This window comes from Camelus bactrianus, chromosome 16 (genome assembly GCF_048773025.1).
Source record: "Camelus bactrianus isolate YW-2024 breed Bactrian camel chromosome 16, ASM4877302v1, whole genome shotgun sequence".
NCBI lineage: Eukaryota > Metazoa > Chordata > Mammalia > Artiodactyla > Camelidae > Camelus > Camelus bactrianus.
In genome coordinates this window covers 44,256,922-44,378,575 of record NC_133554.1, presented here as the reverse complement: position 1 = coordinate 44,378,575, position 121,654 = coordinate 44,256,922, and the positions used below count along the sequence as shown (strand labels likewise).

Here is a 121,654-nt window from a genome sequence, read left to right as displayed (position 1 = left end):
TTTAACCCCGTCCTCCGTTCCGTCCGTCGCTTCAAGCATCAAAGGCCAACGGCTCACTCATCAGCCGGTTCACGAGAATGCAGTAGACACTACAGATGAAGACTGACACGTATACACATTGTTTTTATGCGTCTGAGTTGAAATACTTGAAATTGCGTGTCTTTTTCACCGCGTCTACGTGGAATGCAAGTTTTACTGCATTGAAACCAGTAGTTTATAGGAAATGTAGACATTTTACCTTACATAATAGAGGATGTACTTTGCATAACAGAGTGATCTGTGTGTGTGCTGATAGTATCAGGGTTTTAAAAATAACAGCTATTAGTGTTTGTGTTTGTTTAATACAAAGAGGTATAAAGATGAAATCTAAAAAGATCCTGTTATCTCACCACCCAAATAACCCCTGATGACATTTCTTTCAATGAAACTAACAAATTTGTGGTTCAGACGGTTCAGAAAAGTCGAAAATGAAAAATGAAAATCTTCCCCTTCCCCCATCAGTCTTTCTCCCTAAGGATAGCTATTCTTATTAATTTCTGGTGAGAAAATCAACGACCCTTAACCTTTGGTGGGGAGGGGTCACAGATCCTTCTGAGAGTCTGCTGGAGACTATGGATTATTCTAGCCCTAGAAATATACATTAGCTTTTACTCATAAATTCTCCTGGCTCCCAGGATACCTGAAGTCCAGACAAAGATTTCCAATTTAAATCTTTGGACCACCTTATGTACAAGTGAGAGGTCAGAGCATATATAGGGCAACTGGTAGGGTCACTCGTGATGGGGTTAAGTTTCCCATCGCCCTCCAGTAGACCCGGGCCACTGTGAAAGTTGTGGTATTTATCTGTAATATGTATGTCTGTGTGTATTGATGGCTGTATTTATCTTAATCTTCGCCTCAGAACAGGTATCCCCACCTTGCACCTCACCTAAACTCTGCTTTGGCTGTGCTATTCCATACAGTTAACTGCCTCCCTAATGATACAGGGTCTGATATTTGTTTAGTTACATACCACTTACAAAGCACTTATACACTCTACCTCTTTTCTTTCTCACAACAATTATGTGTAGCAGATAGAAGAGGCCATATTATTCACTGATAGGAAACTAAGGCAGAAATAGTACAATCTCAAGATCACAGATACTCAGAGGTAGGTTCAGAGCCAGGTTTTTGGACTCCACGTCCCATCACTTTGTTCATCCACTCAAACCCTGCCCTCCACCCTGATTCCTCAGCAACTGGCCTTTCTTTGTTCCCCTTAATGCCCTTCCCACAATTCACACATTAAATCTACCCCTGAACCTATCTGTTCCACCTACGAAACCTCCCTCCAGCCCAGTCACCATGGCCTCTCTCCATACGCCAAGCCCTCTTTGGCTTAAATACAGCAGTGTCTCTCACTTGAGTCAATGCTTTGACCTGAACTCCCTTTTCCAGTCTCATCCCATCCATTGCACACACCTTAAGCACCTTAAGCTCCCACATTGAATTTATCACTTTCCTCCAACTTCATGCCTTGAATTTACATATCTTCTTCCCTCCACCTAGAAAACCTTCTCTTTCTTTATTCGCTACCTTAAAAATTCTTACTCATTCTTCAGAGCCTAGTTCCATCATCACCTCCTCTGGGCTTTCCAAGATTCTTCCTGGCAGAGTTCATCTCTCCTGCTGGACTCCTTCAGCAGGTTGTTTCCCCATCTAGTTTAGCATTCTATACTTTGGACACAAATGAATCCATTTGTTAGCCTACTTCCTGATAAATAAAATTAATAATTAACATTTATTAAATAATCGCCATTTTCCAGGAACTGTGCTAAGCTTTTTACATAGATTATCTTGTTTGATCCTCACCAGAACCCAGGGAGGTAGGTACTCTTATAATTCTCATTTTCAACTGGGAAACTATGGCTGAGAAAGCGAAAGACTGGTCCAAGATCTCACAACTAGAATTACAGGAAAACTCAGAATGAGAATCAGGTCTGGCTGCCTCCAAAACCTGGACTCTTTGCCCACATACTTGAAAATATCTCCCCTAAGCTTTTGGCTCCTGGAAACCTGAACTCCTTCAGGCTCATTTTCGTAATCCCAGCATCCAGCCCAGAACACACCTAAGCCTGAGTCAGTGAAATATGAATAGTTATATCAGCAATAACTAACACTTGTAGTACAGTTTTTCCTCTGTATTAGCCACTGCTTCTGAGCATGTACTCATCTATTAACTCATTTGATCCTTATAATAACTCCGTGAGGGGGATGCTGTGATTTTATAGATGAAGAAAATGAGGCTTACCCAAAATTAAGTGACTTACCCATTTACTCTGGTAAATGACAGAGTCACGATTCGAATCCTTCTCGATCATGTCTTAAATCCCGTAAAGGTCCTAATTCCATATCCCTGCATGTTTTGACTGCCAGGGTCTTTTGTTCCATCCTGACTGGGCCTGCAGCTCATACCTGTGCATGAGACCTGCAGATTGGAGAGCCTGAATAGCTGCTCTGCCATGACTGTATCTCCAGGCTTAACCTTCCTCTTGGATCCCCAAGAAAGGAAGGGTCTAAAGGAGGGGAAAAGGTGATGCTCCCCATTCTCCACCCATCAAATGAATAAAGGCAGAGTGCAGAAGTTCAGCCCATGGTGGTTTATAAACATGTCTGCAAATTATTCGACACTTCTCCTATCTAAAGATAGAGCCTAATTCCACAGTCTGAGTGACTCAGTTCTAATAAATAGAATACAACGGAAACGATGCTGCACGATTTCTGAGGTTAGGTCATAAAAAAGATACACCATACACCTGACTCTTTCTCTTGTGACACTCACCATTGGAACTCAGACACCATGTTGTGGGGAAGCCCAAGCTATATGCAGAGACCACATGAAGGTGTTCTGGCCAACAGTCCAGCCAAGGCCCTGCTGACAGCAAGCATCAACTGTGAGTCAGCCAGATTCCAGATGATTCCAGCCCCCAGCTTTCAAGCCACCCCAATGGAAGCCAAATGGAGCAGAAATGAGTCATTTTTGCTGAGCCTTACCCAAACTAAAAATTCATGAGCAAAATAAATGTTTTCATTTCTTTAAGCCACTAAGTTGTTTGGTTTTTTTAATTGCAATAACATTGGTTTATACTATTATGGAACATCACATCTCTGTTTGTGTATACCCTACAGCATGTTCAGCATCCAAAAATTTAGTTCCCATCCAACAGTATACAGTTGATCTCCTTTACCCATTTTGCCCTTTCTCTCTGGTAATCACTGCTCCGTTCTCTTTATCTATGTGTTTGTTTTTATTTGGTTTGTTCATTTATTCTGTTTCTTTTTTTTTATATTCCACATATGAGGGAAATCATATGGTATTTGTCTTTCTGTCTAACTTATTTCACTTAGCATAATACCTTCAAGGCCCATCCATGTCGCAAAGGGCAAGATTTCACAATTTTTTATGGCTGAGTAATATTCTATTGTGTATATGTGTGTGTACAGACAGGTATCTTCCATATCTTAGCTGTTGGGGTGAATATACCTTTTCAAATTAGTCTTTTCTAATTCTTTGGATAAATACCCAGACGTGGGATTGTTGGATAATATGGTAGTTCTATTCTTAATTTTTTGAGAAATCTCCATAATGTTTTCCATAGCACCAATTTATATTCCCACCAACAGTGTATGAGGATTCCCTTTTCTCCACATCCTTGACAACACTTGTTATTTTTTGCCTTTTTTGATAATAGCCATTTTAATAGGCATGAGGTGATATTCATTGTGGTTTTGATTTGCATTTCCCTAATAATTAGTAACGTTGAACATCTTTTCATGTGCCTGCTGGCCATTGATTGGTATGTCTTCTTTGCAAAAATGACTATTTATCTCCTCTGCCCATTTAAAAATTTTTTTTTAATATTTAATTTTGGGGGGAGGAGGCAATTAGGTTTATTTATTTATTTTAAATTTTTTTAATGGGGTGAACTGGAGACTGAACTGGGAGTTGAATCCAAGACCTTATGTATGCTAAGCACACACTCTACCACTGAGCTATACCCTTCCCACCACTGCTCACTTTTTAATCAGGTGGTTTGGTTTTTTGTTGTTGAGATGTGTGATTTCTTTTTATATTTCAGATACTAACCCCTTATTGAATATACCATTTGCAAATATCTTCTCCCATTCCATAGGTTGTCTTTTGTTGATGATTTCCTTTGCCATGCAGAAGCTATTTAGTTTGATGTAGTCCCAGCTGTTTATTTTTGCTTTTGCTTCCCTTGCCTGAGGAGTCATATCTAGAAAGATATTGCTAAGACCAATGTTAAAGAGCATACTGCCTATGTTTTCTTCTAGGAGTTTCATGCTTTCAGGTCTTACATTCAAGTCTTTAATCCATTTTGAATTGATTTTTTGTGTATGGTATGAGATAGTGGTTAATTTCATTCTTTTGCTTGTGGCTGTCCTTTATTTAAGACTGTATGTTCTCCATTGTATGTTCTTACTCTTTTGTCAAAGATTAGTTGTCTTCTGAGGGGGAGGTAATTAGGTTTCTTCATTGATTTCCACTTGGAGGAGGTACCGGGGATTGAACCCGGGACCTCTTGCGTGCTGAGCATGCACTCTACCACTTGAGCTATGCCCTTTCCTCAAAGATTAGTTGTCCATATGTGGGTGGTCTATTTCTGGACTCTCAATTCTGTTTCATTGATCTATGTATGTTTTACTGCCAGCACCATGCTGTTTTGATTACTATGGCTTTGTAACATAGTTTGAAATCAGGGTGTACGATATCTCCAGCTTCCCCCTCCCCCCAGGATTGTTCAGTCACTAAGCTTTGAGGTGGTTTGTTATACAGCAATAGGTAACTGCTAAGTTTTCATTTATCACTTCAGACTCAGGCATGATCATCTAGATTAGGAACTGAGATTGATCAGACTTTGTAAAGTTCTAGAAACTTTATTTACTTCTTCTTCCTTGGAGGAACTAGCAGCAAAACTCTAAATCAAGAAAAAGGCATGGCAAGGAAGAGGAGTTTTGGAGAAGATACTTGGGGGGTGGTGAATGGGTGGTAAGTCACCGCAATGACCAAAGGGGGCAAGGGGCAATTTATGTGGGTAATGGGACACCCCCAACCCAGGGACTGAGCAAAAGAAAGGCTCACACAGGGCTGCCCAATTGCCCTCTCTAAAATCACAGCAAAGAGCAGGGCTGTGCAACATGAACTCCTTGGACCTATGCTTTCTCTCTGCAAAAGCACTTCTCAGGCATCATCATGCAAGCATCTTTCTTTCCTCCTGTCTGAAAAACTCCCTACTCAATATTTTCAAGGCTAAGCTCTTTTCCTATGCTGCTTAAAGCATTATTCATACTATGTCATTCACATGAGGCTTAGGAATAAGGAGTTCTCCTTTTATTATCCCCTTCAAGGTCCCATCTACCCCGTCAACCTACCTCCTGCCTACTAAATTCCAATCAGTCCATTCCCCACCTCAGGCCCTTTGCATATGCCCTTCTTTTTCCTTCTCCAGCTGTGACAGAGCTAGTTTCTTCTGGTCTCACCTGTTCAGAGAGGCTTTGTCTAACTACCAGTCATTAGTCTCTATCTCTATATGCTGTTTCCTGTGGAACTCTTATCATAATTCTTTTTTTTAATCTATCTGTTTACAGTTTCTCATCTGTCTTCCTCATTATACTGTCAGTTCCAGGAAAATAGATCTTGTCTGTTTACTGCCCTCTTGTCTCCCCAACGCAGGGCACATTGTAGGTGCTCAAAAAACACATTGACTAAATGGGACTGCTCTTTGTTTCCCCTCCCCCTCTGAGCTTTGTCTGTTCTCCTCTCCCTTCTGACCTTTTCCACTTATTCCCTCTCTTCTGTCTCTGAAGATACTCCTTTTTTTAAATGGAGGTACTGGGAATTGAACCCAGGACCTCATGCATACTAAGCATGGGCTCTACCACTGAGTTGTACCCTCCCCCCAAAGATACTCCTTCTTTCCTATCTTTTTTTTTTTTTTTTTTTTTGCAGTTTTTTCTTTGGGTAGGGGGAGGCAATTAGGTTTATTTATTAATGGAGGTACGGGAGATTGAACCCAGGACCTCATGCATGCTAAGCACACACTCTACCAATTGAGCTATACCCTCTCCACTTTCTTTCCTATCTTGACCTTCAAGTTACCCCGCCTTTCCCAACATAGCCCCCATGTTCTTTCCCCAGCTTGCTCCACCAAGGTGGCTTCTGCCCTCTCCTCTCCATAGGACAGTGCTCTTGAAGGCCACGAGGGACCATCCCCTCACCAAAACTGATCTCTTCCCAGTCATTTTATTTAACTTCACTGTAGTACGTGTCAGGGCCGATCATTTCCCTTCCTCCCTCCTGGACATTCTCTCCTCCCTTGACCATCACAATAGTCAACAGAAGCAATTGCATTAAATAAAGGGCTGATGAGAGCTGAAGTGAGACACACTGAGTTTGAATCCTGGCTCTGACACAGAATAAACTTTGCAACCCTGTGCAAGTTCCTTAACTTCTCTGAGTGTCAGCACCCTCAGCTTCAAATTGAGAGCCTAAATGCAACTTTGGTAAATTTGCATTAGAGTGTTCTTAATTGGAAGATAGTCTCAAGTGAAGTGTGCAGTATGGCAGATGAGAGCCAGGTCCTGGCAGGGTCCACTGCTCAGCCACCCCACCTAAAGCAGTATGACCCTGGGCCAGTTGCTTAATCTCTCTGACCATCACTTTCCTCAACCACAGAATAAAGAATCTGAGAGCGCCTTCCTCATAGGTTGTTGTGAAGATTAAATGAGATAACCTGCAAAGCATTCAATACAGTGTTAGCTATTTTTATCTTATGAAAACAAACAAACAAACTTAACCCGAGGACAGGGTGAGGGAGATTTATTGTAAAGAAACAGATTCTCCCAAATTCCAATAAAGTGTTAAACAACCACAACTTACAAACGGCAATTCTGGGAGCCTCACCAGAGGGAATTAGTGAAAGTCCCACTAAAGCTCCGTCCTTCCCTTGTCTTGACTTGACTTGAGGCTGCTACTGAAACGTTCAGTCTCTGTGACTGCGGTCTCAAAATTCTCAATTGCTGGCAGAGAGGATTTCATTGGTCCAGACAAGCACCCTTGACAAAGCAGCTGTGGACTAGGGCAGGGGTCCTGGTTACCCAGCAGTGACTAAGCCCTGGAGGGAGGGGGCAGGGGCTTTTCCAGGCATAGGAGCACCCAATTGCATCAGAATTACCTGAGATAATGTTTATGAAAGTGCCCTGCACCCAGCAAGATGTCCTTCTCCCTTTCTGACCATCCCACAGTCTAACTTTGCTGTTCCCCCCAGTCCTCTCCATCCTCTAAAGGTAGACATTCCTGCCTTTCATTCTAAAATCCATCCTCTTCTTTCCCTAATTCCCTCCCTCCCTTACAAACTCATCTATTCCTAGCACTGCAAAGACCACTTCTCTTCTGAAAACTCTTTTATGCTGAGTTGTATTAGGTGCAGATAAACTACTTTCTCTCCTAGGTCCACAGTAACTTCCTCTGTGAAAGGACTTTTCCACATCTATAAAACAAGACCCTTTTAGTTCTAACACTCCATAATTCTATTAACTGTTCTTCCATCATGCCTTCAGTGTTCCTGCCTCTGCCTTTCCACACACCGTTCTCTTTGCCTGGAGAACTTTCCCTGTTTCATATCACTGCTTTTGTTTAATTAACACATATTGAGTATCTGCTGGGTTAATAGATACCTCTTGGGTCCTGCCTGTTTCACAAGTCCTCCTTTCCTGGGAATTGCTCCCCTCCACACCCCCATCATATGCTGGAATAGGTCCCTTCAGCCACATCTGTATTACATAGTCCTGTTCTCCTGGCCATAGATGATTAAATCAAGGGGTGACCTCTGATGTTAACTGGTTAATCAGATTCTCTCCGCCAGGAATTTGGAATTTGAAACTGAGAGGCAGGCACAGAGCCTGGGAGCCCTTAGAACTGAGTTCTATTAATGTTAGCACTTTCAAGAGGGCCATCCATCAACTCCCTCTCAGAAGTCCCTGGAGATCCCCTGATTCCTACTCTTCCTAGCCTGACTGTGCAGTAATTCCTTGGAGTCCATGGGATACCTTGACAGCCTTCCAGTATAAGTTCCTTTTTACCCTTTTGGCCAATGCTCTTTTCTTATGCTTTCAACCAAATAACATTAACCAATACAATCGTATATGAGATGCCATTAGGCTTTGGTGACACAAGATCACGTAAAATACTGTCTGTGCCCTCCAGCAAATCCTACTCTGTGTTAAATATTGTAACTTATAAAGCCCCCTTCCTCCTTAAGTTTCCCCATATTCCCCAAGCAGGATGAATCTGTCTTCAGTATCACCATTGCATTTTGTTTTACCTCTCTTACGACTGTAAGATCTCTTGGAGCCATTTGGAACATCTGCCTCTCCCACTAATTGCAAGCCCTTTTAAAATCAAGAACTGGATATTTTGTCTGTCTCTTGGCTCCTAGCACAATATCACAAACAGATTATTCAAAAGAACATCTGTTACTTTGTCTGCCTTTCATCCTCTCCCCTTTCTACTGGTAACAGCAACCCAATTTTCCTTTGGGAAATCATCCTTCCTCCACTCTCGATTCCATGCTTCAGGTGGGTTCTGGAAGTGGGACACAACCCAGCTTTGGTCAGAGGCCCAGTGACTTGAATATGTGACCCATCAGGACCAGTGTGCACCATATCTGAGATTCTGGAAGGATTTGAAAAGAAACCCTCTTAACTGGGGTGGTTCAGCTATAACCCTGCAGCTATTGATGGTCATCTTTGCAAACACATGGGGCAAATCTGATTATTAATGAAACAAACAGTAGAAAACTTGCATTCAGACACTCCTGGACTTACCATCAGGAACTTTATCAACTACATTGAATCTCTCTGTTTTCAGCTTTGGTTGGATTTTTGTTTTGTTTTCTTTACTGAAGCCCATTTGAGGTGAGTTAATGACATTTCAAAAAAGTCTTGTCATTCATTCATTCACTAACAAATGTTTATTGACATAGATATCTTCAGAAAGGGATGAGTAGTATGACTGGGTTGGAGCTGGGAAAGAGGTTGGTTTAAGAGGGGAGGTGGAAAGGGGAAGACTATTCCAGAGAGAGGGAATAGCTTGAGCACAGGCCCACAGGACTGAAAGTGTGTGGTCCATTTCTGGCCAGCAGAATCCCTAAAGAGTATATTGACAAACAGTAAGAACTGGGGCAAAGACCACTCTTAAGGGACTTTGTAAGCCATGTCAAGGAGCTTAACCTTTTGGTCAAAGAAAGGTATTTAAATTGTAAGTTATGTTTTCTTTTAAAAAAATACTACCTTGATCTTGAGGGAAGGGTATAGCTTAGTGGTAGAGCACATGCCTAGCATGCCCAAGGTCCTGGGTTCAATTCCCAGTACCTCCTCTAAAATAAATAAACCTAATTACCCCCCCCCAAAACAAACATAAACAAACAAACAAAATCTGTCTTGATCTTGATCTCTACATCTATCTGGCAGCAACATAGGGAATGGATTGGATGGAGAGTCTAAGTCTAAAGTGAGTTCAAATGCTCCAGGTAAGAGCAGATGAGGGTCTGGACCAGATTGGCGGCAGCTGTCTTCTACTTACTCTAAAGGAAAGTTACCTCTTAGGAATAAGGACTTTGGAGGTGCTTGATAAATCAATGTGAGGCTATAGATGAACTTCCTTAGATCCCAAGTAATGTTTTATGGGATCCTTTAAGAGATAATACCCTGAGTTTATTGTCTGATTCTAACCATGGAAATAATGCTAACAATGGGTGGGCAAGTTAATGACTGGTTGATGGAAAAAATGCTTCGTGGGCATGGAACATTGGAATGCCCATCAAATCCTATTGGTAGGCAGTTGACTATTTCATCAGTGCCTGAGACCAACCCTCCCTCTCCCCTCAGCTGCAAGAGAAGAGAAGGAGTATTTTCTGATTTTGGGAGAGCTTCTAGAGCTGTGGCCCCTTACTGTGATGTAGAAGAGGAGTGCTATGGCTCAGGAGGCAACAGGAAAGTTGCTGTTCAGAAAATGAGAATTGCTCTTAACAAAGTGGTACCCAGTATAGAATTGGGTAGGGAAGGCATGACAAAGTGATTTGGATGGTATTGAAAGTGCGGTGGACCAGTGAGGGGGGTGGCTTGTGGACAAAGGGGGAGGGGCCATGAGCCTTATTGCTGTGGGTAAGAGAAGTAAACAATGGCCTGGTATCCCAGGGCCCTTCCTGGTTTCCCTCAGGCTTATTACTCTGCAGCTGGGGTCTTGACGTCATTCTCTGCTTCTCACAGCTGTACAACACATCCCAGAGGAAGAAGGATCCTTAATATGTCTCTCTTTGCAGGAGGGAAGTTTCCTGGCTCCTAGGCTCTGAATTCTCAGCCTCATTTTTCATTTCTTTTTTGTTTTAATTTAAAAAAAATTTTTTTTTGTTTTTGTTTGGGGGAGCTAATTAAGTTTATTTATTTACTTATTTATTTTAATGGAGGTAGTGGGGATTGAACAGGACCTTGTACACGCTAAGCATGCACTCTACCACTGAGCTATACCCTCCCCACCTTCATTTCTTTTGGAGGGAAGCCAACCCTTCCTGGGGGAGTTAGAATTCTAGATTCTGCTGTGCTTGCTGCTGGGGGCAGGGGCAGGGGAGTCCAAGGGGAATGTATGGTTCCTGAGGAAGGACTCAGCTTGTTTGAGGTGGTGGCAGGAGGCTGGGATAAAGCCCCAGGAATGACTTTGTTTTTATGAGTGACACCCCTCCCCAGGTGATTCTGATGCTGGTAGAACCCACGTGATGATCAGAGGCCATTGCTGTAGGAAATCCATAACTTGTGGGCAGATAGGGCAGGCTGCTCATGGGGAAGAGAGGCTGTACAGTGAAACAGGTGTCCATCTCAAGGCTGTGGGGAGAATTAAGTATGTGTAACTATGTGACCATGACTGCCATACATAGTGTGCACCAGAATCCTTTCTCTATGATGTTCAGGCCTCAGAGTCCGGGCCTCTGACTTTTCAGCTCTCCCAGGCTGCCTCCTCTAGGCCTGATTTGGCAGCGTGAATTTGGGGGAAGCTCTGGCTGAGTAGAGAAACTGGTCGTGTCTGGAGGGCTAATGCTCTGACAGCAGGGAAGTGGATCTGGATTGTACAGGGTTACAGACCATAACAGTTAGACTGGAGCCAGGCTACCTGACTTAGAATCCCAGCTCTACCATTTCCCAGCTGTGACCTTAAAGTCACTCTGTGTTTCTCCAGTTCTAAGTGGGGATGATAATAATAACCCAGCCCCACTCCCCACCCAAGTAAGTGAGGCAAGTTTAAAACAGCAGTCCTCTGTCTTTCTTTTCCTCCCTGGTTCCCTCCTATCCTCTGGAACTCATCCTAGGTAACTGCCTTTGGAGAATACAATCCAACACAGATCCTTTTAGAAAAGCAGGTTTATTGGTCGGGCTGCTCACCAGGACACAGCAACATGAGAGGCTCCTCAGAGCCCACAGGAAACTGTATCTGCCCACAACTCAGGCCCCTTCAGCCCATCAGCACCAAGGGACCTTGTCCCACAATCCCCATCCTCCCTCACCTGATGCGTCTCCAACCATTCAGAAGAAAGAAGAGAACCAGGAATGGGGGGGGGGGGTAAAAAAGCAAAGCTTTGTATTGTAAAAAAGATGTGTCCCCAGGCTCCCTCCCTGCACCCCTATTAGCTGCAATTTTAAAATGCAGAGCAGGGAAGATAAGGCCGAGGAGGGAGGGGAATAAGGAAGGTGACTTCAGCTTTCTTCTTTGGGCTGTGACTTGCAGGGGCAGCGGCGGGGGGCGGGGGGGGGGGCGGCTGTACTTGCTTTAGATTAGCCACCTTTACTGTGAAGGAACAGGGGGACTGAAGTTCCTGAGGAAAACCTGGTTAAATGGACTATAGAAATAAAGCCTTCAGACTGCAAGCAGCACCCCTCTCATTGTAAAGATTCAGGAGAAGAATCCACAAGGCCAAGGAGGTCTTGGCAAGTTCTGCAGCTCTAGGGAAGGATCTTGGAAGAAACTGCTAGGAGTGAGCCAAGGCTGGGCTGCTCAGCACGCAGGAATACTATAATCTCCCCTCCAGCTCTCAGCTTGGTGGCCTGGCCATTAGCACCTTACTCTTTCCAGTCTGCCTCCCCGCTAACTCCCAGCTCTCAGCAGTCTGGTGCTGCCCTCTTCTGGGAGCCTAATTTTCTAGGCTTTGAGAAATGGGCTGCCCCTAGGGGCACCATCCAGATTCCAGTTGAGTCCTGGGGTGAGGCTTACCTCTCTCTTCTTTGGCTAATGGATTTCTCCCATTGCCCTCCCTCCTTATCCTGAAAGTGGTCCTGTCCTCTGAGAAACCCAGTAAGCTGGGATTCTTGTCCTGTTTCTCATGTCTCTAATGAACTTTCTTTTTTCACCCATGTCCACCTTCTACTATTTCATGTTCTCCTTCCCAAAGCCATAGCCATGTTCTCCTGTGTGCAGATTCATAAACACGTAAGTGCAGCGCCCCACTTCCCGGCTCCCTAGGCCTCTGTTGGCTCCAGCTTTCCTTATTGGGATCTTTTACAGATACAGCCTGTGCTACACCCTCATCCAGGGTCATGGCTCACTCTGCCCTCTCTTCCCAACTGCCCCAGATTCTCCCAAAACTTGCTTTCAGATCCTTCCAGTATGCGGGCAAGGGGCCTCTTCAGGATTCATTCTTCCCTTTCATGGTAATTTTGGCTTTGAAGTCGCCAGGGATCAGGATGAGAAAGAAGAGTTCAGTGAGCAGGAATGACAGCAGCTGGGTATGAGTGTGATGGGGAGGTTGGGGGGAAGGCAGCCTGCCCAAAGGGGGAGCCCAATCATGTAAGTGACAGCAATTTCCCCTAGGATCCCCAACTTGGACCCCCAGGACAAGAAACACCGCCCTCTGCATTTCCAACCAGCCCATGCCTAAACTGGTGCTGTCTTAAGTGCAGGCTGCCTCCCTCTCCTGTCTTAACAGCAGTAAGACTTGGAAGGGTGCTTCTTGAGGGGAGGTGTTCTCAATTTAGAAACATCTCAGCCCATTTCGGGCAGAGAGAAAATGCGAAAGAGAATGTTCAGAGAGGGAAAGGAATGGGGCGGGGGCGGGGAAAGGCGGGGCGGCGCGGTCTCCCGGGCACAGCCCTGCGTCCCGCTCAGTCGCTGTCGCTCTTGTCCACCAGCACGGCGTCCGACTCCTCGGTGATCTCCAGCAGCGTGTGCACGTCGGGGCTGCTCCCGCGCAACAGGTCGGTCGCCTCGCCGCGCTCTGCGCGGCCCTCCTCCTCGTCTGCGGCCACCTCCACCATCTCGGTGGCCTTCACCACCTCCACTTGGCCCTCACGGATCTTCTTGACGTGGAAGGTGAAGGGCGGCACCTTGTAGACAGCGGTCTTGGAGCGCGCGTAGACCACGTGGTCCGGCGTGAAGGACTTTCGCAGCTTGTCTCGCGAGGTCTTGAGCTTCTCGCGCCGCTCGGCCGGGACGAGGCGCGTGCCCAGCTTGTTCATGCGCTTCTCCAGGGTGTGCCGCGTCTTCTCCAGGTTCTCCTTGGTCTTGAGGCGGGTCTTCTCCAGGTTCTCGCGCGTACGCACCTTGGTCTTCTCCATCTTCTCCTTGGAGAAGGCCTTCTTGAAGTCGTCCACGCGCCGCAGGCCGCTGCGCTTGATGCGCTCGGCGCGCGACTCCTCGATGACCTCCTCCACCTCCACCGCCTCGTCAGACGACAGCTCGAGGGCCGCCGCGTCCTCCTCGGGCCGCTCGCCCTCGGCCAGCTCGTCGCCCTCCTTCTCCGGCAGCGCCTCCGACTCTTTCAGCGACTTGCCGATGCTCACTTTGGCCGGCAGTTTCACTTCATCCTAAAGGAAGAGCAGAGCGAACAGATGAGGGGGAGCAGAGCGGGAGAGCTGGGCGAACCCCGCGCGGAGCGGTGGTGATCCTGGCGAGTGCGTGGTACCCGTGAAAGCGGCCTGGACTGCTTCGCCTTTATATCGCCAGCGCCTGGCACAGAGCGGGACACCTCATGGTCCCTCAAGAAATATGTTTTGAATGAATAGTAAGTATTAGACGGGGCGAGGAGGGAACTGAGCCTCAGATCCAAGCCTGATCGGCGTTATTCCACTTAAGTATCTCTGCAGCCCGCCAACCCGCTCATCGCGCCCTTCCTGCACCCGTTTCAAACCACTCCTTAGCTTTGCACAACTTAACACAACTTAACTTTGGAAGTGGGTATAGCGCCCTCTAGTGCACTGAGTCCCTCACTGCCGGAGCCAGGCCTAGAAGCATAGGCGTTTGGGCCCTTTGTTTAGGTTGAAGGGTGCGGGTAGGGGAATAGATCACAGCCACTCTGAGGCGGCCCCCAGGTAAAGTAACTTGAAGGCAAGGGAGTTCGTTTCCCAGACTTAATATCATTTCAGAAGAACCAGTTTTAGGGAAGGGGACCTGTTGCCCTTCCCTCCTCTCCCCCGACTCCCATTCTGCCCCGAATAATGTTTGGCTCAGGCAGAGTCATTCTCCACCACCAGGTAGAAATTGTGGAAGAAGCTGGCTGGGAGCCAGGGACATGTTTTCTTCCCAGCCTTAACGTTTCGTTTAATTCTGACGTCCCTGCCTTGGAATGGAAGGGAGGGACTACTTTTCCATTCTTGCTTTTTCCCCTGGAAACCAGAGCTCAGGGGGCCAGGAGTAGGACGATGGTCCCAGAATCCCTGAGATCCTGGAGCTCTGAGCCAGCTATACCCTTTTCCCCTGGGAGGACCTAGCATCGTTACCATTTTCCAATCCGGGAAGATTTTTCCAAGATGCTAACTCTGGGCCAACATTTCAGAATCTCAGGATCACCTCTCCTGAGAAGACAGGGTAGATTGAGCACAGAAAGGGAAATGGGGCATAACCCAGAATGTGAACAGGCTCTCCTCTTTGGCCCAGACTTTTTTTTAGGAAGGAATGATAGGCAGTAGTTTTTCTTAAGGGTTTTGGGAAGACTGTTTTGCAGGATTGTAAGAAAACCCCATCTGTGAATAATGAGGCAACATGAACTGACCCCTCTGCACAGGTACACACACATTCTCTCTCTCTCTCTCTCTCACACACACACACACACACACACACACGGGTGAGCACGCACAGGCACATAACATGTATGTTGGCTGCTTGGTATCTCTGCACCACCTGCTATAGAAATTCCTTCCCCAGCCCCCAACCTCTTTCCTCTTCCCTCCTATCCACATTCCCACAGAGTTTCCTGGTTTACATTGAAAACTAGGAACACCTCCCAACTTCCTTCCCTCTCTGTCAATATCATTAGCAGGGACAAAGAGGGAATGTTGGCTCCACCTCCTCTTCCAAACTGGGCACCAGCTCTGCTGGGCACCAAGCCATCTCAGGCTCTCATTACTTGACTACACCTCCCAGCAGGCAAGGTGACCTGGGCTCAGGGCATGCTGGGACTTGTAGTCTCTACCTGCCATAGGTGGCTTGGTACTGTCATGGGCATCCTACGGCATTCTGTCCATCCCTCTGCCTCTTATCACTCACAGAGGCATTGAAAGGGTGTTTTCCTTGCTCTGAGTGTAGGAGGGCCCCAGCCTCTCTTAGCATAGCCCCTGGTTTCTAGGTGTACCCTTTGTGTCTCCTTTTGCAGTCACTTCTCCCTGCCTGCTACCCAAGTCCTCTCTTACACACCATTTTAGGACTCGCTATGATCTAAACTCTCCACTACTTCTTCATCCATCTCTACCCAGAATTTACCTGCAGCTCTAGTATCAAAAAATGCCAACTCTGATCTCTCCTGCACAGGTTTCCAGTCTAAAAACCCACCCACGCTCCACCAAGGTTTGGAGAACGCCTCCTTTCACTAAGCTCAGACAATATGGATGAATTAAGGGAAGGATTAAGAGTGATGGGTGGGGAGTAGTCAGGAAACAGTCCCTGCTGCTGGAAAACAGATCCACATTGTCTCCCTGCCCCACCCCCAGCATCCCTGATTCTCCCCTCTGCTCCACCCCAACCCCTAAAGGCTGAGCTGCCTGGTTTTCCTGGCCTCTGGCTCCCTAGATAAAGGTCTTTGCCAGCTGAGCTTGAAATTGAACTTGGCTGGGGAGAGAATTGCAGACTTCTTGTAGCCAATCCTGTTTTCCTAGTGCCTGATGAAAGGTCTCGAATACAACATCAGGGAGCAATTCCAGTAAGGGGAGGTTTATTTCCTGGATTTGGGGGTCATCTCCTGCAGTCTGGAAAGGTACCTGGGAGTATAACGCCATTCCTTGCAGGCTTCCTTCAGAGTGATGGCTTACATCAGAGGAGCTACCTTCTTGGTGGAAGGTCAGAGGGTAGAGGAAGAAACTATTTGACCTAAGTCCTGGATAATATCCAGTGGATTGGCTCTGGAGAGGATATACCACCATGACTTTAGCTTTTCCCCTCCATTAATGGATTTTGTCTTTTCTCCCTGTTTCCAAGCCAGGTTTCCCCTATGACTCACAACTTTAGAGTGTTGTCTTGGGCCCACCCAGTTGGCCTATTGCTATAACAACCACCAACACAATCCCAAAGCACCTCCCCCCACCCTGGGCACATTGGCTCAGCACCCTTGTCCCACCCCTACTTCCCCTGGCAGAGCTGATAAGCCAAAGGAGGGGCCTCGGGGTGGCAAGGAAGGAGAGCTCTGCTTGTTCTGTTTCTCCATTTTTATTCAACAAAACCACCAGTCCCAACAGGCTTGGTTTCCATAGTTACCTTTAATGACCAGGTCTGAACAAAAGCATGTACAGCTTCCCCTGCCCCCCACCAAGCACACACAGTTCCCCAGCCCAGGAAGACACAGTCCAGGATGAATTTAGAGGAGCCCCAGGGTGGCTCTCAGCTCCTCCCACTCCACTCCCCAATCCTGGTAGGTAAACTTAAGATCCTCTAGTTTAGGAAGAAGCTTTTTATAGGATTATAACTTAACTGAGCACCTACTATGTGCCTGATTCTTGGCCAGGCACTTCACATTTGTCAGGGAGAAGGGACAAGTGTCATACGGCTCTGGGTAGAGCCTCTCTTGACTCAGAGCTAACCAGTTTAGTCCCCAACCACTGCCTGGGACTAGCCAGAGAAGGCATTGGAGAGGTAATTCAGAGACCCAGGATCTACTTAGAGAGTATGTTAGAGGGTGCAGTCTCAGGGAGAGGTGAAAGAGGGAAAGTTCAAAACCCAGGACCTCTACTTTAGGTTGCCAAGAAAAGGGAGTAAGAAACACAAAAGGTAGAAGGGTCTTTCTTTTCTGAGATAGCATGATTCTCAGCAGGGGTGATGTTGCCCCCAAGAGGGTGGAAATCAGTTCTTGAGAGTAGATGTTGCAGTAGTTTGTAGTGCTCCAAAGAGTCCGCATATATAGTATATCTGTAATGTTAAAATTCCATAGAGGAGAGGACAATTGGGGGGAGGGGGAATGTCTAAAAGGACTCCTTATGGGAAGTGATCATATTTTTTAAAAAAGAGTTGAGAAACAGTGCCATAGAGAGGCCAGAAGATCCAAGCCAGAGCCAGGGAAAAATGTACCCCTTCTGGCCTCTCTTGAGTTGGCAGCTGTTGGGTGCCCCGCCCAAGACAGGGTCTGGCAAACAGAAGGGATCTCTTTGCAAAACATTTTCTAAAAAAACTGGAAAAAATAAGTGTAAATGTTTTCCCCAGCTGCAGGGAGGGGGTGGAGAGGGCACAGAACAGACCCCAGGCCTGGACCTCCTGAGGGCCCTCTCCAAAGAGGCTTTGAGCCAAACTGGCCTGTCCCTGAGGAGGAGGCCAGAGGGGGAGGGGAGGGGGACTCAGAAGCGTGGGCAGTTTCAGGCAGTCTCATGCAGGCAGCAGTGGGTGCAGCTCAGGTGTGGTGTCTGGGGTGTCTACTATTAAGACAGAAACCAAGAAGTAGGGGAGGGCCCCTTCCCGTCATCTCCCACCCCCATAGCCTGAACTCTGCATAATACGAGAGTGTTTTCACAATATCCGTCAGTCACCCACTCACAAGGGGCAGTAGCTTGGAAGAGGCCGGCCATCCCAGAATGACCCTGGGAATCAGTGAGCTGGTGGTGGACGAGGGGCAGGACACCCCTCGCCCACGGCCCCGTGTGACCCAGGAGACCCTAAGCACGCCCACCGGCTGTCGGCTTCTCTAGGGTGGGCAGAGGCCCAGGCTCTGGGTAATAGGGCAGTGTCCTAGGCGTCTGGTCAAAGTGTGGGAGCTCAGGCACTGTCTCAGGCTTCAGACCAAAGGGCTCAGTCTCAGGCAGAAGGTCAAAAGTCACGATCCTTGGGTGTGGCCAGGTCTGAGGGTGCATTCAGCTTCTTCTTGGGCTAAGATGAGGAAAAGGGGTTTAAGAGGGGCTTGAGATGGGTGCAGATGGGGTGAGAAGGAGGAGGCCTTGGTTGGCATGCAGAGTTGGGACTGTAAGTAGGAAGGAGGGGAGCACACAAGTATTAGGATGGAAAGAAACCATGTTTTAAATGCTTCATCCAGAGGGCCCTGGGGTCTAAAAGGGTGGGAAAGACCCTGGTCCATGAATGAATAGACACAATTTAATCAGAACCCCCTCCCTCCTTCCTTCTAGAATCTTCCCTGGTCTCATCCTTGGCCTCCTACCTTCTATCCCTACCCAGCTGTGGTCGTGGGATGATGCTACTGGGGTTGGAGTGATGAGGGAAAGAGGCTGCTGGGGGCGGGGAGGGAGTTTTCTAAGAGGCCACTTGTTAGACTCCAACTGGGGAGGCTCCAATGAGCAAAAGGGAAGGCAAACAACTTCACTGTCTTGAGTCAGACGCTGCTTATCCCCCCAGGCAGGGTGGGCACAGTGACGCCACGAATAAGGAGAGGGAGAGGCATGGCAGAGGGACATCCTGGCTATTTCCCCTTGGCCACGTCCCCACCTCCTGCCTCCCTTGCTACGCATCCCCCACCCACTCATGGGCTATCAGACACCGAGATGCACAGAGAAATCAGGACCCAAAACCAAGCTGTTTTTATGACAGGTGGGCCTATGTCCTGGGGCACCCAGCAGCAGCTCCCAACTCCCTCCTAAGTGGCTGAGCTGCCCCTCTTGCTTTGGACAATCAGGAGAAGTCAGAGGATAAGGACATTTGGGGGCACTACCAGATTCTGGGGACAACAGTGTTGAGTAAGGCATACAGCCACAAAAACCCAAAGCAGCAGGTGCCCACCTTTCCTGTAGGGTCCAGGGAAAAGGTAGGAGTGGCAAGGAGGCTGAGGAGAAAGGAGCCAACATGGTCCTGTCTTAGCCAGGGAGCTCCCCTCCTTATTCCCTGCACCCCTACCCTCCACTGCCATTAGGCCATTGCCTCAGCTTCAGCACTATGAGGCTGAGCAGCTAATGGCCACCAACCCTAGCCACTCAGCCAACACTGTGCGCGCGCGCGCACACACACACACACACACACACACACACACACAGCAGTCCCAGGGCCAGGACTGCACAACTATCTCCATTAGAGAATGAAGGAGCCAGAACTACCCTAGGTTGGGGCTAGCTCCCCAATAATTTCTGCTGCAGAGTCTGGGAATGGAAGGAGGAGGCAGGCAGCAGAAAGTATAGCAGAAGAAGGGGTACACCTGGGTTCTGGCCCCAGCTTTGACCCCCCAAACACTTGAGTGACAGTAGGCAAGTGATTTCTTCTCTCTGGGCCTCAGCTTCCTCCACTGCATAATGAAAGAGCTGCAGTTGATTATCTCCAAGGCATCTTCCAGCTCAAAAAGTCTACAGTGACAGAATGATTAAACACTCACAATGGTACAGTTCAAACAAAAAAAAGGAACAAACCACCACACATCTCTGTGGTTGGTTGCCTAGCAACAATATTCCCTCTCGTCTCCCTATCAGTTGCCCACTCTGTGCCATCTCTTCCCTTTTTGATTTTGACCTTTACAATAGTCAGACTTTATTTACTTTAAAATCAGAGAGAGGAGTATGATTTCCTTTGGTTTTAAGAATACCCCTAAAAATATGCTCCCATGCTCCCAGCTTTGAATGCTGTGACCAGGAAAAATTACCCAGCTTTTCGGAGGAAGGGTGTGGTAAGCACTTTCTCCACTAGGCTTAGGGAGTGAGAGGGACCAGAGCCCCAAGTAGGGAAGAGTTTTGCACAAAAGCGTGGCATTCTTCTGAAACAGGGTAGCCCTGATTTGCTTTGAGTCCAGGAAGGAGCTATAGGTTGGGTTAGGATTTGGGGAGGAGAAGCCAGCAGGCCCTCATTCCAGCCCTGGTGTCTCCTCCCCTTTAATGCCCATGAGCCACCTAAGCCCTTAAATTCTTCCTCCTCTTGTCCTCAGGCCCTTGGAGCAGGTCTGATGGGTCTACATGTAGGTCACTAATTGCTTCATGAAAAGTACGGAAGACGTTTATTTCCATTTTAGCTTCCTTTCTGGATTCTAAAAGAACTCTTAATAATTTCCAAATCAATAGTTGTCTGGGAGAATTGGCTCTTTAATGACCACAGCTCCTCCTATTTGCCTGGTCCCAGAGTCTGCCTGATCTTCTCAGCAGTTCTCAGTCCACTGACCCCTCGCTACTAGTAGAATTCACTTCTCTCCTTCACTAGCTGTTGCTTACCTAGGAGTCGCCTGGGATGGGATTCCAAACTGCTAGTTTTGTTTGGGAGACAAGGAGGGAAATGCCGAAGGACAGTAATGACTCAGAAGTGAGTTCAAGGTGAGGGCTTTGATATTCTGCAGAGGGAGGGGGTGACTTTCTTGTGTGTGTGTGTGTGTGTGTGTGTGTGTGTGTGTGTGTGTGTGTGTTAAACTTAACCTATGAAATCATGTCTAGCAGTTCACTGACACAAAGGGATTCCCTCCTTTATCCTCCAGGAAGAAGGTTATGGGAGGCCAGATGGTCTGATCCCACAGCTGGGGCCTTCCCATCCTTTCATGCTCCTTCCACTCCACCCCCAACCCCCCCCCCCCCCCCGCGCTTGCCACATCATCACCTCCCACATCTGCAGTGGGGAAATACAGCATCCCCTCCTCAGTTCCCACACTGGAAAACTCACACCATCCCAGGAGGCTTTTTCCCAAATCTCTCTGCCTGGCCACCCAAACATCCTACCCCCTCAGCCTGAGTTGATAGTAAATGTTGCCGCCCCTAGTCTTCCCTATTAGGCCTGCCAAGGCACAGAGCTATTTTTACCTCATTCTCTTCCCAGGCCTGCAGCCCTCAGGGAGGAGCAGCCTCTGCTTTCCTCCAGCAGCTGAGTACCCCACCCCCTTCCCCCCACCTGGAACATCTGCTTTGCAGCTCAGGGAAGTTCTGCTTCCCTGAGCCCCACCCCTGTTGCTGGAATCTTTTCCTTACCTCTGAGCTCCTCTGAGTGGGGTGGGACCACTTTAGCTGTTAGTTATTTCCCCTGTGGTTTAGGGGCTCAGGGTCCCCACCTTGAGCCATTCCTTCTACTGCAACTCTGTCTCCCACTGGCCTTGATGTAGTCAGAGCCACCGGTGATTAGACCTCACCATCACCACACACAATGCACAGGCACAGATCTGCTAACTGCTGAGAAGCAGTAACAGACATGCCATTGGCATCTGCACAAAAGTCTGTCTCTCTATAACGGTCCTCTCAGAATCTCCGTCTTCGACATAGGGAGGTTTATCTCCAGACTGAGAACTTTCCCAGGTCCTGTGGTCTGGGACATTAAGAGTGAGATGGGTCACCCATCCACGTCCTTCATGGCACTCCTCTACCACGCCAGGCTCTGGAGAAAAGATAGAGCTGGCTTGCTGTCCCAGAGCTCTGCCTTGTTCTCCTTTCTTTGATGCACCCCAGTGCTAGGCAGGTCTCTTAAAAAAATCTCACTCACCCCCCATCCTACTTCCTTTCAGCAGTGAGGTTAAGTAGAAACAATTCTAGGCAAATATTTTCTACCAGATAGTGCTGTATGGGGGAAAGCAAACTGCTTAAAGCCAAGTACCTCTTGGGAGGAGACCCTGGGCATTGGGAGTAGGGGGAGAGAACCGCTTTAGCCTCTGCTCCACCACCATCACCTCCTCAGATAAGTGCCAGCTCACTTAGGTCCACTGCCCCCAAAATTACTTGTCCCAGTCTGCATTTCTTTTGGCTGTACCAAATTGACCAAGCCAAGGACTTCACCGCATCCCTGATGTACACACAGAACCCAGCTTGACCAGGGCCTCTGAGTGGTCAGTGAAACCACAAATCCCTGACAGAGGTCCCCTCCCTGGGGTGTAGTTGGGGGTGGGGTCGGGTGTCTGGGCTTCTTTTCTTTCCATTCCCTTCAGTAGGGAGAAGAAGGGGAAGAGGGATCATTGACCAACTCCTCCACCCCCACAAGCTCACCTCCTTGGGTGGGAACATCAACCGGGCCCTCAGAAGCAGGAAGGAGAAGAGACTGGGCGCATTCCCACCCCGCTGAAGATCGCTGAGCACTCATCTCAGACCCACCCTTAATGGGAATAGGAAGGGGGCGTGGAGAGGAGCAGAACACTGAGATCCCCCGGTTTACTTGGGGTTACGATACAAAAACTCCATTTTTATACAGGCGGGAGGAATAGGGGAGAGGGAAGCAACAAGCTGCCTGGGCGGAGCCTGGGGCGCGCCAGCCTCCTCCCGGCTGTCCTCCCGCCTGTCCTCCAGTTCCTCGGCCGCCCCCGCAGGTATGCGGGGTGATTCAGCGCGCCCAGACCGCAGGCTGGGCAGGGGCTGTTTCTGCCGTCCACCAGCCCCTCCAGCACTCTTCATGCCGCCGGCCACCACCCTCCCGCCGACTTCTTCCAACAGGCCGAGGGTAACCTCACGCCGCGGGCTAGGGTGTCCCCAAGGGCAGAAAGTGCCGGGAAGCGGAGGCAGGTCGCAGCAAGAGGCCGGAGTAGGCAGCGGAGGCTGATGCGGGGGCACGGGGTCCGCAGGGGCATGCCGGCAGTCGCGTCCCTCGCCTGGCTCAGCCCCTGTGGTGCGTGCCTGAGCCCTGAATCACCCGCTATATCGGGCGAGCAGCGCCGGAGGCCCCAAACCCGGGTCGCACCGCCAGTGTCTGCTTACAGCGGGCCCCAACGGCCGCCAGGCACTCCGGCTCTCCACAAAACTTCCTCCAAGTAGGAAGACTTTTGACAGCCAAGTCGGGAGCGATCTGCGAGTGACAGTGTCCCCAAGTCCAGCCCCCTAACTCGGTTCCACTTCGCGTTTGACCCCATAGAGAAGGGGCTGGGTGAGGAGGCGCGGGGGGCCGACCGCACCTCTCTGCTCGGCGCTCTCGGGGAGCCCGCCGCCCACCCTACCCCAGCAGCGCTCGCCGGAAGGAAAGTGGGTTCCCTGAGCCGGATCAGAGGGGTGGGAGAGCCGCGCCGCGGGCATGCCCCCCCCCCCCCAGCCCCAGTCGGGGGACAGCGGGCCAGGCGCGAGCCTCTGGGCGCGGTCGGCCCGCCAACTCACCTGGTAGATCATGACTTTAAAGTTGCGGCGCCGCAGGAGCTCGGCCTCGTTGACCTCCAGCTTCTTGATCTGGCCGGCCTGGCGCTCCAGGCTGCCGCGCACAGTCTTCACGTTGACGCTGACCTTGCGCACCTTCTCCAGCAACTTGCTCACGGTGTTGCTGGTGGTGGCGTGTGCCTTGCCGAGCTTGCTCAGCTCGCCTTGGATGCTCTGCACGGCGCCCTCCATCTCCGCCTGCCGCTCCTCCAGCTGCGCTTGGGTCAGCTGGATCTGGTCGACGGCGCCGATGATTTTGTCCAGAAGGCTCAGTACCAGCACGCCGTTCACCTGGTCCGATTTGATCAGCTCCTCGGAGCCGGCCCCCGACGGCTCCTCCGCCGCCGGAGCCCCCATGGTGGAGGACCCCTGGTCCCCGGCATCGGAGTACCCGGAAAGCGGTTGCTCGATGATGTGGAGCTGGGTGTCCTCCATGGCTGCCCGGAGCCGTGCGGGGCCGGCCGGGTGGAGCTGGAGCTGGAGCTGCAGCTAGAGCGGGAGACCGGGAGAAGAGGAAGAGCACGAGGGGGGAGATCGAGAGAGAGCGGAGAGCGGAGGAAACTCGAGCAACGTCCGTGCGCACCGGGACGGTGGCCAGAACTGTGGGGCGGGGGATCGGTGAGTTCCCCGGCTCCCAGGCCAAACCCGGGAATCTCGTCGCCCATTGGCTGGCCCGACCCTAGAAAGGGAGGGACCGGGGCAGAAGGGGAGACCGATGCTGAGGAAGGGGGGGCAACCCAGGGGACCCAAGAGCCGAGCGCCCCACCCTTCCCGGGATGGTTGGAATAGTTGGAGCGGGAGACTAGGGCCTCCGTTGGCTGCGGAGGCGGCGGTGGCCAGACTAGGGCGGAGGAATGTGAGCTGGAGATAGGAAACAGGTCCTAGAATGTTGCTCTACTTTTCTCTCTCGCTCTTTTTGCTCATCCGGAACCCCCCCCCCCATCCTTGTAAGTTCTAGAGCGGGTCGTCAGGTGGGACAGGAGATCCTGAAATTACGTGCAAAATATTGTATTGTATTTGCCTGTGTCCAGTTTTTGAGAGGGAAAAGATCCCTGACTTCCACAGTCTTTTCGAAGGGGCCTCTTACTATCCACCCTACCAAGTTACTGACCACTGTTCTAGAAGTTTGAGGGGTCGTTTGCAGAAGGGAAGGGAGAACTTAAGGTAAAGTCACAGTGGTGGTGAGGGGCTGCCGAGTTCCTCTACGTTCCTCTTAGAATTATTCTAGCAGAGTAGGATTAAGATGGGCAATAAAACAAAAACTAAAGACTTTTACTCAGCTGTCACCTCTCTCTAAAAATCACCTTTCCTTGGGTTCCCACCTTCCCCAGAGGTCTGGCTGACACTAACCTCTAAGCAGGATCCAGGAGTGCATCCATCCCTCTAGAGCCCAAAGACTTGCGCTCAGCAATCAGAGGTATGAAACTCCACCTCCTCACTTGACAGACCTGAAACAGAGGGTCTGGAGAAGGCAGGTGACTTGCCAGGTTACCAGCAGGTTAGCATTGGCTTGGTGCTCAAACCAGGTGCCAGGACTTCTCTCTTGCACTTCCCACTTTAGCATGCTGTACCTTTCATTGGGACAGGAAGGGGCAGATGCCCCCACCCATATGTTCTGGGAGCTGATGACTTGAGGATTAACTACAAACATATTTTCAACCATGATATGGGTACCAGGGAGCAGGCAGCTCTGAGCAGGATCAAGGAGGGCCCTTAGCGCAGACATCCAGGGAAGAGAGACTGCCCATGCTCCCCCATCTTGCTCCCTTGTTGTCCCTGGAGCTGTGAGGTCCCTGAAGCAGCACCAGCCCCCTTTCCCCCAGAAAATCTGCAAACCTTTCCTCTGGTTAGGAAACCAAGCTTGGGTTTCCCCAGCTGGATAGGATGATGGTCTTGGCAAAAGGTCACTGCTAGTCTGGCATGCGTTATCATTAGGAAGAGTGAAAAACTTCTTGGTGGGGACCTTGGGCCCCATTAATCCAGTCAGAGAACCCCCCCAACCCAGAAAGGAGCTAAAAAGCTCACTGTCTGGGATAGTCTAGAATCATCTGGGATTGCCTGGGATAATCTGAAATAGCCCCAACAGCTATTGAACAAAATATTTACCCTGAAACTTCAATAGCTGTTTCCACAGAAACAAGTGGCTTTCTTGTCTGACAGTCAAATAGAATGGATTGGTATATAAAATCACATGTACATATATGCCAGAACTGACTATTACCAATTTATTTTAGAATTTGAGAGAAAATATGTTATAGCAGTTTAAGCTCCTTCCATTGAGGATTGATAAGACTTCTAGAAAAAACCAAGAGTGACAGTAGAGAAACTTACTTTAAAAAAAATTGATTAGTTTATTTCATAGGTGACACATAAGGTACAAACTGCAAATATCTCACAAAGAAATTTAGTGAAAAGAAGTATTCTTTCTACCCCTGCCTGCAGCAAGCAAATTTCTGGCTCAGGAGACAACAATTTTTATTATTTTCTTGTGGAATCTTCTATAGAAAGTCTCTGCACATATGATATAGATATAGGTATACAATATCTCAGCACTTTGCTTTTTGTCAGTTACTAATATATCTTGGAGACTGTTCTGTATCAGTACACGTGGAGCTGCCTTATTTTCCAGTGTAGGGGTATACTATACTTATGTAACCAGTTTTCTATCAATGGACATATACAGATTATAGTTTAGACTTCACTTGGTGGGTGAGGGGTTGCTGAAGAGGAGTTTTAGTGGTTGATTTGTTTTTTGTGGTTGCATGCTTGCTAAAAGGAATTAAGTCCATATCATTCTGACTTTCCCATCGGCAAAGTATTTCCATTCTCCAAAAAGAAATGTCCGCATTTGTGGATGAGTCAAATTATGTCACAGGGATAATCTAGTGAGTACATCCCTGACTCATTCAATGCCTCCTTAACAGAGAATTTTGCAGAAAGGGCCCTACCCACTGCATGTCTCTATCCAAGAAATATTTGCATCAGACAAGTTTCTCTCTTCTTACTAAATGCCAGATAAATCCAACAGGGGGCGTGCTGAGCCTTGGTAGCTTTATCAACACGGACACCCAGAACTGGAGCCAAATAATCCTTCCCGGAGGACTTCCCTCCATTTCAGTGAAAATAAGCAGTTTCTCTTCATTTGGAATTGCGTTCAGCGTGCCATTGCTTGCATTCAGGGTTGATGCTCTGCATTTTCCATTGCTCACTCTCTCTGCTGAAAGGCACACTGTTCCATTGTTTGCTTTCAGCTGGTGAGGCAAAGTCTGTAAAACGGATAGAGGTGAAACAAACAACCCTTTGGCCTAGAAAAAGCACACCAGGATGTAACCCCGTCAGCAGCTGGAATCTCACTGCTCTCTCTCGTGTTCCTCCAAACATCCATTTGTTCAGCAAAATGTGACTATTTACCATGAGCCCACTACTGGGCTGAGGACTTCAAGGAGGATGAATAAAGCCCAGTCCCTCCTCTTGAGAAGCTCTTAGCATAGCAGGGGGACAGATGTTTATACAGATTCTGATATAAAGTGGAAGGTGCTCCAGCAGCTCAGGGAAGGTTGCCACTTCTTCCTGGGAGAGTGGGGAAGGGTTCACTGGGTACACCCTCCCCAAATCCCCCCAGTGACAAAGGTGTGAAAATGCCAGGCTGGGTGGGAGTAGGAGTGCGGAAATAACCAGGCTTTTTCATCTCATATCGTGGTTCTGCCGTAAGTCTTACCAGTTTACATTTAGGGAGATCCAATGAGCTGTGAGGGGTGCAGCGTGCAATTTGTTCCATTCAACTTTGTGCTGTCTGTGCTGGCAGAGATCCTAAGGAGACAGTGTGTTTTGTTAATAATAAATGATTGGGATGGATGATGTGTCTTCACATCAGAAAAACCATCACGAATGGAAAACCAGTTCTCAGCAGCTGGCTCACAGCTGCCACAGACAGCAGCGTTTCTGTCACTATTTTTGTCCCCCTGACATATATGAAAAGTGCCTATAGTATTTGTAGATTTCTCTTTCTCAAAAATTCCTTCCTTTCTTCTCCTTCAAACATTAACATAAAGGGTAGCTTTCCTGTGCCAGAAAGCAATCAAAATTATTTATTAAGTGCTAATTTATGCATAGCTCGGTGCTAGAAAACATTCAAAGGACACAGCTGTGGAGTGAGAGTTTTAGTCTTAGGGAGGCAGTGGTTCAGGCTAATAAACAGAAAAATCAAGAAAATAAATGAATGAGAATGCCATAAAATCTCTTCTCCTCCTCTACCTTCAGCATGCACTGGTCTAATACTAAAAAACAAACAAAAAGTGCAGTCTTAATTGGTTTTACCTTACTTCCTCCCCAAGGTTGGGGCCATCTGCTTTCTCCTGTTCAGATTTCATTGTTTTCTAGAGCTGCTACATATCCCCAATTCAGTCCTTACATTTCTGCAGTTTATCCAAAAAGGTGGCTTCCCCTCTACTGATACAGCACTTAAAAGTCACTGATAAACTCCATATTCTACCAATTGTCTCTCCTCTTCTAATTTTATTCAGACTCCACAGGATTTAGCACTGCTGACCAGTTTGTCCTTGAGACTCTCCTTCTTGGCCTTTCTGAGGCTGTATTATTTGTATTTACAGTGTTCCTTGTCCCATTTGCTAACTTTTTTTTTCTTTCTTTCATTGTTTTTTTTTTTAAGCCAGCTTTTAAAAGCCGCTCAAAAAAAGTAAAAAACAACCACCACCACCAGCTTTATTAAGATATAATTCACATACCATACAATTCACCTATTTAAAGTGTACAATTCAGTGATTTTTAGTACATTTACAAAGGTGGCAACCATAATCAATTTTAGAACATTTTTATCACCTCCAAAATAACCTTTCAAATAAAAGCAAATCCAGAGTTAGTAAAGCAAGACTTTATTTAAAAGGATTATTGCATGGGAGGAAAGGGACTATTGCAATCAGGGTAAGGGGTCTGTTGTAATAAAGAGAATGGGTGACCATAAGATCTGCAGCTGTCTCAAGGGCCAGGCAAAAGGAGATTTTCTTTTATAGAGAGGAGTAAGCAAAGCTAGAAAGAACCAGGCTCAGGGACTGGGATGAAAGGGTGGCATGATTAGAGCACAGATCAGAGAATGCTTTTCCCTGAAGCCAGCCTATCCTCAGGAGGGGTTATATGTTGGCTCAGGCTGAGAGTGAGCCAAAGGTCAGGGGACTGGAAGGAGAGAAGTTTAAGCAGAGTTTGGTTAATAAGCATTTTGTTCCAAGTGATCAGTTGGGACAGGCAGTTCATTTAATTACTCATAAGGCAAAGATGGGAATGTGGAGGGTATGTGTCTGTCTTTATCACAGGTAAACAGGAGGGGCATCTGTGAGTCATAGGGAGAAGGGCAGTTCTTTGCAGAACACAAAGAAATAAGGAGAGTTGTTTAAACCTCAGTGTTTTCCAGGAGCACAGGTCTCAGGTAAAATTCAGCATTGTCACCCTATACCCAAGAAGCTGTCACTCCCCATTCCAGTCCCTGGCAATCACCAATCTCCTTTCTGTCTCTAAAGATTTGCCTATTCTGGACACATATAAATGGAATCATACAATATGCAGCTCTTGTGCCTGGCTTCTTTCACTTAGTATAACATTTTCAAGGTTGACCCATGTCAGCATAGATCAATACAGTACTTCATTAGTTTCAGTGACCGAATAAAATTCTTTTGTGTAGATATGCTACATGGTGTTTATCTGTTTGATGGACATTTGGATTGTCTTCATTTTTTTTTTTTTTGGATATTATGACTAATTCTACTATGAACATTCATGCTATTTTCTTTTTTGTTTTTATTTGTCATGCTTTTTTATTGAAGTATAGTTGATTTACAATATTGTGTTGGTTTCTGGTGTATAGCATAGTGATTCAGTTATATATATATATATATATATATATATATATATATATATATATATATATACACACACACACATTCTTTTTCATTATAGGTTATTACAAGATATTGAATATAATTTCCTGTGCTATATATTTGGACTTTATTGTTTAATCTATTTTATATGTAGTTGTTTGTATCTATCAATCTGAAACTCCTAATTTATCCCTCCCTCTTCCCCCAACCCCCAGTAGCCAGAAGTTTTTTTTCTATGTCTGTGAGTCTGTTTCTGTTTTGTAAGTTCATTTTGTATCATCTTTTAGATTCCACACATAAGTGAGGTATGATATTTGTCGTTCTCTGTCTGATTTACTTCACTTAGTATCATAATCTCATAATGCTGCAAATGGTATTATTTCATTCTTTTTATGGCTGAGTAGTATTCCACTGTATATAGCTACACCACATCTTCTTTATTCAGTCATCTGTCAGTGGACATTTGGGTTGCTTCCATGCCTTGGCTATTGTAAATAGTGCTGCTGTGAACATTGTGGTTGTCATGCTGTTTTCTTAATGTAGGTATTTAACATGGATTCTGTTCTGGTTCCAGTCATTTTCCCTCTTTCCTTTTCATCTTCTTTTATGGCATCCTCCTTGTCTTTTATGACTCTAAAATCAGTGTCTCTGATCCTGAAATGGGGAGATCTCAAAAATATTTAAAGCCAATGGCACAGACATCAGCTCATCAGAATGGATGCTGTTATCTGTTGTGCTAAAGCAGAGTTCTGGTGGTCCCTGCTGTACCAGGTATTACGACGGGTCCTAAAGTAGTTGCTGAATTCTGTGAGGCCAGGATGTGCAGTGTTTGTTTCTTCACCAGCCTGTCCAAAACTATTTCAGTATTTTAACAGTCAGCTTTGGATTCCGATATGTCTCCTAAATGCCAGGCTCTCATCTCCCACTGCTTCTAGCCCTAGTTGGGTATGCCACCATCATCCCACCTCAACACTTATATAATCTATATTTTATATCTTTCCTCTCAGAACCCCTCAGGACTTTCTTACTTCTATTGGTGGTACCAACTTCCTCTCAGTCACCAAACCTCCAACCTTGGAGTTATCTTTAACTCTTCTCTCTCCCTCACCTCCCAAAGCAAGTGAAATCCCAAATCCTGCCTGTCCTTCCCCCAAAACTGTTCTCCTGTCATTCCCATTTCTGTGTTTCTCTCTGTCACTAATCTCCTCCCTCCAATTCACCCAGCATGCACAACGCTGCCAATTAATCTTTCTAGAATGTTACTTTGATTGTTATCTCCCCTCTGCAAAAAAAAAAAAATAAATAAAAATCTGTGGTTTACCTTCTTTACTCAAGATAGTGGAGATTTATTAGTTTTTGGTTGCCAGATTTTGTACGATTTAATACACATGGATTATTATTATTAATTCCTTATATTCCTTTACATTACCATCCTGTGATTCCAGTTTGCCTAGTAAACCCTGTTTGAAAGCCATGCCATGAGCATCGTCCCCTTTGACATCTCTTGCATTATTATTTCTTTCTGTGTTTGTCTGCTCTCTCAACTAAGTTTTTACAAGCTTGGACTTCTCCGAAAACTATGCAGTGCCTAGCACAGTTTGATACATTTGAAAGTTACTCGGTTTAGAATTATGGCTTGAAATCAGTGAATTATGGAATCAGTAAAGGATCCTACTAGTGCAATATTCTTTCTGTTACCAAGTCCAAACTCCTTCTGCTTGCCGCACAACAGGCCAATAAATCAGGAGACAAAGGCATTGGGGCAAGGAATAGCAACTGTATTCGGAAAGCCAGCAGCTGGGAAGATGGCAGATTAATGTCCTGGAGAACCATCTTCCCCAAGTTAGAATTCAGGCCCCTTTTAAAAGGGGGAGAGGGTATGCTTGGTTGTTGCAAACTTCTCGATGTAGGAATTCTTTGTTCTTGGAATCCTTTGTTCTTGCAGCTGTCCACATGGGTCAGATCATCGTGTCCCTGTAAAACCTCCAACAAAACAAACGTTATTTTCTATTCTGCAACTTATCTTTCTATGAATGGTAAAGTGTTAATGCCCTTAAAATTCAGAGCCTTGAGAATAGGCTATCCTGTATATTTCAGGCTATAGGCAACATTCCTTTACAAAAGGTACAGAACCAGCAAGACTAAGCTAAGGAAATAGAGCACAGGGTTAAAATCAAAGGAGTCAGATTTGTTCTTTTCTATCACATTTCAAGATCATGTATTACCTTAGGGATTATCTGATTAAATGTTTTTCAGATGAGGAAGGCCCAAAGAGGTGGAGTTCATAAATGGAAGCTTGATTCAATGTGAATCATTTTAGAAAATCATTTTAGAAGATGAATTAGCAGGATATAAATTATAGAATAGTAAACAATTTTGAAAAGAATTCAACTTTATTATATCCTGTTGTGTATAGTTACTCTGATCACAAAAAGTTTTCCTAGTAGAGATTATGCTTCATCCTTCTGTGATAAACAGATACGTGGAATCTGAAATTAGAGCTATTCATTTGCATACCAGCAATACTTAACACAAATCCTTCTATTACTTTTTTTTAATGTGTCCAGTGTCATCTATAGGCAGAATTGGTGGCAGTAATGAGTTTCTCCTAAGTAACCTGGACTTATGGCTATCCTTTGAGAGTTTGACAAATTTAATTAACACAGTTTGAATGTTCACAATGTCTCCTGGACATTGAAAATAATGGCTTGCTTGAGTTTAATCAGAGATACCAGCAAGCCAAAGAAAATAAGGATCCTGGGCCAGGATAACAGCAAAACTTTATCCCAGTTCAAACTGAATTATAATAAACAGTCCATTTATCCAGAAAGATAAAGAAGGGTTCCTGTTAATTTAATATTTGGTTAGTTGAATGTACATCTGATGAGAATAAATAATACGCAATCTGTTAGACCAGGAGAAATCCATTTTACACGAAACATCTGATGAACAGAATGTTTATTCACAGTTTTGCCTCCAAATTGGTGTGTGAATTCAAGCAAATGACTTTCCTTCTCTTAGCTCTTCACCTCCCCCTTAGTTCTTAGTTTTTTCATCTGTAAATGAAAAAATAGGCGTAGACGATTTCTAAGGTTTCTTCCAGTTCTGACATTCTGTGACTCTGATTCTAATCTCTGATAACTCAGGAAGCCCTTTGGGATCTTATAGTACTTCAGAAAAAGTTCATTTTGAACATCAATTAATTTAAGCAAACATTTAACAAGCAGTTTTCAAGTGTGTATAAATTGCTAGTTGTAGTGCTCAGAAATGGGGACCCGAAGATGGAAAGACATGGTCCTTGCCATCAGGAGCTTATAGTCTAATATCGGAGCTAGATATGTACCTCAGCAATTACAATTTAGTAGGATCACTGCCATGGAAGGCAGCATATACAAGGAGCAACGGGAGCACAGGGGAAAGAGTGCTTACATTCACATAAGAGACACAAGAGACATTTCAGAAGAGTTGAGCAGTGGCTTGAAGAATGAATAGGCATTTACTAAGCAGAAAAAGGTAGCTGGGGGTTAGTATTCTAAGCAGAGGAAAGGTCTTGGTAAAGACATGAGGACATCTGAGCCTAAGGCAAAACAGCTAATTGAGGCTGGAGTATAAGATGTTTGGAGGCAGAGAGGCTAAAAGTAAGGCTGGGCAGGAAAATGTCGCCCAATCACAGAGCATCTGGAAATCATGCTATGAGATCTGGACTTTATCCTAAAGGTTATAAAGTACTATTTAAGAACTTTAATCTAAAGAGGGAGAGGAATTGATTTGTATTTTAGAAAGAAAATTGATTTGAGGAAATGTAAATGATAGTTTGGAAGGGGCTGAGACTAGAAGCAGGGAGACCTAGCAGGAGGCTACTACAATAGTCCCAGCAAGAGAAGATGACTATCTGAACTAAAGCAGTGCAATGTATACAGATGGAAGAGATCTGATGGGAGAACCCTATAGGAGGAAAAATCAGTATGGCTTGGTGACGGATTACATGTAGAGATCGAGGGAAAGGGAGGACTCTAAAGTATTACAGTTTTCATGATTTAGGAGTATAGGTGTAGAAACCATAGAAGATTGAAGTATATATGTACTAATCCTATGCTATTCCCTGGAAATGCTTTTATTTTTATCTTTTGTTTATTTATTTATTTTATTTATTTTTTAAACTTCAGTTTTATTTATTTATTTTTATATGTACATTTATTTATTTATTCTTTGTTTTGTTTTGGTGGGGAGGTAATTAGGTTTGATTATTTAATTTTTTTTAATGGAGGTAATGGGGATTGAACCCAGGACTTCATGCATGCTATGCATGTGCTCTATCACTTGAGCTATACCCTCCTCCCATTTTTTTTGAGGTGTAGTTGGTGTACAATATTATATGTTTCAAGTGTACAACAGTGATTCACAATTCTTAAAGGTTATATTCCATTTATAGTTATTTTTTGTTTTGTTTTGGGGGAGGTAATTTATTTACATTTATAGTTATTATAAAATATTGGCTATATTCCCTTTGTTGTACAATATATCCTTGTAGCTTATTTATACCACTACATAGTATTTGTACCGCTTAATTCCCTACCCCTATCTTGCCTCTCCCCTCTTTGTTCTCCCCTCTAGTAATTGCTGGTTTGTTCTCTATGCTTGTGAGTTGGTTTCTTTTTTGTTATAGTCATTAGTTTTTTTAATTTTCCAGATTCCACATATAAGTGATATCATACAGTATTTGTCTTTCTCTGTCTGACTCATTTCACATAGCATAATACCCTCCAAGTGCATCCATGTTGTTGCAAATGGCAAAATTTCATGCTTTTTTATGGCTAAGTAGCATTCCAGCATGTGTGTATAGATATACATACACCACATCATCTTTATCCATTCATCTGTTGATGAACACTTAATTGCTCCTGGAAATACTTTTAAAAAGAAATTCCTGATGTTAGTTTATTTCTTTATAATTAATCTCTTTCTCTATATAAATAGCAAAGTAAGTATAGAAAAGCATTGTTAGCAGGGAGGGTATAGCTCAATTAGTATAGTGCGTGCTCAGCATGCACGAGATCCTGGGTTCAATCCTCAGTACCTCCATTGAGTAAACAAATAAATAAACCTAATTACCTTCCCCCTCAAAAAAAAAAAAAAAAAGAAAAAAGAAAAACATTATTAATTTACTTTTCCAGTTGTTTGATTTCAGATAATATATATCAAATATGCTTAAATCCATGACTTCAGAATAATGCTAAACAAACAAAAAACTCTCTGGAAATCATCTTTGGAAAATACTAGAGAGCCAACTTATTCTGAAAACTGGAAACAAAGGGAAATAATTAAGCACTTACCCTAACTTTTCTGTGTGAATTGTATCTCAGGACAATCAAATAGTTGGTGAGGGAAAGTTCCTATGTATAGAATAATATCAGCCCATAAATGAAGAAGAACTATAGAGTGAGAATGCCACTATTTTGTAGCCTCTAGTGAAATAATGATCTAGAAAATGATCATTAATGCCTGCTAAAAATATTAGGTGGAAACTGATGGATAATTTTATAATTGTAGTTGTTGTATCAGACTAACAACACCTAAACCCACTCATTCATCTTTTTCTGGCAGAGGTGGTGGGGGAAATTAGTCTGTCTCTTCTTTTGCTTATTGAATAAAGATTCAAGAAAATGCCCCCCCATACTCATTAATTGTAACATCACAAAAAGAAAAGTGATTGGTATTATGTGTCTGGGGTGTGATGTAACAGGAAGTACACACCAACACTTATGACATATTCTTGACAAAAACAACAGCAAAACAATCAAACTTGAATCTGACCAAAAGTCCAGCTCTAACCACCAGTTTATAGGAAATATAGGGGTCAGGAAAATATATTAAACAACACTGTAAGAATGCAATAAGCAAAATCCAGAGGTGAGAAATTCTACAGGAAACAACCCAGTTTCTCCAATAAACAAACTGTAGAGAGAGAGGAATAGGGGAAGAGGAAGAGATGATGATGAAGGGGGAAACCACTAAATAGTCCTGTATTGCATATTTACATATGCATTTTCAAATATTGCATATTTGAAAGTCACTAAGAGAGTAGATCTTAAAAGTTCTCATCACAAGAAAAAAAATTCTGTAAACTATGTATGGTGATAGATGTTAACTAGAATTACTGTGGAGATCATTTCACAATATATACAAATAGCAAATCATTATGTTGTACACCTGAAGCGAATATAATGTATGTTCCCCCAAAAAAAGCCTACTAAAAAAAGAAAAAGGAAAAAAGAAAAAGCCAGTCAACCAATTACAATATATGGACCTTATTTAGTTCCTGATTTGAACAAATTGTAATCAAAAAAGGTTTATGAGACAATCAGAGAAATTTGAACACTGATTAGGTATGTGCTGACATCAAGAAAGTATTATAAAATTTTAAGGTGTCATAATGGCATTGTGGTTATGCTTGAAAAATAATCCTTATATTTAAGAGATACATACTGAAGTATTTACAGATGAAATGATATCACATCTAGGATATGATATAAAATAATTCTGAGGGAAGTGGATGGGGATATAGATGAAGCGAGGTTGGCCATGTATGAATAATTGTTGAAGTAAGCAGTAGGTGCATAGATATTCATCATATTATTCTCCCTACTTTCGTCTACATTTCAACTTTCCCATAATAAAAATAGTAAGGTTGTTTGAGGATGAAATGTGTTCATGGCACACGTCTGAATGGTTGAATTGGTGGCAATAAATGTGCATGACCCTTTTCCCTTTGGTGCACTTGAACCGGTCAAGAACTGGTATTCAAAAGGACTTTCTGTTAAACCCATTCTGTTGCACATGAGAGGACCCCCCTCCCCTTCCTTTCAACTTTACAGTTGGAACCAAAACCAGATTCTTAAAACAAGACACTCTCAATAAGCATAGTTAGTATTTAGCAGCTATGCATATTAAGCAAAACCATTTTATTTGTGGAATCTGGCCCTTTCCCCAGGAAATGATGTTTCCATTTCACAATGTAACAGAACAGGAAGAGTGTGAACCTTTGTTCGGATATAGATTGCTGGTGCTCCACTCAGATTCCCACATTTCCATTGTGGCCTAGGCGGGTGTGAGAGTCCAGCTGTGCATTGGTAGAATGACTCATTTTTCCACCAAGGCACGTATTTCTACAAATCCCAGGGGCTACTGATTGGTGTGAAAGGGCAATCAGCACAGACTTGGTGCCTGGATCCATCATATGATTTAAGACAAATAGTTTAAAGTATTTTGTATGGACTCAAAATGAAAGAGCCAATTCAACTATTTAGATAATTCATGCTCCAAAACCTTAAGTGTTTACAAGTAGTTATTAAGAGCAGCTACTTGATACCACAAGGAAATACAAAGGAAATAGAGGCAAAATTACATCCTTTGGGTGTTTAATACTCTTATTGAGAAAATAAATGCACAAGAAGTAGAAGGAGTTCCAAATAAGTAGATGATACCCAATACAAATGTATATAAAATATATCCATTGATGTTTAGGAGCCCTAGGATAATAAAATGATCAAAATAGAAAGAGGCTATCTGGAAATTTTTTTCACTTACCAAATTGTAAAGTTTTAAAAAGTTACAGAAAAGCTTCTTTAAGTACAATAAGATCATTTTTTTCTGAACCATTTGAGAATTAGTTGGCAACCCGATGTCTGGTCACCCCTGAATACTTTAGTATGACTTTTCTACAAACAAGGACATTCTGGTACATAGCCACAGTACAACCATCAAAATCAGGACATTAATACTGATACAGTCCACCATCTGGTTCTCAGCAGCCTATCAGATGTCATCATTTGCCCCAGTAGTGTCCTTTATAGCTTAATGATCCAATTTAAGATCACACTTTGAATTTAGTTGTCACATCTCTTTAGTCTCCTTCATTCATAGGAATAGTTCCTCATTTTTTACTTGACTTTCACAATGTTGACATTTTTGAAGATTATAGGACAATTATTATGCAGAATATTGCTCAGTTTGGGCTTTCTGATGTTTTTTCATGATTGGATTTAGGATTTTATCTTTGGCAGAAATATCATGAAAGGGATGATAAGTTCTTTTCATTGTATCCTATCAGGTGGTATACAATTTCGATTTGTCCTTTGCTAGTGATACTAAACTTGATCAGTTGGTTAAGGTGATGTCTGTCAGACTTTTCCAGTGTAAAGTTACCCTTTTCCTCTGTCATCCATAAGTAGTTTGCAGAGTGGTATTTTGAGACTAAGTAAATACTCCATGTTCCAGTTCCTTGAAAAACACAAAACCACAACTCACCCAATATGAAATAGATAGTTTGGGTAGCTCTGTAACTGTAAATAAATTTGATTTGTGATTTAAAAGTCTAAAAAAGGGAAATTTCCAGGTCCAGATGGTTTTGGTGGAGATTCCACCGAACATATAAAGAAGAATTAACACCAATTCTACATAATCTTTCCTCAAAAATAGAAGAGAAGAGAACCCTTCCCATCCCATTTTATGAGACCAGTATTACTCTGATATAAAAAAGCCAGATAGACAATATGAAAAAAAAAAAAAAAGAAAACCACAGGCAAATATCCCTCATGAATAAGTATATAAGAATCCTTAACAAAATATAAGGAAATAGAATTCAGCAATATGTAAAGAAGAATTATATACATGGCCAAAAGGGATTTATTCCAGGGTTGCAAGGCTGATTCAGTATTCAAAATTCAATCAGTATAATCCACTGTATTAACAAGGTAAAGAAGAAAAATGGCACGAACATATCAATTGATGCAAAAAGTATATTTGACGAAAGTCAACACTCATTCATGATAAGAACTCTTAGAAAACTAGGAATAGAGGAGAATTTCAACTTGATAAAGAACATCTACAAAAAAAAAAAAAACCTACAGCTATCATCATATTTAATGATGGTAGACTGAATTCTTTCCCCCTAAGATTGAAAACAAGTTGAAGACATCTGCTCTTATCACTCTTATTCAATATAGTACTGGAGAACTAGCCAGCACGATGAGAGAAGAAAAGGAAATAAAAGGGATGCATACTGGAAAAGAAGAAGTAAAATTGTGCCTTTGTGCAGATGGTATGGTGTACCATATAGAAAATCCCCAAGAATGTATTAAGGAAAAAAAAAACCAAACTAGAATTAACACATGAGTTCAGCAAGGCTGCAGGATATAAAATAAAAGGACAAAAATCAATTGTATTTCTACACAGTGTCACTGAACAAATGGAAACTGAAATTAAAAATACAATACCATTTATAATCGCTCAAAAAATAGATATGAATCTAACAAAATGTGTAAAATAAAGTAAGTTTTGTTCATTTATAGTTTTTAAATAAAATCACCCAGTCTATTAAAATTTTATTAACATTTATTAACAATTTATATTTATTGTGGGGGAGGGTATAGCTCAAGTGGTAGAGCACATGCTTAGCATGCAGGAGGTCCTGGCTTCAATCCCCAGTAGCTCCTCTAAAAATAAATAAATCTAATTACCCCCCAAAAAATGTTTTTTAAAAGTCAACAATTTATATTTATAATTTTATATAGTATTTTCATGTTTTACATTTCTTCCATGTCTGTTGTTAAAACCAATTCTCATTCTTATAATATTTTTAATCTTTCTCTCACTCCCCTTACCAGATGTTTTCCTATTTTTTTATTAATATTCAAAAAGAATAGGCTTTTATATTTGTTATCCTTTAAGTCATTTGTCAAAATATATTAATCCTGAACTCATGTTTTAGTACAAGAGGCTTGGTTTTTTTATTTTTAAATACATTCCTTGGGATTTTCTACATAGACCACCAAGCCATCTGCACAAAGGCAAAATTTATTATTTTTCTCTTTCTGCTTTCTTGGGTTTATTTTGTTGTGTTTTTAAAACATGTTGAGAGGGGAGTGGCCAAGATGGCAGAGTAGGAAGACCCTGAGTCCACCTCCTCCCATGGGTGGACCAAAATTACAACTATTTGCAAAGCAACTATTGATAAGAAAGACCTGAAGACTAGTAGAAAAGATATTCAACAGCTAAAAGTATAAAGAGAGAACCGCAACGAGACAGGGAGGAGAAGCTGAGATGTGGTATAGTCCTATAGACCCATACCCCAAGGTGGGCGACCCACAAATGGGAGGATAGTTACAACTTTACTTGTGATTGAGGGTTCTCACCAAGGAGCAAGGGGTCCAAGCCCCACGTTGGGCTCCCCGGGTCAGGGTTCCTGCACCAGAAAGATAAGCCCCCAGAACTTTTGGCTTTGAAGGCCAACAGGGCTTACTTTTGGGAGAGCCAGAGGGCTGTAAGAAACAGAGACTCCACTCCTAAAGGGTGCACACAAAATCTAACACGCTCCAAGACCTAGGAAAAAAGCAGCAATTCAAAAGGAGACCCTGGAGAGACTCCCAGAGAAGCAGGAGGCATCTGGAGCTCACCCTGTGGAGATACAGACACTGGTAACAGTCATTTTTAGGAACTCATTCTACTATGAGGATACTGTTGCTGGCTAGAACAATTTTGGAATCTTCCCTCTAGCTTATTAGCACTGGGACCTAGCCCTGCCCACTAGCCTGTCTGTGCTAGTACTGGGTGACCTCAGGCCAAGCACCTAGCCAGGTAGTGCACAGCCCCACCCACCAGTAGCCCAGCTCCCTTAAGGCTCCTTGGTCCTCCAATGTCCTAGGACCTGACCCTGTCCACTGGTGGGTTCGTATTAGCCCCAGGACCAGCCTCAACCACAAATGGGTAGGATCCAGCCCTAGGACCCCCTGAGCCTCAGCCTCACCCACCAGCAATCATATCAAGGGCTGATATCAGCTTCAGGATACCCTGGATCCCACAGAGAGCTGTGTCAAGAAACAGCCTCATCCACCAGTGGGTCAACACCAGCTCCAGGACTCCCAGGGCCCTATATACAGAGACCCTGGGACCTAGCTTTTCTGACCAGTGAGTCTGCACTAGAACTGGGACCATAGGGCCCTGGCCCGACCCACCAATGAGCCAACACCAACTCTAGGGACCCTAGGGCCCTGCAACCAGAGACCCCAGGACCAGTTCTACACACTAGGCCAGCAGTAGCCCTGGTACACCCTGCCCTGCCCACTAGTAGGCTGACACTAGACCCGGGACCCTTGGCCTGCAACCACTCATCCTGGAACCTGGCTCTGCCCACCAATGGGACAGCACTAGCCCCCAGACCCCGAGGGGCTCCATAGCCAGCCACCTTGTGACCTGGCCCCACCCACCAGCAACCAGCAGACTCTACGCAAGGCAGGACCTGGTAACCAACTGGACCAGGGGCCAGCAACACCTACCAGACTACCCACAGTAGTCAGCTCACTATAAAAGAAGGGCACATGCAGCCCAAATAGGGGGCACCCCTAGAGAGTATAGCTCTGGTGACCAGAGGAGAATGCATTGCTGGGATGCATAGAAAATCTACAAAAGGCCACCTCTCCAAGGTTGGGAAATGTAGTCAGCCTACCAACTATATAGAAATAAAAATAGCTAATTAGGCAAAATGAGGCAACAGAGGAATATATTTCATATGAAGGAATAAGCTAAAACCCCAGAAGAGTAAAGAGGAGATAAGCAATCTACTTGATAAAAAGTTCAAGGTAATAATCACAAAGTTGCTCAAAGAACTTGGGAGATGAAGGATGAGCAGAGTGAGAAGTTAGAAATTTTTAACAAAGGGAAAATATAAAGAAGAACCAAACAGAGATGAAGAATTTAACTAATTAAATTTATAAAATACACTAGAAGGAATCAACAGTAGATTAGATGATACAAAGGAACAGATTAGTAAACTGGTAGACAGAGTACTGGAAATCACTTAAGCTGAACAGAAGAAAGAATTTTTTAAAAATGAGGACATATTAAGTGACCTCTGGGACCACATCAAATATACTAACATTCACATTATAAGGGTCCCAAAAGGAGAGGAGAGAGAGAAAGGGTCATAGAACATATCTGAAGACATAACAGCTGAAAACTTCCCTAACCTGAGAAAGGAAACAGACATTCAGATCCAGGAAAAGAGAGTGTCCCAAGCGGGGTTAACCCAAAGAAGACCACATCAAGACACACTGTAATTAAGATGGCAAAAGATGAAAGAAAACAAGAGATTATTAAAAGCAGCAAAGGAATAGTAACAAGTTACATGCAAGGGAACTCCCATAAGGCTGACTGACTTCAGCAGAAACTCTGCAGGTCAGAAGGCAGTGGCACAATATGTCTGAAGTGGTGAAAGGGAAAAAAACTACAACCAAGAATAAACTTCTCTGCAAGGCTTTCATTCAGATTTAATGAAGAGATAAAAAGTTTTACAGACAAGCAAAAGCTAAAAAAAAAGTTCAGCACCACAAAACCAGCTTTATAAGAAATGTTAAAGGGACATCTCTAAGAGGAAAAGAAAAGGCCACAACTAGAAATATGAAAATTATGAAAGAAAAATCTCACTGGTAAATGTAAATATACAGTAGAGGTAGTCAACCATATATAAAGTTAGGAGAGTTAAAAGACAAAAGTGTTAAAATTATCTATATTCACAATAAGTAGTTAAGAGATACATACAAAAAAGATGTCAAATATGATGTCAAAAACAATAAATGTAAAAAGGGTGGAGTAAAAACGCAGGGTAGTTAAAGTGCATTCAAATTTAAGAGATCAGCAACTTAAAATCATCATATATATATAGCTATATATAAACCTCACAATAACCATAAACAAAATCTACAATAAATACACAAAAAAGACACTAAAGATAGTCATTAAACAAGGGAAGAAAGCAAAGAAGAAAGGAACAATAAAGAATTACAAAAACAATGAACAAAGTGTCAATAAGTACATACTTATCAATAACTACTTTAAATGTAAGTCAGCTAAATGCTCCAATCAAAAGACATAGAGTGGCTGAGTGGACACAAAGACAAAATCCATATATACACTTCCTACCAGAGACTCATTTCAGATCTAAAGATACACACAGAGTAAAAGTGAAGGGATGAGAAAATGTATTTCATACAAATGCGAATGAAAAGAAAGCTAGGGTAGCAATACTTACAGGAGACAAAATAGATTTTAAAACAAAGACTGTAACAAAAGACAAAGAAGGACATTATATAATGATCAAGGGGTCAATCCAAGAAGAAGACATAACAGTTGTAAATATGTATGCACCCAAAATAGGAGCACCTCAATACATAAAGCAAATATTAATAAATATAAAGGTAAATATTGACAATAACACATGCTTACATGGCAGTTAATCTAAGACAAAAGGAAGCAAGAATACACAAGGGGGGAAGACAGCTTCTTCAATAAATAATCTTGGGAAAACCAGACAGCTACATGCAAAAAAATCAAACTAGGTTACTCTCTCACACCATACACACAAACAAAAAATTCAAAATAGATTAAAGACTTAAATTTAAGACCTGAAACCATAAAAATTTTTGAAGAAAATATAGGCAGTATACTCGTTAACATCGATCATAGCAATTTTTTGGATATGTCTCCTCAGGCAAGGGAAATAAAAGCAAAAGTAAACAAATGGAACTGTATCAAACTAAAAATCTTTTGCACAGCAAAGGAAACTATCAGTTAAATGAAAAGGCTGCCTACTGAATGAGAGACGATATTTGCAAATGATATATCCAATAAGGGGTTAATATCCAAATATACAAAGAACTCATACAACTCAACATCAAGTAAACAAACAACCCAATTAAAAAATAGGCAGAGCATCTGAATAGACATTTTTCCAAAGAAGACATACAGATGGCCAGCAAGCATATGAAAAGGTGCTCAACATCACTAATCATCAGGGAAATGCAAATCAAAACCACAATGAAATATCATCTCATGCCTATGAAAATGGCTATTATCAAAAAACAATAGACAAAAAGTGTTGCTGAGGATGTGGAGAAAAGGAAACTCTCGTGCACTGTGGGTGGGAATGTAAATTTGTGCAACCATTATGAAAAACAGTATGGAGGTTCCTCAAAAAATTTTAAAAAATAGAACTACCATATAATCTACTACTCCTGGATATTTATCCAAAGAAAACAAAAAAACACTAATTAGCAAAGATATGCACCCCCTATGTTCATTACAGTATTATTTACGATAGCCAAGATATAGAAGCAATATAAGTGCTCATCAATAAAGAAGATGTTTTCACAAACAATGAAATTTTGCCATTTGAGACAACATGGATGGACCTAGAGGGCATTATGCTAAGTGAAATAAGTCAAAGAAAGAAAAATGCTATATGATTTCACTTATATGTGAAATCTAAAATCTAAACAAATGCACAAACATAATAAAACAAAAACAGAGTTATTGATACAGAGAACAATTGACACAGAGAACAAACAGATGGTTGCCAGAGGGGAGGGGGATGTGGGGAGGAAAGAAATCAGTGAGGGAGATTAAAAGGTACAAACTTCCATTTGCACAATAAATGTGTCATGGGTATGAAACGTACAGTGTGGGAAATATGGTCAATAATTACATAATATCTTTGTATGGTGACAGATCGTAACTAGACTTATCTTGGTGATCATTTTGAAGTGTATTGAAATATCAAGTCACTATGTTGTGTAGCAGGAGCTAACATAGTGTTGTAGGTCAATTATACTTCAAAAACAAACAAATAAACTCAGAAAAAGAGATCAGATTTGTGGTTGGGGTGGGTGAGGGGGAATTGGTTAAAGGTAGTCAAAAGTACAAACTTCTAGTTATAAGATAAATAAGTGCTAGGGATATAATGCACAACATGATAAATACAGTTAACACTGCTGTATTTTTTTTTTTTTGAGTAAAAGTAGATTTATTTAGAAAGATACATACTCCATAGAGTGTAGGTTGTTTCAGAAGGTGAGAGAAAGGCCATGAGGTATGGGGGTTGGGTGCTCAGGTTAAAGAAAAAGCAGATACACACTCAGGAGGGAGAGCAGCCAACACTGCTGTATTTCATATATGAAAGTTAAGAGAGTACATCCTAAGAGGTCTCATTACAAAGAAAGAAGTTTTTTTCTATTTCTTTAATTTTGTACCTATATCAGATGGCCACGAAACTTATTGTGATAATCATTTCATGATGTATATAAGTCAAATCATTACCCTGTACACCTTAAACTTACATAGTGCTGTATGTCAATTATACCTCAATAAAACTAGAAGGAAAAAACATGTTGAGTTATGCTTATTTAACTTACTTTAATTCTTTCTTGTTTAATAAACACATTTACAGGTATAATTATTTTTCTCTGCGACTTTAGTGATATCCCATAAAATTTCATATGTAGTGTTGTCATTATTAAAAGATTGATCTTTAACTCGATCTTTTTATTTTAATTTTTTTAATGAAAGTACTGGGGATGGAACCCAGGATCGCGTGCATGCTAAGCATGTGCCCTACTATTGAGCTATACCCTCCCGCCAATGCAGTCCTGAAAGAAACAATTTGTGCAGAGGTGGTGGAGTCACTCCCAATGCTGGCAGAGAACAGACCAGGTTCATAGTCTGTTCACAGGCAAACAACTTCTTATCCTTTAAGACAACTCAAATTTTATCTCTGTAAAAGTTCCAAAGCATAGTTAATGATGCCTCTATCAGAGCATCCGTAGTACTACCTAGATATTGCTAACAAAGTCCTTATTGTATTATGGATTCTGAGCTCCTTTGGGTTAGAGGCTTTGTCCAATTTCCTATATCTAGGCCTGGATTATATCAAGCACAAAACCTTTTACTGAATGACAGAGTAGAAGAGAGGCATATACAAGTTGCCTAGAAAGCTCCTAAAATTCACTTTCCTCACAGATTTTATTATTTATTTATTTAATTATTTATTTACCTATTCTTATTGACACATAGTTGCTGTACAATATTATATGCTACAGGTGTACAATATAGTGATTCACAATTTTTAAAGTTTATACTCCATTTATAGTTATTATAAAAATATTGGCTATATTCACTGTGTTGTACAATATATCCCTGTAGCTTATTTATTTTATATATAGTAGTTCTGTAACTCTTAATCCCCTACCTCTATATTATCCTTCCCCCTTATCCTCTCCCCACTGGTAACCACTAGTTTGTTCTCTACATCTGTCAGTCTGCTGCTTCTTTTCTGTTATATTCACTAGTTTCTTGTATTTTTTAGTTTCCACACTGAAGTGATAACATACAGTATTTATCTTTCTCCATCTGACTTATTTCACTTAGCATAATGCCAAGTCCATCCATGTTGCTGCAAGTGGCAAAATTTCATTCTTTTTTATGGCTGAGTAGTATTTCAGAGAGAGTGTGCGTGTGTGTGTGTGTGTACACACATACCACATCTTCTTTATCCATTCATCTGTTGATGGACACTTCAGTAGCTTCCGTATCTTGGCACTTGTAAATAATATTGCTATGAATGCTAGGGTGCATGTATCTTTTTGAATCAGTGTTTTTGTTTTTCTTCAGATATGTACCCAGAAATTCCATTTTCTGGGTACACAGATTTTACTCAAATGTGGTGTTCTCCATAGCTATACACATTGCCAGAAATTTTTAAGGTCCCAAAGTATGTTTTTTAAATATAAATAATTGTTCACCTGTATTCAGAATCTCTAAGACTCTAAGCAAAAAAGAAACTTGTAATGAAAATACAGCTCAAGGCAATCTCCAACTGAAGGTTTCCTTTTGGATAACTTTCTGCTTCCCCTAAGAAAAAATTTCTTCTCTGAAGACCATGCTTTTATACATCCTCCCTACAAGTTTCCTGCAGGCTCCCTTCCCCACCACTCTCCCTCCTTAAAATCCCACACAAGTCGGGTAAACTGCTTTTATAAAACAAAAACAACCCAACTGTAAAGCATAGCAATCTCCAGCCTTAAATAATTGCGTGACTACAAATACAAATAACCCACATCAGTTCATCACAAATTAAGAAACTGAACTCCCAATTTTGCTTCCTTTCTTTCAAAAATATGTATTACGTGTACACTGAATGCCAGGCACTAAGTTAAGCAGTAGGACTACAACAGATCAAGACAAATCTATCCCTTGACCATTGAATCAACCAGATTCAATGAATCTGCTGGAATTTTCCAATGTATTTCTTTACTACAGATCTCACCTCCTTTCTCCAAGTCGCTAGAAACCCAGTATAGAAACATTTGCCAGATTCTCTGCTGCAGAAATCTTGAACTCACTTCTTGTTTACCTGGGCAAATATTTCACGTCTAATGTCACAGAGAGTTTTCTCTGCCTCATGTCACTCAGTCCTTTCCCTCCTTCACATCTCAAGTTTTCTCAGTTTTATTACTTTAAGAAGCCTCCTTCCATGGCATTCTTAACTCCCACAAGTTAAGAGGCTCCTTGTCTCATGTGTTGGTCACAAGTCTTAAGGGTTGCATAAAATGTCACATGCCTTGGGCTCATTCATATCCCCTTGTGGATGTAATCATTACCAGAGCTAAAGGAAGCCGACATTCCTTGAGCTTCAAAGGGAGCCTCAAAATCTATTTATGAGTATATTTTTACTTAAAGACTCTCATTTGAAATGTTAACAGGCTTTGCAAGTAGGAGCAGAGTCTTATCCTGAGGAACTCAGAGTGAAACTGCAAAAGGAATTGCATGTCTCTGTGAATCAATATTTCAAGAACAAAGGTCAAAGCTGATAACAGGTCACCTAGAGGCTGTGGCAGGAGAATTCTCTCATTCAACACTCGAATCAGATCCTTGGTAGAACAGTTTCAGAATTAGAGTTCACTTTTATGTTAGGAGGAAAAACCAAAAAAAATTATTTGACTGGACACATAAAATCATTACACTCAGCTACTGTCACTCAAAGAATGCAAACAAGTAGCATTACATTTTATTTTATTTTTTGTCTTTTGCACTGTTTATTGCACATTGTGTGAGGCTACAAATACATAAACCCAGATGATTCTATTTTAAAAACAATCCATCATAAATACTGTTATGATAAGCTCTAAATAGCACTTTCTGTGACATGCTTATACAGCTTAAGATTGTGCAGGTTTTAGGAGCATGTTAATTACAGAAGGACTTGAAATATTTCTTTAAATGTACTATTCAGGTGATTTGACATACTGTAGATCTCTGGATGGTTCATGATAGTAATGAAAGCAGTATCACTGTAAACAATCAAATTATATGCATGTAATTTTGTACAGATATAGGCTTTCTTATTGTATGCTTATGTAATGTGACTCACATTAGCTAGCTCTCTATAATTAGCTGATCTGTTTAAACAGACTTCTACTCCAATAGCTGCTATATTGTGCATATTACATCACAGTTAGTTGGTTGTCTTTCTCCCCTGATAAGCTCCTTGTTGCTTTTAGCATCTCCAATTTCTAACATTATGCCTGGTATAAAGCACACATGTAACAGATGTTTGCTGAAGGAATGATGGACTTTTGATGACTGAAAGCTATTTATAAAAGTACTCATCATTGAACTTAAAGAGCATTTTCCTCATAGGTATGTTCTGACGTAGAGTAACTTTGAGAACTAATTAGAATACAAACATCAGCAGTATTATTGTGCTAAACTTGACAATCTTGCAAAGTTTTCATGACTCCACACACATTTTCTGATTCTAGCGTCTGCTCTGAACCTTTCCCAGCTGTCTTTCATATCTCTGTTACAAGAATACAAGCATCTGTCACGAACTCTCATACCCACAGATAAAGAGGTCCATAAAACAAAGGGGAGGGGGAGGGTATAGCTCAGTGGTAGAGTGCATGCTTAGGATGTACGAGGTCCTGGGTCAATCCCCAGTACCTCCATTAAAGTCAATCAATCAATCAAACTAATTATTTCTCTACACACACACACACAAAAAAAAATTTAGAAAATAAAATAAAACAAAGGGGAAAGAGAAAAGGGGGTTGTGATCCCTTTTGTCTGATACATGTGTTCTTTTGTTGATGGTAGATTTCTATTAGAAGGTCCCCATTTCTTTCAGAATCATCTACCCACTCACCCATTCATTCAAGAATTGGTTAAGCTCAATGGGAGGGGAGAAAATTCAGGTAGAAAGGACTGTGTTTTATAAAAAGAGATACAGAAAAGTCCCATGAGAGTTCCAATGAGGAACAGGAAGCTCAAGGAGGTGAACTAACTTGCTCGAGTTCATACACCTTGGAACTGTTAGAGCTGAGATTTATTCCTCTTACATTTGATATCAGATGGAATACACGCAGGAACTGAGATTTGAGTCTAGTTCAGGATAGTACAAAAGCCTGTGGTCTTCCACTACACTACATCATTCTGCGCCCCATAGGCTACTGTTTTAGTTATCTGACAGAGGCAAATGGACCTGTACTAGGTTATCGGCAATGAAAATAAAAAGGATAAAGGGGTGGAGGCAAGAAATACAGGATATACAATGAGTACAACATGTAGCTGATTAAATTTGGAATGAGAGAGAAAGAATGGAATTTAGTATGGCTTAAGCTTGGAGTCTGGGTAACTAGGAAAACAATGATGCCATCAGCAGGATTAAGGATCTTAGAAGAAGAGTTTTTCTTCAGTGAGAGTTCTAAATCTTCAAAACTCATGTCACCTCCTCCATATAATCTTTTCTGACATCCTCAGGTCCATCACGCAATATTTCATATCTCAACAATAAGGATGACGGCAAGATAGCTAACAGTTTTTGAATGCAGACTGAGTGCCACGCTTGTACCAAGTTCGTTTTCTTCCCTACAAAAAACAATGAGGGAAGTACTATTATTAACCCCATTTTATAGAGGAGGAAACTAGGGCTTGGAGAGTCCTAAAGAGATATTAAATGGCAGACCAAGATGTGAATTCAGGTTGGACTCAGAGATAGCACTACTAACAGAGGCAGAAAAGTGCAGTACTTAAGAGCACAAGAAATGGGGTCAAACTGGGTGGGTTTGAATCCTGCTCTGCTATTAGCTGAGCGACCTTGTGCAAATTATTGTGCCTCAATTTCACCATCTCATCTGTTAAATAAAGACAATAATAGTATCTGTCTCCTAGTATTGTTGTGAGGATTAAATGAGTTCATATTTATAAAGCACTTTAAAAAGTGGCTGGCACATAGTATTAATCACTGCACTCATCTCTCTCTTTCATAATTATTGGACCTTTATTTCTTATCGAGCTGTGAGTTCCTCTAAGATAGGAAGCATGTCTGTTTCATTTTACTATCTCCAGCACCTAGCACCATGTCTGCCACATAGCATTTTTTGCCTGAATGGCATTATACAGGCAGCTTGAAATTCCATCTCTGAACCTTGGAGAAGGGAGGTGGATGGAAAAATAGGTACGAGTCCTACATCTAGACATTTAGGCCTGACAATAGGTAAGACTACCAAGGAAGAGAGCATGGAGGGCAAATAAATAGAACACTGGAGAAAGACTGATGGCGGGAGATGAAAGGAGACAGAAACGGAGCTCTGAGAGGATACACTTTCAAAGAAGCCGCGGAAAAAGAGAGTTCAAGGGACTTGAGGTGAGTCCAGATGAAAGGCTGACTTAAAGGAAGAGTATGAAAATTTTGTGGTTAACAAGCAGCTGACCCTGAGGTTTAAGAAAATATTTTTTTGAGTCTCAAAGGAAGGAAATGAGAGTCCTTGTGTAATAGTTTTTCTAAAACTTGGCAGGCTTTCAAATGTGGGTCCCTATTCACCTTGCGGGAAGCGAGGGTGAGGCGTAGTTGAGAGAATTAGCATTTAAGCTTACAGGGAAAGGGAGGGTCTGGGGCTCTCCAAGGTGCTACTTCTCAACTAAACCGTAATGAAGTTATATCTTCATTCCCAAAGTGAGATAGAAAGTGCAAACAAAACGTTCGTTTTTGCCCTTCATTATTTCATTTAGGCTGGCAAAGCAAGATTGATGATGTTTTTTGCCAGGTAGACATATCTCACTCATTACATTTGAATCTCAATAGGGTTCCACCACCCACTAAGTATGAATAACCAGTTTTCCGAGTTTTTCCTAATACAGTTCTGGTTAACACTTGGGATCCCCACTCCTCCTTAAAAGGTCAAGAAAAGGGAATCGATATCAATAGCTGACAAATTGCGTTTTTATGAATAATAGGCATCACTGACGCGTTTTCAAGAACATTATTCTTTTACAAATTTTGAGTAACAGAAAACTCTTAAGCGGTCAAATGGGCCCACAGGCATCCACCATACAAGATTCAAAATTTACTTTCACAGTATATTGTCTAATAAGGTTTTCCCCACTGTTAATTGGAGAAAAACAGACCCTGGACAGTCGCTGGAGGGACTGAACCAAATACCTTTTTAAAGAGAGGTTTTCAGGGAGGGTATAGTTTAGTGGAGGAGTGCATGCTTAGCATGCACGAGATCCTGGGTTCAATCTCCAGTGCCTCCATTAAATAAACAAATACATACAACGAATTACCTCCCCTCTAAACAGATTTTTTCCATACTTAAATGAATGAGGCCCTGTACAAAGCTCGACGAGCACCTTTAGAAGTCGTTCCCCACTCTGGGGCTCAAATTTTCTCCTCTGTAAAATAAGGGGAAAGGGTGTGTGTGCGCGCGCGCGTGCAAGAGATTGGCTGAAAGCCCCCCTCCAGCTCTCAAGTCATTTCATATTGATTTCTCCCCTTCATGCTACTTCCGTCGAGGAAGAAATGTTGCGAATTCCCTGGGTATGAAAATAAAGAAAGCAGACAGCCTGTCCTGAAGGATCTGTAGGGAGCAGAGATTCTGAAAGGCTCAAGAACTTAATGTCTTGAGCACTTGCGCGGCCAGAGCCGGCTCTCCAGCCCTTGCCTGCCAAAACCCGCGGCTCCGGGAACAAGATGGCGTCAGCACTCAGGCTCTCGCCCCCGCCCCCGCGATTCCGCAATGCGGCTGCCGGCGCCGGCCGCACCCCATTGGCCAACGACGATGAGGTCATCGTGGGGGCGGAGGCCGGCAGCGGCGCGGGGGCGGGGCTTTGCGGACGCACGCACGTCGAGGCGCTGCTGCCCAGAGCTGCGGAGTCTGTGGGCTTGGTCTCGAGCGGCTGCTGTGGCGGCGGCTCGGCCTGCGGCCAGAGGTGAGCGGGGACTTGTAGGTACAGCGCGGCAGGGAACAGCCTCCAAGGGGCACAGCAAATCCCCCCTAACCGCCCCCTCGCTTGTCAAAGGAATTAGCAAGGACCTCAGGTCTCTGAGGGGAAATGGGGGTTCACCCCTCTTCGGGCACCCCTCCTGTGGTCAGAGGAACAGGAGGTTCACTCCCTTTTGGAGGTCCTGATCCCTTCCCCCACTTAAGTAGAAGACGGAGGAACTGAAGGTTATTGGGTAGGCAGAAGAATTTGGGGGCTTCTTAAAGGGACTCTCAATTTGAGAATTTTCCCCCTTTTATTCCCTACTCCAGGAGGTAGGTGTGCCTGGGCTCAGAGAATTCCTGTTTTCTCATTAGGTAGACAGGAAATGAGGCAGGTGGATTTGAATACCTAGTTAGGAGGCGAGGACTGGATGACAGTAATGAAGCAGGGCGCGGGAGCGCTTTATTTGGATTCATCTTGCTCAGGATAAGTCTTTTTTTGCGTTGTAACCCCACACCCTCGAATTGCTTTGGCCTTTTTAGTTTTCTCTTTGGTTCCAGTGGGATAGAGATGTTCTAGGGAGACTTCTAATCACTAAAGAACAGAAACAGGGAGGCAACTCATTGGAGACTGTCGTTACTGGCAGCCTCTGAACTATGCTGATTTGGCCTAATTTTACGTGTTTAGTTAGAGGTTATGGAATCTGTTGTTGTTGAGGGGTGTGTGGGAGCTAGTAACAGCTGTTTTGGATGATTCAGGTGTAGGCAGTCGTAAAGTCAGACTACCTAATCTCTTGAGAAATCCTTGCTTATATCTGAATGTGTTGTTTTGCCTCCTTGTAAGGTCAAGGCACAAGGTTTTGTCATTCGAGTTTCTCAAAATGTCTCCTAAGCTTCCGGAAGAATAACTCTTCCTTTGATGCCAGTTTCATCTATCATTAGGGTTGCCCTCATGATACGAAAAATATGCATATTTTGTAGAGTTTAAGGACTGTACAGTCTGTGCCTTAACAATAGCTAACTGGGAGTAAATAATTGCAGTTTCAGGACCACTGATAGCGCCAATTGTCTTTCCTACCCGGTAACGGTAAGATCGCCCAAAAAGGAAACCTTTATTAGCTCATGCATGAGAAGCTTTAACAGGTGGAAGAATGTAATTAATCTTGAATGTGGGGATAAGAAACAGAAAAGCTGCGGAGGTCGAAAGCTTATTCTCTCTGGCTTGATAAAAATTGCTTTGTCATTACCATGTATTCCTGTCATGCTTGACTTGAAATTGAGCTTAACATGCAAGGTTTTTTTTTTTTTTCCTTTAAGTTAACGCTTATATGTTTAGATTCTCTTGGGAGAAAATGATGTTTTCTGAGGAGTTTGGAAAGTTAAACCCTTTAAAGTAGGTTTAGCTTTAGGGTAGTGCTGGGATTTTGACTGTTAGAACTTGGCAGTAGAGGGCAGAAAACTAGTCACAACAGAGGCATCCTTTATGAGAGGGTCACCAAGGTCTCTTCTGTTTGTTGCCTGACACAAGCAAAAAAAGAAAAAAAAAAAAAAAAAGAACACTGCGAATGTCACTGCCTCATAATATTGTGTCCAAGGTATTAAAGAGCTGTTTGGGATTCCCAGTTCCTGTTTTTAATTTGAATACATTCTTATCTGTTGAGATGTCTCAAATTATTGTCATTTGATCTTGTTGTTGAATGCAAAGGAAGTGATTTCATCAGGCAGTCTTTGAGAGAGGATTCAGTAATAGCTTCACAATTTCTCCTCTCTGTCTTTCTAAGCAGGATGTCAAAACAGTTGTCAAAGACCTCTCAGCATGGGATGGAAGAAATAAAATGCAAAACGGGGGTCTCAGTCCTCTTGGTAATTCCAAGGTCATATAATTTTCTCTTTTTGCCTTAGATCGGAGAGAAATCCAGGCACTCAGTTGACCTGTCCTTTCTGCCGCCATGGGGGAGCTTTTCCGGAGTGAGGAGATGACGCTGGCCCAGCTTTTTCTACAATCAGAAGCTGCTTATTGTTGTGTTAGTGAATTAGGAGAACTCGGAAAGGTTCAGTTTCGTGATGTAAGTAGTTGTGGGGCTGCTGCTTGTTTAGCGCTGAACTCTTATTTTTCTTGTCATAGTCAATTGCCTGATGATGAATGTTTTGCTTTTTATTTGCAAAAATAACATTATAACACTAGCTTACTATTGGAAGAGTGTACACTTCAAGTTGTCTTTGTAGAGGTGAGAAATGTTTTGTGCCAATTCTTCCATATTTTTATTAGCTACCCCTTTGAGACTAATCCTAAGCATTCTCAAAGTATTTGCTTGGAATGCAGGTGGAGGACGCCAACCTAATCTGTTCAAGGCTTGCTCTTTACTTTTGGGCTCCTTAACACCCATAGCATGGTATTTTTAAAGAAAATTGTCATAGTTCTTCCATACAATGGGACATATTTATTACAAAATCTGAAGCATCCAGTTACAGATATGTAGTATATAAGAAAGCATATATTGAATACTCATTATATTGAAGCATTATGCTGAGCACTTGGAGGAGATATCAAAAGAAAATGGACAGTCTAAGAGTATAAAAAGTATGTCCTATGGAGTGTACAGTTTGATCAGGAAGGCACAATACATGCTCCCAAAAGGAGGGAGTAGTTAGCAATTCCCTCTTGTGCAATATCAAAGCTCTGTGTACCTTTCATATACAGCATTCATCGTAGTCATGATTTTACATTCATTGGTGTGAGTGGCTGATGAAAGAATGCCTCCTCCACTATGATCTAAGCACCAGGAAGACAGACACATTCATTATTATATCTGTAGTGCCCACATATGAGATAATCAATAGTTGTTGGAATGAATGGATGGATGAAAGAGGAGTGGTCAGAAAGGAGTGGAAGTAATAAATACTGGCTTCCTGGAATTGGCAGGCTTTCAGGAAGTTCTCTGTCTGAGATGAAGTTGCACAAGTATGACCCAGTGATGTGGTCTTACTCCTTATTCTCTTTGAACCTTTTTCTGCTACCTCTCTTTGAATCTTCTCCTACCTGACTCAGATTCCTTTTCTTAACCTTTCTGAGGACTCTTTGTTATCTTCCACTAACCTCTGTTTTATCTTCCCTACATCCACCGTAGGTGTCAGTGTTCCCTAAGCTCTTTTCTGTACTATCTCCGGATAAGCTTCTCCAAACTCACATCATCCCTTATCACCTTTTGTGTGTGTTTGTGTGATCTCATCTATTCTCAAATCTTCCATCTTTATTCAGTGAGTCTCAAATTTGTACCTCTGGTCCTGACCTCCCAGACACCGTCCCTGAATTTATAACTCTAAGGTTTTTGTCATCTCTGTGTCTCAAGCTTGGTATGTCTAAATCCCAACACCTTGCCTTTTAACAGACTATTTCTTCATCCTGACTTTCTAAATGTGAGCTAATGCAGCAATATTCTTCCAGTTTTCTAGACTTGAAACCTAAAGCAAACCTAAGTCACCCTTAATTTGCAATCCTTCATCTGGTCCTTTGGTGTCTCCCTTCCTAACACCCACTGTGTCTACTCAGTGTTCTTAACTTTTATTTATGATTTATTTCAATCATACAAAAAATTATAGGGGATAATACAATGAATATTTATTGTAGTTCCACACTACTACAGTAAAGTGAATAGTTGAATAAAGTGAGTACAAATTTTTTGGTTTCCCAGTGCATATAAAAGTTACATTTATGCTATACGGTAGACTGTAGACTATACTGTAGTCTATTAAGTGTGCAGTTGCAATAAGTCTAAAAAAATGTATATACATTAATTTAGAAATACTTTACCGCTAAAAAATACTAACCATCATCCAAGCCTTGGAACGAGTCATAATCTTTTTGCAATCAAAAGGTCACTGATCACCATAACTAAACAGAATAGTGGAAAAATTTGAAATATTTTGAGAATTACCAAAATGTGACACAGAGACACAGTGAGCAAATGCTGTTGGGAAAATCATGCTGATAGACTAGCTCAGTGCAGAGTTGCCACAGACCTTCAATTTATAAAAAATGCAGTATCTTCAAAGTGCAATAATGTGATATACAATAAAATGAGGTATGCCTGTAACTATGTTATCTACTATGTAATTAAGAGAAACATTCTACAAATAATTGAAAGCTCCTATATATTTTTCTTCCATGCTGTTCATTTCTCTCTCCTCCCCCTCAAAGGTAATCTCTAGAGTGATCTTTGCTTTTATCATTCCCATGTGTTTTTTCCACTTTTGCTATGTATGTATGTTACCACTAAACAATAATATGTAGTATAATTTTGTGTGTTTTAAAACTATGTATATGGTATCATATTGTATGTATCCTTTAGCAAGTGCTTTTTAAATTTAACATTTGTAAGATTTGACTATGTTGATACAGGTAGTGCTTGTTCATTCCTTTAAATTGCTGTATAGTTATTGTAAGAATATACAGTTGATCATTTTTTCCTTCTGATGAACATTTTGGTTGATTGCAGTTCATTGCTTTCATAGTGTTGCAGTGAAGATACATTTATATGTCTTGTGGTATGATGTGAGGTAGTTTCTCCAGGGCAGTGGTTCTCCAACTTTTTGGTCTAAAGATTTCTTTATATGCTTAAAATATTATTGAGGATCCCAAAGGGCTTTTATGTGAGTTATAGCTATCAATATTACTATATTGGAAATTAAAACTGAGAAATGTTTAAAGTATTTACTTATTAAATTATTTTAAATTATAATAATAAACACACTACATGTTATAACATTTTTATGAAAAAAACTATATTTTCCAAAACAAAAAAAAATAGTTTCAAGAAGAGTGGTATTGCTTTTACACTTTTGAAAACCTTTTAGTGTCTGAATTAATAGAAGACAGCTGGATTCTTATATTGACTTCTGCAGTCAGCCTGTCGTGACATATGTCATGAGCCTCTGAAAAACTTCACTGAACAGTCATGAGAGAATGAGAATGAAAAAGGCAAACGAACTCTTAGTGTTACATGAAAATGGTATTGATCTCATGAACCTGCTGCTGCTTAGGGATTATAACTAGGAGGGGCATTGCTGAGCATTGTGTACATCCCAAACTGTCAGATGCTGTCAGAGTGTACTTCACAGTGAGTGTACCTGTTCATGCTCCCATCGCTGGTTGAGAGTTCCTGTCGTTCCACAATTATGTCGACACGTCTGTGCTCAGACAGAAAAGAAATTTGGTAATCTGATGGTGGGAAATAGTATCTTGTTTTAATTTGTATTTTCTAGATTAGTACACTTAATATCTTTTTATTTGTTTATTGGACATAAAGGGTTTCATTTTCCATGAACTTCTGTCCATATTATCTGCCTGTTTTTCTATTGGGTTTATTTGTCTTTTGCTTATTGACTTGGTGGGGTTTTTGGGTTTTTGTTTTTTTTTTTTTTGAAGGGGAGGTAATTTGGTTTATTTTTTATTTTTATCTTTATCTTTATTATTATTATTATTATTATTATTATTATTATTATTATTATTATTATTATTATTATTATTATTATTATTATTATTATTATTATTTGGAGGTACTGTGCTAGGGGTTGAACCCAGGACCATGTTCATGCTAAACACGTGCTCTACCACTGAGCTGTACCCTCCCCCGTGACCTGTAGTGTTGTTTTTTGGGGTTTTTTTTCCAAGTTCTTCATGTACTCTGGAAGCTAATCTTTTTCTGATCCTTTGCTGATAACTTCTTCCAGGCTATGCCTTGTCTTTTCCCTCTGTTTATGGTATATTTTGTCAAGCATAAGTTTATTTTTCTTTTTTACTTATTGGTATTTTCTTCTTTCCTAAATTTTTGTCTTGAAAAATTTCAAGCCTGAATACCCTGATGTAGATTCACCAGTTGTTAACATTTTGCCACATTTGATATAATCTTTTTTACTGCACTATCAGAAAGTTAGCTATTTCTTTCTTTCAAATCCTTTTTCCTTTTAATTTTCTTTCTTTTTCTTATTTTACCATAGACATTGAGACCTTCAGTAACATGTTGAAGAAGAGTAAGAACAAGCTAATACTGGTTAGGATTGTGTTTAGTTGTATGTAATTGAAAACCCAAATGGTAGGGGTGTACTTTTCTCATGTAACACAAAGCCTGGCTTCACACTGTCATCAGTGTCCTAAGATAATTCTGTGTTTCTCTTTGGCTGTCCTTAAGGCTTTTGTCCTTGCAGATGACCACAACAGCTCCCAGCATTTCATCCGTATGCTAGGCAGGAAGAAGGAAGTGCAAGGAGGAAGGGGAAGTCTTACATATGGAGGGAAAAAGCTTTCCTAGAAATTCTCAGCAGACTTTGTTAATTTATCATTGACCAAAATTATGACATACTCTAGCTGCAAGCGAGCCTAGGAAATGTGATTTTTCAACTGATCAGTTGCTGCCCTGAACAAAATTGGGATTTTTGTTAATAAGGAAGTAGAGCAAAATGCTATGTATCTATCACAAAGTATTCCAGTCTTGCTGCCAACTTTAAGGAGAATCTTTTAAATTTGTATCATTTAAATATGTTTATTCTTAAGTTTGGAGAGATTCTATTAGATTATACAGAGTCCTTTCAATTTCTGATTTCCTGACATTACTGTCACAAATAGTTGTGGAATTTTCTTGAATGACTTTTCTTTATATGTTGAGGCTATCATGTTTTTTCTCCTTTAATCTGTTAATTTGGTGAATTATGTGTCCAGGTTTTTTCCTACTAATTTTTTGACAGTTTTACTGAGATATAATTCACATACCATACAATTTGTCCATTTAAAGTGTGCAACTAAGTGATTTTTAGTATATTCACAGAGCTGTACAACCATCACCACAATCACCTTTATAACCATCACCCTAATCAAGACAGAGTATTTCCGGCAGCCCAGAAAGTTTTCTTGTGCCTGCTTCTGGTCAGTCCCCACCCCCTATAGGTAACCACTGTTTTGATTTCTACCATCATAGGTTCGTTTTTCCTGTTATTGAATTTATATAAATGAAATGATACATTACAAGCTCTTATGTCTGACTTCTTTCACTTATGCATAATATTTTTGAGATTTATTTCATTTTGCTTGATTCTTTTTTAAATTACTGGATAGTACTCCATCATATGAATATATCACAATGTCTTTATCCAGTCTTCTATTGATGGACATTTGGATCTTTGCCCATTTGGGGCTATTATGAATAAAGCCACTGTAAACATTCTTGTATAAGTCTCTGTGGGCATGTTTTCATTCCTTTTAAGCAGGTGCCTTGTAGTGGAATGCTCCGTCATGAGGCAGGTAGATATGTGTTTAGTATAGGAAATTGCCAACAATATTTTACTTACTCTTTAACAACACAAGTTGTATTTATTGGTTTATGTCTGTCTCTTCTTTGGGACTGATAGCTCTTTAAAGCTAAGACATATCTTATTCTTTGTATTTATACCAATGCCTAATACAGTGTCTGCATATATTTGGTGCTCCATAAATGTTGAGTAAGTAGCTATAGTTCTTTATTTCTATTACTCATATGGAATTTATCACGTGCTATATTGTTAGTTGAACTCATCTTTCTTCTCTATTAGATTGCAAGCTTCTTAATAAGTAGGAACTTGTTTTATTCTTACAAAATTTCTAAGAATATCTGTCACATTGCTTTGAAAATTATGTGTGATGTATGAATGAATAAACCAGCCTGTGACCTAGAAGGTGAAGATCCTGGGACAAAAGAACAAGAAAAGTTTGCCTTCTGTCTCGTCTGATTGGGAAGAAGGAGAGAAGGAAAACCAGGCAGAGCTTCTATCATATCCATTGCCCAAATTTTGGCAGGGGTGGGATGGGCACCTGTACTCAGTGGAGACTTTCGGCCTGGGAAGAGCATTTTGCACCACTGTGCTTTGTCTAATTTGCCTCCATTCCATTATATGTTGCAGCAGTGAGGGTTCTTACCTTTAGTTGGTGTGACTGTCCCCAAAGCATGTGGTGTGAATCACTAGACAGATTTTATTAGCGTTGCATTATACGTTGACAGAAAATTAGGTTTTCACTTTGCAGGATGTGTTGTTTGTGAAAGAGAAGAAATAGATATAGCATTTGAATATTTAGTATTCTGTTCTTATTTTGCAGTTAAATCCAGATGTGAATGTTTTCCAGCGGAAATTTGTGAATGAAGTTAGAAGATGTGAAGAAATGGATCGAAAGCTTCGTATGTGCACTTTGGTCTTGTATGATGTTCCTGTTGTGAGTCATTTGATTTAAATTAACATTCTCAATAAAGGAAGAAAATACTATAGGAGGAAAAGGAGAGGAAAAATCTTGCAATCTGATGTGAAGATGAATTTCTTGTGTACAAGTAGATTTGTGGTGTTTGGGCTAGGTGGTGCTTAATGGAAACTTTGAGATGATAAGGCTGCAGGCTGAATATATTGGTTATTTTTTTGTGGGAAGAGTCTTATAGCAGCACTACATTATAGAATTCTAAGAGGTAGGACCCAGAACACCATCATTTTTAGATGTCAGCATAGCCATCTTTTAATTTGAGCTACTTGTGGGGGAAGAAACTAACATCTGTTAAGGTCCTATTGAGAGTTTGGGTATTCATATACTTTATTTCATTCATTCCCCACAGCATTCCTTCAAGATAGGTGATACCACATTTAGTAAATGAGGAAACCAAACATCAGAGAAGTTAAGTGACTTGCCCAAGAACATAAACGGTCTTGATGGAATCAGTGTTTGAATCCAGGTTTTCTATGTCTCCAAAACCCAAGATCCTCCTACTGTATTATGCCAGTCTTCAGGTAGCTGTTAGGTGAATTTAGTCCCCATGCTAAAAAAATAAGTCAGTAGTTATCACCTGAAACACTTTTCTCTTTTGATATTTTGGGACCTTATTCTGTGCTTTGTTTTTTGTTTTGTTTTAACTCAAAACCAACCTGTTTTCAAATTTAATGAAACCCTTGTGGTCTGGAGTTGTCTCCCTAGCGTGCTAAGCAGCAACTGCTCTATTGAATCACACTCTTCTGAAGCTCTCCTCTCCCAACAGTATCTGTGAGCAGAGCCATCACACAGTAATAGTCACACGGGGTAGAGTGCTGACACCGATGAGGACCAGTTTTAAGGTCACAAGAGGGAAGGAAGACAGTAGTGGGATGATAACCCTCTTTGAGGTACCTGTGCTTTAGAGAATATGGGGTTGGAGGAAGAGGAATGTGGAGAAAAAGGGATTTACATATTCTGCTTATTTTATGTAAAAATGTCTTTCTTAGAATGAAGCTCTTTTTAGGCAGGTTTGGGGTCATCTTATTTTTTTCCTCAAATATTGGCAATTCCAGACATGTGCACCTAGACATGAATGTCCTCATTCTGTCATTTTAGGATTTGTTGAGAAAGAGATAAGGAAAGCTAATATCCCAATTATGGACACTGGCGAAAACCCAGAGGTGCCCTTCCCCCGGGACATGATTGACTTAGAGGTAAACAGTTCTTCTGAGGAAGCCAGATAAGTTTCTTTCTCCTTAAATTACTTTTCTGAGTAGGTGGAGAGTAGGCTAATTCTTGTTGTCCTTGTCTGTTGATTGCAAGTTTCTTGTGCATGGGATTAAAATGAATTCCCTTTTTTTATGGTATAGAATGTTGTGGTATCTCAAAAACTATCACATGCCACTAAATAAATTATTTGCTTATTAAATTAATTATTGGCTTATTGAAATTTTATTGAATGAGTATCAGTTTGTCTAGTAATTTATTAATCTCATAGACTAAATGAATAGCCAATAGACTTTTCAGTAATTATTTTGTCTATTCAAAGTCCCCTGAGGGATTTAACCAAGAGTATATAATAGACAAAGACCATTTTAAGCAAAAACAAACAAACAAACAAAAATTATAAAGAAAATTGCCCTGGTAAAAACACAGTACAATTGTCCCTCAGTATCCAAAGGGGACCGGTTCCAGGCCTTCCCTTGGACACCAAAATCTGCTGGTGCTCAAGTTCCTTATTTAAAATGGCTGTGGTATTTGCATATAACCTATGCACATCCTCCCTCCTACTTTAAATCATTTCTAGATTACTTATAATCTCTAATACAATGCAAATACTATTAAGTAGTGGCAAATACAATGTAAATTCTAAATAGTTGCTGGTGGGTGGCAGGTTCAAGTTTTGCTTTTTGGAACTTTCTGGAAATTTTTTTCCCCCAGATATTTTCTAACCGTGGTTGGTTGAATCTGCAGATGTGGAACCCAAGGATATATAGGGCTAACTGTACTTGCTGGGTGAATATAAGATACCTTTGAATTGTTAGGGTGGCAAGAGTTCTGTGGGATGGATGGATTCACCTGTCTTTCAGAGCGAGCATATTAAGCTGAGTTTGAGTTAATAGGTTTCTTTTTTTTTTTTTTTTTCTGTAGGCCAATTTCGAGAAGATTGAAAATGAACTGAAGGAAATCAACACAAACCAGGAAGCTCTGAAGAGAAACTTCTTGGAACTGACTGAATTAAAATTTATACTTCGCAAAACTCAGCAGTTTTTCGATGAGGTCAGACTATCGTTTCTGTTGGTATTTGAGCAGCTGAGATTGCACCAGCACAAGTGGGCCATGTTTTTATTCCAGTGATTATTTTAATTTGCTGATTTGAAAGCAATACCATTTTTGCACCGTTTTAGTTGAAGAAATGTCAGATTATGTTCCATTTTTCATGCAGTACCCAGCCAGCCATGGTTTTGTATATTTTTGCATTTTCAGCAATTTTTCATCTCAAAATGGGGAAAGGAACCCTAAAATAGTTGTATAAACATAGTTGGATGAAATTTTTACATTATATTTTAAGGTAAGTATATGCTTAAGGGTAAAGTTGAAGCAGTAAGAAACATTTGGTTATACTTAAAACTATAACAAAGATCTAATCTCCAAAACCTTTTTGTCATTAAATTTTAATTTTTTTTGTGTGCTTGCTTATTGACCTTTCAGCACATTTTTAAGTGCTTCAGAAGCACATGTCACAGTTTGATTTTTCAAGGACTTTTCTTAGTGTTGTGTGGAAATACTGGTAGGATGCCTGTTTGAAATTCCTGGATTTTCATATAAACTCAACTGCATTACCTTGTAGGGAAAAATGTTAATAAGTTCCTGGGTTAAAAATGTAGGTGACTAAGTTGCCAGGTGACAGCTTGCTGAGGTGACCCCAAGGAAAGGATTTGGAGCAAGGCTTTCAGAAGGCTTCCTTCTCCTAATTAAAACTGGGGAGGAGTCTTAGCTTTAAGCCTGGACATGCTTTTTCTGATGGCCTAAAATATGGGTAACTCTTTTATAGGTGTCTTTGCCACCAGATTAACATCAGATGTTTCAGAATTTGTCCCAGTCACTGTTCAGTGTTCCTTCCCATAAGTTCTTCATTTCCTTTGCTCAACAACAACAAAAATTGGCAAAGCTTTTTAAAAAAATGGAGGGCCCATTTTAGTTAGCATCTGATATATTCTCAGTTTTACGTTTAATTTCTGTCTTTTGAGGAAAGAACAACTCTCCCTAGTTCTCTAGACTGGCGCAGGGGTTTGCCAACCAGCAACTTCAGCCTCACCTGGGAACTTGTCTGGATGCAAATTTTCAGTCTTCACACCAAACTTATTTAGTCAAAAGCTCTGTAGGTGGGGCCCAGCAATCTATTCTCACAAGGTGATTCTGGGGAATGCTAGTGTGACAACCACTGGGCTAGCGAAAGTCAGCTGAAGGTGTGATACATTCCTCAGTAACTAAGGATCTGACTCAGAGAAGCCATGCTAATTAAAAAGATCTGCCAGAGCAAGGGAAAGGGGAGAAGCTCATACGAAGTTAATTGTCCAGTCCTCCTAAGAATCAGGATCTGGCTCTTTATCAGGGAGGGTTGGTGTGAATATTCAGTTTGTTCACTTAGTTGAGAATTCTGAGACTCACGGTAACTTCTTTCACCAGTCCCCAATATCATCACATTAGAGGGTATGGAATAGTGTGATTTACTCATTCCAAGTGTTTCAGGTCTTTTGCAACAGGCATGGCCACTAATACCAAATGGTTCTGATGAACACATAATCTGGAATTCCAGTATGCTCACTGCCTAAATAGTATTTTATTTATACTCATTAATTCATGGAGCATTTGATAAGCACCTACTCTTTGCGAGGCATGAGATGAGTAAGACATGGTCCCTATGTTCAAGGAATATATTACTTGGTCATATCAGGAAACATCCTTGAACACAGTGCCTCCACATGCTATACACACCCAAGCTGCTGCCCCCAGATTCAAAGTAAATCTGGCCCCAAGATCAAAGTTCAGTTACTTTTATCGTTATTTGGGATTTAACTCTTTTACCCCCCTCCCCCATTTTTTCCTCTTTTGATATAGTCTTTAGTTTACTTCTGGGAGGTTGTTGAGATGTATGAAAATGTTTTTCATAACCTCCTGAGTTTAAGGATTGGGATAGGCTTCCTAGTCTAGTTCATTCTGAAGAAATTCTGAGTGAAGACTGACAAATGGACTCCCTTAAGGGAAATAGTCACTTAAACTGTTAATTTTATAATAAAAAGTAAAAACAAACTAAGGGGAACCACTTGGAAGGATGATATAAGATTTTCACATTGTAGTTATGGGTTTAGGAATTTTCTCTGTGATTAATAGGTCTAAACATGAAATGCCAATCCTGAGAAGGCAGGCTCTATCTAAGTCTTCATGACTGTCATGCCCTACCCATGGTATGTTGTTTTCCCCCTCCTACTTTTGCAAAGCATTTTTTAAAAAAAATCTCTGTAAGTACTTTTGAGCATGAGACCTTGGTTGCAAGTGGTTCTTCTACTGCTTTTGTCATCCATCCCTCTCATTCCAGGATGAGGTGCCTTCTGGCAAGAACAGCTCTCCCCTTTCTCTCCCAGTGCACAGTCAGTGCCTTGCTCGCTCTTGCTGTTTGCTCGTAGTCTCAACCAGGTGCCTTTCAACAGCCCCTGCCCTGCTGTGGCCAAAAAGCAGGCTCAGGTGTCACTGCCCTGATAGGAGACAAGACCTCACAGAGTTAAGTGCATCTGCAGGTGCAACTGCACCCTTTAAATAATGCAAAAGATAAGGAAACTTGGGACCCTCAAATCTCAGAAATGTAGATTTTTCATGAGACTTTCTTCCATGCCTGAGATTATAACGTTTGCAAATGGCCTAAAACACTACCAATTTTAAACCCTTCTTTTTAATATAATTTGGTGAATATGATCAGTAATTTGCAATAATGAGTTGGTAGAAAATGGCTAAATCAGAAAATGATTCTTTCTATCACCAGGCATAGGGGTTATGATTGGCGAGGTGTGTAGAAGGGGAGAAGTAAACATATGTTGAATATTCTTATGATTTACCATGATTACAAATTCAACTTAGCCATTTCTTATCCAGAAAATTTAAAATGACTTGTTAATGATTATCCTTTTCTCAGTCTTCTTGCTTATGAAGAACTGTAAGAGCTGGAGAGATTTCTCTGCATCTTTTACCATAAGCACCGTTACATATGAAAGCGTAAAGAAGACTGGAAAAGTAATGGTTAATGGCATGCAGATCCCTGCCTTCCTTTCCTTCTGAATTTTCCATGCATTTGCTTTCTTTACTTTTCTTTCTCATCTGCCATCTCCTTGGGGCTTCAGTGAATACTTCAGGTAACGAAATGTAATTTCTTTCTCCACGTAGATGGAAATAAAAGTGTTTGCTCTTGGTAGTTAATGTAGCTTGAACTGGACGTGCTGCTTATACTGAAGTATAAAAATAGAACTGCTGAGGTTCTGCTACTTCCTTTTCCAAGGCATGGTTTTAGCATTCTGACTGGGGGAAGGGGGTAAACCAGAGGGCACAGCAAGTAATTTAGAAAAACCTTGGCAGTATTGTCATTAGAGAACCCAGAGTAGGATTTAGATACTTGATCACATGGTTTTAGATATTGTTTTAAAGGCCCTCAGTTAGTGGTTCTGGACATCCTAGCTTCTCATCAGGCACAATTACTTGATTTGAAAAATTTTGACTTTCCTAAGACTTAGGATTCATAAGTGAAATTATTCATTAGGATATTACTGCAACTTTCTTTTTAATTCTGCTGTTTTTTGGGTTTTTTTTTAAATTCCCAGAGAACTCTAGTCTTTGGAGTAGTCTGGTTGCTAAGCACTATTTGCTGTTCCATCAGTTATCCCCTTTAGAGCACATAGTTTGCACTGGGTCTGGTCTTTAGGGTTTACTTAAAACAGATCTTGTGAACCATGTAGGAAAGTAGGTGGGAGTCTTGTGGGTAGTAGTCAGTCTCACTGGTTTTTGCCGAGGGACATCCTTCTTAAACAAGTTAAAATATGGTCGTCGTCTGGATCCTGAAAACAAGTTGCCTGTGGCTTGCAGAGGGCTGATTTGATTTTAAGGAGAAACAGAAAGAGCCCCTAAACTTCCATTTGACAACAAGTGGTAACCTGCACCCCTGTTACGTCATCTTAAAGCTTTCCAAATCTCATGACAGTATTTCTCTGCACTTATGGTGTACCCAGTGCCTATCTTTCCCTTTTTTTTTTTTTTAAATGGTTGTGGTTGAGAGTTGATCAACTAGAATTTACTTCCTGAACAATTGCTTTCACTCATTTAGGCTTTCAGACTTATCATCGGGTTTATACTCAGTTCCCCACCCCAACCCCTCTTTGACTTTACATTGATGGTCCTATGACTTTATCAAATAAGATTCCCTTATTGGATTCTTTTTGATAGCGGGGTTGACAGGAGTGGAATCAAGCTGAAATTTGGAGTGAAAATGATAGAGGAAAATTCTGACTTTTTGTTAGTTTAGCTTTTGAAAAGGAAGGTTATTCTGGCTTACTTCTAGCCTTTGGTCAAACAAGCAGTGTGTGGATATTGAAGTTGGGGAGATAAGCAGTGGAGAAGTCAATTGGCTTTCATTTTTTAGGGCAGCTTCTCCTTCCTGAGAAGAGGAAGAGGTGGGATGTCTAGAGAGAGGCTAGAAAATGTAGACCTACATCTGAGAAGGTCCCACTCCTCCTTCATTTTATTGAATAAACTGTCATGGTGGACATCATTTTAAATCTAAACAATTAAACTAGCCCACATGCTCTCTAGTGGCTTATTATCTGTTACTTTTTCTTCACTTGATTCAGATTATTGGCTTGAGTTATGTTCCCAAGAATCCTTAAACTGTAAAGCCTACATGAACTTTTTAATATTGCTAGATGCCTGATCAGAAACTCAGACATTCAGATATGTTTTCACTTTTCCTTCCCTTTATGGTGCAGTGGAGGCTCATGCCTGCGCAGCTATTGGGCTTCTTAGCCTTTTAGAGAAAGAAATACTCTTTAAATCCTATGGTTTGGAGTACTTTCTGCAGTGGCCATGCTGAAGGTTCTCATGTTCTGAATTTTCAAGAGCATGGAAAACCTAGAAATCTGGAGACGTCCCTTCTGTCTTTCTCCTGTACAAGACAGTGACGGTGGCTTGCCTTCTTCCTTGGGAAGAAAGTCTCCATCTTTCACAGGGAAAATTCTAGTTTGTAGCTGCCTGGAAATTCGATGTTGAAAGTGTCTGCAGAGCTGCCTTGTTTTTTCTCAAAAGAAAGAGATAGTTCAGCTTCTATCCACATACAAAGGTGTTTCCTGGTACTTACATGGCTCATTCAGGGAAGCCTAAGAGAAAAAATGGTTTCCACCAAGTGACAGATTTATACAAGTGTCACCATCATTTAATGTTTTTTTTTCCTTTATTCCTTATTTCTAAAACCATTTCCCCAGATGCTTTACTGGGGCAGTTGTGCTTTCTTTACCTCTTGTTTCTTTCCTTTGCTTTCTTCCTCTATTCTTCTTATTCTTCTTGTCTTCTTTCTGTGGGTATGTCTTCTCTTTTGGTGATTTTTTTCATCTTTACTTTCTGAACCTTATCTCCTGGTTCCTCGTTCCCTGCATGCCACTAACTATTTTCATTAGATACTAATTGATTTGTGAATTCAGGCTGAATTGCATCATCAGCAGATGGCGGATCCAGACCTGTTGGAAGAGTCTTCGTCCCTCTTGGAACCAAGTGAGATGGGAAGAGGCACGCCTTTAAGGCTTGGGTAAGTACCGCTTCAACCCTCCGTACTCAGTGGGGTCATGTTCACTTTTGCTGTTCAAAAGAACAGTGAGACTGGGCATTCACTTGCTTCCAGGATGCGCTGTCTTTTGAGCTCATTCCAAGGTGTTCTAAGTCGCTTTGGATTCAGTTCCTGAGTTGTTCTGTCACCTCTGCTGGGTCCAGGAATCAGACTTTGGCAGCCCCACTGACATAGCAATGTGTAGCCTCGTGTTTGTCATCTTTGCCCCCTCCTCTCACCTTCCTTCCATCCCATGGTATGGACCAGTTCCCAATCTGGCTCTTCTCCCCCCACAGCTTCGTGGCTGGTGTGATTAACCGGGAGCGCATCCCTACTTTTGAGCGCATGCTTTGGCGGGTGTGCCGGGGGAATGTGTTCCTGCGGCAAGCTGAAATCGAGAACCCCCTGGAGGATCCTGTGACTGTAAGACAAGGAAATTGCATCCTGTGGAGTAGGTCTTGTAAAGGGAGCTCAGAGCAGTGACGCAGCAGGCACCACCTGAATCTGACCCTCCCACAGAGAAGCCCTTATGTGTACCCTGCTTTTATCTGCAAATTTGAAGGACTGCTCTTTCCTCTTTACCTCCATCATATGTGTACATATGAAGTGTACATGGCATGTGCACATATGTTTTTTAAGCTTTACCCATGTAGATATTATTTTGATTGGAAATGTTTTTTTCCAGTTATTTTAAGCTTTAGCTTTATATATTTTCTGTTAGTTACCTCGGGCCAAAAGAAAATTAACTTTCTATGAAAATTAATTTAAAGCGAATCACCTGGTTCCAAGTTTGGTAACATCCATGCGTAAAAAGAGATTTCCTAAACTGGGATCTTTATAAGCTGATGAAGTTTTAAGTTGGTGAAGTTTTTTGTCTATTTGTTGAGAGATTTAGGAACTTAGTTTAGAGATTTGTATCGTGTACAGTAGGATGATCTTCTCCATCCAATGCTTTGGAAAGTAGGGACGGCTTAACATCTTGGCATTTGACATAATGGGACAGAGTTCTTAACATAAACCTACATTAAGTATGGTGAGTCCTGATTTCAAGGATGACAAGCAAAGATTAAATATTCTGGAAAAAAATTTCCTTCACTTTTGTATTACTATTATTTAGAAGTCTAGAGTTGGTTTTTATGTTTTCAATTATCTTTTGGGTTTCTTAAATTAGTATTCTTTGCCCTACCTAAGAAGAGAGGTTAAATTATAAGACTTCTTAGAGTGGGTGGGTCATACAGCTAAAAATGATCTCGGTAAACGGATTTTTATCCTTAGTACCAAGTAGGAATGTGGTGACGCCTAGGTTACAGTGAGTCCCTTTACCTGGAGGAGCAATTAAATAGTCTTACTGAAGGCTGTCCTTGGGTTGTGGAGACACTGCAGTCAGCAGTCACACCTAATGTGGAGCTGTTCTCAGGAATATTCAGACAAGTTCCTGGGCAACAGAAACATTATTTTATCAACAAATTGAGGAGGCGGGGAGGTGTCTGAATATCTCCAACAGAACGGCTGCATGAGGAATGTGCTGTAGTTTATTCCCAGAGAACTTAGGGATTTGATTCTTGAGCCTTACTTTGTTCACTCCTCGTTCCTCCTTATCCTTCTAAAGTTTTGTTGGTTTTCCTGTTATAAAAGCTCTATAGGAATAAGAGAAAATACAGGCAACCAGCGACAGTCCTGGTGAACACCCAGTGTAGCTTATTTTCCTGATCTTTTCTTCTAGTCCTTGCATCAGAAACTTGGTGTTTGGAATGGACTGCCTTCCTCTCTGCCCCTGAAGTCTAAATTAGCATGAATCATAGATTCTACACCAGCATTCTTCCCAGCCACTCAGTTCCTTGTGGTTATTCAGGCCCCTTTATCTGGAGTTTCTAAGCATGGAAACAGGCAGGAATGGCTTCCTTCTCTGTACTTACATCATTTAGACCATATAAGATTTAAAGTTGCATAGATAAATAGGGCTAAATTCTGCTAAGAAGAGAATCATCTTAGCATCTGTGTCAAGCTCCTGGTTGAGTTTAGAACGATTTTTGTGAATTTGCGATTACAGAGCAAATATTCTTGTAGTGGAGCTTAAGAAATGGATTGAGGATAATGGTTGAAGTACAGGGCTGCCATTTGAGGCCACTTAAAGGATTCCAGTTGTTTCTATATCTCCAAGAAAGTGAGTTATTTAAGAATTTTTCTTCTGGATTGGAAGTTTGAATTCTCGGGTTTTGGTTTGGGGCCTAGGGCGACTACGTGCACAAGTCTGTGTTCATCATTTTCTTCCAAGGAGATCAGCTGAAAAACAGAGTCAAGAAAATCTGTGAAGGGTAAGAGAAATATGCCTCCCTCGAGGGTGCAGCCAGGCCACCTAACTGTTAAGCCCATAGAATAGTGAAACACAAACCCTCTTAGTTTGCCTTGACCCGATGAATGTATCTTTTAATAATGTTAAGGTTATTTTAAATAATTAGAAATGGCCTAAGTTTATTTTTTTAAAGACCATCAAAATCTCAATTTTTTTTCCTTGGAAAAGAGCAATTAGGACTCATGGTTTAGAAATTCTACATTGTCCTGAAACAGCGGGTCTGCATACCTAGCAGTGTACCATAGGCACTGTGCCCTTCAGCTTTTCTGAAATTCTGCTTATAAGCTTTTTTTCCATGCCATTTTTCTCCAGTAATTTATAATGTAATTTGTATCACTTTTTTTTAATCTAAAGGAATGTAATAGCTCCAGAGAATGTCAAGACAGTTCAAAATTTGTTCTATCTGTAGGCCACTTCCCGTAAAGAATTATGATTGATTAGTTCAACTAACCCTGTTTTGGTTCTTCTAGTAAATTGGGTTACTTTCTGAGATTACTTGAATTGGCTCAGGTAAGAAATTTCAGCATGCCTCAGGCTGTGTCTGTGCATTCCAGGTTCCGGGCCTCACTCTATCCCTGCCCTGAGACGCCACAGGAGAGGAAGGAAATGGCTTCTGGAGTTAACACCAGGATTGACGATCTCCAAATGGTACACAGAGGGCTGGAGGGAACTTGTTTTTGCGAAATACTGCAATAAGAGAACACTTCACTTCCTTGAAACACTAACAGTTTATGAGGCACCTGCAGCAGCCCAGGATACATTTCTCGTTTGCTATTTTAAGTCATCCCCTGAAACTTTTCCTCGGCTCCCAAGGGGAGCGACTTAAAAATGGCGTTAATCATCTTCAAATAAGACAAGAATGCTATGCACCTAAAATCGTTGTTGCTTAGCATATTCAATTCCCTTCCTCTTGAGTTTGAGATATTTTTATAATAAAATTTAGTATGCTTAATTAAGGGGAAAAAAAATCAAATGCTACAGAAGTATATACAAAATCAGTTCTGTCTCTCACACACACATTCTACCTCCAGAGGAAGCCACTCTTAAACAACTTGGTGTGCACCCTTCTGGTCACCTTGGATCTAAACCACTGAGTCTGGCCAAAGAGGCCTGGTGTCACTCTTGTACCCAAGAAAAGACTGTGTTAGCTTTTTACCAAATTGCAGTGTGTGTGGTTTGCACACACCAGCGTTGTCACAGAGTTCTCAGGAAGGATTGATTCATACATACGTGGAAGGAAAAGGGTGCCCAGTTGGAGCTTTGTTCCCTGTTGAAAGAATGTGGTGATTGCCCCCTTGAAACATTAACAAACATACTTAATCCCAAAGGCAGTTCTTTCCAGCAGTGGCAGAATTGTCAGAGATATGTTGTAACTCCCATTTCAACACTTTTTCTCATCTTTCTGTATGTGACCCACTAACTTGACCTCTTGCCGGCTCCTCTGAGATACACTTATCTGTTTAACCAAGGGAAGAGAGTTTTTTAGAACTGCTGGTGGGTGAAAAGTCGTATTAGTATGTTCTGGGTTCTAGGGCTGTCCTATCCTTTCCTTGTGAGGTAGGATTGTGGTAGATTTTAAAGAGCATGTTTAATAGTCATTGTAAATGACTAGAATTTTTAAAACACAGAACTGTATGAACTGAAACTTTTAAAGAGGGATTGAATGGGGGGAGGGTATAACTCAGTGGCATAGTGTATGCCTAGCATGCACGAAGTCCTGGGTTCAATCCCCAGTACTTACACTAAAGACAAATAAATAAAAACCTGATTACCTTTCCCCCCAAATAAAATAAATAAAAAAGTTTTTTTAATTAAAAAGAGATTGAATACCAAGGAGGGAGAGGTAGGCATTGGCGGGTGAGGAAAGAGAAAAGCAAATAGAACGTTTCTTGCAAGTTTATTTAGCATCCTCTGAGAAGTTTAAATAGTAATTGTGAAATCAGCAGCAGCCAGAAGGAGAGAAAGTAGCTTTGTTCCTTTAGTCTCATGTGATACACAAATTTCCCTAGCATGCCATGGCTTTTTTTTTTTTTTTAAACCTCTCTATGGAAGTTACTTTCTGCTGCCCAAAACAGTTTCTCAGGAAACAGTTACTACTTTTTTCCTGAACTAACTTGAAAAGCCAGCTATGATGGAGACTTGTGGTAAAATGATTAGTATGTAGTTTTTTCCTCTTCAGACAAATGTGGGGGTTTAAGATAGATTCTGATGCAGAAGTGTGAGCGGTGGGTTGTTTGTCCAGTTTTGGCGTAGACCCTGTTCTGCTATAGAAATCTTAAATATTCGGTGATAAACAAGGCAGTAGAATGTAAAGTGTCCCTGGCCCTTCCTCCCACTCTAGTCTTAGCAGTGTGATTCCTCCAAGGGAAATCTGTACTGGTTTCCAAAGGGACAGAAAAACTAAGCCTTATCTGCTCTGTGATGACAGTGGTATGTGGCAGTCTAAATCCCCTCTAAAGGCCGTGGTGTCTCCAGGCTCCCTGGCATGGAGTCTCTCTTGGTACAGGCAGATGACAGTGTTCAGCAGTGCCTCTTTCCCACCATTCCCTGATGCTGGCTTATGTGCAGGGGGTTCTGCAGCTTGCGATTCTTAAGTATGGACTTGTTGGCTTGGTCAGCTCCTGGGCCTGTGATGCTGACCTCTTTGAGTCTGAGTTACAGGCTCTACATGGGAAGTCAATGCTCTTTAATGATCCAGATAAAAGCTGATGACCTACATCATTCTGCCGTGGATTTGGTGGGAAGTTTAAGTATAGGGAGAAAGGCTATAAAACATTTTCTCAGGTTTCTTTTCAGCTGGAAACTAAATGAAAATGAATGTTAGTAACTGGAACTCTAATTTCTTATAATTTGGCCAACCTCCCCTCCAAAAATAAAAAAAAAAACCCATTCTAGCCGGAGGAAGGAAAAAAACAGATCCCGAGCAACCCTTCTCAGAAAGCTGTGCCTTTTTGCCATTCATATCCTGATGTTTAAGACTGGTGTTAACTGGTGTTAGAAGGATCATTCTCTTGCTCCTTTCTCTCCCAAAAGGTTCTGAATCAAACGGAGGATCACCGCCAGAGGGTTCTGCAGGCAGCTGCTAAGAACATCCGTGTCTGGTTCATCAAAGTGCGGAAGATGAAGGCTATCTACCACACTTTGAACCTGTGCAACATAGATGTGACCCAAAAGTGCCTGATTGCGGAGGTCTGGTGCCCTGTCACTGACCTTGACTCCATCCAGTTTGCACTCAGAAGGGGCACGGTGAGTCCCTTACAGCTAGCAGTGCAGCCTACAGCCAGGAAGAGAGGTTCCCATCAACAGTAACATTAATCAGTTAAATTTTTATGGCATTTTTAGTCTCAGAGTTCTTTAATACACTCATCTTGTACTCATCTGGCTTCCTGACAGTACATTTCGTATATTCTTATTTTCCAAATGTAGAAATTGCAGTTCAAAAAAAGATTGAGTGATTTAAGCACATATCCATGATCCTTCAGGGTAGCTCACAACGAGAACATCAATGTCCTGATCCACTGTCTCTGTCCATTAGACTAGTTCCATAGTATAACCCTCATGGTCCCATTTAGTAGTTAATTAGAGCTACAGCCCTGTTTAAGGCACTGATGTGGGGGCCGAGAGGTACAGATGTGTAAAAAATAGGCTCTCAAGTACCTTGATTTACTTGGAGAGGCTGATGTGCAAGCATACAAGACAGGCTGTGCTAAGAGTAATTTATGTGTGTGGAGGGAAGGTGCTAGCTTTTCCAACTAGGATCAGAAAAAGCTTTAAGAAGAAGGTGGCTTTTACTCAGGGCTTTGAAGAATGGGTAAGATGTTGGTTGGCAATGATGAGAAGAAAATAGCACAGACAAAGACAGAAGTACAGCGTTACCATGCATGGTTGGGCCTAAACAGGAATTGTCACAGGAGAGCTGAAAGAATGGGAGGTAAATAAACCTGGGTCAGGTGGACTGGAACCTAATTGTTTTTAATACCAAGTTAGGGGGTTTAAATTTTATCCCAGAGGGAATAGAGAGGCATTGGAAGTTTTTTAGCAGTGAAAAGACATGATCAAAACACTTTTAAAAGAGTAATCCATCGATAGTATCTGGATTGGATTGGGGAGTAGAGAGAATCTATAGGTGGGGGGGGGGGGGGCGCTCAGTGGGGAGGTTATTGTAAACAAAGTAGGTGATAATAACCCCAGCAGTAAGTCTGGGCAAGGAAAAGCAAACCAGGATGATTTGTGAAACATTCTAAAGGAAGTATCAGTAGGTACACTAGGTGTCTAGCAATGTGCAGGAGAAATACAAGGAGAAAAAATTTAAATGTTTCTGAGGCATCAGACCTGAGCAGCTGGTAGAATAATGGTTCCATTAATGGAAGTAAAAGCTCAGCAAGGAATCATATTAATAGGGGAAAGGTGGTGAGTTCAGCTTCAATCACATTGAGGGGTTGAACAGAAAGCCACATGGAAATGTCAAGCAGGTAATGGGATAGGTTCTCGAAAGAAAGGGCAAAATGAAAGAAATAGGATCTGTGAGGTTGGAAGGGATGAGATCTCCAAGAGAAAAATGAGGAAGCTAAGGGTAGCACCTCGGGGGCCCGGCAGTGGTACAGGCAGAGGAGGAGGAGACAGAAAGGGCACGGTTAGTGAGCAGAAGAGGAAGATCTCTAGTGTCAGGGTTTGCACATGAGAGAAAAGACCTTTGGATCTGGTGATGAGCCAGCACTTTGACTAAGAGTGCTCAGCTAGACTACAGGGAGTTAAGACTAGGTGGTGAAGGAGGAAAGTCAGAGAATAACTTTGCTTTCTCCATACCAGGAGGAGAGAACAGTGATACTTGGAGATAAGGATGTCTCCAGAGAAAGTGGCACCACATTTTTTTTGGCCACACATTTTAGAATTATTTTTTTTTCAAAGTTAGGATATTTTTCCTGAGACTTCATTTAAATCTCTTACTGTAAAATTTATAGCTAGTTCCAGTTTCCCCAAAGATTGGAAAGATTGAGATATAATTTACATGAAAGAAAACACACATACTTTCTGTGTACTGCTCGATTAGTTTTCATAAATACATATACCTGTATAGTCAGTTAGGCCAATGACCTACTTCTGATATATGTGCTTAATGTTTCCCAGGAACACAGTGGTTCCACCGTGCCCTCCATTTTGAACAGGATGCAGACAAACCAGACTCCCCCAACCTATAACAAAACCAACAAGTTTACTTGTGGCTTTCAGAACATAGTGGATGCTTACGGAATTGGAACTTACCGAGAGATAAATCCAGGTAAAAAAGCTTGAATCTTTTCCCTCTAGAGATTTTATTCTTTGTTATTTCTTTTAATGCCTCACTTTGTATGCAACTGAACAACAGTTGGCTTAAAACTAAAGATATTGTCAAGACCACAGCTCTTGTGTAATTCCTGTGCCTGTTTGGACGTAGGGAGTGAGATTTATCACTGGGTGGCACTCCTTTAAGAGATGGTTTTATAGGAATTGTGTAGAAATGAGCTCTGTAGATTAGAGTCCTCTGTTTGTCCCCATGGCTCTAAAGTACTGGGCTTTCTCTTGCATATCATTTGCTGGAGATGCTTCAAGCAAAGTTTTTTCCAAGATAATTGATATTTTAAAATAGCTTCCCTGTGACTTTATTCCTTTGATAACTATGTAAGTTTAAAAAGCTAAAGCGCCAAACAGTCTTAGAAACAATGAACAGTACAAATGTATAAATTTAACAAAATACATGCAAAATATTGTGTATATGTATTTATGTGCAATACATTGTATATATGCAAATTGTAACAGTTCTACCTAATAAAACTGAAAAATGAAAAAAATTTTCCTGTTCCAGATTAGACAGAGAAAATAATAGCAATTTTGACAATTTTAGGCACAAGGCAGTTTTCTCTTCTGTTTGAAGAGTAAATTATTAAATTAAGAGTCTGAGAATCGTAGGGGAGGGTATAGCTCAAGTGGTAGAGCACATGCTTAGCACGCATGAGGTCCTGCATTCAATTCCCAGTATGTCCTCTAAAAATAAATAAACCTAGTTACCACCTGCCCTCCCCAAATAAAACCTTAAAAAAAAAAAAGAGTCTGAGAGTCCATTTTCAGTGGGAGCCTTCTGCGGAACCTGCCCTACTCCAGGGTCTGGGCTTTCTCCCACTTCATTCAGCTGGTTGCTGCACAAGAGAGGAAAGCTGGCCTGCCCCAGGATCAATAAACCAAAGGTTAGGAAAAAGGACTAGAAGAACAAACCACAGTGTTGCCAAGTCTAGGACAGAACTTTCTGGCAGTAGCTTGGATGCCTTCAGAGCTGCTTTGTGAGGCTGTGCAGATCCTACCATGGAAGTTATTTTCTGGGAGTCCCTCTGACCGACAGCTTGGGAGTAAGTCACCTTACTTTGAACTTAAGAGTATGAAGAGAAATGTGGTATGTTGGGAGTTGTTGCTGTTTTCTGTACTTTGCTTTTTTCCTTCTTTGGTTTCTTTGTTAGCTCCATATACCATCATCACTTTCCCCTTCCTATTTGCTGTGATGTTTGGGGACTTTGGCCATGGCATTTTGATGACCCTTTTTGCTGTGTGGATGGTGTTAAGGGAGAGCCGGATCCTCTCTCAGAAGAATGAGAATGAGGTAATGTTTTCTCTTTCTTTCTTTCTTTTTTTTTTTTTTTGATAAAAACTCAGAAACATAAGATAATTTTATTATTTTCTTGACATAGCTCTAGTATTTTTCTCCTATAATCTTTGGCTGCATACTATCATTGTCTCTTCATATGGCAACAAATTTATAATAATTTTCTACAGTCAGAAGGATAATTCAGTCTGTCCTCTAGCATGATTGATGGAAGTTATTTTTACTTATTGCTTATTGAGATATAGTTGATTTATAATATATTATAAATATATTTATATTTTATATTTATATATATCTCAGGTGTACAACATAGTGATTCAAAAATTTTATAGATTACACCCATTTATAGTTAATTAGAAAATATTGGCTGTATTTTGTGTGCTACACAATATATCCTTGAAATTATTTATGTATAGTAGTTTGTCCTTTTTAATCCCCTATCCCTATCTTGTCCCTCCCACCTTCCCTCTCCCCACCAGTAACCACCAGTTAATTGGAAGATGAGGTAATATTTAAATTACATCTGGGTTGGACTGAAACTTTATAATTTCTCAAGCATTCATTATGAGAGTCATGATCTAGAAGTCTTTTATCCATGAATGTATACAGATGTTATAGAGAGTATTTAGAGAATAGAGAAGTTATGTTCATTTTAACACTAAATAGGCCACATGCTGTGACAGCAAATTTCTTGTTATCATTGTATTTTGGTCTGTACTCCAAGCCCTCTGATCCAGAATAGGGTAAAGTAGTGTGAGAGGAATTCTCTAGTATATTCTAAATAGCATTGTCACAAAATGAGCTGCAGTGAGCAGTACATTTCATTGACTTCTTCCTTCTGACTCCCAGATGTTTAGCACTGTGTTCAGCGGCCGGTACATTATTCTGTTGATGGGTGTGTTCTCCATCTACACTGGTCTCATCTACAATGACTGCTTTTCCAAGTCTCTTAATATCTTCGGGTCTTCTTGGAGTGTACGGCCGATGTTCACTATATATAATTGGACGTAAGTTGCAAAGAAGCTAAAAGTCAAAATTTATTCCTTTCATGGTCCTCAGCTCTGATTTTCCAGACAAGTGGTAAACTAACACTTCTTTGGAAAGTGATGCACACTGTCTCTGTTCCAAAAGAATATGGTGTCTCCTCTTGTGTATGCTCCAGCCTGGGAATTGCATTGTGATTTGTTCAGCAGTATCATGGAACTGAAACTGTAAATTAGGCACGTTGATTCTTTTTATATGTGTATATTGTATATATTGTATGTGTGTTTAATTTTTCTTTTTCTTATCACTAATACCTTCTCACTCTGATGCTAGTCCCTCCTCTTTTACTGAGGAGACGAGATAGCTGTGGTAGTTTCTTTTGGGATCAGTTTCTTGATCCCAGTAGTTTTCCTCTCTTGATAAAAAAAATTAATGCACTTTTCTCCTAACCTGGTAGGGAGGACACACTTCGGGGGAACCCTGTCCTCCAGCTGAACCCAGCTGTTGATGGAGTTTTTGGTGGACCATATCCTTTTGGCATCGATCCAGTAAGAGCACTTCTGTCCTATATGTCTAATACCAAAATTTTTAACTGTAACCGAAAGTAAGAGAATTTAAATGAAGATAAATAGTTATTTGGGTTTTAGTTAACATATTTTTGGAAAACCTCTGTGTGTCTGTCCAGAGTACTTCAAACCCACAAGAAACCCAAATGCCTTGGGGAGCCAAGTAATTTTTTCTGCACTACTTATTTTAGAGGTGGCTAATAATATTGACTCTGGGAAGACTGGTTTTCAGGACTCCTTCCCAGTTTATTTCTGTTTAACATAGTTTGGTTTTTATTTTTAGCAAATTTTTAAAAATTGAAGTACAGTCAGTTTATAATGTGTCAATTTCTGGCGCACAGCATAATGTTTCAGTCATACATACACATACATATATTCATTTTCATTTTTTAGCAGATGTTTTAACAAAGCAAAAATAGCTCTTTTCTATGGATTTTATTCTGTTTTATCTTATTTATTTTTATTGAATTATTGTTGATTTACAATATTGTGTTAATTTCTGGTGTACAGTCTGGTTATTCAGTTATATATTTATATAATATATATATTATTTTTCATGGATTTTAGATTTCCATTCTTTACATATTCACAAAAGCTTATCCCAAAATTTGATTTTTTTTCAAGTACTTAGGCAAATAAAGTATGATCAAATCTTTTGTGTACTTAAAAAGGGGAGGTGGGGGGAATTTAAGTCTAAGTGTTAGACTGTAAGGATCACATAATTCCAGAGGAAAAGCAGATCATTATGGACCAGAAAGGTTAAGGTGTCATATTTTTTTTAAAAAAAGGGGTTTGGGGCAGAGATTAATCTGGCCTTCAAAAAATATTTCAGATTGTTGTAGGCAAGGAAAAGTATGTGCAAAAGAATGGAGGTTGGGAGATACAAAGTTATTATAATTAAAATAGAAGCAGTGTTACTGAAATGCTTCTTATGGGACAAGCACTGTACTGAGCCCTCAGCATATCTGATTTATCCCCAAACAATTCTATCAGGCAGGTATTACACGGATAAAGAAACTAAGGCTTGGAGAGATTTAATAACATTTCACATATGCATTTAACAAATGTTTACTGAATCCCTGTTGTCTGCAAGGCATAGTGCCTGCTGAGGGAGATACATTATTCTGAGACATAGCTCCTGTCCACAAGTAGCTTGGAGTCGAGCAATAATATTACCTCACATTTATATAGTGTTCTGTAGTTACAGAGTTTTTGTTTGTTTGTTTGTTTGTTTTTGCAAACATCGCATTTGATGCTTACAAGGTAGATACTGAGTTTAAAGTGCCTGTGGGACACTCAGGTATAAATGTCCATCAGGAAGTTGGAGTCGTAGAACTTCAGGCGACACTGGGGCTGCAGAGAGAACCAGCCACAAGTTTTCAGATTAGAAGTCACCAAGGAAGAGCCTTTCATGAAGAGGCCAGTTCAGAAAAGAAGATGCTGTGCTGGATGGTGGAAGATCTGTTTCATAGGGTATAGAGTTTGCACCTTATCGTAGAGAGATGACAGTCGAGGTTCTGAGAGGTTTAGGCACAGGAATATGACTGTATCGGCGTCATGAGCTAGGAAACAGAATCTGACGGCCAAGTGGAGGCAGAATTGTCAGGAAAATTTTACAGGCATCCAGGCCTTAGGTGACAAAGCTTAAGGCAATTAATATCTAAAAATAGAACAGCAGCACCACAGAGTTTCTATTAGCAAAACACAGATTGTGAGAGTGTCTGCAAGATAAACGTCCCAATTTCTCCAGTAGATAATTTGTAAGGAATAAAGAAGAAGAGCTAGAGGGAAATCAGAGACTTACAAGCTGTATCAGCATTCACAGTGTATATAGACCTTATCTGGACCCTGCTTTGACTAAATGAATTATAAAAAAAAAAAGGATATTATCAAGAAAATGTAATATTGGCTATTTCATGATATTAAAGAATCATTAATATTCTGGGATGCGACAACAGTATTGTGGTGAATTTTTAAAAATGAGTTCTTACCTTTTAGGGACCCATACTGAAATATTTACAGGTAAAATGATATCTAGACTTTGCTTCAAAACAGTGTGGAGACGGGGAGTGTGTTGGGGGGTATGATGTTGAAATAAGATGAACGGGAGTCATTGTCGAAGCTGGGCCACAGGTTCATGGGATTTTGTTATACTATTCTCTCTGCTTATGTGTATGTTTAGGATTTTCCATAACTTAAAAAAAAAAGGAGTCTTTAGACTATTTTTCCATTTGAGAACTCTTTCTAATGCCTTTTTGTTTTCTTGGATTGTGACAGATTTGGAACATTGCTACCAATAAACTGACCTTCCTCAACTCCTTTAAGATGAAGATGTCTGTTATCCTTGGTATCATCCACATGCTGTTTGGAGTCAGCCTGAGCCTTTTCAACCATACGTGAGTTGCTCTGTTTGTCATATAAGAATGCACATAGTTTATTTAGACAGCACTTTTGCCTAAAGAAATCATAACATCTTTGGGGAGGGATTAATAACTCAGAACACTGTTCTGTATTAAAGAAGTACATTTATAAAAATCTCATTTCTTTAAATGAAGCTTACTTAATATTAGTCCCTCAACAATGTACAGTTGTACTAAAGATCTCTGAAAAAACCTTGTGCGATTTTCATCAAAATGAGACTTACGTTCTTTTTCCCTTGATGTGTAACTCACATAAAATTATGAACTGTGGTCTCAGAATATACTAGATTTTCCCATCTCTTTCTTATGGGAGATTTGGGTTGGGGGGCGGTTGTGATACTAGAGCTGTCCAAGGTCCAAAAGCTTGGAAGTCATAGTTAATCCTGCTTATCTTTGTTGCCTCCATGGCTTCTGGCTGTTGCTTCTTAAAATGATAAACACAGGACCAAGGGAGTTTTAGGTACAAAATCTTGTAAGCACTCCACTTGGTATAGAGGTGACCCTGGGTATGTTCATCTTTGACACTTTTCTCTCTTACTTTTTAGCTATTTCAAGAAGCCCCTGAATATCTACTTTGGATTCATTCCGGAAGTAATCTTCATGACCTCTTTGTTTGGCTACTTGGTTATCCTTATTTTTTACAAGTGGACGGCCTATGATGCTTACACATCTGAGAAAGCACCAAGCCTTCTGATCCATTTCATAAACATGTTCCTGTTTTCCTACGGGGACTCTGGTAACTCGATGCTGTATTCTGGACAGGTGCGTCAAACCAGAAGTGGACTGTCATAGGTGGTTATTCTAGGTCAGGAAGCCAGATATTTTTGTGACTCTGAAAAAGCCTTTTAAAAAAAAATCCCTTTCTATAGTGTTTGGTTTTCAGTCCATGCATCCTGATCTAAGTTCAGCCCATCCTCCTTTTTTGGAGGATGTAACTTCTGTATCCAGAAAGGGTAGAATTTATAACTCTCATCATGTAGACAATCCTGGACTTTGCCACAACATATACTAATTATTTTGAGAAACTAGATTTGTTATTTATGCATAGATCAGCAAGACAACACTCTTTTAGGGAAATTTATGCTAGAGTTGGAAACTGCGTATTCAATTAATGTGATGTGCCTTGGCCTTCTTACTTTGCAGAAAGGAATTCAGTGTTTCCTGGTAGTGGTGGCACTACTGTGTGTACCTTGGATGCTACTGTTTAAACCACTCGTCCTTCGCCGTCAGTATTTGAGGAGGAAGCATTTGGTGGGTGTATTTCTGTTGCTGAAAGTCACTAGATTTCTTTTTTAAGATCAAGACACTTCCTCATTGGGTATAATGAGTTGTACATAAGTCTGTATTCTCTTAAAATGCATTTGTGTTATATCCCAGCATGAGCACCGGACCTGCATTAAAAACAAAACAAAACCAAAGAACGAAAACAAACATGTAATTGCTGCCCAGACATCCAGACTCAGCTTTGAGTAGCCCAGGAGAACAAGTCATAAGTTTTTACCTTTCCCAGTCATGCTGTGCTCAGCAAAATCTGGGTCTGGACCTGTCTGGATGCAGCATCAGCCAAAGCAAGGCTGCAGGCGCTGCAGACGAACCCACTCATGTGGTTGGCCTGGACAACCACAGGGCTGATGCTGAGACATTTTCTTTTAAGAAAAGATCTTAATACTTTCACCAACCAAAACATCCGGGAAAAAAGTTTTGGCACATTGACTTTTTATGTTTTTAAAAAGCAGCATGCATACTTGTGTTTACACACACACACACACACACACACACACACACACACACACACTTGAGTTGCCAGATGTCCGTTTCTGGCTATGCAATAATGCTTACTTACTACATTGCCTGGAAAAACCTGAAAGATCTTGTTGCATGACTCTCATACGGCTGTTAGATTGTTACTTCTATTGGAGAGCAGCTGAGTTACAAGACCCTCCTTCTCCCTTTTCTGACCATCTTCATCCTTCCATGCCCTCCATTCGTCTCCCCTTTCACTCCCTCCCTCTTTTGTGTCATTCTCCCTTCCTCTTTTCTTCTGTTCAGTATCAGGAAGGGCTACCTGTGGAGGCCCCAGTCAGCCCAACCCCGAGCCAACAGGGACTAGAGGCAGCAGTGGCTGCAACAGTGAGTGAATTGAAACCAACAAACCATCATTTTGTTGAAAGAGGTGGCAAACAGTGCAGCAGAATTCTTTTTAACTATCCTAAGAGCGTGGGATGTGTGTGCTCTTGAGAAGTGTCCTTGTTACTCACTGAGATGATGGCAGAAAAGATTTCCACCTCTTAGGAATAGATTCTGATGGCATCTTGACCATTGGTCTGCTAAGTTTCTCTTCAGTATATAAGCACAGTCATGTCCATGGAAGCAAGGTGGTGGTCATACCCTCTCCAGGTCCATCATTTCACTCCAAGAGGGCAGCTCTTGGACTCATCCACTTTTGTGTCTGTGTTCTGTGACCATGTATTGAATGATTTTTAAAGCATGGAGCGATAACATCTCTGTGATTCTTGAATTGATTTCCCCACACTTTACAGTTCTGCTTCAGAGTGATGCTTGGACATTTGGTTCATTTCAGTTGTGACGTACTCTCTTTCCACTGGGAGCTTGTACATGTTGACTTTTTCGTGAGAGACTCAGAAGCCTCATGTCTTCAGCTGTTTCACTGAGACCTTCACTCTGCTGTGTGTCTCGTGTGTACTCCGCATCTGGTGTCATAGCCAAAGTCATCTTCTGTTTTGATCTTTCCTTCTTCCAGTACTAACTCATGATTCAGTAACAGCACTTTGAATGTTAAGCATTTCAGTATTTGTCCCAAAACGTCTCTTAACCAAAATCTTATAATGTGCTGAGAATCAGATTAGCCTAGTCTATTCTAGGTAATGAATCTGTAAGATTTCTAAAATCTCACCAGTAGTGATGACTCCTGTACTGCTGTGTTCTAGTAGCATCCTACTCCTTTAAATAAATGAATATTTAAATAAATAAATATTTAGATGGATGACCATTTCCTTCATTAGGTGTTTCTGATCATTTTAACTTAGAAAACTGCTATTCTGAACTAGTCTAAAAGGGCTGATATTTTGGATCAGAAGATATTTTAATGTTGCTGCTTAAAATTATCTTCAAGTGGAGACTTAACTCTCTCCTTTCCTTTGAGAAATTAAAAAAACAAAAAACCTTAAAGCACAGACTGTCCATTCATTGGCATTCTTTCCACGTGCCCTTCTTTCTACCAGGCTTAGTTTATTTAAGATGCACTTCTTTAAAAAAAAAAAAAAAAAAAAAAAGCCCTTCTGATGCATCAGTCTTGATACTTTTAAATCTGGCATCCTCTTCTGTGATACTGTCCAAATTAAAAGTCCCCAGTCTGGAAACCTATACATTCGAGTCTTCTTAGCCCACTGTTTCTTTAGCCAAACATCTGTTTCTGGAGAGCAGCTTTAAGGTATCAGGGTGATCATTCTGCAAGGGTCCTGGATTCTTGACCCCAGGGGCTAAGGATGTGATTCCCGATATGTTTCTGTCCTGTTCTCAGTCCTCTTGGTTGTCTGTAGGCAGTGTACCACAGTTTAATTTTTTTTTCTTTTTTATGCTGATGTGTGTGTCTCATCCTCCTTCCTGTAACTCACATTCCCTCTGTTCTGAAGGGACACTTACCAGTGTCTGGCTGGGAGGTTTAACCTGTCTGCCCCTCACTTCATCTGCTGGTTGGGGAAAACTTCTGAAATGGCTTTCTGCTTTAGGCCTTAAAGCCCTCCTTTACCCTATGACCCACCCCAGGGTACTCTGGGGTCCTCTCCTGTCTCGTGTTGTACAGAAAGTGATGCAGAAAGTGCACCTTTGTTACACTTTCAGGCTACCTTTTGAGGGTTGTTGAGTGTAATATTTGTGTGACCTGGAGGTGCCCAGGGCTTCAGCGGTTCCCAGGTGTGATTACACATCAGAATCACCTGGTGAACTTTAAATTTGTTTCTTAGGACATTAAAACAAAATGGATAAGTGGGAAAAGACATAAAGATTGCCCATAATTCATGACCCAGACAACCCCCTGCTGACATTAAAAATAAAATTATAGCAATAGGTGCACTTGGTTAGAGATACAAATGATACTGAAAGCCTGCCTGTCCCCAGCGCCCTCCGTCCCCACCCCCCGCATCCTCCTCCAGGGTATTGTTAGCAGGTGGGGGAATCTTGCCTTTAAATTTTTTTCTGCACATGTCTATCACACACTGTTAGAAATATGTTTATGTACACATGTATATTTAAAGCACATTAGCAATTTTGTTTTAAGTTGTAGCACTCTTCTGCCCCTTGATTTATCAGGTTTATAAAAATTTAGAGTATCTTGTTTCATAGTGATACTGTTATAGTTGCCTAGCATTCCATAGAACATTCTGTTGGATGTGCTAAAATTATGTAGTCATTCTCTTGTTAATGGATATGTTGGTTGTTCCCTGTTCTTTGCTATTCCAAGTAACACAGGGAACATCCTTGTCCATGTATCTAGATAAAACTTCAGAGGCATAGATGTTCCCAGAGTGGGATTGCTATCTCAAAGGGAGCATGCCTTTTTTGTGTGTACATGCCTTTTCAATATTGATAGACAGTTGAAATGATTACAGTTTGTACTTGGGGAAATATTTTTTAAATATGGATTTCCTTGGGGGAAGGGTATAACTCAGTAGTAGAGTGTGTGCTTAGCATGCTTGAGGTCCTGGGTTCAATCCCCAGTGCCTCTGTTATAATAAGTAAATAAATAAACAAACAAACAAACAAACAAACCTAACTACCTCCCCCTCCAAAAAATTTTTTTTAGTTTTTTTTTGGAGGGGGGGTAATTAGGTCTATTTGTTTTATTTTTGGAGGAGGTACTGGGGATTGAACCCAAGACCTCCTAAATGCTAAGCATGTGCTCTACCACTGAACTATACCCTCTTCCCTCCAAACAATTTTTTTTGAAGAAAGAGAAAAAGATTTCCTAGGCCCCACCCCAGACCTACTAAATTTACAATTTCTGGGAGTGGTATCTAAGAATTTCTGTTTAACGAAATGCAGCTTTCAAGGTGATTCTGATGCAGCTGGTTCTCTGACCAGCATGTGAGAACAACCGCTAGAAGAAGAGAGAGAATTTGTCCAATCACTGAGGTCTCGTGGTCATAAGCTGTGGTCAGAGGAGCACACCAAAAGGTGGAGCTGCAGGTGGGGACCTGGGGGCAGCTGATTGAAGCTGCCTGCACATTGTTTGTGCTGCTGCTTGGAGGCTGTTTTGCAGCAGGACAGCCTTCGAACTCTTGCCTTGTTTGGCTCCCCCGACAGAAACCACAAGAAGTGGGTGTAGGAGCTGTTTCTTTAGCTCCTTTTCTCTCCATGGCAGGTTAGCGCTAACTGGCATCTGTTAGACTTATTCCCCTGTTCTACCTGGTATTTGTGCCCTAAGAGTCCTTTTGCCTCAGTAAACCCAAATCAGGTTGACTTAGAAATTCCCATTCTGGAGACCCTGCTGAGAACTGTGCCTGGGAAATGAGAAGCAGCAACCAGCATCTCCCCACATGCCTCTCCTCCAAGTTGTTTTAACACTCCAGAATCCTCCATTGAAGGAAAGGAGCCTTTTTTTTTTTCCTAACTCAGTATTCTCTAGCCACAAGCTAATGTACATTAAGGGGTTTTTTTTGGTTTTTTGTTTTCCCTGTGACCTAGGAAGTCCTTTGTTCATGGGCAGAGACCCAGTACATTTCAGGGAGAGGTTGCTGGAATTCTTGGGCTCCTGTTGAAAGCTTATCAGACCACGTTGCAATCACCATGTCATTTGGCTCCCCTCCATCTTAGGAAGTCTAATCTTTGGTTCCAGAAAACTTTGGCCACTGAAGTCTTTACAGATAGAGCTACGCTTGTTAGGAGAGTCTGTTGGTATTAAGCTTTTCATTCAGGAGGATTCCCAGTTAGCATTGACCAGGGCGAGGTTGGCGTCTCTTGGAGCAGCAGGCAGACCTGCCTGTGTCCTCTGCTCAGAACGAGGTGGTACATGTAATTCGGGCTGGGCCCGGGCGGTGGTGGTTGGGGTGGGAACAGTGGTTTGGTTTTACTGAGCTGTTCGATCAGTGGGATTTGTTTTTGTTGTTAGAATATATTCTTTTCTGAGATGTGAATGTACTAACCGTCAACCTTCCCTACCTCACAGAATGTCACATTAAAGCCCAGGCAAATTCTACTCTTTCTGTTCATCTGTGTAGGGAACTCTCAACTTTGGTGGGATCAGGGTGGGCAACGGACCGACAGAGGAGGATGCTGAGATTATTCAGCATGACCAGCTCTCCACCCATTCAGAGGACGCAGAGGAGGTAAGATCAGTGGTGTGGGCTTCCTCTCCTTCCGCCTCAGGTCAGCCCTCGTCTTGTGTACCTAAGTGGCCTCATTCTAGTCAGCTTCTTGAAAAATGAAAATACTTTTCCTGAGGATCAGCCCGCCTTCTGGACCTCTCAAGGCACCACAGCTTTTTCCAGCGGCCCCTGCTCTAAGCTCCAGGTGCTGCCTGCAGAGCCCACAGCAGTTTTGTTCTGTCGTCTGGCTTCTGGAATTCCGAGTGGCCCGCTGTGCTCAGCGTGCAGATCCCGATTACCGACTGCTCTCCTTGGGCCGAGGCGGAGAGGGCCCCAGTGTCCCAGCTCTCATTACTGGGAACACGGCCCACTTAGGCGGCTCCTTCCTCTTTTGCCCCTCCTAAGAATGGTTCCAATTGGAGCTGTCATCATTGGTCTTTTGAGGTCCTGTTGTGCTAACATGCTCTTGTTGCAGACATTTTACTTGAGCTTTTTAAAAATGTTATTTGCCTACTTTCTACAGGGAGAGTGAAGTCTAGCCAAGCTAGACTTTTCCTTAAACCACCACCTCCAAGCTCAGTTTTTAAAAATCCAGTCTCCTTGCCTGACCACTCATACCACAAAGCCTCTGAGCTGAACTTTTGAATCTCATCTATTCATTATATTCTTTTTAAAACAAATAGAATAGGTGTTGAGGACCCAGGAGGCTGGACCTTGCAGTTTGACTGACCACTTCCACTATATGTGTATGACTTTTTAAAAAAGAAATTGCAAGGCTTGGGGTGCCTTTTAAAAATAAGTATCTCAATTCTCTAAATCCTGCTGATTTTGCTTTCTGTGTATGTTGAGGAGGCCTGCCTCCAACATGTTAGACCATTTAGTATTCAGTCCTCCCTCCCCCACCAAGAAGCAATCAGTAGCTTTGTGCTCATAACTTGTGATCTTGTGTGTGGTGTGGCTTCCCACTAAGTGTTAATTTGTATTTTCAAGCCGACCGAGGACGAAGTGGTAAGAAATAAGCTGGCTTTGGCTTCATGTGTATCTTGGGCTTCTCTTCCCGTCCTTGTGATCACTCTGCTGACCCTGCCACATCCTGGGGCCACACGTGACACCCCTGCATCCTGCATCTCACTGGCCATTTCTAACCAGCTTATGAACCTGTGTTCTGAAAAAGCTCATCTCCATTAACTGCATCTCATGTCGGTCACCTCTGTCTTTGTTTCATTGACTTTGCTGATCTAATGCCTCTGAGAATGGCTTTGCAAGGAGCTACAAGTAATGTCTGCACTGGCATTCTTGAAGTGACTCCCTTTGGGAGTTAAATCCCACTGGCTCTGCCTTCCTCTCCTGTGATGTGTCTGGTCCTCTGCCCCTGGGAGTAACTGTTTCCCCCTGCTCCTCTGAGTGCTTCTGGGAAAGCTCACCCTTCCTCACTATCTGAGATGCAGCCAACCTCTTCCTGCTGCCCTCACCAGCTTGATGATGCTTGGAGTGAGAATGCTGGGACCCTCACTTGGGGTCAGCTTTACGTCCATGTGAGCCACGTGGGAGACAGACAGCTTTCAAAAGGAGGCTTTACCTCTCAGATGCATTCCAGAAAAATACAATCCATCTACATGAAAGGAGTTCATATTATATCAGCCACACATAGAGAATAACAGAGTGTAGAAAGAAAATTGGTTAAATATTCAGGTTACATCCGGAGTAGAAGAGGCCTTCTAGTTCAGCAGTAATTCATTTAGCAATAGACAAGTTTCAAATTGGGTTTTTAATAGGCCTTGCTGCACTGTTTGCATCTTTCTCCCCAAATTTCTTTCTGAAATACCTAGACCTGTGAACCCTCCCCTTTTCTGGCTCTCCTGGTCCTCTCTAAAGGGTAAATGGGAGGGAATGTGTAAAGCTTTGCTGTTCTTTGTGAAAGCAGACAGTGTTCAGTCTTCCTAAAGGCCAGAGAGGCTCCTTTGCTGGCATCCAGGAGCTTCTGTGTTCCACTCATCGGTGCACAGTCAGGCTGAGCCACCTGGAAGTGCCCTGTGGGAGTGTGCCCATGTTAGTGAGGAGCCCAGCCCTCTCCCAGGAATGCCACCTCCAACAATACTGCTCTTTCTAAGTGTCTTCCTAGTGGAGCCCCAGTGCCCTGGTCCCTGTCAGCACAGTCCTCATTTGTAGCCATGTCCCAGGCTGGACATTTAAAGGAAATAGACTAGAATTCAGCCTCCCCAGGCTCTGGCCTCCCAGCTCCCTCGGGGGTTCAGCTTCTCATAGCTTCCTTATTGGGACATTTTATCTTTATCAGGCACATACACAGTCTGGTTCTCTATAGCCAAATTTAGATAACTTTCACAGTTATCTAAGGTTTTCAAATAAAACTTTTTTTAAGTCCAGCCTACTTCTAGAACTTTCCCATTTTGCATGGCTGTGAAAACCTGTTTGTCCCACACAGACAGCCCAGTGGAATCATCAGTGCCTCTCCTGGGGGCGGCACCCAGTCCAGCTGCAGACCAGAGCCAGGGCTGTCGATGGTCTGGGAATTCTTTGAAGGCTGTAACCATTGAGCAAGGGTTGGTGGCACCTCTCCCCACAGTGTTGTCTCACCAGGTGCATTCCTCCAACCCACCCACCCATTCAGCCTCCATGTGCCAAGCACTCTGTTTAGTGCTGCAGGAACTGAGAGAAGGAAAGCATAGACCTTGCCTTCAAGGAACTCTCAGTCAAACTGAGGAGATAGTCTGGGTAACAGATGCCATGGTCAGGGTGTGCCGGACGCTGGGGGAGCCCAGAAAGAGGGCCCCTGACAAACACTGGGCGGGGGTGGGGGAAAGATCCCTAAGGAAATCACTGCTAGGGTTAGTCTGGTGGTGCAGGCAGCTCTATGGAGGAAGGGCGGAATGCAGATCCATCAGTGTGTGTACTTAGCATAAAGACACAGAGGCCTGTGGGCCACTACGTTTTGGGGATAAACAAGTATTCAGCTTGGCTGGAGCTCAGAGTCAAGAGTTGGGGGACCGGTGAGAAGTGAGACTAGAGGTTGGCAGAAAGCAGCCATAGTAGAGTGTTTGGGTACTAAGGGGCATCAGAGGGCAGGGAAGCGGCGATTGACCAGCACACACCATTGCTGAAACCCCCTGTTGGGGGTGGTGGAGGGTGGGTAGGGAGGGACAGTGTCTGAAGGCATGGAGACCAGCTGGTCTGACAGGAGTCAGGACAGAACAGAGAGGCCTGAAGGGATGAAAGGCATTTGCAATGGGAGCCGGAAAGGAAGAGACCAACCCAACATGAAATCAAGGAAGTACAAACTGCAGGTCCCAGTGCTCTAGTGAATGTGGGCAGTGAGAGTGAGTGAAAATTCAAGACTGACTTCCAGGTGTGGGTGCCTGGGGCACTCGGAGTGACCTTCTCTTAGACCCGGGATGAGGAGCAGTCAGTCTCGGTGGAGAGCAGTTGGTTAGTTCAGTTTGAGTGGCCTGGAGTCTGAAGCACACGCGGTGCACCAGAAGGAGACAGGGCATGGCCAGTTGGAAACGGGCAGTGTCGAAAGGGAGGTGACCATTTAGGATTCCCTCCTGGGGTGGCTGCTGAAGGCCTGAGTGGCAGTGCTGCAGGAAAGATCTAAGGGCTGAGGCTTGAAGGAAGAACCAAGGTGGAGGCTGAGAAGGAACATTCAGAGAGGCAGGAGGAAAACCGAGGGGAGGTGTGTGTCCTAAAAGGGAGGAGGAAAAGGCAGTAGCGACAGACACCTACAGAGGCTCAGTCAGGTCACAGAACGTCTGTTAGACAGGAGGTGAGGGTGAGTGTGCCTAGAAGGTGTGTGGAGCTGAGGGGTAGAAGCCAGGCGCAGGAGGTGAGGAGTAGGCATGGGTGGGCGATGAGAAACGGGCAGAGAATGCAGACGGGGAGTCTGCTGAGGTTCAGGGTCAGTCGGAGCTGACGCCCACGGGCAGTGGCAGACTCCTGCCTGCTTGGCTGGATTTCTCACTTAATTCTCACCCCACTTAGTATCAGTCCCCCAATGTATAGATAAGGAAACTGGCCCAAGTTTACAAAGCAAGTTGGGAATGAAGGACAGGAGAAAGCAAGGGTAACACCTGGAAGGGAAGCTTCCTCTGCCATCTCATTTGTTTGTTTTTGTTTTGCTTGTTCATGGGAGAAACTCAATGTGGAATCAAAATACTAAAAGGGGCTGGTTTTAAGGGAAACCCCCAGTCACTGCTTTCGTAGCGCTCTTAGGAGTAAAGCCCTTTGCTCCTTAGAGCCGGGAGCTGTCCTTCCTCTGAGCACGGGCTTTGGAGCAACAGCCAGCAGTGGTGGCAGAGGGCTCTTAACAGCATTGTTGGGATGGAAGTAACTAGGATTACCCTAGTTTTCAGGGTGGCTAGGAGGCTTGAAGAACCTGTTTCAGAAGAAAAGCCCAGAAATACTCTGGGTGTAGATAGGGGTGAGGGGAAAAAAGGCTGTCGCCCAGAGATGGTTGGCCCCTCTCCCCACTGGCCGCACCCGTGAGGCCTGAGCTGTTAGCACTTTACCAGCTGGCCCGCCTCTCCTGCCCTCATGTGGTTTCTCAAGATAGTTCTTTCTGGTTTCTTTTAGGGGTGAAGTCATATAAGTCTTGAAAGAAACTGGTGAAAAACAGACTCAGACCTGTGGGCAGGGCAGGCTGCGGTGGCTCCCTGGGCAGCAGCCTTCTGTCCCCCCACCCCCCGGGTTGTGCACTGGGCCATATGGGGAGGCCTCGGGAGGGGAACTGCCTCCTGACCTTTTGTGGAGGAGAGTGAGAGGCGGAGAAATGCACCTGGTGTTCCCGGAGCAGCCAGGTGTTCTTCCCCGGCTGTGCTTGGAGCAGTCCTGAGAGTGAGCTCCTGGATGCTCGTTCTAGCCCTTACTCTTTACTCTGGAAATAATTTTTGATGTTGAAAGGAAAACTGGAAGAAAGGGAGTGTGAGGAGAACAGAAACACAAAACAGTACATGTTTTGATTGGTATTTGTCTGTTCAAGTAGGAATTTGTAAAACTTTTTTTGCCAGGATGTCCCTGTGGAATCTTCTAAGAAGTCTCAAAAGTAAAAGGAGGTTATCTTGCTCCCAACATGTCGTAAAAATAAGTGGCTGCAGAAGTTTAGTTTCTCCAAGTAGTTCCCAGCCTGGTGGCCTGTCCCCTGAGGTGCAGCCCAGGGAAAAGCCTGTCCTGGCCTCATGACTTGTTCGGAGCAGAGAGCTTTGCTCTCGGGCACCTTCAGGTGGAGGTCAGCTCCATCAGGCGCTGCCCGACAGCCGTGTTCTACCTGGGCATGCACTCCACTCCTGAGCTGACTGCCTAGCAGGGAGAAAAACCAAATGTGTTGAGAAGAGTCTCATTGAGATGTAGTTTGTTCAGATGTAGTATATTGAGAGGAACGGGGTATCTCACCTGGGGGCTAAGTTGGGCAGGATTTGGGGGATGGCATAGCTGAAATCCCCACCAGGATTATGCCCGGGGGGCTCCTGGCACATGTAGCCTTTAGCACCGGTGCTCAGACCCCTGCCCACTCCCCTCCCAGCCTTATATCTCCTCTCTGGTTTCCTCCCATGACAGTTTGACTTTGGGGACACCATGGTCCACCAGGCCATCCACACCATCGAGTACTGCCTGGGCTGCATCTCCAACACCGCCTCCTACCTGCGGCTCTGGGCCCTCAGCCTCGCTCATGCACGTGAGTGTCTTCTCTCAGCTCGAAAACTGTTTTTCCCCCTCTCTGGGCACTCCCTCAGGTGGGGGGCTTAATAAGAGTGGGAATTACATAAAGGCTCCAGAATTATTCAGACTCCTGAAACCAGGGAAAATGACATCCGGGTGGAAGGATCCACACTTTGGCCGGGTTAGCTGGTGAGGTCGCAGGAAGCCAGGGAGAGGGGGTTGGGCAGGAACACGCAGGGGAGGGATGGCAAGGCCCGCAGCGCCTCTTGCCCAGCTGAACGCATTGTGTCTCTCCCCATCCCCCAGAGCTGTCTGAGGTGCTTTGGACCATGGTGATCCACATCGGCCTGAGCGTGAAGAGCTTAGCAGGGGGGTTGGCGCTGTTCTTCATCTTCGCCGCCTTCGCCACCCTGACCGTGGCCATCCTCCTGATCATGGAGGGCCTCTCAGCCTTTCTCCATGCACTGCGCTTACACTGGTGAGGGGCAGCGCGGGGCCAGGGGGTGGGGACATGTCCTTAGCTGCACCGAGGGCAGTTTTACTCCTGCCTGGAGTCCAGAGACACTGGGAAGTGTCTGCTTTCACATCCTTACACCCAAGGACCTACTTGGTAGTGAGCCTTGGGAAATGTCACAGACACGCACAGCTCACTTTCATAGCCTCCAGGGAGGATTGTCTGGTGAGTGTTGTCAGGGTCCCTCTCCCTGTCTTCTGCTTTTGTCGGTGCTCTTGATTATGACTTAGAAGATCTGCTGGGGTTTTATTTTTTTGTTTGCTGGGGGTTTTTGTTTGTTTGTTTGGGGGCTTTTTGCACTGGCATATAACTCTCTCTTGTGTTCAGAGCAATGGAAGCAGCCCTGGAATAGAGTCTAAGCCCAGGAAAGCGCTAGCGCACACTGTGCCCTAGTCTGTCCTCCTCGTTCTGTCCTCGCGCCAGTGTCTCTGGGCAGCCCCACGGCAGCTCTGTGTGAGTAGGGGGATTCCTGGCTCCTTAGTATATAGCTTGGTACATAGCAGCAGCTTCTTCACAGGGCAGGCTTTGGATTTACTTGTTTTCTTGAATGTAGTTTGTGGCTTTTAATGGCACTGCATGGAGATAGCTCTGTCCCAGGGATAGAGAGAGCTGGGGTCTGGTCTGGACTGCGACCATGACCTCAAAGTAAAGTTGCCAGATTTGGCAAGGAAAATTACAGAGCACTCAGTTAAATTTGGATTTCAGATAAACAATGAATAATTTTTTTTTAGTTTTAAGTATTTCCCAGTGTACATGGAACATATTTATACTAAAAATTGGGCATCCTGTACTTTATCTCACTACCCTGCCTCAAACCCTATTTCTAAGTCTCTGTTTCCTCCTTTACACTGTGATCCCCTCTCTCTTTTTGGGTCCAGTGGCTCTGGAAGCTCTAGATCCTCTCCCCAAAGAAACACCCTACCGTATGTGCACACATAGTTTTACCAGTTTAGGGGCTCACAAACCCACTGACCCTGCCTCAGGAATCCCCAGACAGGATGAGCTGTGGTGTTAATGATCTCAAGGTCAGAAGAGGGCTATCTCTTTCCATCACTTCTTCAAACCAGTAGAAAATCAAAATCTGAACCTGAGAAATCTCTTCCCCACTCCCCTTATCTTTGATTTTTCTCCTAGGTTGGTGACAGCTAGCCTGCTCAAAAGATTCTGCTGTTTGTTGCTCTAAATTATAGAGGGGAAAAGTGAGGCATGTGAGGGCAAGATGCAGCCCAGACTTACTCTTCCCTCAAAACTCCTTTAAGGAATCCGACCTGCCCCGTCAGTACACATCGCCCTCTCTGGCCGGCTCCGCCTCCTGCCCCTCCTCCCCCCAGCTGTTGTTTACTGGCGAGCCAGGACTTAGCAGCCCTGCGAGGCTCTGCTGCTGGCGTGCTACCTGCTCTCAGCTTATCAGCCCGCTCTCCCCAGCACACTTCCTCAGCCACTTGGTGTGCTGGACCGTCTGTGCTGCCAGCCTCTGGTGACTCACTTTTTCCTGCCCTCTTGGCTTCCTTCCTTTCCTGTTCTCTTCTCCGTCACCCAAGCCCCGAGCTTGAGGGAACAGTGACACCCCACCTTGATTCCAGCCCCAGTGGGGAGACTGCTGCCTCCTTCCTGGGTGGGTGGGTAGCAGTCAAGGAGCCGGACCAGAACTGTCAGGGCCATGAGCCAGGCCCACCATGGCGCAAGGAAGGCCGCCTGGTCTTGGGCCCAGTCTCCAGAGTAAGCTGAGGCAGTTGGGAAGTCGTGTACTGTTGCCAGAAGGATTACTTCTTCCTCAGGCTGACCCGTGGCCTTCGAGTGAAGGTGTCTTCCCACGTCCTCATGAATGAGCTCGAGGAAGTGACAAGTGGTGAGAGAGCAGGCTTCAGAACCAGGCAACCCGAGTTTGAATTCCAGTTCTGCTGGGCACTGGCTAGGGGACCCTGAGGAAAGCACTTAACTTCTCAGAACCTCATTTTCTCGTGTGTGAAAAGAGGATAACGTCCACATGACAGGGTTGCTGTGATTAAATATGAAATAATGCAAGTATCGAGTGACTGTCACATTGCCCTATAAACCATGTTCAAGTGCAGGTGGCGGCTGCCCTGCGGAGAGGGCATCTTGTTGAGGTCTCCCGTAAGGAAACTGCTTTCAGTCTTTTTAGAGAGAAGGGAGACCCCAGGGGGAGGTGCCTGATACCCATCTGAATGCCTCTCAGATGAAGTTTGCAAGGAACAGGCTAATCAAACATACTGTACCCGCAGGGCTGTTGTTGTTTGGTAGTGGAAATACTGGGTAGAATAGAAAAAGTAGTGAAAACTTTGTACTGCTCTCAGAATCCCATCATTGGAGGCCTATTTGGAGCATCTCCCCTACCACTAAAAAAAAAACCAGTGAATGAAATTGGTGTTCATGCACCCCCTCCTGGCCGAATGTGGATGTGCTTCGAGGATTCCTGGCTCTTCCCAGTCCAGCAGGACTGCAGGAATGCTGAGTTGTGGCCACCCTGTGAGGGGTGGGAACAGCTGGTCCCACTGAAAATGGCTGCAGGGACATTGCTGCTGTTTTTCCCGGCATTCACCCTGAGCATCTTTGTACCTGTCACTTTACCCTTGGTGTTCAGCTGGGGTTTCTTGATTCTGATGCAGAGGCTGTCCCATTGGTGAGGACAAGAAGAAAAACATTTGATTTGATAACAAAGATAAACCCTGAGTCTGAGGTTCATGTAGGGTCACAAGGAGGCAGGTGACATATTTGGAAACAGCGGTGAGCACATTCACGCACCAGCCTGCTACTTCTGTCTCATCCTGAGTTACATCTGTCTCTCTCTCTTCCTCCCTCCGACAGTGTGAAGTGTGCTTGGCCTTCTTGCCAACCATAATGAGATGTCTTTTCTTCCTCAGAAAAGGAAAAGGCAGGAGTATGATTTGTGGTTTTAACTGTGGGTACCAAACTGATTTTAACAGAAAGACTGAGGCCCCGTGGAACCTACTCCCTTGTTACCCAGCGGACTCCAGTTGCACACACACAGGCTGGTGGCTAAAGGGGACCGGTGTGCTGTAAGGAATGCCACGGAGCCACAGCAGGACACGGCGGGGTAGTGGGGGAATGGCTGCTTAAGGAGAAGGGGGACACCTGAAAGGTAGCCCTGGGCTGACCTCAGTGCCCCAGCCCATGGGCCCTCAGCCACTGTGTGTCCCAGGCCCTACACTGTTCAGAGAGTGACAGGCAGGGCCAGAGGAGCAGCTGGGCCTAGAACTGTCTTACTAAAACTGCCTCCCCTTGCCATCCCACAGGAAAGGTAAGAGGCCCAAACTCCTCCCTTCATTCACTCAAGAAAACTAGGTTTCTGTCACATAGCAGGAGTGCTCTCTCCGTGGACTCCCAGTCAGTCCTTCTGGGTCACTGGAAGGGGTGACACAGAACCCATCTGCCTGCCTGCAGCTCTCCTCACATCTGTTGAATGCTGAGGTGCATTCTAGTGGCTTGGGCCAGGGCCCTGGAGGCGACTGGGCAGAGCCCCTCAAGAAGGAAGAAGTCACAGGGCAGCCAGCGGGGCCCTGCCTGCCCCGGCACAGAGAACTTCATGTTTGTACTTTCTCAGGAAGCACACATTTCCCTCGCTGGGAGGGAGGAGCAGGCGGGGAGCCCAACAGGGAAATTGCTCTCCAGCTTTGTTCTAGGAGGCTGGGGTGAGCATGGCTGAGAAGGGAGGCGAAGTCCGTCTGACCCTGAGGTACCCAAGATGTCTCTAGTGGTGGCCACCCTCAGTCCCTAACCTCGAGGAGCAGCTGGTGGGAGAGATGGTATCAGGTGGTGTGTCAGAGGGACCTCCCATCTCCTCACACAGCAGAATTGATGTGCCCCCATCCCCCTGCACGTGCCCCCTGATGGAGGGGAGGCAGGTAGGGGGATGCCCAGAGAAGGGCGGTGACCCCTCAGGCATCTGAAAATGTCTGAAGCTTCCCCATTTGCCCAGTTTGGAGAGAGAGTTGTTTGTGTGATTAGCTATCCAGAAGGCGGAGTTCTGGATACTTAAGACCCGAAGGTGACTTGCTGACCATCTGGCTGTATATTTTTGAATGAAATGAAATACCCTTGCTGTGTGTAAACACAGCCTACCCAGCATGAAGAATTCAGACCTAACAGCAGTGGATGAGAAGCAGGAACCTTCCCCTGTCCCCACTGCATCCCCCAGAGGAGGCCTCAGTAGCTGGAAGGTCTTCTTGGGGGTACTGGGACATGGGGCTGAATCCAGGTCCCCGTTTGGAATTGTTCTTGCTAGGAATCCTGTGACTGACTTCAGTGTGAAGCACCCTCTCCTGGATCCCATTTCCTCTAGGGGGCTTGGCCAAGGCACTGATCAGGAATCCTCTGCGGGCTGGGAGGCTTTGGGAGCTTGGCCCAGCCCCTGGGATGTGGGGTTGGGGAGAAGGCTGCCTGTTCCTGTGCCCACGCAGAAGATTCTGGTCACCTCTTCTCCCCCGGAGGTAGAGCCGGCAGCGCTGCAGTCAGTGTCCACAGCCAGCCCCCCAGTTCTGAAGGGGCCTCTGAGGACCTCTCGGGGCCACTGGCAGACTCCACTTTCCGCCCCCTTTTCTCTAATCCCTCCCTTGGCTTGGAGGGAGGATGCCCTGGCTGAAGGCTAAAGGCTGAGTGAGGGGCGTGAAGGTGGACCACGTCCTGGAGCCCTGCCCGGCATGCCAGCTGTCACCTGCAGCCTGCACCGGCCTGCTCGGCCTGCTTCTGCAGGGCTCAGGGGCCCCCCAGGTCACACAGCACTGAGTGGAAACTATTCCTCAGGGCAGCGCTCCTTGGCTGTTTTATCCTCTGAATCATGCATTTTTCTGCCCATATTTGGTGGTGATTTGGTTGCTGGGCAGCCATCCAGGGCGAGCTTGCAGCCTGGCTCCGCTTACAGGCGTGTCCTCCTCTTCCTGCCCCCTCAGAGTTTGAAGGGCCCAGGGAGACCATCAGGGAGGGATGCTGAGCTGCCAGGGAAGGGAGTTAAAGCTGTTTTTCCTTTCAGTCCCCAAGAGAAGAATTCTTTCTCAGATGTTTTTGTAGTTGGAGAATATTTTTGCCATTGCTTTGAGAAGACTTCCCCTTCTAACTTCTCCCTTTCCTGGGAATTTCCTCCCCTAAACTGAAAATCTCCACCAGTCACTGGCGACCCTCCCTTCTCCCTCCGCTAAGAAGAGATTAACAAATAAGAAAACAGTGGCCCCTGCCAGGGTCCCTGGCTGAGCTCACAGCCACTCAGGGGCTTCCTTGGAGGGCTGCCAGGGGTTGCCAGAAGCAGCTGCTGAGGGTCCCCTTCATTCTTGTTAGAGACCCAGACTGACAGACCGCTTTTTTGCACATGATCCTCTACAGAGAGTCTTGCATAAAGACACCCCGCTCAGCAGGACAGAGCAGGAGCTGAGGCGCGGGCGTCTGTCTGTCCCTGCGCTGTGGGAAGTAGGCCAGGGCCTGGGCTTCATGGGAGGCAGAGCTGCTTTCAAGCTGGTGTAGGAACCTGAGGTGTGGTTGAGCTTGGGGTCCAGGCATCTTTCTGGTGCAACCTGTGAAGTCCCAAAAGGTGTCTGTGGAATGATGACTCTCCTCTTCCCTTTCTCTAGGGTCGAGTTCCAGAATAAATTCTACAGCGGGACCGGTTTCAAGTTCTTGCCCTTCTCCTTCGAGCACATTCGGGAAGGGAAATTTGATGAGTGAGCCACTCGGGGCCTATGCGTCTGGCTGCCCCCGGCACTCCCTCCACAGTGATTAGCTGTGCTCTGCTTGCCTGTTGGTTGTGATTCCTGGGTATCAGGGCATTTGTGTCATCCCTGCCACCATTCCCCCAGCCGCCTGTGAGTTGTTTAGACCTAGTGCTCCCTGGGTCCCTGTCACCCCAGCTTTGTGTGTTGTAGTGTAGTGATTTTCTCTAGAGAGAAGCTGGGCTCTGGCCGTCACTCACACCCACTGGGCACCAGCCTTGCCTTCCCGGCCTCCATCCAGCCCTTTCCCTGCCCCCTGGTGGTAAACCAATTTGTGCATTTACACAGGAGCCCAAGGCCCTTGGAAGGAGTGCCCTCACCGTCCACATCCAGACTTTGAGCCCCCTGTTCCTGCTGCTCTTGTTACTGGTTGGGGCGGGGGGTGCCCTATAACACTCCTCACTCTTGGGTTAGCAGGAGTGGGTCCAGGAAGATGGTATTTCTGTCCTTGGTCATTCCCCACCACCCCACTACCCCTGCCCTCTGGTCTTCATCTTGCTTGTTAATCAGAAGTTCAGCTGGACCCAACTGTGCCAGGGGGCAGGGCTTCTCCCCAGCAGCCCCAAGGGTCCCAGGATATGCAACACCACATTCCTAACCCCCACCTACCCCATACTCCTCCTCCCTCCCAGAATCCCCTTCCTTTTCCCCTCCCCTTTACACACCCAGCATAACACACAGCTGGGAGTGACCCAAAACAGGTTTTGGTTGGCTGCTTCTCAGGCCATGCATGGGCCTTGCCACAAGCGCATTCTCTGGGCAGAGGGTCCAAATTGACGCTCTTTCCTGGTGTAGACCCTGAGACCTTTCCCCATCCCCAGTCATGAGTCTTGAGTGCAGAGCTGTAGTCAACGAGGGTGGTTCTGCCAGCAGGCCTGGCTTGCTCTGCCTACCAGTGCCCCTCCCACTTCCACACCCACCCCAAGTCCAGGGAGTGGGCCCTGGGCAGGGAAGTCAGTGTTGTTTACCATTTGCTGATTGGAGGCAACTGGCAGGGCTGCCAGTGGGTGTGGTTGTGAGAGCTGCACAGCCCTGCCCTGTGGGCTGGGGTGAGCACCCCCAAGGGGCCACTGCCCCTGTTGCCCCCACATCAGGATGTGGATCTTAGAGCCTTTTAATCATGTGTTGGCACAGCAGCCCTGGCTGCTTGAGCTAAATTAATCCTTGCACCTTCAGTGGTCAAGAGAACCCCCTAAATTGGCCGGCCCTGCCTGCCTCCCCTTCAGAACCTCCTCCTGCCCCCCACCCCCCGCCCCCTGCCCCAGGCTTGTCTGACAAAGCTGCTTAGAGCTCACTGGACTCCCCTAGGCTGGGCTGCCCTGGGCGCAGCCTGCGCCCAGCTTCACCGGCCAGTGTGACCTGACCCAGACCTTATGAAGAGCCCCCTCCCATCCGGTCCCTGTGGTTTACATGATGATCTTTGCTCTGTTTACAGCGGGGTCTGAAGCAGAGTTCTTTGTCAGAAATCCTACCCAAGGCCCTTCTGTTCAGAAATTCCTTTGCTGAATAAAGTGTGTTCAGACTACCAGGGAGGCTGCCTGTTGCTCAGGGCTCAGCCCTCTTGAGCCTGTCTAGTATCCCACACCCTCCACTTCCCTCTGGCGGCACTTCTGCTCTTTTTCTTTTCTCTGGTCAAAGGCCACAGCTGCTGTGGCCCTGGCCAAGCAGTGAGTTTGTGAAATTCTCACCTTATCTCAAGTTTCCCAGGCGCACTCCCTGAGCCAGGGCAGCTTTGCAGACACTACCCGTCAGGGGGAGGGGACTTGGAGACGGGATGCATCTCCGCCCCTAGCACCACGCACCCAAACAGCCAGGGGAGGGGGGGGCCTGGGCACCTGCCCACTCACCTCCCCCTCTTCTGCAAGCATGCTGTCTAGGGCTCAGCAGCCTGGCTATTTTGAGCCCCAATGCCTTTGGCCTTGGTGCAAGTGGAGGCTCACTTAGTGTGGGCTTGGTTTCTCAGGGCAGCTGGAGAACTTGAGGTGCTGAGGCAGGCAGCCCAACAGCCAACAGACTCTCCAGGCAGGCGGGGTGGGCCCGGCAGGCGCCTCCGCCCTCCTCACCACCGTGTGAGGCATGCACCCACATTCTTTCTCAGCCCTCCCTCCCCCTGCCTCCCTCCCAGGGCCTCCAGGGCAGGGGCTGCACAGGAATTCGAGCCTGCTGCGCCAGGAGGGGCAGGAACACCCTGTTTACTTGATGTTCCTTATTCCCACTCACCGCCCCCCCCCTTCCCTGCCACCTGCCCTGGAATAGGCTGGATGCAACAGCCAGCACTGGCTCCTCAAATAACAGTTCAGGGTGGAAATTCAGAAAATGAGCTCTTTTAGCCTCTGCTCTGTTACTGACTCAAAAAGGGAGGCCTAAAAAGAATGTTGCAGCAAAGTGTGTTAACAGCTCAGTGTTATAGCTCAGTTGTGACAGCAACCACTATCCAGGCGAGAGACCAAGCAGCAGTGGGAGGGTTGGAGAACTCAGGTTTATTACTCCAGTGGGCCCAGAGGAGTTAACACTCCAAGCTCTGGACCCTGTCTATAGGTTTACACAGGCTTTTATAGGCTACCAGTCTAGACTTTGTAACATTTTGCAACATCATATGCAAATAAGGTATAACAAATGGGCCAATCAGGAGTGAACTTAGGGAACCAATAGAATCTTAAGGGTAAGTTTCACTTTTCTAGAAGTAAGCCGTTTCAGAGTTAAGAAGTGGGATAATGCTGCTGGGCCAGGGCACTGAATGGTGCTGGCAGGAGGGTAGTGGCCCTGCCTGGGGGTCTTGCTGTCTTTTTCATGGGGCTTTCCACCTCAAGAATAGATACTTGAAATCAATGAAACAAGAGTTCAGAAATAAACTCTAACACTTATAGTTAATTGATTTTCCACAAAGGGGCCAAGATAATTGAATGGGAAAAGAACAGTCTTTTCAACAAATGATATTTGTTAACACAACTGGGTATCCACATTCAAAAGAACAGATTTGGACTGTGGCCCACTATCCACAAAAATTAACTCAAAATGGATCATAGAACTAATGTAAGAGAAGTCTTGGAGGAAGTCATAGGACTACATCTTCCTGACCCTGGGTTAGGCAATGGGTTTTAGATATGACATCAGAAGCACAAGTGATTGAAAAAAAGGGATAAAAAATAAGTTGGGTTTTAGCAAAATTAAAAACTTTTGTGCTTCGAAGGATAGGGTCAAGGCAACACTCACACTGGGAGGAAATATTTGCAAATCATAAATCTAATAAGGGACTTGCGTTTAGGGTACGTAGAGAACTTGTACACAACAAAGACAAATACCTGAGTTTTTAAAAGGGCAAAGGATTTGAATAGGCATTTTTCCAAAGAAAAACACTAATGGCCAATAAGCCCATGAAAAGATACTCAACATCATCAGTCCTTGTAAATCAAACCACAAGGAAACACCACATCATACCCACTGAAAAGGCTATTATAAAAGAGACAGTTACAATTGTCGCCAAGGATGTGGAACTCCCATCCACTGCTGGTGGGAATGTAAAATAATGCAGCTGCTTTGGAAAGCAGCCTGGCAGTGCCTCAAAATGTTAAACATAGGACCAACATAAGACCCAGCAATTCAGCTTCTAGATATCAAGAAAAATGAAAAAATGTGCACACAAATATGTGCACAAGTATTCACTGTGGCATTATTCATAACAGCCCCATATGGAAGCAGCCCCGATGTTTGTCAGCTGATGAATGGGTAAACAAAACAGTATATCCATACAGTGGACATTATTCTCCAATAAAAAGGAATGAAGTACTGATGCATGCTACATGAATGGACCACAGAAACATGCTAAGAAGTCAGACACAAGGCCACATGATTCCATTTATGTGCAATGTCTTGAATGAGCAAACCTATAGAGACAAACAGTAGCTGAGTGGTTGTCTAGGACTGGCTGCTGGATGGGGTTGAGTACAGAGTTTCTTTGAGGGGATGATAAAATGTAAAATTAGATTTTGGTGATGGTTGCATAACTCTGGATATACCAAAAACTGATCTATACTAAAACCAGATCTGTACTGATCTGGTATAGATCAGTAAGATGAGGCCGGGGACGGAGGCCTAGGACTTCCATGGGAAGAAAGTCCTCCCTTGCCTGGCTGAAAAGACCTGGGCCAGTGGGTCATTAGCTCAGCTGAGCTCCCAGGATCTAGTGGCCTTGGGCTGCTTCCAGCCTAACCAGCTAAAGATGTGTCTGGCTGGGAACTGAGCCGTGGAGGGTGTGGAAGTCCCAGGAGCCCTGGAGTAGGGGTGGGGAACAGGATGGATCCATTGCTCCTGTTTTTAAGAGACTTCGCTTTCACCCTGTTTCCCTTCTTGTGGAATTCTTGGACCCCAGACATCTGCTAAGTGAGTCTGTGCCTCGTTCTGCGAGTGCCCCTCGTCTTGAACCAATGTGGAGAGGGTGGCCTTAGGCCTACTCAGTGTTATAAAGATAGGGGACAATTCTAGCACCACCTTCAGGACCCCCGACCATGTCCCTCACTGAGGACTGTGCCTCTTTCTGCCCCAGGAGCCCTGGGTGGGAAGGGCATTGGAGCTCCCCTCAGATCTGAGGGTGACTGCCTGCCCTCCCAGCCCTCTAGCCCATCCAAGGCGAGACCGAGGCATGGGCTGCTCCCTGGTGGCCAGATAGGGAAGGACTCATTCCTCCTCACAGGTAAGGTGGGTGGGAGCCTAGCGGGGCGCTGACATGCGGGGGACTGGATTGGCTGGGCAGAGGGACAAGCGATCCGGAGGTGTTCTGGGCTGTGCAAGAAGAGGGTCAGGCTGGCAGGAATGAAAGAGGAGATGAGATAGGAGTGGAGAGCCCGACCAACCTGTTACACACATATACATTGAAAAAGTAATAAAATGTGTCATGTGGCAAAAGGATTAAACAGTACAAAAGGCCCTATTTTAAGTCTTCCGCCCCAGTGTCCCAGTACCCCCACTGGAGGCAAGCACTGTTTACATAGCCTTTAAAAACACACACACACACAAATGACATATACTATACTCACTGATGCGACCTTTAAAAAATTTCAATAAAAAAAATCAAAAAAAAATACGTATATATTTTGCAGAACACTCTGAATCAGCACCAACACATCTTCCTCATATTTTTTTTTTTTGGCAAATGCTTAATATTTCATCCTATCAATGCAACTTAATTTCTTCAACCAGCCCCCTATTGTCTTCAAAGAGCTCCCAGCCTGGTGGAGGATAAAGACAGTGTGACACACCGAGTGTAATCGGTGAAGCTCCTGCCGAGCATTTATGAGCTCAAGCTGTGAATGTGCTACCAACCCTCTGGATGGCGCCCCCAACCTGCTGCTCCTGCCAGCAAAAACCCCACAGCATTCTGGGTAAATCCAGATCCCAGAGAGGAATTCTGAGCCTGACACTGGACCTGCTGCCCAGTTCCCCTGACATACGTGTTCCATAAGATCCAAATTGATGGTAAAACGGGTCCTGGGAGGAGGAGAGTGACAAATCTTACCTGCAGCAGCCGGTGTTTGGAGGGGGTGTTAGAGGGAGTGAAGAGGGGCCTGCGGGGCTGCAAGCTACAGCTCCATGAGGGCCCATCTCTCTGGGCAGGTCTTGGAGCTGCTTCCTGGGAAAGGCTGAGAACCTTCTGATACTAAGAACTGAGTGTAACAGAGGCTGCACCTCCTGCACTAGCTGCTCGCTGAGCTGGGAATAAGGCAAGGGGGCACTGCAGCTTCAGTCTGCAGAAGGAGGTGGAGAAGGGCAAGCTCAGTGGACTCCCACGTTCTCTTTCAGTCCAGGCTCTGGACTTTCTGGCCTGGCAACCCTCCTCTGTCCCCTTCCCAGTCTCTAAGCAGCTTCTCTCAGACCTGACAATCTGAAAAAAATCTACACCTGCCTCCAAAAGGACTCAGAATCCTTTTAGAAATTTCAGTCTTTCTAAAGAGCCCACCACTCCTGGCCACCGCACAGCCCCATTCAACCCCTCCCTGCAGACAGGCAGCCTGAAAGGTTGCATTTCCTGGGGGATAGTGGCAAGAACACTCATCTGGGAGTTAGGAGTTCCTGGTTCTAGTTCCAGACCTGCAGTCCTACTGGTTATTGATCTTCTCAGAGTCACTTCCGTTTCCTGGCTCTCAGTTTCCCAATATGCAAAATGAAGATAAGTCTGGTCCTGTCCTCCTGCTGCTACCACCTTAAGGATCCCATAGGGATCTCTTCACACATCCACCAGGCCCTGCCCCAAGGCCAGTCCAGGCTCACGTGGCCCATCCCTCCTTCAACTTCCTGATCTTTTAGTTCCTCAAATCTGCTCAGCTCTTTCTTTACCCTTCCTGGAACTTCATATATGTATTTCTTCTGCGTGGAATGCTTTTCTCCTCCCCCTTCCCCTCAATTCCAACTTAATTCAGATTAAGTGTCACTTCCTCTTGGAAGCCTTTGGCTGGGTACCCTTGCATTTCTTCACAGCATCACAACTACAGTTGACCCTTGAAAGACAAGGGTTTGAACTGCTTGGGTCTACTTATACACGAATTTTTTCCAATAAATACGTGCTACAGTACTACACGAACCTCAGTTGGTTAAATCCGCGGATGGGGAACCGCGAATACAGGAGGGCCAACTGTAAATTTGTATGTTGACTGCCCGTGGTTCAGCACTCCTAACATCTGTGCGTTTTTCAAGGGTCAACTGTATAATGTAAATTTTTATAAATTTATATTATATAAATTTTTGTTTATATATATAAGCTTCTAGGTCTCTCCGGGAGAGGAGTGACAGTGCCCGGTACAGAATCAACTCCAAATACTTATTGGATGGTAAAGTGATTTGCAGGTGAAAGCGCGTTGTACCTGAAGGCGCCAGTGAAGGGCTGTGAGTCACATCCGGCTCTGGACTTCTAAAGTCACTTGGGTCACGCGCTCTGGCACCACGTGTGATCAGAAAACACCCACAAGGGCTGGTCTGGCACCCGGAAGCTGGTCGCCCAACCGCCGGCGGGTGCTGTACCTTCAATTCCACGTGACCTGAGGCCCGCAGCTGATTGGACGCAGCCATCCTGCCCCTGGTCCCGAGTCCGCATTGGTTCCCTGCGGGGCCGCCGCCGGGCTGAGACTGCTGGACCATGGGGGCGGTGGCGGTAGCCGCGGCTCTGGGGCTCCTGCTCCTGGCCACAGCGGGGGGATCGGCTGGGGACGAGGCGCGGGAGGCAGCGGCCGTGCGGGAGCTGCTGGCCCGGCTGCTGGGGCCTGGGCCGGCGGCCGCCTTCTCAGTATCGGTGGAGCGCGCCCTGGCGGCCAAGTCCGGCCTGGACACCTACCGCCTGAGTGGTGGCGGCGCGGGGGCGCAGGTGCGGGTACTGGGCTCCACGGGTGTGGCGGCCGCCGCGGGGCTGCACCGCTACCTACGCGACTTCTGCGGCTGCCACGTGGCCTGGTCCAGCTCTCAGCTGCGCTTGCCGCAGCCGCTGCCCGCCGTGCCGGAGGAGCTGACCGAGGCCACGCCTAACAGGTACCGCGGCCGACCTGGCTGGTCGGCTCCCCTGCAGCTGCCTGCAGCCTCCAGCCCCCGGGGCACCAGCGGATGCTGACTTCCCCGACCCACACCGGTGCCAGGCTGCTGGGAAGCGCTGGTCTTAGGGCTGCATGACTCTGGCTTCAGATCCCAGCTCTGAATCTAAAAGCCATGTATCCTTGAGCAAGTTACTTAGCCTCTCTGAGTCTCAGTTGGTTTATCTGGAAAAACGATAAAATGTAAATAATGACATCTACCGTGCCGTTTTGGCTGTGAGGATTGCATGGTGATGAATGTAGAATTTGTGGTGCGTAATTGGAGCGCATTCCTTTCCTATACCACCTTCTCTTAGAAGATGCTTACTGAGGAATGACACCCAGCCCTCTCACAGGCCTCTGTTCTAGCGCTTGCCCCACTGGAGATGGGTCCACACATCTGTCTCCCCATTAGACTGTGGGGAGAGAGGGCCCCCTTCCAAGACAGGCACCAACTTTGCCACTTGGCACTTAAGCGCTGTACACAGAGTAGGAATGAGAATGGAATATGCTCTCCAAATATATGGGGGTGCTAAATGGCCCTGGAGGAGTGCTGGACACAGGTGGGTGGGCACCCAAGAAGCTCAAGCATCCGGGTCTCAGCTCCACCTGGGGTGGATCCCAGAGTGAAGCAGTAGCAGGGCCATATCTGGAGCCATTCCCCTCTGGGCTAAATCTGGGGTGGCATGGGGGTTTGTCCACGGCCAGGCTCCAAGCTCTTCTAGGGCAATGCACCCTCAGGGGTGAAAGACATCCTCTGTGCCCCCAGGGACATGCCCCAGCTCATGCCTCTGCCTGCAGGTACCGCTATTACCAGAACGTGTGCACACAAAGCTACTCCTTCGTGTGGTGGGACTGGGCCCACTGGGAGCGGGAGATAGACTGGATGGCGCTGAACGGCATCAACCTGGCACTGGCCTGGAGCGGCCAGGAGGCCATCTGGCAGCGGGTGCGTGCCCACCACACCCCTGGCGTCCCCACCTCCCCCACATCTGCGTGGTCTCTGGCACACAGACAATAAGGGCCCCAGAAGCACTGGTGGCTTGAGTGATGGCTCCAGCCTTCCAAAAACTTCCATGGTTAAGACAAACACACAGGAGTGCTTACCAAGGCTGAACCCGGCACCCTACTCTAAACACCCAAGAAGCCAGCTTCCCCTCTCTCCCCACCCCCACATCAATCAGTGTGCTTTGATGGGTTCTGCCTCATTAGCAGGTCTTGATTTGCCTTTTCCTTTCCCTCCTTATTCATGGCCCTAGTTCTGGCTCCCATCCCCTCTCTCTGGCCCCCCACCAGAGCCTCTGAACAGTGTCAACCAACAAATAATGCAAAAAAGTTTATTTGGAGTCTTACTAATTGCAATTTGGGAGACACAGGCTCAGGTAACCCTGAAAGAGTGTTCCAAGGAAGAGAAAGAGGCACTTATTTAAAAAAAAAAAAAAAAAAGCCACGAGATTGGTAAAAGTTGCCTGACGAGACTTGTGACTGATGACACAAGTTAGAAAATATTTGTCCTTAAGGAATCACTAGCTGTTTTAGGGTTGGGGGTTTGTGGGTAAGTAGACAGACTGTCACCTGTAATTTTAGGGTAAAGGTCTGATAAGTATCTTGAGTTTCTGGCAGTTTCCCTGGATGACTTTATCAGCTCAAATGGCCACATTCCATCCAAGCTGAGATGCAGCATGCCGCACATCATTAATGGCCTCCAGGCCCCATTTCGGAGAGCTCTCTAGGCAATACCCACTCCATTTTGATTTTCCTTCCCTGGCTTTCCAAGTCCACCAGAGTGTCCTTTCTGAAATGCGAATCTGGTTGACACCTCCTGCCACTCACCCATTCAGGAGTTCCCCTGTGCCTTCAGGCTTTGCCCAGTGTGGGAGCTTCCAGACTTGGGCCCTGAGGGTTCTGGCCACACTTGGAGCTGTGTTAGCTCCCCGCAGAGCCTCACTCAACCATCATTCTAACCCTCCTTGCTCCATGAAGCTTTCTAAGGCTGTTCCCCATTTTGGGGGGAACCCCTTTGTGCCTCACCTCACCGCTCCACAAGGGTGACATATTAGCAAACTCACCAGCTCACAGATCTATTTCTCCTGGGGTCCTCGCAGGCAGGGATGGAGTTTTATCTCGGTAGTTCTAGGGCACAGCACAGAGAAGAGGTACATGTATTTTTGTTGAATGAATGAATCAATGAATAGAGATGAATGTATTTTTTTTTAACGGAGGTACTGGGGATTGAATCCAGGATGTCATGCATGCTAGGCACGCGCTCTACCACTGAGCTATACCCTCCCCACCACTGTCCCCCTAAGATGAATGTGTTCCTATCTGTGGGGCTCGCCCTCCTCCTCAGGTGTACTTGGCCTTGGGCCTGACCCAGTCAGAGATCGATGAGTACTTCACTGGTCCTGCCTTCCTGGCCTGGGGACGCATGGGAAACCTGCACACCTGGAGTGGCCCCCTGCCCCGCTCCTGGCACCTCAAGCAGCTTTACCTGCAGGTAAAGATGGGGAAGGGAAGGGACACAATTGGTACTGGGCAGTCACAGGCCTAGGGAGGGTGGTATATGGCCCACCTCGAGGCTCCTAACTGGACGGTGGGGCTCTGTGTGCCCTGGGAGAGTGAGGGCCTCCCATCTCAGGGCCGCACGCACCACTGCCCTCCCATTCCTCCCAGCACCGGATCCTGGACCGGATGCGTGCATTTGGCATGATCCCAGTGTTGCCGGCATTCGCAGGACACATCCCCAGGGCTCTTACCAGGTGATGTGCCCCCCTCACCCCCCACTCAGCTCAGAGGGAGAATGTATTTTCCCCTGCAAGACATGATTTAAGGAAAAAGATAAGCTCTGGAGGCAGGCCTGGGCTTGATTCCTGGCTCTGTTACTAACTGGGGCTGATTAGTGACCACTCTGGGCCTCAGTTTCCTCATTTGTAAACTATATTTGTCTTGGCACAGAGTCTTAGCAAATGGCAGCTCTCAGTGGTAGTAGGGGTGCAGTGGTCTCCTCTGTCCTTCCTGCTCCTCTGTTCCTCTGTGCTGCCCACCCATTCTCTCCTGTGGCTAAGAAAACTCTTCAAGGCCCAGCTGAGACCTCCCCTCCTTCAGGAAGCCTTGCGGGGAACCCCCAGCATTGATCATCACTGCCTCCATGGTGCCCCTATGAGCCCCTAGTTCCTCCTGCCCTCATAGCACTCAGCACATGCTGCTGGCCTCGCTGACCACCCCTTGGCCTCCCCAACTGGGTGGCAGGAACCTTATTGGCACATCCAGTGAACGTCCATCAGGCTTTCTGGGGCTGCCAGACCAGGCTCAGCCCCTGGTGGGAGATACATTGCCAGGGGAATATGGAACAGTGAAAGGGCGAGAATATACCTGGGCCCACGTCTCTGTCAAGGTCACTTCCACTTGGGGAAGGGGGGCAGCAAGGGCTCAGAGCAGAGGTGGTGTCATTTGTGTCAGCCGGTAGGTGCGGGAGAGACAGCAAAAGCTTTCCAGACAAAGTGAAACTTAAAGGATGTTGAGGAATAACCAGATGCACAGGCAGGGAGGGAGGGGGAAGGACTCCAGGCAGAGGGCACAGTATGTGCAAAGGCACGGAGGCATGAGAGACCCAGGAACTGCAGATAGATTAGCGAGGCTGCCATAAATACCGTGTCAGCCTCTAGTAACTATCTGAACTATCACACATTCCCCCAGGGTGTTCCCTCAGGTCAATATCACCCAGCTGGGCAGTTGGGGACATTTCAACTGCTCCTACTCCTGCTCCTTCCTCCTGGCTCCAGAAGACCCCCTATTCCCCATCGTGGGGAGCCTCTTCCTGCGGGAACTGACCAAAGAGTTTGGCACAGATCACATCTATGGGGCTGACACTTTCAATGAGATGCAGCCCCCCTCCTCGGAGCCCTCCTACCTCGCTGCAGCCACTGCTGCTGTCTACCAGGCCATGATCACAGGTTTGCTGCCAGCAGGGGGAGGTGGGGAGGGAAGCCCCCCACTCCAGACCCTCAAGGAGATGGGGATGGCAGAGGTCAGTCAGGGTGGGAGAAGGGCTGGGGATTATAACACCTCACTGTGACACACAGCACTTGACAGTTCATTTCTACACACACATCTCATTTCATCACACTGAGGTTGAGAGGTGAGCTCTGGAGCTGGGCACACTGTTCAAACGCTAGCACTGCTTGCCTGCAAGACTTGCAACAACTTATCTCCCTCCCGGTGCCTCAGCTGCTTCCTCTGTAAAAGGGGGCTGCCTCAGGAGTAGAATGACACCCTGCCCAGAGTAAAGCATCATTTAGTGCTGGCTATTGAAAATGTTTTATTTGGTCTCCACCTCCATGCAGAGGTAGGTCACGCAGGCCAGAGGTTAGGGGATGTGCCCAAAGCTGGTAGGTGCCTTTCCTGGTGCACAAATGGGAACCCAGTGCTCCTTCCTGCCACTTACACAGGAGGGGCAGAGAGGGGCCAGGTCAGGGAGGGCTTGTGGAGGCCTCAGTGTCAGCCAGGCAGGGAACCAGTTGGCCCAGGCTTCCCTGAGCAGCACTGCTCCAGGTGCGATCCAATCAGACCAGCAGCAACAGCTAGTCAGATCTGCAGATTCTCTGCACCTCCCCCACCTCCTGAATCAGAATGGCGGGGGCTGGGGCCCAGCCCTCTGGGTAATTCTATTCCTCCATAACGCTTCACCGCACTATCCTGGCACTCCTAGTGGTGGGGAGGAGGAGGTGGGAATAGTATGTGCGATGGAAAGGAATGCCCTCCTGGTTGGAGGGTTACAGGGGAAGGGGTGTCCTGGGATAGAGTCATTTAACTTCTCAGGACCTCTGTTTCCTCATCTGAAGAATGGGGTGAACACTTCCTTGCCCCCTCTCTTCTCATCACCCTCTTTTCTGTCCCCCCAACACCCCGATCGCAGTGGACCCTGACGCTGTGTGGCTGTTCCAAGGCTGGCTCTTCCAGCACCAGCCCCAGTTCTGGGGACCTGCCCAGGTTGGGGCTGTGCTGGGAGCTGTGCCCCGTGGCCGCCTCCTGGTTCTGGACCTGTTTGCTGAGATCCAGCCTGTGTACATCCGCACGGCCTCCTTCCAAGGCCAGCCCTTCATCTGGTGCATGCTGCATAACTTTGGGGGCAACCACGGCCTGTTTGGGGCCCTGGAGTCTGTGAATCGGGGCCCCACAGCCGCCCGCCTCTTCCCCAACTCCACCATGGTTGGCACGGGCATGACCCCTGAGGGCATCGGCCAGAACGAGGTGGTCTACGCCCTCATGGCTGAGCTGGGCTGGCGGAAGGACCCAGTGGCAGATTTGGGGGCCTGGGTGACCGGCTTTGCAGCCCGGCGGTACGGGGTCTCCCATGGAGACGCAGAGGCGGCGTGGAGGCTACTTCTCAGGAGTGTCTACAACTGCTCTGGCGAGGCCTACAGTGGGCACAATTACAGCCCACTGGTCAGGCGGCCATCCCTACGGATGGTTACCACCGTCTGGTACAATCGATCAGATGTATTTGAAGCCTGGCGGCTGCTGCTAAAAGCCACTCCCACCCTGGCCACCAGCCCAGCCTTCCGCTATGACCTGGTGGACATCACACGCCAGGCGGTCCAGGAGCTTGTCAGCTTGTACTATGAAAAGGCGAGGACCGCCTATCTGAACAAGGAGCTGGTTCCCCTGATGAGGGCCGGAGGCATCCTGGCCTACGAGCTTCTGCCCGCTCTGGACAAGGTGTTGGCTAGTGACAGCCACTTCCTGCTGGGCAGCTGGCTGATGCAGGCCCGGGGGGCGGCAGTCAGTGAGACCGAGGCCCACTTCTATGAGCAGAACAGCCGCTACCAGCTGACCCTGTGGGGGCCAGAGGGCAACATCCTAGACTATGCCAACAAGCAGCTGGCCGGCCTGGTGGCTGACTACTACGCCCCCCGCTGGCGGCTCTTCATGGAGACGCTGGTGGCGAACCTGGCCCAAGGCATCCCCTTCCAACAGCACCTGTTTGACAAGAATGCCTTCCAGCTGGAGCAGACCTTCGTCCTCGGGACAAAGAGGTATCCCAGTGAGCCCCAAGGTGACACGGTGGACCTGGCCAAGAAGGTCTTCCTCAAATTCTACCCTCTGTGGGTGGCTGGCTCCTTATGACAGATTAACTACACTTGGGCCATATTCTCCCCAACCTCCAGGCCTGGGCAGCTTCCTGGGCCCTGGACCTGAACAACCGTCACAGGAATTCCCCAAGCCTGGGTGAAGGAACTCAAGACCTGCCAGTGGGATCAGCCATGGAAGGTTTGGAGGGGGTGAGCTGCCTTCCTCCACCACCCCAAATTTGGGATCAAAGAGCTGTTTTAGTACCACTTAATAAAGTGATGAATCACCTGGACCTGTGTGTCAGAATGTCAATGCCGCAGTGCCTGGGAGGACTTGGGGCTACAGACACTGATACTGGTGAGGCCCGTTCTGCCTGCCCCCTCTCTTCAGCTTCCCCATTTTTAATATCCCTGACCTTTGAACTAAGAATGCCAAAGCATTTACTTCCACATCCTCACCAACAAACTCTGGCAACTAGAATTGTCCTTGTAGGACAGAGGCTTGCCAGGGGAAGATCTGCCCAGGGCATCTGGTGCCCACACAGGAGCCCACACCTCTTGTTTGCAAAGCTTCACCCTCCCTCTGACCTACACCCAAAGAGGGATGTTCCAAGCAATAGCCTCATCTCTGACTTGAGCTAGAGTAGGTTGTGGAGGGCCAGCCAGTGACCCATGGGAGGGCTCAGCCTTGAGATTGTGTTGTAGACATAACAAAGGGTGGGGACCCCAGAGGGGAGGGGAGGGGCAAAGCAGGTGATATACATCCCAGAGACCAGAGACCAGCATTCCTGGTGCCTCTCCCTATGCACATTCGCATGGAGCGCACAGTGGTGTTCATCACTGGCTGTTCCTCTGGCATTGGCCTACACCTGGCCCTGCGTCTGGCGTCAGACCCGTCCCAGAGCTTCAAAGGTACATGAGAGGAAGGAGAGGGTGGTGTGGAGAGAAGGGAGCAGCTGCTGGTCCAAGGGAGACTAGATAGTCGTAAGCCCAGAATTCAGAGCCTCCTCCTCTCTCTGAACCTCCAGTGTATGCCACGCTGAGGGACCTGACAACACAGGGCCCACTGTGGGAGGCTGCCCGGTCCCGAGGGTGCCCCCCGGGCTCCCTGGAGACGTTGCAGCTAGATGTGAGGGACGCAGATTCCATAGCCGCTGCCCGGGCACGCGTGGCCGAGGGCCGCGTGGACGTGCTAGGTGAGCATCCCCGCAAAATATATGCAGAAGCTTTCCTCACCCTGTGTCCAAACCAAGATTTCCCGAGGCCCAGGGGGCACAAGCGGAGAGGCGGGGCGGGGGGCCGTGTGTGAGGCGGGCGAGGTGGGGTCTCTCTCTCCGCAGTGTGTAATGCAGGCCGGGGCCTGATGGGGCCGCTGGAGGTACACAAGGCGGACGCCGTGGACTCTGTGCTGGACGTGAACCTGACAGGGACCGTGCGGATGCTGCAGGCCTTCCTGCCAGACATGAAGCGGCGCCGCTCGGGACGCATATTGGTGACCGGGAGCATGGGAGGATTGATGGGTGAGTACAAAGAGGCTGGGGTCAGAGGCGCGCAGGAGGCGAGGCTCAGCGGGAGAGGCCAGGAGTCTAATAAAAAGCGTGGTGAGACCGCTGCGGGCGCCTGGGGCTCCCAGCACATCTCCTCCGGGACGCGCCTCACAGCCTCCTCTCCCCTCCAAGCGCTTCCCTTCAACGCCGTTTACTGCGCCAGCAAGTTCGCAGTAGAAGGTTTGTGCGAGAGTCTGGCGATTCTGCTGCAGGCCTTCGGGATCCAGTGAGTCACCGCCCCGCCCCCGGGACTCTCTGAGCCCCGACTTTGGGAACCCCAGCACCCTATCTGGTTGGAGCGGCTCTCAGGCGTTCTCCCTGGCCCCTCCCTAGTGCAGCTGCCGTTTGTTGTGCGCCAATCACAGTACTAGGTGCTTGGTGCGCGTCCTCTCACTCCACCCCCCGGCCTCCGGGTGAGGTATATGTATTGTTATTGGGCAGCTCAGGCCCAGAGAGGTTTGGTGATTGGCCCAAGGCCACACAGCTGTAAGTGGTCCAGCCAGGTTGGCATTCTGACATCAGAGCCACTTTCACACCCTTCAGGAGATGTGGTGGCGCTTTTCGGGCAGTAAACCACGTTCGAACGCTCCGGTTATCCTAAGCGCCGGCTCCCTGCGCTTAGCCGCCCTCCCGCCCGGGCTCCCATCCGCCCCCTGCCCACTCGCTGCTCTCCGGCCCGCAGCTTGAGCCTCATCGAGTGCGGCCCGGTGCACACCGCCTTCTCCGAGAAGCTGGAGGGCGGCTTAGGCGGGGTACTGGACCACGCGGACGCCAAGACCCGCGACCTCTTCTCCCGTTACCTGCGTCACTGCGAACAGATCTTTCTTGAGGCGGCGCAGGACCCGGAGGAAGTGATCGAGGTGAGCGACGGGGCAGAGCTGCGGGAGCGGGGTCTGCGCTAGGGTCTCCCCACCCAGCCCCCGCAAGCGCGCTTCTTCCCGCCTCCCCAGGTCTTCCTCCAGGCGTTGCGCGCCCCGCGCCCGTCCCTGCGCTACTTCACCACTGAGCGTTTCCTGCCTCTGATACAGCTGCGCTTCTCCGACCCCAGCGGCTGCAGCTACGTCGCCGCCGCGCACCACTCAGTGTTCGGGGACTCGCACGGCGCGGGGGGGTCGGACAGCGCCGGGGACTCGGATGGCGCCGGGGGCTCCGACAACGCCGGGAGCTCCGACTGCGCTGGGGTGGAGGCTGGAGCCGGAAAACGCTCAGCCTGAACTAGGCGCTCCTCTCGCGGCCCCGCAATAAAGGCTTGGTCCGTCGCAGTCTCCCGCGCTCTCCTTTGCCGCTCCGAGAGGTGTGCGGTTTTGGGGGGTGGAAAGGGGCTCCTGACTGCACTGCACTGTCAGAGGGTGGGTGATCAGGATAGATCGTGTTAGTCCGGGTTAAACCTGCAGAAACCAAGGCCGAGAGAGGGAATGAGCTAGCCCAGGGTCACGTCTCAAGTTCCCCGCAGGGCAGACACAAGAGTGGCCCCTGGATTCTAGAGGGGCGTCTGCAGCAGTAGGAGTTAGGCGGACTTGGGTGCGGGGAGAGTCAGCTTGTGACTTGGCTCCCACGAGTCACAGGACCTTAGGCAATGTCCTTCCCCTTTCGGAGTCGGTTTTCTTATCTGTACAATGGATATAATTCCTGTCAGAGTATGATGAGGATTAATTGAGATAATGCCCAAAAGAGCTAGTATAGAAGTCTTAATAGCAGGCGCAAGCTATTATTATTACTGCTGGTGGTATTACTATTGTAATTGTGTTCCCAAAGGGAAGTCAGATGTGTAAAGAGGAAACAAGGCTAAATGAGCCAAAAGGAGACAGCCCCACTCACCCCCATCCTTGCCCACTGCCCTAGATAACATTCAGCAGGAGAGGTGCAGCCCTGGAGCTGCCTCTCACCAGGAGGTCTAGCTGAGGCTCCAGGCCTGACGAATCTGCCCAGTTTTCTGGCCTCCTTCTGGAAGGGGAAGCTAGTGGAAGGAGCTGGAGTTGCAGAGCCAATCTCCTTCTAACTTCCTTTAAGGTTGGGTGCTGGAGGAGCAATGGAGCTACAGACTATGTGGGGAGGTTGCAGGCAGAGAAAAACGGTAGGGGTGCCCCACGAGGGGACTTAATAAAGAAAATACATTAGCTGACTCGTCAGGTATGAACACACAACACTGGCTAATGGCACAGGTGACCTTTTGCAAGGCAGTAATAATGTCCAAGGGCATCCTCTGTTGGAGGGTAGCTTTTGCATTAGGGACCTGAGGACAGGCTTTGTTCATTATCATTTAAGGCTTGCTGGGTGTAGTTAGTAAGGGCATCTGTGTGTGCTATAACATCCTCCAGGTCAATGGCGGGAACAAAGACAGTGGCCAAATGATTGTAGTAGTGGAAAACAGAACGTGCCCACCTGGCCTTGAGGAGAGGGAGGTGGCAGCTTTAGGAACTTGACCTGCTTGTGCCTACCACACGTTTCTGGGGAGGCAGCACTGTCAGGCATGAGGAGATGGACAGGAGGCAGGATATTCCAGACCAGGACTCCCACCATCTCCCCTCCTTTAATGATGCAAGTTCTATTCCCAGTATGTTTCAACATCTAATCTCTCACTGGTTGGGAATGCTGACGGATGCCCCTAGACTCCTTTGGCAGTTGCCTTGGGCACTGTTTAGAACACATAGGTTCTGCATTAAACAAGTCACCGTATTTCAAGGGCAATCAGGCATCCTTGGCAACCCACCATCCGACCTGGGCTCCACATTGGCTGCTCTTTCTATGCACCCAATCTGCTGTATCTACTCAAGTGTCAGTTGCTAGGGCTTGTACCCAGGCTAGCGTATCAGCTTCCTGATGGCCAGGGAATGTCAGCACCCTGTGAGCCAGGATATGGAAGACAGTGAGGACTGCCTCAGACTCTTGGAGACAAACTCAATTGTCTTTTCACACATCTTGACCCTACAAAGGGCTTATTTATGATCATCTATCCCTCCACTTCCCCTTGTCTAAGCCATAAGATTAATCCCTTTAGAACAGCCCAACTGTTAGCGCAAAGGGGTAACAGCTAGGGCTCATGAGTGATGATGATCAGCCAAACGGTTCTCAGCTCAGCCCACTGGCTGCTGCAGTTTGTTCCTGTTTCCATCCAGATGGTGTCAGTGTTGGGCAGAATAGCAACTGCAGTCCATGTGGGTCAGTTGCCCCAGCTACACTCATCTGTACACAAGGCATCATCGGGGATCCACTGCCTGCTCCACCCTACCCCCGCCTCTCCACAGGCAGCAGGGCCCACCACAGGTATACAGGCGGGGGCATTTGGAGATCTACATAGTCTTCAGGGCCTATTAGCACTTGAAATTCTAGAGGTAGTGGGCTGGCAGACAGGGTGCCCCTCTGTTGTAAATAGGCCACTTAGTCAACGAGGGGGTTGAACAATGGCAGAGGTGGGCTGATAGAACATGTACTCAACCCATCCCTTGATAGGAAAGGAATTTCCTATCATGAAATGCTGTTCCTTCGAGAGAGGCTCTACCTGGTGGAGTGCTGTGCACACTACTGGGAGCTCTGGGGGTAAATCAGGTTTCTATCCCCTTCTGGAGCTAGGACTAAAATCCTAGGGGTCCTCTCTTCTTCTGCTGTCTCTGCCACCATGCCCAACCCGTCTCTTCCGTAGTCACAGACACATCTAACTCAAACGGTAGCCCCACCTGGGAGATGTCCGAAGCTTTGATCTGCTTCATTAGTATTTCGCCTTCTCAAAGGTGGCTTGCTGCTCTGATCCCCCATCCCACATGTGCCCCCTCTTTACCAGGCCTTGTCAGGGGTGGGGGCACTGTGCCAGGTGGGAATAAAGTCCTCCAAAGCCTCAATCCTCCAAAGGCTTGCTTCTCTTTCACATTCTTAGCGGCTGGAGAGGCTTGTACCTTATCAATCACAGCTTCTGTGACAATGTGTGTCTTACCCACACCAAAAACCTTACGGTGGTGCCTGGGCCTGGAATTTTCTGAGGGTTTGCCACTCAACCTCTCCCTCACAGATGTTCCAGCAAAGCCTGCAGACTGTCCTGCAGCAGAGACAAGTCTTCACATGTCAACATTACAGCATCAGTGTAACAGGCCCATCTTACTGATGTGGGGAAGGAGAACAGGGACAGGTCTCGGGCTCCCATCCCATGGCGTGCGATGGGACTGCACAGATAGCGTTAGGGAAGGACTTGAAAGGTCCATTGTTGCCCGTCCCACATGAAGGCAAATTGATCTTGTGACTCAGTGGCCAGGTGCATAGTGAAAAAAGCATTTGCTAAATCCAGTACAGCAAGGTACATTCCTAGGACAGCAGCCAAGGCATCAAAGATGGTGGCATCACTGGGCACAGCCACAGGCATGGGGGCACGACTTTGTTCAGTTCTCCCTAGTCCATGAGTCATCTGGCTTTTTCTACAGCCATACCGGGCTGTTAAAAGCACTGTGGGCAATTCCCACTCACTACAGTCTTGGGGTAGTTTCTTCTCTTCCCTTAAGCCCCATCCACCCAGGCAATTCACATTGTTTGACAGTTACCGCTCTTCCCCAGGGGTGGCAGGCTTATTCCCAGTTGATGTTTCCCCCCATCACTGCTTTGATTACTTAACTAGGGGGCGGAACTCACCGACAGAGGTTTGCAGAGTTTTTGATCTTGTAGGATGTTGATACCCAATACGTTCTCTGGTATTGGAGTGATAAAAACCTCATATTCTTGGGGTGTTGGGGGGCAGGGAGAACAACCAATTTGCTGTGTCAAAAGGACCTTCCTTACTATAACAATTTACCCTCCATAATTCAGTGGTGCCAAGGGTGCCAGAAAACCTCTGAGGGTGACCATGTACTAGAGTCCATCGGGCTCCAGTGACCACCAGAGCTGCCACCTTTTGTTAATTTCTGGAAGATCAGCGAGTAGTGAGCGCAACACGAGGCCTGTGATTGCCTGCAATGGTTCCCACCTGGAGGCAATCTTGGCCTGCATCCTATACCTGAATGGGTGGGAAGCACCCACCCTGAAAAGGACTGTATCCCTGAGGTCTCTGCTGGAGCAGGAGGGCCATCAGGGATGGTAGGGGCAGGTGGGGCAAGTCTAAATTGTTGTTCGAGTTTTAAAGCTTTCTACAGGCCGACCAACACGGTACCAGATTGCTGGTTTATTTTTTCAAGTGGGGTCCTGGAAGCAATGAGGTCAAAACACATTTGCTTCCAGGTTACTTTTACCAAATCTTTTACAACCCTTTGGGAGAGCCCTTTGGCTTTTCCAACTCCCTCTCTGTCTTGGGTCTCTCCCGCAGGCCAGGATTTGTTGGTTTCCTCCAAATCAGCAATGGATTGCCCAACATCAGAAATTTCGTGTCCCGTGACTGTGCCTGGCATGGATATTGGCCTCTGGTACCAGGTGATGGGAGTGGACTGGATTATCTTGGCTTTCATTCCTGCAGTGAATGTGGCCTGATCAGGGCCTTCAAAGACAGGGGCACAAATGGCCTGTCTAAGCCTCAACTCCCTAAGAAGTTGTTTTACTTCCTCTATAGATTTCCAGGGTCCTACATGCCCGGAGAGACCCCCACATTGGGCCAAGCCTTCCTGCAGGCTAGAACAATCCAATCTATAAGGGAGTGAGGACTTTGAACCCCCAAGTCCTATGCAGATGCTACAGGAGGACAAGCTGTGTAGTGATGTTGCTCATTTTCTCTGCCCAGTCAGAAGTGCCACCCTCCTGCCCTCATCCCATAGCTACACTAACCATGCTTGGGTACTTTCCCTGGCCTTTTGCTGGAATTTGGGAGCAGTATCAAGGATCTCAGTGGATGTTTATTCTGCCACCATGAACGTTTCGTGAATTGGGGGCTGACCTGCTGGTTGGGATCGCTGTTGCTGGGTTTTTGCTTTCCTTTGTATCAGGGATCCGATGGGGGGCTTTGTCTATTTCACCATCAATCACCATAACACCCTCCTCTTCCCTCTCCTTATTTTCCCAGGGATTCCTCCACTTACCATCCATTCAGGCTTTATCACAAGTGCTTGGACCTTAATTCGAGACAGTTTGTGACCTCCTAGTTTTGCAAAATGGCATGGTAAGGTCTCCAACTCATCCTGCTTTCCAACCTCGCCTGCCAGCCCCGAAGTTAGTGGAGCAGGGGACATTGCATGTTCTTATATACACTCAGCTCATCTTCTGACTTTCTAACTTGAGTTTCAGCCTCTAATTGGGCATCAGTGGCCAGTGACCTGCCCACAGCAGCGACCAGCCAGGTTTGCAGACATTCATCTCCCATCTCTGCCACGGCACACTGTGCGCAGTTCCTTGAACTAGTGCATTAGACCAGCCTAAGTTGCCCAGGGTTTCCCATGCAAGTGCCTCTTTCCCAAGGCCCATTTCTTCAGTCTTCTAGCCAGTTTGCCAACTTTTGATTGGTAAACTGGCCCTGTACACAGAGGGCAAAGAGAGATTGAATAAAGAGGCCACTACTCCAGATTAGTAGGTGGCAGGTTCAATAAGTAAGAGAATTTACATATGAAGCTTGTCCTTGGCAGCCACAAGACAAGTAGATCTCTGCACCAGCCTGCCCACCAGAATCTTCAAGTATCTATAGAGCCCTTAAATAGCTTCAGTCATGGATACCGGCCAATTGGTCTCAACAACATATTGCTCTCAAGGCTGTCCTTTTTTTTTTTTTTTTTTTTTTTGGTGGGTTTGGGGGAGCACAGGAATTAGGTTTGTTTATTTATTTATCATTATTTTTAAATGGAAGTACTGGAGATTGAACCCAGGACCTCGTGCATGCTAGGCATGAACTCTACCACTAAGCTATACCCTCCCTGCTAAGGCTGTGTCCTCGAAACAGCTCCCACTGTGGGAATTGTGGGCAGGCTACATTCCAAGGACAGGGGAACGGCAAAGAGCCTCCAACTGCCCATGTCCAGCTCAAGAGCCAACTGGTGGTTACGTCCTCTAAATGACCTCCTCTAGTAGTGACTCTGTGGGCATGTGAGACTGTGTGTCCAGATGTTTCAGGGAATTTCCTGACAGCCTTTGCAGTTTGCTTCTTCAAACTGGGTCCTCTCTTTAAAGCCCAATTTGAGATGTCTCTGCAAGAAGCCTGGTCTCAAGGACTTTGTGGCACTAAAACTCTTCCATCCTTAACTTCAGGGCCAGATCCAGGTTCTGTGGGGCCAGAGGCTTATACATTTTAGGGAGACCTCTTTAGGAATACAAAAAGACCACAACATTAAGTATAAAAGTGAGCATTCATTTAGTTAGGAAAATACACCACAGCATATTATTGGAATCTTGTTCCCCTCTCTTTTGGGACCTCCATGGACAATTTACCTGAAATATTTCCTGATGGCAACCGGGCTTCGCTCCCCTCTGAGACTACAATTCCATCCTCTCCAGCACTTATTAGCCTCACCGTAAACCCTTGCCACTGTCTCCCATCCTCACCCCTATCCTCTGCCAGCTCTACTGAGTTCACACTCAGAGCACTCCCTCTCCTCCTCTCTCCGAAATACCGGTGTATCACTGCTTCTGGGTGATGTGGAGAGCACTGCACGGGAGCCATGACATATGGCCTCTGTCCCTACCTCCCTACATGCCCTTGGAACATACAGGACCTCAATTTTTCCATCTGTGAAATGGGGACATGGACAGAGTTGTCCTGTGACCTCCCACAGAAGGATCCTAAA

General features: G+C 44.9%; 4 protein-coding genes across 13 annotated transcripts; 3 read left to right on the top strand and 1 right to left on the bottom strand.

The window, feature by feature from the left end:
- Positions 1-11,454: 11,454 nt before the first annotated feature.
- On the bottom strand, positions 11,455-24,111 carry CAVIN1 (caveolae associated protein 1). The gene is made up of 2 exons (XM_010968992.3): positions 23,485-24,111; positions 11,455-13,908 (listed from the first exon to the last, which is right to left on the bottom strand). Exons 1-2 carry the CDS (start codon positions 23,953-23,955, stop codon positions 13,207-13,209), a joined length of 1,173 nt encoding a protein of 390 aa, XP_010967294.1. The 5' UTR covers positions 23,956-24,111; the 3' UTR covers positions 11,455-13,206.
- Positions 23,999-100,340, top strand: ATP6V0A1 (ATPase H+ transporting V0 subunit a1). Of its 10 annotated transcripts, XM_074343378.1 has the most exons (23): positions 23,999-24,138; positions 53,399-53,562; positions 59,619-59,697; positions 60,870-60,967; positions 61,905-62,033; positions 67,490-67,593; positions 67,908-68,034; positions 69,844-69,926; positions 70,519-70,612; positions 72,998-73,210; positions 75,092-75,242; positions 76,453-76,592; positions 77,445-77,602; positions 78,037-78,127; positions 80,423-80,541; positions 81,111-81,327; positions 81,709-81,816; positions 82,621-82,695; positions 86,802-86,909; positions 87,879-87,896; positions 92,457-92,574; positions 92,865-93,036; positions 98,673-100,340. In XM_074343378.1, the coding sequence occupies exons 2-23, from the start codon at positions 53,446-53,448 to the stop codon at positions 98,764-98,766; spliced, it is 2,613 nt and encodes an 870-aa protein (XP_074199479.1). In that variant the 5' UTR covers positions 23,999-24,138; positions 53,399-53,445; the 3' UTR covers positions 98,767-100,340. The 10 variants fall into 10 exon arrangements, with proteins under 10 accessions (XP_074199479.1, XP_074199471.1, XP_074199473.1 ...); XM_074343370.1 differs by lacking the exon at positions 82,621-82,695; XM_074343372.1 differs by lacking the exons at positions 23,999-24,138; positions 82,621-82,695 and adding an exon at positions 51,348-51,503 and having other exon boundaries at positions 67,511-67,593.
- Positions 100,341-105,857: 5,517 nt separating this feature from the next.
- NAGLU (N-acetyl-alpha-glucosaminidase) lies at positions 105,858-112,724 on the top strand. The gene is made up of 6 exons (XM_010968990.2): positions 105,858-106,322; positions 107,162-107,309; positions 108,711-108,857; positions 109,034-109,119; positions 110,057-110,313; positions 111,276-112,724. The coding sequence occupies exons 1-6, from the start codon at positions 105,937-105,939 to the stop codon at positions 112,484-112,486; spliced, it is 2,235 nt and encodes a 744-aa protein (XP_010967292.2). The 5' UTR covers positions 105,858-105,936; the 3' UTR covers positions 112,487-112,724.
- A 107-nt stretch (positions 112,725-112,831) lies between these two features.
- On the top strand, positions 112,832-115,240 carry HSD17B1 (hydroxysteroid 17-beta dehydrogenase 1). The gene is given in 6 exon segments (XM_045505899.2): positions 112,832-113,393; positions 113,435-113,627; positions 113,772-113,951; positions 114,111-114,204; positions 114,661-114,838; positions 114,929-115,240. Coding segments are annotated over 6 exon segments (1,068 nt in total). The 5' UTR covers positions 112,832-113,234; the 3' UTR covers positions 115,193-115,240.
- Positions 115,241-121,654: the final 6,414 nt, after the last annotated feature.

What these genes read in the sequence shown, in the direction of transcription:
- CAVIN1 (XM_010968992.3), bottom strand. Translation starts at nt 23,955, where the DNA reads ATGGAGGACACCCAGCTCCACATCATCGAGCAACCGCTTTCCGGGTAC. An exon ending in TTAAAGTCATGATCTACCAG is followed by an intron (nt 13,909 to 23,484) that starts GTGAGTTGGCGG and finishes CTCTTCCTTTAG; the next exon opens with GATGAAGTGAAACTGCCGGC.
- ATP6V0A1 (XM_074343378.1), top strand. Translation starts at nt 53,446, where the DNA reads ATGGGGGAGCTTTTCCGGAGTGAGGAGATGACGCTGGCCCAGCTTTTT. An exon ending in GAAAGGTTCAGTTTCGTGAT is followed by an intron (nt 53,563 to 59,618) that starts GTAAGTAGTTGT and finishes CTTATTTTGCAG; the next exon opens with TTAAATCCAGATGTGAATGT. An exon ending in CTGAGCCTTTTCAACCATAC is followed by an intron (nt 80,542 to 81,110) that starts GTGAGTTGCTCT and finishes CTTACTTTTTAG; the next exon opens with CTATTTCAAGAAGCCCCTGA.
- NAGLU (XM_010968990.2), top strand. Translation starts at nt 105,937, where the DNA reads ATGGGGGCGGTGGCGGTAGCCGCGGCTCTGGGGCTCCTGCTCCTGGCC. An exon ending in AGGAGGCCATCTGGCAGCGG is followed by an intron (nt 107,310 to 108,710) that starts GTGCGTGCCCAC and finishes CCTCCTCCTCAG; the next exon opens with GTGTACTTGGCCTTGGGCCT. An exon ending in CTACCAGGCCATGATCACAG is followed by an intron (nt 110,314 to 111,275) that starts GTTTGCTGCCAG and finishes CCCCGATCGCAG; the next exon opens with TGGACCCTGACGCTGTGTGG.